At 42.3% G+C, this 144,179-nt stretch overlaps 1 protein-coding gene across 6 annotated transcripts; it reads left to right on the top strand.

Annotated features, from left to right (window-relative positions):
* Window positions 1–30,461: 30,461 nt before the first annotated feature.
* On the top strand, window positions 30,462–131,352 carry prdm1a (PR domain containing 1a, with ZNF domain). 6 transcript variants are annotated; one of them, XM_072552756.1, is made up of 11 exons: window positions 30,462–30,615; window positions 31,099–31,211; window positions 32,722–32,814; window positions 33,863–33,922; window positions 99,109–99,388; window positions 107,049–107,168; window positions 112,978–113,230; window positions 115,731–115,802; window positions 124,563–125,695; window positions 126,242–126,370; window positions 129,309–131,352. In XM_072552756.1, the coding sequence occupies exons 5-11, from the start codon at window positions 99,209–99,211 to the stop codon at window positions 129,888–129,890; spliced, it is 2,469 nt and encodes an 822-aa protein (XP_072408857.1). In that variant the 5' UTR covers window positions 30,462–30,615; window positions 31,099–31,211; window positions 32,722–32,814; window positions 33,863–33,922; window positions 99,109–99,208; the 3' UTR covers window positions 129,891–131,352. The 6 variants fall into 6 exon arrangements, with proteins under 6 accessions (XP_072408857.1, XP_072408876.1, XP_072408886.1 ...); XM_072552775.1 differs by lacking the exon at window positions 31,099–31,211; XM_072552785.1 differs by lacking the exon at window positions 33,863–33,922.
* Window positions 131,353–144,179: the final 12,827 nt, after the last annotated feature.

The following is a 144,179-nucleotide window of genomic DNA, read 5'->3' as shown; positions in this document are numbered from 1 at the left end:
GAATTGAGAATATCTATTCTTGAGCAGAATAAGTAATAAAATGTGAAACACATTGCTTTCAATTGCTATTTTCAGTTCAACTTCAAGTTCTAATTTCCCATCTTAATGACTTACACCAGCAAAATCACACATGCAGCTTCAGACGTGATTCCTGTTCCAGTGATGTTTAGTCATTCGCACCAGTCATGTGAGGATACAATTAAACTTTGTTTTCTTCTTGGGCACTTTTCACACGTCTATTCTTTTCCCAAGAACCAGCAACCTGTGGCTCTGCAACAGTATGTACCCTAATAGTGGGATGTGATTCCCAAATTTGATCAATCAGTCTCATTTTGGTAGTACCTAAATTTGGGCAGCATGATGGCACAGTGGTTAGCACTGCTGCCTCACAGACCCGGGTTCATTTCCTGCCTCAGGCGACTCTCTGTGTGGAGTTTGCACGTTCTCCCCGTGTCTGCGTGGGTTTCCTCCAGGTGCTCCGATTTCCTCCCACAATCGAAAAATGTGCAGGTTAGGTGAATTGGCCATGCTAAATGCCCGTAGTGTTAGGTGAAGGGGTAAATATAGGAGACTGGGTCTGGGTGGGTTGTGGGTCAGTGTGTACTTGTTGGGCCGAAGGGCCTGTTTCCACACTGTAAGTAATCTAATCTACTTGCTTTTTTTAAACTTTTTTCTAATATCATAATGGTTAGAAAGTACAATTCAATTCACAACTTTTTGCAACAACTTTTAAAACATTGCCAAAGCCTGTCTTTCTGTCCTGATTTTCAATATTATTGGCACTTCAATAGCAGCATTATAGTTCTGAAGATTTTTTTTTAAATCACCCTTCTTGTTATGAAAGTGGCTGACCATGTTGTAGATTCATATTGAGTTAGAGTTCAGCAAGAAACACCGTCGAGTACTTTGCCTAAATAGTCCAGATTATAAGGAAGGTACATTGGCAGATTATTCAGCTCAAATGGAAAAGGGGAGGCAATAGTGAGGGAGCAGTGGATTTGTTGGTGTTGGTGATGGTACCATAGTTGACCTGCATTCTATTCTAACCCAATATTAATACATGCACACTTTTCACCTACCACCATCTCATCTGAAATTAGTTTATTCAACACAAACAAAATGTTAACCCTTTTCACAGATTTGATCAACTTAGCATTCTTAAAGCACAAATATGTTTTTTCTTTAGTTAATCATAAATTGAAATGACCAATAACAACATCTATTTGGCTTTCCCCATAATTGCCTCTGTGTTGTTATTACCTAGTTTCTTCCCCCCCTGTCCTTGGCACTGATGGCATTAAGCTTATAGAGTTCCAAGTGTTTCTCTGGAAACACACCCAAGTGGCCATACTACACATTTATCTCTGGGCAATAATTATCAGTAGGTTGCTGAAGAAGAGCTGTGGAGTGGGAAAATTGTCACATTGAAGCTTGTCTTTAACCAGTCTTCAAAGCTGCTAACAAAGGGGGTCAATGGAGAACATCCAGGAACAGGATCTCTGATCCCCTTATAACTACTGCAGACAGCATGCTTACCCACCATGCTATCATAGAAGGTCCATTGTGTTGTACGTATTATATTTGTTGTGTCAAGCTCTGTATGTAGAATTCATTATTATCTCAACTGAATAATTAACAGGTCCACCAGAATGAATCAACTCTCTCCTCTGTAGGTGGAGGCAGCTTTCAAAGCTAATTTGAGATTATGAATTTCCTGTGGACAATTCTTTTTAAATAATCATCTTAAAGACAAAGTAACACATAAACTGTATAAACAGTTGAAATGAATCTGGCTAACTAATGCTATCTTGTACCACTTATAACTCTTTCACTAATTGACAAATAAACTTAGAATATTACCCAATTCTAGAGTTTCATGACCTCCAGCTGTTGGATTAAGAGTTTGTGCGAGACCCAAATCGACGTTTAACAATTATAATCCCTTAAGCAATAGATTACATTGCAGAATCATCACATATTGTCTCTCCCAAATGTAAACTCTTTACAGCATTATGCACTAGCTATACTACCATTTATCATTAACCTATGAAGATCCCACTGGAATAAGTACACCAAAAGAGAGTCATCCTTTTTCTGACCAGCGTTGTCCAGGAGCTCAGATGGAACAGCAAATGGTGTGAGGCAGGAGCATCTTTGTAAGAATCATGACAGCAAGAGATTTGCTGACATCATTAAGTTGACCAATGTAGAGAATTAACTGTTACATTTTTATCCATTTCAATATCAAGGATGCATAAGACAGGAGGAGATTAAACCTCACATGGTGCCCACTAGCAATGTCCTGGATATCATGAGTTATCACAGTAAAACTCTTGCCACTGGGCCTGACAACACTTATTCCTGATGAAGGGCTTTTGCCCGAAACGTCGATTTCGCTGCTTGTTGGATGCTGCCTGAACTGCTGTGCTCTTCAAGCACCACTAATCCAGTATTTGGTTTTCAGCATCTGCAGTCATTGTTTTTACCTTGTTGATTTTAACACTTAGGACTAACCTGTTTGATCTATACACATAAGATACTTGGCTGTTCCCGAAGACAAAAAGATAAATATCAGCAAATGTGACTGTAAATCTTAGAGGAAAAGATTAAGATTGTTTCTCTTTATATAACTGCAGATTTTGTAGAAATTCATCTCAAATTAGAACTTGCTGATTCAAATCATGGAGTTCTGTTCATGACAGCAGAAATAGGTTGCAGCTGTTCTGAAGAAACTCTCTGCCCTGGACCCCATACCCACCACTCTCTCCCCCACTTCACCCACCATCACCACACCATGCACAAACACCCAAGGAGACTTTTGCTATAAATGATCTCTGACAACCGTGAACTTGCTCTCAAATGTTTGGGTGTGTGAGAGGGTGTTACTGTATCATAGAAACCAATTGCCATTACAGTTAAAATTGGACTCAGTGCCTCTTACTGGAGTGGTGGGGGTGGGGGGGGGGTTAACGGGAATCAAACAGAATTCCTGCTCCTTATTGCTGTCCAGTGTTCCCTATTAGATGCTGCATATTTTTAGAGATTTGGTTTATCTGTGAAATCAGCATCTATTGGGACGAAGGGCTGGAAAAGCAGAGGGAATAAGAGCCAAGTTAAAGGCAATAATTGAAACCAAAGTCTTCAAATAATATTCTACCAACCAAACTTCACTCTTACAATTTGTCACAAACTCTTCAGAATATGACTAAACATTCTGATCTCAGTCCACAGACACATGTCATCTGAAGTCTCAATCTTAACAGTGCTCCTGGAGAAAATGCAATGTCAGAAATTCACCAACTGAATTCGAATAGTTAACAGGACAATGACATTGACTGTCATCAGTATTGCTTCCTTTGTTCATGACTCAGGATATTACTGGCTGAAAGAAAGGAAAGGGAGGGAGAGAAAGTTTTACTTTTCTACTTTGTGCCCTTTCTTCTGATGACTGCTGAAGTTATTGAGTCACGTTGGGTTGTCTTTTTGACTCAACAGCAAGCGCAGGATGTATTCAAAACCCATTAAGCACCTTAGCAGCGATAATAATTGTAATTAAAGTAGCTATGACCATTAAAACAATTGTGGAAGCGCCAAAGAAGATTTTGTTAGTTTCATGCACAAAGAAAGTGTATTTCGCAAACTGCACCAACACATCAGCTAATGAAGTGCTGGCTCATTCACACCAGACATGCACATTGTGGGTTTGCAACAGCTATGGCTTGCTTACTTTGCACAAGATGACACAACGGCTGGGATTTTCCACGTCTGCTCGCCCTCAGTCTGTGAAAGTCAGTGGTCACTGGTGAATTGCAGACAGTATTTTATTTTAGATTAGATTACTTACAGTGTGGAAACAGGCCCTTCGGCCCAACAAGTCCACACCGACCCGCTGAAGCGCAACCCACCCATTCCCCTACAATTACGATTATTATGTTAGAAACAAGAAGAGCATAGATGGTGCAGAAGAAGATTGCTGGTGTCAAGAAGGCCATCAAGGTAAATAATTCCAACACAAACTGAACTCTGTGCTGCCAGTTGCTGGAAGAATCCTATGGCCAAGGCTAACGTGGTAAGCCTCGAGATATTTTCTCCCCCCGTTATCCTGACAAGGTTATGGACATAGCTGCTGGCAAGAAGAGCAGTTGCTGCCTACCCATACCTGCCCATTTCAGAGGGCAGTCAAGAGTCAATCACATTGCTGTGTGTCTGGGGTCACGTCAGCCAGATCAGCTAAGGATGACAGATTTTGTTCCTTAAATGACATTTGGTTTTTGATAATAACAACAGTTGCATGGTTACCACTTATGTTAAATTTTACCAGCTGATGAGATGAAGTTTGAGCACTTGTCCCCAGAGCATTAAACTGAGACCTTGGATTATTAGTTAATTGGCATTACCACTATGTGACTTCCATCGCACAATCCCTAAATGAAGGAGGCTATCATTTTAAAAGTTCTGTTCATGAAGTCATTACTGAACATTTATGAATTAAAAAGCTAATAACTTAGAGAAACCCAAGAAATAAAATACCTGAAAGCTTTATCATGTGTGGGTAAACAATGTGACAAAACAAAAAGGTGATATTGGCTAACCTTTTCATTCCTGTGAGGTATCTGCACTATATATTTTCTAATTAACCTATTACAGAGATGTTATGATGGAGTAGATGGAATTTGAGCCCAGACCTCCTAACTCAGAAAATGATACACTACCCCGCACCACAAAAGCCCTGTTGAGGCACATGTACTATTGTAAGTGGCTAAAAGAGTCACATGAACAGTTGCACAATAGTTGGTGTTGAACAGCAGGCATGTTACACCAGATGGCCTCCTTCTTTAGAGACCGCAATTTCCCTTCCCACGTGGTTAAAGATGCCCTCCAATGCATCTCGTCCACATCCCGCACCTCTGCCCTCAGACCCCACCCCTCCAACCGTAACAAGGACAGAACGCCCCTGGTGCTCACCTTCCACCCTACAAACCTTCGCATCAACCAAATCATCCACCGACATTTCCACCACCTCCAAACAGACCCCACCACCAGGGATATATTTCCCTCCCCACCCCTTTCCGCCTTCCGCAAAGACCGTTCCCTCTGTGACTACCTGGTCAGGTCCACATCCCCCTACGACCCACCCTCCCATTCTGGCACTTTCCCCTGCCACCGCAGGAACTGTAAAACCTGTGCCCACACCTCCTCCCTCACCTCTATCCAAGGCCCTAAAGGAGCCTTCCACATCCATCAAAGTTTCACCTGCACATCCACCAATATCATTTATTGTATCCATTGCTCCCGATGCGGTCTCCTCTACATTGGGGAGACTGGGCGCCTCCTAGCAGAGCGCTTTAGGGAACATCTCCGGGACACCTGCACCAATCAACCACACCGCCCCGTGGCCCAACATTTCAACTCCCCCTCCCACTCTGCCGAGGACATGGAGGTCCTGGGCCTCCTTCACCGCTGCTCCCTCACCACCAGACGCCTGGAGGAAGAACGCCTCATCTTCCGCCTCGGAACACTTCAACCCCAGGGCATCAATGTGGACTTCAACAGTTTCCTCATTTCCCCTTCCCCCACCTCACCCTAGTTCTAAACTTCCAGCTCAGTAACTGTCCCCATGACTTGTCCGGACTTGTCCGACCTGCCTATCTTCTTTTCCACCTATCCACTCCACCCTCTCCTCCTTGACCTATCACCTTCATCTCCTCCCCCACTCACCCATTGTACTCTATGCTACTCTCTCCCCACCCCCACCCTCCTCTAGCTTATCTCTCCACGCTTCAGGCTCACTGCCTTTATTCCTGATGAAGGGCTTTTGCCCGAAACGTCGATTTCGCTGCTCGTTGGATGCTGCCTGAACTGCTGTGCTCTTCCAGCACCACTAATCCAGTATTTAGTTTTCTGCATCTGCAGTCATTGTTATTACCATGTTACTACATAATGTGTAGCCCATATGCCATAATGTGTATCACAGTGATCTTGACATCATACTACTTGGTGCAGTCCACATGTTTACAGAATATACCATCAGATGAGGAATTGATCCAAGAAAGCCTCATATACCCCCAGCAAGAGCTCACACATGACTTTACCCCGGATGCTGTCAAGCTTCTTGAATGTTATTGGAACTGCATTTGCCATGCATGTGGGGAGTATTCCACCACACACATTACATGGGCCTTGTAGATAGTGGGCAGGGTTTGGAGAGTCAGAGAGTGAGGTATTTGTTGCAGAATTTGCAGCAACTGACCTGTTATTGAAGCCGCAGCATTTATATGGCTGGTCTACTTGATTTTCATAAGTCACTCAAGAATGTTGATAGTGGAGTTTCAGTGACGGCAATATCTTTGAATGTCAAAGTGGGGTTAGGTTCTGAAACAAGAAACAGAAATTGCTGGTGAAATTCAGCAGGTCTGGCAACATCTGTGGAGAGAAAGCAGAGTTGACGTTTCAGAATGGTCATGGGACTCGAAATGTTCACTTGGCTTTCTTTCCACAGATGCTGCCAGACCCATTGGGTTTCTCCAGCGTTTTTGTTTCACATTTCCAGTGCCTGCAGTTCTTTGTTTTATTTTACAGGCCTGATTCTATCTTGTTGAAGATGGTCATTCCCTTGTACTTATGTAGTGAAAATGTTGCTAGATACCAGTCTACCGAAAATTGAATATCATCTAGGTTTTGCTGCATGTGAACCTGGTCTCATTCTGTACCTGAAGGGTTGTAAATGATAGTGAACACTGTGCAGTCATTAGAGACCACTCCCCATTTCTAATCTCACGTTAGAAGATGGCTCATTGATAAAGGAAACATCATTGATAAAGTACCTCAAGGTGGTTGGGCCTAGGAAACTCCCGTGAGGAACTCCTGCACAGGTGTCCTGGAGCTGAGATATCTGACCTCCAACAACCATGACCTCCAACATGATCTCCAACTATGACAAGTGTGCCTCCAACCAATGGAGTTTTCTTGATCCTAATTGCACTTAGACATTGTATTTGTTCATTTGCTCCATTGAATTGTATTGAGTTAAATATTTGAAAAGGCATTTCTTCTTAAAGTTATTATCTTATTAGTGAACAAATGAGTCAGAGCAACCAAGATATATTAGCACAATCAACTTGAGACATATAACAATGAACAGAAATTCATATTGTAATTTTTAAATATGACATTCTTGGCTCCAAGGTTCTCACCATGTGGTCCATGAAAGCAAACAACAATAGCTTGCACTGCATAGTGCTCTTAACCTTGTAACAATCCAGAATGGTGGGACTCTCCTGTTCTGAGGCTGCGTCCCCCAGTCACTATTGATGATGCAAAAAGAAAGTTAACTATTTTCTCTTACATATGCTGTACTACTTACTGCCCAAGCACAAATCCGATTTATCCCTTTATTTACGGGCAGTCTGTCTTGTTTCTGTAATTTTTTTTACACATCAGAGATGTAGGATAGCTGGAGCTGGTGAAACAATTATGCTGATATCCCTGACAGTGCAGTAGCATTTCCTCAGCTGTGTTCCCTTCCCTCACAAGTTGCTTCTGCACAAAAGTGCAGATAATTATAGCTTACAAACTGAGCCAGAACATCTGTTTAGTCAACATGCAAAACTTGTGAATCCAGTAACACATCCATTATTTGATGGTTGATAGAATGAAATTCATTTGGGTTCATTATATTTCTCTCAAGGGTCTGTTTAGACTTTGCCAGGCTGTGTGAGGGCTGTGTGTTAATCATGTAGCTTGACTTCCAATCCTCAGAAATGCTTTAATGTAACTTGAGCTAGTCTAGTTACATTGAGAGCTCCACAAGATAATATTTACTGTGCCCAGTGGAAATTTTCAAATGGTTTTATGTGCATCCCAGTTGCTAAAAACAAATTGGCTCCTAATTGAAAACCCTTGACCTAACTGCACTATCCCTTACCAATGTGTGGCCAATACCTAGGGGCCATCTGCAGGGAACTGCCTCCAGCTCTCAAGATAAGTTTGGCCTGTATTGCAATTTTATTGAAACTGACTGAAAGATGGCAGGCCCCAGTTAATACCTCTTGGTGGAGAAGGTCACTTGAGTGTGGCAAGCCAGGAGGAGCACTGATACAGCTTGCATTTGTTTCCCTTTCATACAGCAAAAAACAATTTTCATGCATTGTCATTGGCATTTTGAGTTACATAAGATACATATGACCATTCGTATGCATCACCAGTCCATTGTCCTCAGCAATTTCTGCAAATGATGGTCTTTAAATCGTGCTGGTTTCATAATGGTACACAAGCACATTGTTGCTAGCTTGCTTCTTTGTTGCTTCCAAGGGGAATGGCACTCCCCTGTCACATGCCATTTCACCTTGATTTTATCACCTGCCCCATGTTCCCTCGAAGCCATGTGGCCATGTCACCATGCAGCTGTCCAAAGTTCCAAACACGGCAACTAGCAACCAACACATTGACTTCTGGCTTCAAAAACCACTACCGCCCGTAGACCCCTGGAGATCCATACACCAGAAAAAAATAAGAGGGACTATAGCTCATGCTTATTACAATTTCAAGCTTCAGTTGTTTATTTGGTATTTGAAGAGTCTATTGTGACATGAGTTTTTGGGCTAAACACCTCTTCAAGCCTTCAGTAGGTGTGTTTCTCCACTTGAGGATTACCTTGCTCACATCTGCATGGGATTTACTTGATTTCTTTATGATTCTTCTGGTGACCTCTGACTTTATCATTTTCGTAAATGACGCGGGTGAGAATGTCGGGTGACACAAAGGTTGACCTGAGCGGCTGACAGTGAGGAGGAAGGTTACAGAAGGATATAACAGATTTGTCTGATGGACAGATCAGTAACTGGTGCAATTTAACACTGACAAGTGTGAGGTGATGGACTTTGGAAGAAGGAACAAGATAAGGAAATAATCAATGAATTGCAGGATACTTGGAAGCTCAGAGGAACAGAGGCATCTTGTGCTTGTCCGCAAATCCCTGAAGGGGCAGGACAGGCTAATAGGTTAGTTAAGAAGCTATCTGGAAAGCTGGCCTTTATCAGTTGTGGCATAGGTTGTAAGAGTGGGGACGTCATGCTGGAGCTGTGAAGGGCTTTGGTTTGGCCACTTCTGGAATACTGTATGCAGTCCCAATCACCCACTATTGGTAAGATGCGATTGTACTGGAGGGGGTGCAGAGGAAATTCATCAGGGTGTCTAGGATGGGGCATTTCAGCTACGAAGAGATGATGGATAAGCTCGGATTGTTTTCTTTGGAGCAGAGAAGGTTGAAGGGGATGATCTGATAGAAGCGTATGAGATTTTGATGAGCATGCATAGGGTGAATAGAAAGCAGCTGTGCCCCTAGTCAAATGATCAATAACAAGAGGTCATAATATTAAAGTGAAAAACAGGGGTTTTGGAGGGGATTTGAGGAAAATTAGAGGGTTGTGAGGGGTCTGGAATGCACTGCTTGGGAGGGTCATTGAGGTGAGAAACCTCACAAACTTGAAAAAATACTTGCATGAGCACATGAAGTATCATAACATTCAAGGCCTAGTGTAGGAAAGTTGGAACTAATGCAGGTAGCAGTGTATCTTTAGTGGGACAGATTCAATGGGCTGAAGGGCCTCTTCGTTACTGTATGATTCTATGATTCTACGACTTTCAATAGGACCTCAAACTTTCTATTTGACTATGGATAGTGTGCAGATAATGCATGGTGTTGAAAATTTCCCAATCATTTATAAAGTGACTGAATTTTTCACTTGTAACTCGCACTCATTACAATGTCATGAATGCATAACAGCTGAAATGTGCATTCAGGCATTCAACAATCTCAGCAGTAATTATGACATCAGCTCCAATTGTTGGAATGGTGGTCTATGGTGATGAGATCTTCACTTCCCCTGAGAGTGAAGAGATCGACGCCCAACTTCATCCATAGCTAACCTAGGGTGTCATATGGTATAAGCCACTGTCTAGTTTGCTAAACTTAGTATTCAATACAAACATTGTACTGACAGAGGTGGTTCCTGATTTTGATGCTCATATTTGGCCAGGAGAGTACATCTCTAACTTTCCACAGACTTGATTCTATTCCTTGGTGGCTTGCAGGGATTTGTCTGAGCATCTCTCCTTGCACTTCCTTATGGATATTCCCCCAGGCAGTGACTCATGGTAGCAGTCACTTATCCCAAACTAAAGAAGCATTGGTAGAGATTACGGTGGTCAGTTTAGCTCAGTTGGTTTGCAAAGCAGTGTGATGCCAGTAGGGTGGGTTCCACTCCCATCACTGCCTGAGATTACCATGAAGGGCTCTCCTTCACAATCTCTCCCCTCACCTGAGGAATAGTCAACCTTAGGTTAAATCGCCACTCTCTCCAATGAGAGAACAGCCCTAAGCTCTGGTAAGACTATGATAACTTGGCTGATATAGATTACATTCCTATTCCAAAGAAGTATTATATTCTCTGCTGATTTTAAGGGTCAATTGGATTTGAGCAGCTTCACATCTGCACCTTATGAACAATGGCCTAGAAGCATGGAATTACCAGATTTCTTCACAAATGGCTCTATAATAAGGATTGGTCACCCAGCAGTCATATTACTGAACTATTGATCCAAAGGCTCAGAGTCATAAGCCAGAAAATGTGAGTTTAAATCCCACTATAGTAGTTTGTGAGTTTAATTCACTTTAAAAAAAATCAGCAAGTAAAATGTGGATATTGGTAATAAGCGAATATAAAGCTACTGGATTTTTGCAAAAGCAAACTTTTCACCTTAAGGGAAGAAAACTTCTACCATATTTGAATACAGCCCCATATGGAAATGGTTGATTCTCAACTGTAATGTAAACTGATGATAGAAACCATTTAGTTATGTCATGCCAAATGTAATGGGCAATGCAATCTAATTTTGCCAATGATGCCCATAACCTGGAAATAAATGTCAAAAGAAATGTCATGGAATGCTTGATACTTGCAGTGAGTTCCCAAAATTAGAAAAGTGTTTCAATTCCAAAGCTGACATCTATGGTCTTACTTTGGCAAAAAGAAAACAGCAGTTTGAAATTTTGGCAATGATCTTTGCAAAGCTGTCGATCTAAAGATGCCTCAGGGAATTAAAACAAAGTGTGTTCATTAATCATCTATTCTTTATATCTTTAATTTCACATAATATTTGTACTCTGTATGAAATTAGGTTATTTGTTATTCATCTTTAGAAAGTTTATGCCTTCCATTGGGTTTATGTAACAAGATTTATCCCTTCTTGTAAAGGTTAGACAATTTACTTTGGTGTAGTTTCCATTGATGTGGGCCACCTTTCAAGAGTTAGGCTTGCAAGTACAGTCAGCAGGTTACCTGACAGTAAAGAGACATCAGTTCTTCCCCAACTTCTCAAAGACCCTCCTGAGAACCCCTACTCTATCAGGATATCTGGAAATAATCGTGGACCACCCCACTTTCAGATTTTCAGAAGACCAGTATGCTTTTCATATATATATAAAATAGGGTTAAAAATTACACAAAACCAGGTTATAGTCCAACAGGTTTATTTGGAAGCACTAGCTTTCGGAGCACCGCTCCTTCACCAGGTGGTTGTGTGGTTGTGAAGGAGCATCCAATACCAGCCAAGGAGTTCAAAATCATGCATTGAAGCATTACTGTGTTGCTGCTCATAGAACAGTCTTACTAAAAAATTTACCCAGGTAGTTTTTGTAAAATTCAGTCTAGGAGGTGCTAACCACTCAAATCTAGCTCTGCAGGACAGGTTATGGTATTCATATGCCTGTTACCAGACTCACAAAGACGCTACTCTGTTCAGAACTTAGTGACAGCAGCAGACAACAGAAATATTTTCGGTATGTCCTCAAAGAGTCCGCAAAGAGGTCAAACATGTCCATCGTTTCATGTGTAACCCTGGCACAGGGCTGACCAAAATAAGAACATTAAACTAGAAGGTACAAACATACAAGAAACTAGTAAGAATGTGCAGAGGCAAAGTCCAGGGTTCAGAAGGAACACACAAGCCGTATAATACTGAACCTACCCAAACCTTCAAGCACCACATGTGGCAGTCTACAAACCTTATGTTGGACTTATCAGCCATCGGGCTGGAGCAAGTCATAATTAATCTTGAGAGAACACACAAGCAAAAGATATGCAGTCTACTTGGGAAGTTAGAATAAAGAACATAGAACACTACAGAACAGTACAGGGCCTTCGGCCCTTGATGTTGCAACAGCCAATCTGAAGCCTATCTAATCTACATTACTCCATTCCCATCCATATGTTTATCCAATGACCATTTTTAATGTCCTTAAAGTTGGCAAGTCTAATACTGTTGCAGGTATGGCTTTCCATGCTCTTACTACTCTCTGAGTAAAGAATCTACCTCTGACGTCTGTCCTATATCTATCACCTATCAATGTAAAGCTATGTCCCCTCATGCTAGCCATCACCATCCGAGGAAAAAGCTCTCAGTGTCCACCCTATCTAATCCTCTGATCATCTTGTATGTCTCTAATAAGTCACCTCTTAATGTTCTCCTCTCTAACGAAAACAGCCTCAATCCCTCAGCATTTCCTCAGAAGACCAGGCAACATCCTGGGAAATCTCCTCTGCATCCTTTCCAATGTTTCCCCATCCTTCCTCTAATGCAGTGACCAGAACTGTACACAATACTGCAAGTGCAGTTGTGCCAGAGTTTTGTACAGTTACAACATGTCATCATGCTTCAAAACACAATCCCTCAATCAATAAATGCTAACACACTGTACACCTTCTTAACAACCCTATCAACCTGGCTGGCAACCTTCAGGGATCTATGCACATGGACACCAAGATCTCTCTGCTCATCCACACTATCAAAAATCTTACAATTAGCCCAGTACTCTATATTCCTGTTACTCCTTCCAAAGTGAATCACCTCACACATTTCTACAGTAAACTCCGTTTGCCACCTCTCAGCTCAGCTCTGCAGTTTGTCTATGTCCCTCTGTAACCTCTGCACTATCAATAACTCCAGCAACTTTAGTGTCATCCGCAAATTTACTAATCCATTCATCCTTATATGCCCTCATCCAGGCCATTTATAAAAGTGACAAACAGCAGTGGCCCAAAACAGATCCATGCAGTACCCCAATAATAACTGAGCTCCAGGATAAATGTTTCCCATCGACCACCTCTATCTTCTTACAGCTAGCCAATTTCTGATCCAAACCGCTAAATCACCCTCAATCCCATGCCTCTGTATTTTCTGCAATAGCCTATCTTGGGGAACCTTATCAAATGCTTTAGTGAAATCCTTATACACCACATCAACTGCTTTATCCTCACCCACCTATTTGGTCACCTTCTCAAAGAAATTAGTAAAGTTTGTGAGGCAAAACCTGCCCTTCACAAAACCGTGTTGACTATCTCTAATCAAATTATTCCTTTCTAGATGTTATAAATCTTATCTCTTATAATCCTTTCCAATGCTTTACCCACAATCGAAGTAAGGCTCACTGGTCTATAATTACCAAGATTGTTTCTACTCCCCTTCTTGAACAAGGGAACAACATTTGCTATCCTTCAGTCTTCTAGCACTATTCCTGTAGACAATGGTGACATAAAGATCAAAGTCAAAGACTCGGCAATCTCCTCCCTCCTTGGTTTCCCAGAGAATCCCAGGATAAATCCCATCCAGCCCAAGGTACCTATCTATTTTCACACTTCCCAGAATTGCTAACATGGTCCTCCTTATGACCTTCAATCCCATCTCGTTTAATAGCCTGTATCTCAGTATTCTTCTCGACAACATTGTCTTTTTCCTGTGTGATTACTGACAAAAAATATTCATTTAGCTCATCTCTTATCTCTTTGGACTCCACGCACAACTTCCCTTTACTGTCCTTGACTGGCCCTAATCTTACTCTAGTCATTCTTTTATTCCTGATATACCAATAGAAAACTTTAGGGTTTTTCTTGATCCTATCTGCCAAAGAATTCTCATATTCGCTCCTAGCTCTTCTTCGCTCTCTCTTTAAGTCCTTCCTGGCTAACTTGTATCTCTCAAGTACCCTAACTGAGCATTCACACCTCATCTTTACATAAGCCTCCTTCTTCCACTTGACAAGAGATTCTTCTTCTTTAGTAAACCACGGTTCCCTCACTCGACCACTTCCTCCCTGCCTGACAGGTACATACTTATCAAGGACACACAGTAGCTGTTCCTTGAATAAGGTCCACATTTCAGTTGTGCCCATCCCCTGCAGTTTCCTTCCCCATCCAATGCATTATAAATTTTGCCTAATTGCCTCATAATTGCCTTTCCCCCAGCTATAATGTTATAATGAAATAGATGGCCGTTTCCCCACAAATTCCCCATATCCATTGATGCTTTGAAAATCTATTGACCTTAACTTTGAACATACTCAACAATTGTCCTTCCAGAGTTCTCTAGAGCAGAGAATTCCAAAGTTCTGAAGGAAGAAATTTTTTCACATCTCAGGCCTAAATAGATTTCAAAGCAGATCATATCAGACTTGAATTGTTAACTGTGTATCTCGCTCTCTCTCTCTCTCTCCACGGATGCTGCCAGTTCTGCTGAGTTTCTCGAGCACTTAGTCTTAACTGGCCTACCTGTAATTCTGAGATTGTGACCCTTGGATCTGGGTGCCCTGCCTGCCCTGTTGATTCCTGTTGTATGGCTGAATGAAGTCACTTCTCATTCTTCTGAACTCAGGAGAATATAAGCATTATCATCTTTTATCATCTTTCTCATAGGACAAACCCTCATCCTAGAAATTAATCTGGTGAAGATTTCTTGAACTCCTTTGGAAAGTATAGCTTTCCCTTGGTAAGGAGATCAAAGCTGCACAATATTTCACCAAGGCTATCTTTAATTGCAGTAATTCTGGTCTCCCTTCTATCGGAAGGATGTTGTGAAACTTGAAAGGGTTCAGAAAAGATTTGCAAGGATGTTGCCAGGATTGGAGGATTTGAGCTATAGGGAGAGGTTGAAACGGCTAGGGCTGTTTTCCCAGGGGTGTCGGAGGCTGAGGGGTGACCTTATAGAGGTTTACAAAATCACGAGGGGCATGGATAGGATAAATAGACAAAGTCTTTTCCCTGGGGTGGGGGAGTCCAGAACTAGAGGACATAGGGTTAGGGTGAGAGGGGAAAGATATAAAAGAGACCTAAGGGGGAATTGTTTCATGCAGATGGTGGTATGTCTATGGAATGAGCTGCCAGAGGAAGTGCTGGGGGCTAGTAGAATTGCAACATTTAGAAGGAATTTGGATGGGTATATGATAGGAAGGGTTTGGATGGATATGGGCCAGGTGTGAGCAGGTGGGACTAGATTGGGTTGGGATATCTGGTCGGCAGGACGTGTTGGATCAAAGCATCTGTTTCCAAGCTGTACATCTCTATGACTCTAAGACATCTTTGCTCCAATACTCGAAGTCTCATTCAATAAACGTTAACATGCTAACACATGTATGATTTTGAATTTTGATGTGTGCAATTTACGTTTTTAATTGTTTGCTGTACCTGCATGTTGACCTTCAGTCACTCATGAATGAGGACACCCATTTTTCTTTGGAATTCTACACTTCCAAAGCTCTTGCTGTTTAAAAAAAACAACATTGTGTATTTCTGTACTCATATTTCTTCCCATTGTATTCTATCTGCCAAACATTTTTTCCCCACTCATACAGAGGAGGAAGTGCTGGATGTCTTGAAACACATAAAAATGGATAAATCCCAAGGATCTGATCCAGTGTATCCTGGAAATCTGTGGAAGCTAGGGAAGTGAGTGTTGGGCCTCTTACTGAGATATTTGTATCATCGATAGTCACAGGTGAGGTACCGGAAAGCTGGAGGTTGGCAAACGTGGTGCCACTGTTTAAGAAGGGTGGTAAGGGCAAGCCAGGGAACTATACAGCTGACATTGGTGGTGGGAATGTTGTTGGAGGAAATCCTGAGGGACAGGATGTACATGTATTTGGAAAGGCAAGGACTGATTAGGGATAGTCAACGTGGCTTTATGTGTGGGAAATCATGTCTCACAAACTTGAATGAATTTATTGAAAAAGTAACAAAGAGGATTGATGAGGTCAGAATGGTAGATGGGATCTATCTGGACTTCAGTAAGGTGTTTGACATGGTTCCCCATGGGAGACTGGTGAGCAAGGTTAGATCTCATGGAATAGAGGGAGAACTGGCCATTTGGATACAGAACTGGCTCAAAGGAAGAAGACCTTTGGTCAAAGGTGGTGGTGGAGGGTTGGTTTTCAAATTGGAGACCTGTGACCAGTGGAGTGTCACAAGGATCGGTGCTAGGTCCACTACTTTTCATCATTTATATAAATGATTTGGATGCAAGCATAATAGGTATAGTAAGTTTGCAGATGACACCAAATTGGCAGTGTAGTGGACAGCGAAGAAGGTTACCTCAGATTACAACAGGAACTTGATCAGATGGGCCAATGGGCTGAGAAGTGGCAGATGGAGTTTAATTTAGATAAATGTGAGGTGCTGCATTTTGGGAAAGCAAATCTTACCAGGACTTACACACTGAATGTTAAGGTCCTAGGGAGTGTTGCTGAACAAAGAGACTTTGAAGTGCAGTTTCTTAGCTCCTTGAAAGTGGAGTCGCAATCAGACATGATAGTGAAGAAGGCGTTTTGGTATGTTTTCCTTTACTGGTCAGAGTATTGAGTGCAGAAGTTGGGAGGTGATGTTGCGGCTGTACAGGACATTGGTTTGGCCACTGTTGGAATATTGCGTGCAATTCTGGTCTCCTTCCTATCGTAAAGATGTTGTGAAACCTGAAAGGGTTCAGAAAAGATGTACAAGGATGTTGCCAGGGTTGGAGGATTTGAGCTATAGGGAGAGGTTGAATCAGCTAGGGCTGTTTTCCCTGGAGTGTTGGAGGCTGAGGGGTGACCTTATAGATCATGAGGGGCATGGATAGGATAAATAGACAAAGTCTTTTCCCTGCGGTGAGGGAGTCCAGAACTAGAGGGCATGGGTTTAGGGTGAGAGGGGAAAGATATAAGAGAGATCTAAGGGGCAACTTTTTCATGCAGAGGGGGATACGTGTATGGAATGAGCTGCCAGAGGAAGTTGTGGAGGCTGGTACAATTGCAACATTTAAAAGGCATCTGGATAGGTATATAGATAGGAAGCATTTGGAGGGATATGGGCCAAGTATAGGCAGGTGGGACCAGATTGGGTTGGGATATCTGGTCGGCAGGGCGAGTTGGATCAAAGTGTCTGTTTCCATGCTGTACATCTCTATGACTCTACGACTCTAAGACATCTTTGCTCCAATACTTAAAGTTTCTTTCCATAAACATTTACATGCTAACACATGTATGATTTTGAATTTTGAAGTGTGCAATTTGCGTTTTTAATTGCTTGCTGTACCTGCATGTTGACCTTCAGTCACTCATGAACAAGGACACCCAATTCTCTTTGGAATTCTACACTTCCAAACTTCTTGCTGTTTAAAAAAACAACATTGTGTATTTCTGCATTCTTCCCAGCACAGTGGATTACCTCACATTTCTCCACATTATATCCTATCGGCCAAACTTTTCATTCCCACTCATTTAACCAAAACTCAGAAACTAATTCAAAATCATACATTAGCAGACCAGAAAATAATTTGGAAACCTTTACGCTATAAGCAACTTGATCTTTGTTTCCAATGACTGAAAGCAACAAAGTAAGTACTTAATGCGTAAGGGAGTACATTAATGAAACAAAGTCCCAATATAATGAGCCTATGATTGAGTTTAGCTGTGGAATATTAACAAATAATGAAGAACACAGAACGTGAGATCAGAGGTGTCATCACAGACACATCGATAGCTGCATTCATTTACAAAACAATCTGCATTCTCACGATAAGGTCATGCTGATAAAATGAACTAGGAAAATAGATTAGCAGCCCACTAGTGAGTTACAGAGCTACTAATTTAATCAAGTAACTTTGATAACATCATGAAATACAATGGCGAAAGTTCAGTGATCTGGTGACCTTCGTAAATTGATTAGGTTAAGTTAGTTTTGTAATGCACAAGCAATCACTTGTTAATAATAATGCACTGTAATATTGAATACTTTGCTTAAATGATATAACTTCACTTAGATGATATGCTAAGCTAAAGCCATGACTTCTACCACCTAGAAGGGCAGTAGATATATGGGAACACCACTACCTCTCCAAGTTTCACACCACTCTGACCTGAAACTACGTTGCTACTTTCACTGTCAATGGGTCAAAATCCTGGAACATTTTTGTTAAACAGTGCAGTAATGCACGTACAACACATAGATTGCAGCAGTTCAAGAAGGAGCTCACCACCACCTTCTCAAGGACAATTAAGGATAAGCAATAATTGCTGGCCTAGGCAGTGACACTCTTATCCCGTGCATTAATAATAAAAATAAAACTAAACACAGCAGAAGTGGTGTGAGGTCAGTGAAAGTGGTGGTTTCAGTATTGACGTTGTTTTCACTCAGATTATGGGAAATATCACCAGTTTCTCCTGGTTTTGCTCACAAATCTGCTGCTAGGTTAAATGTTTCAGCAGCATAAATGGCAGAAATCAGGTCACAAGGACTGGTTACTTGTAAACTGTAATCAAAACTGTGAAAACATAAAGCAACAAAGATAATCATGTTTTAGAACCTGAAAATTAGTCATTGTTTGATACAGATGTTACATATTGTGCTATGATTTTTCAGCAGTGGTTTAGAAATGAAACCATTAACTTGATGCAACTAAGGGTAAACTCATAGAGATTCACCATGCTAATAGATTTACACCTGGACATTCTTCTAGTTGTCCTCTGCAAAATCACCAGGACATTAGAGAAATAGCACTTGGACCTCTTGCTGCAGTTTCTGCCAATTGTTCCATCAAAGAAAAGCAGAAGTGGATCAGCAGGTAAAGTTGTAACTTCCTTCATTCAAGTAATCTTGCACAATCTCCACACTTTTCCAATTCCAGTCTCTCACATATTCCCAATTTTCATTGCCTCATCATTGTCAACTCTGCAATCCTTCTCCATATCCTGTCCCTCTGATCTCTCTTCGCCATGAAGTTTTTTTTTTAACCAATCTTTTTGAACAAGCTCATCTGCTTGAATGTCTCATGTTGTTTGGTGAATTTTGTTTGATAACTCTTTGTGCAAAGAGTTGGTATGATAAAGATGCTACATATGTGCAAGTTGTTATTTCTTGTATGGAGGAAATTGAAAACAAAAAAGACAATTTTGAAATGGCATACTGGATCATAGGAATAATTTAGATTTGTAATTACACTATCAAGGAAAACAGTAGCTTAGTTGAATACTTTGAGAGTTGAATACTGAGTAATTTAATATAACATTTAGTAACTTTGGCATTCTTCAAAGCAATAAATTAAATAGACACTAACAATGAGAAGTTCTTAGCTGCATCACAAGAAATTGGAAAATGTTAATAGTTACTGTACCAAGCCATTATAAATAAGGCAGTGAACTGTTTGAGCTACAAAGAATAAGGCATCTTGGTACATGTGACAACAATAAATCGATAAATCAAACTCAAACTATAAATGCTGGTCCTGCTAGCAATGTGCACATCACATGAATGAATTAAAAAATATAAAACTCAGCAACAGATCGGTCTGAGAAGTGGCAAAAACAATAAAAATATGCTAACAGGCTTGACAGTGAGGATAACCCACAAAATACTAAATACAGAGGAACCTTGCTTATCCAAAGGATGGGGGGGGGGGGGAATATTTCATTCGGTTAAACGAATGCTAGATAATCAAATGCTGGATAACATAATTTAGCCAAGTATCAGCACCTTGTGATCCTTGCCGGATAATCCGATATTTGGATAATCAAATGCCGGATAATTGAGATTTCTTTGTATTCCTGAGGTAATGTTTGGCAAACATTAAAAAGCAAACTATGAGTCAAGATTTAGAACAGAACAACCTCAGTTATCCAAATGTCAATTATCCAAATTTCGGATTATCCAAACAAGATCTCAACGTCCCTCTAAAAACGTTATCCACTATCCGAACAATCAGTTATCCGAACAAAATACTCCACGGCTGTCTCGCTCGGTTAGTTGAGGTTGTTCTGTATTTAGGACAAATTTCTATCTTGGGAATGGAGTTCAAACCGGCAATTGAAGCTGCCTGGAGAATCAATAAGGAGCTCTTTGCCATATAAATTCTCTGCTAGTGCTCATGAATACGACTGGTAAGGATAGAAAGCACTTGACCTAGCACCTCCTCCAACTGATTGAGAGTAAAGTTGTTGCAGGGATTTGGATCCCTACTTTACTTTCACTATCTACTTCACTGCTGTCAGAGACTCGATGAGGACTTTGGAAACACATCACAAGATGTTCCAAAACTTTTAATACTTCAGCAACATTCTATAAACATTTATTCTGGAACCTTTCTGAAGACTGCTTGAAAAGGTGAACTGATTTTTCTAGTTTTCTCTTGGTCTGGGGGAGTAAGTAAATATGAGACTAAGTAAACCAACACAAACTGCCATAGGAAAGTGAGATGGAATGGGAAGAAGGGTGAGGTGGATTACATCCCTCCTGCTGGAGTGGGTCATCCATCCTCTTCTGGATAGCCTCCGAGCTCCAGAGTTGAGATCCTGAGCATCCCCCACCAGAGCCATAAGACGTGCTGTCCAAGTCAGTACCCTGAATCTCTTCAGTGGAAGTGCATGAGTGCACTCTCTACAAACATCACATGTAACTGACACTTATGGGCTAGACCTGCAGTCACAGATCTCAGTGCCTACAGGCATGTTCGAAAATAATTATTAATTAGGCAAATGTTGTGTGCTAAATCCATGCTTTCAAACAGGCATTTCTCATCAGTACAGCAGAACTTGGGCAAAATAATTCTCTCTGTGGGACTATATGTTCGAAGTATTCACAAGGAAGGATTAGAACTATATGTTCCAACTGACATTGATGATTATTTTTAAATAAATTGTGTTATTTAATAGTGAGTTGGATGAAGGAATAGAGCGTTGCATCTCTTAAATTGAAGATGATACTAAACTGGGAAGAACTAAATTAGAAAGTCGTTCCAAATGTACAATAGACAAAACAATGGCAAATAGATCTGACTGAAGGCTTATGAGGGGACTTCCAGCACAAAAATTGAAAATTGGAATATTTTCTAAATGAAGCAAGATTCGCATTTGTACAGGATCAGAAAGATTTGGGGATTTCAAGTACAAAAATCATTAAAAGCCTGAGAAGATGTAAAAAAGCATTCACAAAGTCTTGGCAGGTCAGCAGTACAGATTCAGCAGAATACTAGTGAAGGTTGCAGGGTTACTTAGAGTCATAGAGATGTACAGCATGGAAACAGACCCTTCGGTCCAACCCGTCCATGCCGACCAGATATCCCAACCCAATCTAGTCCCACCTGCCAGCACCCGGCCCATATCCCTCCAAACCCTTCCTATTCATATACCCATCCAAATGCCTCTTAAATGTTGCAATTGTACCAGCCTCCACCACATCCTCTGGCAGCTCATTCCATACACGTACCACCCTCTGCATGAAAATGTTGCCCCTTAGGTCTCTTTTATATCTTTCCCCTCTCACCCTAAACCTATGCCCTCTAGTTCTGGACTCGCCCACCCCAGGGAAAAGACTTTGTCTATTTATCCTATCCATGCCCCTCATAATTTTGTAAACCTCGATAAGGTCACCCCTCATCCTCCGACGCTCCAGGCAAAACAGCCCCAGCCTGTTCAGCCTCTCCCAATAGCTCAAATCCTCCAACCCTGGCAACATAGTTGTAAATCTTTTCTGAATCCTTTCAAGTTTCACAACATCTTTCCGATAGGAAGGAGACCAAAATTGCAATATTCCAACAGTGGCCTAACCAATGTCCTGTACAGCCGCAACATGACCTCCCAACTCCTGTACTCAATACTGTGACCAATAAAGGAAAGCATACCAAATGCCTTCTTCACTATCCTATCTACCTGCAACTCCACTTTCAAGGAGCTATGAACCTGCACTCCAAGGTCTCTTTGTTCAGCAACACTTTCTAGTACCCTACCATTAAGTGTATAAGACCTGCTAAGATTTACTTTTCCAAAATGCAGCACCTCGCATTTATCTGAGTTAAACTCCATCTGCCACTTCTCAGCCCATTGGCCCATCTGGTCCAGATCCTGTTGTAATCTGAGGTAACCCTCTTCGCTGTCCACTACACCTCCAATTTTGGTGTCACCTGCAAACTTACTAACTGTACCTCTTATGCTCGCATCCAAATCATTTATGTAAATGACAAAAAGTTGAGGAACCAGCACCGATCTTTGTGGCTCTCCACTGGTCACAGGCCTCCAGTCTGAAAAACAACCCTCCACCACCACCCTCTATCTTCTACCTTTGAGCCAGTTCTGTATCCAAATGGCAAGTTCTCCCTGTATTCTATTGAGATCTAACCTTGCTAATCAGTCTCCCATGGGGAACCTTGTCGAACGCCTTACTGAAGACGATATAGATCACATCTACCGCTCTGCCCCATCAATTGTCTTTGTTACTTTTCAAAAAACTCAATCAAGTTTGTGAGACATGATTTCCCACGCACAAAGCCATGTTGATTATCCCTAATCAGTCATTGCCTTTCCAAGTACAAGTACATCCTGTCCCTCAGGATTCCCTCCAACAACTTGCCCACCACTGAGGTCAGGCTCACCGGTCTATAGTTCTCTGGCTTGTCTTTACCGCCCTTCTTCAACAGTGGCACCATGTTTGCCAACCTCCAGTCTTCTGGCACCTCACGTGTGACTATTGATGGTACAAATATCTCAGCAAGAGGCCCAGCAATCACTTCTCTAGCTTCCCACAGAGTTCTAGGGTACACCTGATCAGGTCCTGTAATGAAAACAAGATGTACAAACTTGGCTTCCCTTGAATGATGATCAGGTTGAGATATTTAAAATATTAAAAGAGATTTAGTTAGAGATATATAGAAATTGTTTCCTCCTCAGGCAAAATCAAGAATGAGAAGACATCAGCCTAAATTTAGAACCAGGCACTTCAAAATGAGGAAGCACTTTCTCGCAAAAGTGCAGTAGAAAGTGGAACCCTTCAACCAAACTGTTGTGGACAATAGGACAACTGAAGCTTTTAAACGGAGAGATTTTTATGATGTAAAGTTGTCAAGGGATCTAAAGCGCAAATGGGAAAATTAAGTTGACATGCAGGTCAGCTCTGATCTAATTGAACATGGTAGAGTAGATTCATAGAACCTCAGGGAGATAGTGGCTCTGTAGTAATGCCATATGACTGGCTATACAAATGCCTGGGATAATTCTGTGGTGACATAGCTACCCGCCATGAAGCTGGAGGAATTTAAATTCGATTAACAAAATCTGAAACTGAAAGCTAGTCTCAGTAACAATGACCATGAGAACTATCAGCAATTGTTGGTTAAAAAAAACCCGATCTGGTTCATTAATATTCTTTAGGGAAGGAACTCTGCTGCCTTCACTTGATCTTGACCTCATCTGACTCCAGACCCAGGGAAATGTGATTGATTTTTATAGTTAAGCAAGTCACACAGTTCACGATTCCATAGGGACGGGCAATAATTGCTGGCATTGCCAGTGATATCCGCATCCCACAGAAGAATCAAGAATAATAAAACTGAGCATGCCTGGTGAATATTCCTGTGTAATAAACATAAGTTAAATAGTGTAACTGTAAAGCTAAGAAATCCCTAATGATATTCTAAGGGAATTACTGCATGGTGAAAAGGCACAATATTTGTAACAGGCTAATGTGATCTCTATTATCAGAAGAAGATGGCACAACAGACAGAAGAAACTATGATCCTATTAATGTCACTTCCATTCCTTGAAAAATAATGAAATTGGTTATCAAGAAGTTAACATGAAACCCTTGTGTGTACAAGTAACCCAGCCAACAACAGTCAGCATGGATCCAAAAGGGGAAGATCTTGTCTAACCAATCTCTTTGATTCCTTTAAGGAAGTGACAACCCAAGTGAACTGTGGTAAGCCCCATGACAGGGTTTAGTTCAACTTCCAACAGCATTTTGGCAAAGCTCCACACGAAAGGCTCTTAGTTAAATCTATCATTGCATGGATTTGGGGCAAACCCTCAGAATAAAGAGGGAACTCACTGAAGTGTGAGAAAGAATTAATAAAGATTTTTTTTTTAAATGTGCCAGAATGGGGAAAGGAGCATCTTGAGCAGTGTCTCAGTGTTCATTTTGTGACTGTTTCTAATGCAAATAACCCAAATTCAGAAACTGCCAAATTGGAGATACTATCTTAATTATTAACTGCCCTCTTACATGGCCTACCAAATCATTCAGTTCAAGACCATAAGATGTAGGAGCAGTAGTAGGCCATTCAGCCCACTGAGTCTACACCACCACTCAATAAGATCTTGGCTGTACTGAAAATCCTCAGCTTATTGCCCTGACTTTTCTGCAAAGCCCTTCTTTCCCTTACTGATTTAAAAAAAGAATCATATTTGCCAAGGGTAATTAAAGATGGGGAACAAGTGCCAGTCTTGCAGGCAATGCTCAAATCCCATGAAAGAATAATGAAAAAAAAGTTCTACTCTGGATGCAAACAAGAAATTATGCTCAAAATATACTGATGAGTTTCCAGTTTCTATTTACATCCTTCAAAAGGCAAAATCTTCCCTGAACCAATACAATCCATCAATTTAATAGAACAGAATTGTTTTTCTTTTCTAGTTTATAAAGAGTATTCTTTGATGTGTTTAAGAATGGTACAGTTTTTTTTGCTAAAGCTGAAAATTGTTTATCACCAAAAGTAAACATTTTCCTTAAGTCTCCAGTTCTTCACCTTTGAGCGTCCTGATTTCGAATCACTGAAAATTATCTTTAAAATCTTATACAGACCACTGAATAGTTTCATTGGTGTGCATTAAAAAGTTGTAACTAGTAAGGAAAATTAGCACAAGTTGAAGAACTTTCCTAAAACAAAACAATGAATCTTGCAATGTTGAGTGGAGAGACTGTAGTCAGTTTGTGGATGGAGTCTTATCTGAGTGAATAAAATCTTAAACCAGGATAACAGAAAATAGAAAACACGAGTGTCAGTCACTTTAAGCAGAATTCACTTGCATTTAAAATTTCCTGTCCTTTTGCACTGGTTCAGACAATTCCATCAGATTGAAATAGTGCTGCTAGCACTACCCTAGTGCCTTCAGGAAAATAACGAGAGAAAAAAGGAAGAAAGCTGAGAAAAATACAACCCACACACCTGCAGAAATGTTATTCAGGCTTAGGGGAAATTACAATGGGGAATTTATAACCTCATGAACATGATACTTCTGATTTATATTGTTAATTCAAAAACCTTCAGATCACCACATTTATTAATGGGTTAAAATAATGCACATATTTTGTTGGTATGTGCAACTTTTTTGAGGAAAGTGGAGGTTATGGCAAATATATGCGTTATGCTGTCTGAATGTCTGTTGTGTAAGCAATGGAGACAAAGATTTTGTCATTGATTGAAATGAACATGTAATGAACATTCCTGATGAAGGGCTTTTGCCTGAAACATGATTCTCATCCTCGGATGCTGCTTGACCTGCTGTGCTTTTCCAGCACCACACTCTCAACTCTAATCTCCAGCATCTGCAGTCCTCACTTTCACCTATGTAATGAACATTTGTTCACTTTTAGTGAAGAAATCAGGTAACATAGACTGTTAAAGAAATTGATACAAATAAGAAAAAATGCAGAATGGCACATGGAGATCGAAGTAATTTGTTTTCGCCTGAATGCAAAATGAAAACAGCAAGTAATGTAAAACATCAGCCAGTCTGGCAGCATCTGCAGAGTGGAATATAACTGTCTTCAAGAAGAAATCAAATGGGACTCAACATGTTAAGTGTTTTTCTCTCTCCACAGATGCTGTAATCTGTTGGCTGTACTGGCATTGGAAGCAGTTCAGAGAAGGTTCACAAGGCTGATACTGGGTATGGATAGATTGTCTTATGAGGAAGAGATTGAGTGGATTATGCCTGTATTCATCGGAAGATCAAAAAATGAGAGGAAACCTGACTGAAAAATAAAAGATTCTTAGTAAGCTTGGCAATATGGATATGGAGAGGTTGTCTTCCCTTGTGGGAGTGTCTAAGACCAGAGGTCATGATCTCAGAGTGAGGGTTTGCAAATTTAAGACAGAGGTGAGGAGGAATTGCTTCCTTCAGACGCTAGCAAATCTGTGAAATTCTTTACCACAGACGGCTATTGAGTTTGCGTCTTCAAGTATATCCTAGATCGAGATATACAGATGTTTAATCTGAAAAGGAAGCAGTGGGATGGGGAAAAGGCCAGGAAACGAGAGTTGGGAATTTTCAGTGCAGCCAAAATCTATGAATGGTGGGATAGATTCAATAGGCTGAATGGCCTGTTTCTGCTCAGACCTTTAATGGTTTGATGATGCTGAGTTTGTCCAGCACTTTCTGTTTTAATTTCAGATTTCCAGCATCAACAACAGTTTGTTAATACTTTTGTGTCTAAGCCCTTTACTAAATATAACAGAGCCTGGTGTGTCGGGGATTATAATCACAAAAGCATACAACACAGGATGAAGCCATCGGCTCACCACATCTCTTTGAAAGTGCAAACTAATTGGTTCAATTTCTTTGCCCTCTCCCTATGGCCCTGCAATTTTTTTCCCACTGCAATGATTGATCCAATTCCCTTCTCAAAAGCTGCTATTGAATATATCGTAACCACCATTACAGGTAATGCCCTCCACATCATAAAAACCCACAGCTTTTAAAATATCCTTATGTTCCCTCTGGTTCTTTTTTCAATTGACTTAAATTTGCCTTTTGTTCATTAAGTGCCTCCCCCAACCAATGGAAATTTTCCACATATTTGCTGCATTGAAGGTTCTTGGAATAGATTTTGTTATTGCTGTGACAAATTGACCAATCTCAGTTAATAACGGCCAACGCAGCAAAAAGATTGGGTTGCTACCAGTTCCCTCAATTCCCCACCTCTTCAATCATGAATCATATTGAGTGATTGGCCATGGCCCATTAAAATCATAAGACCATAAGATATAGCAGCAGAATTAGGCCATTCGGCCCATCGAGTCTTCACCTTTGGATCATGGCTGCTAGTTTTCTCAAGGAGAAAGTGAGGACTGCAGATGCTGGAGATCAGAGCTGAAAATGTGTTGCTGGAAAAGCGCAGCAGGTCAGGCAGCATCCAAGGAGCAGGAGAAACGTCGATTCCCTGCTCCTTGGATGCTGCCTGACCTGCTGCGCCTTTCCAGCAACACATTTTCAGTGCTAGTTTTCTCAACCCCATTCTCCTGCCTTTTCCCCTTAACCCTTGATTCCCCACTCTAATAAGACCATAAGACATAGGAGTGGAAGTAAGGCCATTCGGCCCATCGAGTCCACTCCGCCATTCAATCATGGCTGATGCGCATTTCAGCTCCACTTGCCAGCGTTCTCCCCGTAGCCCTTAATTCCTCTAGACAACAAGAACCTATCAATCTCGGCCTTGAAGACATTTAGCGTCCCGGCTTCCACTGCACTCCGTGGCAATGAATTCCACAGGCCCACCACTCTCTGGCTGAAGAATGAAGAACCTGTCTCTGTCTTAAACACTCAATGACTTGGCCTCCACAGTCCTCTGCGGTAATGCGTTCCATTACTTTCAGAGATGTCACTATCTCAGCAAAACTTTGTTTTTTTTTCAAATCACGAGTTGGCAAATGTATCACTAACATTTCAAACGCCTAGCGTTTGTATTTTCAATGGTTTTAGATATTTGGACTTTGCATGCTGACATACAAAGGCTATTGAATGCATGAAGTGAACGATCGACACTGAAGCCGCTTATCAATTGTTGCAGAAACATCTCAAAAGACTCAACAACTCCGAAAATGTAAACAAACAAACCTCATTGCCTCGTGTGACTCTCTATCAGCGGGAGTGCTTTTGTTATAGGGCAAAATACTCTTGGTTTTTAATCTGTGGGATAGAAAGAGAGTGGGGAGTGTTTCTGCAATGCGATTGAACAGGTCCCTCCAACACAGACTCTAAATCTCATTGTTTAAAGCGTCTTTTCGCTTCACTCAAACATTTCTCACTTCCAAGCGATATATTTAACCTCATGGGAACTTGACAATTCGGGTCTTTGGAGCGCCGCTTTTGCAGTTATTGAGTTCGCTTTCTGTAACGGCCTGAGTCTTTACTGGCCCACACTTCAGCCAGAGTGAGAAACTGCGTGAAATATCGCCTGGTATAGCTCAAGACCGCATTCTGGCGTGGCAGCCTCTGCTGCATTTCACTGGGGAGGTGCACCATTGCCTGTGAGCTGCAGCACCAGTGTTGATAGATATAGTCCAGGGTGGCTGTCTTCCTGGGGCAGACGGCCAAACCAAACTTTTTATTTTACAGGCGTGATAGAATTCCAATCACTCAGCCGCAGGCAGGTTACATCACAGATGGAGGCCATTCAGCCTTCTCTCAAAGCGACTCAGGTTGTTCCAAATCCCTGACTTTTCCTGCATTCCCCCCACCCCCCATCCCACCCCCAAACTAATCATCCAGTTGCTCTTTGAAAGACATGATTGGATTTCCAGTGGACTCTCAGGCACTCCATTCCTGATGTGGAGATGTCGGATTAGACTGGGGTGTACAAGTTAAAAGATCACACAACACCAGGTAATAGATTCTGGATTAGTGGTGCTGGAAGAGCACAGCAGTTCAGGCAGCATCCAAGGAGCAGCGAAATTGACGTTTCGGGCGAAAGCCCCACACCAGGTAATAGTCCAACAGGTTTAATTGGAGGCACTAGCTTTCGGAGCGCCGCTCCTTCATCAGGTGGTTGTGGAGCAGCGCTCCGAAAGCTAGTGCTTCCAATGAAACCTGTTGGACTGTAACCCGGTGCTGTGTGATTTCTAACCCCATTCCTGGTAATACTTCTGCGTCACGTGGCTTTTGGTTTTTTCGTGTCTCCCCGCCTCCACTCTCTCCCCACTTTGACACTAAACCCAAACACTGCTGGAGAAATTCAACAGGTCTGGCAGCATCTGTGCAGAGAACGAACACCTCCAATGAATCTCCCCTCATTTTGTGCCTCCTCCCACACTTGGAGGTGGGGTGGGGACTGCAGAGAAAGTTCCAAGGATAAAGGGCTACCCGTGGCTAACTGAGTCAGAAGACACTTGGGGTGGGTGCAGTGTACAAAAAGCCTCCACCAGCAACCCCCACCCAAACCATAATCATTTAAGTCGTTTCTGATGCTGTGGGGATCAGGAAAGTGTGCACGGAGGCACTGTCTCCACGATAAACTTTCTTGTACTGAAACAGGTAATTGTGAGCTATCTGTTGAGAACAATTCATCAGCGCTGATAGACACTTTTCACTCGAGCTCAGAGATCAGATCCAATCTATACCACACCCAGGCTTTGTGTTCCCTCGCTACTATCAGCCCCCAATTCTGTTTTCTCTGCTTAATCAGATGAAAGGGGCCATGCAACACATTCTTGCATGAGAAAAGCTGGCCGATTGTGGCGTGTCATTCCAGAGGGCTGTTATTTCACAGCTACTTTCATTGTTATTCTTTCGATCAAGTGAAAATGGTTTCAATCGGGCTATTTGCACTGACGTTTAAAATACTAACAAGCTGTTAACAAAAAACTGACGGACAGGTTTACCTTGGTCCCACTGAGGGGAACCCATCTTATCTGTTTGGCAAAAGCGCCCTTGCAGCGACCTCACACCCCGAGAGTTACTCACGCACAGACACAGAAGGTGTGCTCATTTCAGAAACAGAAAGCAGGAACGAAATTTCACGTTCTCTTCATATTTCACCGGAGCGAGCCAATGTGAAAGTGTGTGTGTCACATGAGTCACTGGGATATGGGTAATGTGAAGTGAAAGCGGCCTGGGTGAGAAAGCAGATTTCGGGCTGGGTTTGGACAGGTATCTCTGATCATCGCCCCCACCGTGCCCATTAACTCTGAACTGCACCACACACAAAGGGAAAAAGGAAACAGCCGAGATCACTGCCTTATTTTGGGGCATATTGACAAGCAGTTATTGCAATGACTGGGTTTCTGCTGAGGAACATTGACAAATTGGAGTGAACACAAAGACTTCGTTCAGTACCTAAAGGTGGGCTTTTATTTTCCGTTTATGACGGATTTCTCTTTCCCTCCTATAAGTTGACTAACAGGTGCTGACCCCCCACCCCCACCCCTCCACATCCTCAGAAACAAACCCTCGTTTTCCTCTTAACACCTGATTCAAAGCTTCAGAGAGTGAAACCTAAGAGCAGCCAATCTCCCAACACTTGACCAATGTAGACATCAAGCCAGCCCATGAAATATTCACGACTCTCCCTCTCTCTCTCTCTCTCTCTCCCTCCCTCCCTCCTTCCCGAATGAAAAAGGTGCACTGATAGCCAGCAGCTCAAACAACCTGCAATTCACCCTGTCCTGGCACCGGCCCCTAGGCTGATCAATCACACATCTTTGAAAGAGAGAGAGAGAGAAAGCCCTTTGGCCCTGCTCACCTTCCAGCCTACAATCCTCTACACTCTCAAGGTGGGTCCACGGTTCTTTAATATCGTTTACACCTCTGTCCCCAAACTGCTCTGACTCAGCGAATCCAGATATCTCTGCAAAAGGAGGCGCATTTATTTGAGGTTTTATTTGATGAAAGAATTATACCGAAGGGGGGGGGGGGGGGGGTAAAACTGACCTTGCTTTGCTCGGTTTGCCGCTGGGAAACGTGCCAAGGCTAGGCTCGGTGACATTGGAAGCGGGTGAAATATTTGCGAGAGACTTTTTGTTTTTGAAAACAAAGTTTAAAAGTTTAAAATAATTCCCTGCTCATTGCTCAAGACGTAACAGGGCGCCGAGGTGTAGGAAATGATCTTGTACAAGATTAGTTTGGGGCGGGGAGCGAGCAAAATAGCCCGATGTCATCTTTCTAAGAACATTTCGAAAGGGAAATGCGCTCAGTGAGGTGACGAGCTGTCCGAGTATAACTAAAACGATCTAAAATGCAGACGTTTTCATTCACAGATGAATAGAGCTGCGGGAAGCCGGTGCTGTTATAAGATGTCAATGTCTGGGAAATGAGGGGTAACTGGTTTCCCTCCCCAGGCCCCCACAGCCCGCCCCATATGAGTGGAAAGGTACGGTAGATCGGTCTTCGAGCGCTCATTCTGTGAAAGGAGGGAGGATTGTTTCTTGTAACAAGGAGCACAAGCCTTTCCGGGAACTGGGATCGTTTTCCTGAGGTGGGGGGGGGGGGGGGGGCAAGAAAGCGTGGAGTCACTTCGCTGTTTTAAATCCCTCCCGTTGAGTTGCCGCTTCACCCCTGAACTGTAAGAGCAAGCTCCCACAGCACTGTCTAAATTATAGGCGGCTTTTCCTGGGCTCTGTTTCCGCCCCCCCCCCCATGGCCACCGCTTTTCCAATGTACTGTGGTAGGCTGTATTCAGGGATTCTGATCTGAATCGGGGATGTTCACCACTTGTTACATTTTGCAGTGTACCCTGTGTGTGTGTGTCAGAGAGAGGGAGAGAGAGAGGATGGTTCTCTCTGGGATCAGCAGTCTCGAATACCAGCCCATTGCCAGAAATTCAAAAATCTCCACCGGTCTTTTTTTTAAATTTGCAAACAGATCTCCATCTCAAAACGATTTTCTTTTAAAAACAAAAGATTTTTCAACAAAATCTTTGGGATGTTTCACAGAGATTCCCTGGACTTGTTATTTTGTCCCATACTGAACAGCATCGCCGACATTCTGAGTGACGCCTTGCTGTCGGTGGGGGGTGACTCTAACCTGTCGTATAAACCTCACGGGAGGGCAGCCTGGGGGTTGGGTGTGGGGAATGAGGTAGGGGATACCGAAGAGAGCTTCTCCCAAGGGAACGCATCATTCACAGAACGCACGATTTTCATAAAGGCTCTTCACCCCATCGAATGTGCACTGCCCCCTGTGTGATTCCCCCCCCCGCCCCCAAACTATCTGTCCCAGGGATATTTAAAATCTTGAATGCATTGCAAAACTTCGACACCCAATGTAGGGGGAGCATCCGGACTACATTGTTTTGGAAAGTGGTACAGGTGCCCCTTCTCACCCGGTGGGGACGTGTGGGGTGGGGGTGGGGGGGGGGTGGAGATGGAGGGAATCATCTTTTAAGTTAAACCAGATCCAGTCCGCTTCATTGCTGAGAGTCTGACTGCCACTGGTGCTGGGCAGATAGTATTGAAAGTTGAACCGTCCCCCTTTCATCTTGCAAAATATCTGGCCCCTTTTACGGGCTGTCCCGGAGATATTGGCGGCACTTGACTGAGGGCCACGTGTGGGGAGGTCGAAGCGTACGAATAGTTGCCCAGCCACTGGAGAAGAGGGACGGCAGCAAAATATAAACAATATGATGGCCGGAGAGGAAGGGGGTGAAGGGCAGGGGGTGACTTCACTGGAGGTGAGTATAGCATTAAAATCCGGAACAGGTAAACTCTCAAAACCCAGAGTATATTCCTGAATGCCCGAGCTCTCCATAGGGAATATTAAACCCAGCCTGAAATGTATGTAGGGTTTACCTGAGATAGAGAGAAAGATGAAAAGTAGAGGTTTCTTGTTTATTTCCCTAGATAATAGGATTCCTATTTCATGCAAATCATTGTACTTCACAGGTCTAAGTTATACGACCCGGAATCTCGGTGACAGAACTCTCTCTCGGCGGGGGGACTCCAGAACACGGCAGCTCCGAGCCCCTGGGATTCCAGGTAGGCAAACGGTAACCAGAAAAAAAACTCCACGAGGTAAAAAACAATGACTGCAGATGCTGGAAACCAGATTCTGGATTCATCAGATGAAGGGCTTTTGCCCGAAACGTCGATTTTCCCTGCTCCTTGGATGCTGCCTGAACTGCTGTGCTTTTCCAGCATCACTAATCCAGAAAAAACCCCAGCTTGCTCTTGCGCTGAGCCCTCGGCTCTCCCCCGGTGGGCGACGCTTTGGGTTTTAGGGAAGGTTAACCAGCCGGTGAGAGTGTACAACCGTGGGGGAGGTGCTGGGGGAGGATCGAATCCCACTCTCCTCACCTTACCCCCACAGCCCTACACTATTTACCCCTGCAATATCTACCCCCAGTAGCGCCAGCACCGGCAAAGACGGGCCGAATGGGCTGCAGCAGGAGACAGAGAGTGAGGGTTCGGCAGGAGCGTCTTGGCTGTGTGACCGAGTTGCGGACTCTAGCCGGGGATACAGCTACCGAGCTGGGGAACAGCCACCGTGTAGAGGCTGCTGCCTGTTTCCTGAACTCCCTCCGAGCCGAGTGGGGTCGGTCTCCCTCGCTTCAGAATTCCACAGCGGCGCCCATTCCCAGAAATTACCCCCGTGCTCGCTTTAAGGTGGGGGAAATGCTGAAAATTAGCGGAAATGTCAGGCTATTGTTTATTAATATCCCCCCCCCCCCCTCCCAGCGTATTCACTTTGTACTGGGGAAATTAAAGTGATCTGCGTTTTAGTTTCAAACGCTACGGTGGTGGGGGGTGTGAGTGTCTATGATTAGCGCAGGGGAATGGAAGGTTTTTTTTTACCGGAGCTTGGTGTTGAATTGGAGGTTGTTGGGGGGGGCGGGGGGGAGCGGAAGGAATGGATGTTTTTGGAGATCTGTTAATCTGCCCCACTGTAACCGGGAGAAGAGAGCTCCGGTGCCGTTCAAAGCAGCTCACTGGCTGGGATGGGTAGGTATGCGGCGAGGCTGGGAGTTCCGAGGCCAGGCGTCCTGAACGCGGGGATCCTGACTAGTTATTTATTTCACTGTTTCAGAGGCACACGTGAATCGTTTTTTTTTTGGCAACATCAAGGTGGGAGAGCAATACAGAACCCGTAAGTGTGTGTGTGTGTGTTGACTTGTTTTGTGTTTCTGAACTGCGTCCTGTCAAAGTTTTGCATCATTGGTTTAGACTTTTGGAATTGTAAGGAGCCATGAATCTGATTTGTTTCTATTAAATTAAAAATCGCACATCACCAGGTTATAGTCCAACAGATTTCCTTGGAAACACTAGCATTCGGAGCGCTGCTCCTTTGTCAGGTAGCTAGTGGGGCAATATATGCATCAGTTGTATGACATTATGATCTTTTGCTATAAATTCTGTGTCCTATGATCCAGTCCCTCTAGCTACCTGATGAAACTTAGTACTTCCAAATAAACCTGATGGACTATAACCTGGTGCTGTGCAATTTTAAACTTTGTCCACCCCAGTCCAACACCGGCATCTCCACATCGTTGTTTCTATTCATCAAAGGCCAACTCTCTTTGGTTCCTATTTCCCTTTCTTATCTGTACAGAATGCCCTGAACACCTACACACAGCTTCTTACCTGTGTGTGTGTATGTGTATGTGTTAGTACTGGTCAACTCCCACCTGTATGGATCCAGAGCTGTGATTCCCTCTACCCATGGGAGAGCCCTGCATTGCCACAGGCCCTCCAGTACCTGCCCCAAGGACCCATCACTGCCAATACCTCACCCAGAGCACCCCATTCCTCCCCCACTATAGGGGGAAGAAACTTGCCCCTCCAGCTCATGAGGCTAATTCTAAAAGCCCCAGACCCCACTGTGCACACCTCCAGATATAATGTTTGATATAATGTCGAAAAGTGTAGCACTGGAAAAGCACAGCAGGTCAGGCAGCATCCATGGAGCAGGAGAGTCGGCACTTCGGGCATAAGTCCTTGTTCAGGAATATCCTAATGAAGGGTTTATGCCCGAAACATCAACTCTCCTGCTCCTCAGATGTGGCCTGACCTGCTGTACTGTTCCAGTGCCACATTTTTCAATGCTGATCTCCAGTATCTGCAGTCCTCAATTTCTCCTTTGACATAATGTCACAATGAAGGACAGACTTCCAGCTCTTTTAAGCAGAATGGAAGCAGTGCCTCTGCTCTGCCACCTGGGGAATCCCAATGTTTCACCATTCCCCTATTCCCATCACAGACAACTATTTTGCATTTGATATAAATGTCTTTCTGAAGACAATGGAGCTGGATTCTGCGTGGCATTAAGAAAGTGTGGTTTGTTACTTACTGTTCTACAAGACTGTATCAGTAGTAAGACTACAGGGCTCATGTTTTCTTCATTTAGATAATAATTTACAGGCTATCAAGGGAAACATTTTATTTAACATTCATGATCTTTGCAGTCATAGTATTGACATACCATAGTATCACTTCAACCTTGCTATGCTAATGATCAGGAAACATTATGAGTATATATGCATGTGCTCACTGATGATTGTTTTTTGCAATGGATGGCCTGCTTTAGTTTCATTTTGAGTCGCATTTTGCTAGTTTGTACATTACTAAGGATTAAGAACTGTTCTGGTCTGTGCTAAACTATAACATGAGGCTTACATGACAAAATATTGTATGACATGTATAGGTGAAGAAGCCTTTTCTAGAAAAGCAAAACTACAGACTCCCCGTGACTGCATCTTCCATTTTCCTGATTAAGTGCAGGGCCCTGGCTTTACCCATTCTCCCTGGCAACCCAACTAAGTTGACGGTCACTCTTGAAGCAAAGCAGTACTTTCTTATATTCCTTAAAATGTTTCCTCCATCACCCTGTGCCTCTGCTGCATTGTCCCACCATCTTGCTGTATCTGAAAGCATCTGTTCAGGTTTATTATGTCTGCCCAACCAAATATCACAAAGCTTATCCCTTCAATGTTCAGAAGTTTGCTTTCAGAATATTCACCTTGGTTGGTTTTCAGAAATTGAAACCCCCCACCTTTCTCAACATTCGAAAAAAACGAGAAGAATGTTTACATTCTAGAGTAGATTTCTCACCAACACCTAATGAAAAAATCAAATGTTGTAGGGTTGAATGTGGCTCGAAATTGCATGCATGATCTTCCTGCAGAAAAACCTGAAATCACTAAAGGTAATTATTCCTAGAGCATCATTGATCAACCCCAAATTCGCTAATTGTGACTGTTTCCCATTGGCATGAGGAGATTCTTTCCTGCATTCATGTGTGCCAATACATGCTCTTCCAGCAGATTCACTGACCTACCACCAGGAATGGTGACCTTGGCTGACTTTCTCTGCCATCTCACAACTACTATTCCACACAAGCTGCCACCCCCACCACCTGGCACCTCACACTATCTGGCACCCACACTATCAGCCATAATAACCAAAAGCTCCTTGACTTATGTCAAAGTGGCCCTACTGCACTTGTTAAGTCACTAGCATGTTCCTGGCCACACAACTGCAACATTTCCAATTCATGTTTGTGACCTTTTGGAATGAGAGTGATTAAGTGAGCAGCAGCAAGTTACAAATTCTGAGCATTTCCGTCCTTGGAGCTTGGGATAAGGCTGAATATGATCCTTGTCACCTGAGAATCAACGTTTCGGGCCTGAGCCCTTCTTCAGGCTCATACCCGAAACGTCGATTCTCCTGCTCCTTGGATGCTGCCCTGCTGCGCTTTTCCAGCAACACATTTTCAGCTCTGATCTCAGCATCTGCAGTCCTCACTTTCTCCTTGTCACCTGAGAGTCAAGCCTTCTCCTCTCATGGAGATAAAACATTAATCCAGATGTAAATGGATTTCAGCCCAGGTCTCACAGGAAAAGAGTCAAGTGCCATCACATACAAAGCAACTCCTATTACTCAACAGGCACATCAAGTTTGGCAGCTTCATTCTAATTTCTTTGAAACAGGTAAATTATTGGCAAATTTACACGATTATTTGAATTGTCACAATGATCATTTACACTTAAACAACCTGAAATGATCAGTGGTCATAAAAACATTTTCCTATAATTTCAGTTGCATTAAAAATGGTTGCTTAGTTTCTTCAAGTTGGAGGCCTGGACTATCTAATTTATTAAATTGATAGAATGCAGAACAGCTGTCTTGCTTAAACTTGCATTCCATCCATTCGCTAATGCTTCAGAGAAGAAACAGTAAAATTCTGGCTCTTTTACATTGTTGAAACAGCCGGGTAGATTCTCATTGCAGGCACAACATTGTAATTGCTGCGAGGTTGTATTGAGCAGTGCGGTTTTTCATTGTGCTACAAAACTTGTTACTGGCATCAGTCCATCCTTATCACATTCCAATTGTACGCAATAAATTAATTAGGATGCCGCTCATTGCGCTAATTGCTTCTGGCTAATGAAGTCAAAATCCTACTGGGCTTTGTTGGGAGCTGTGTGCAATGTGTTTTGACAGGGCCTTGACAACTGTTGGCTTTTCTTTCCCCTCTCAGTGGAAGATACTGCTTTTAATTCATTGGTTGTGCTGTGGCTTTCTCCTTTTTGATGGCAGAAGGTGGGCTTAGGGGGGTTTGTGTGAATTATATAGATCATTTTATTTTCAGCCCTCCAGGCTTGCCAAGTCAAACACAATGTTAAATATTTACGACCTTCTGTGTTACTGATACCTTCACCCATTGTAAAGAAACAGATACTGTTGCTGGCAACTGTTCCTGAACTGGCATGTTTGCTTCGCGCTCTCCCTGTCTCTCTCTCTTTCTCTCTCGCCTGCTGCCCTTTCTGCAATGTTAAGTTAGATAAACATTTGCTTCTCAGTAATTATGACTGAGGCAACTCCGCCTTGCCATGCACTGTGCGGCCGTCCGCGGATTACCACACATGCTGTGCCTGCCTATTTGACACATGCACTGTGGGGCAAGTCTGCAGCTTCTCTGCTGACCAAAGGGCAAGGGAACTGCTCACGCTGCGACAGGCAGGGTCACCCAGGCTTATTTTGGGTGATTCCTTTTACATGTCTGTATAAGGTGAAGAGTAAAAAAAAACTTCTCTCGTGATCCAGATGGTTATAAGGGGTTCGGAGAGACTTAAAACTTTTTTACAGACCCACTCTGACAGTGGTTCAAATATGCAAGGAATTTTAGTGGAGGTGATTTGTGGAATACTCTGACCTGTTGGTTGTGGATACTTCTCTGGAGTTTCTTCTCATTGTTTCAGTGGCTTATTTACTCTTGTGTTGTAATCTTGAGTGAATGTAATATTTCATAAGGCTGGGAATTTTTCTTTCTAGTTGTTCTTAAGTTAAATATCATTGGCATTGTTTTTCAATATAAGCTGCTCTGTGCACTTATCACAGCTTTCAGAATGCTCCCAAAGTGTTTTACTTCTAATAAATTACTTTTAGGCTTGGATGGTTAAATGCGAGTGAATTAATTACATGGTGTTTTATGAGTGACAGAAGAGGCCAATGTCAGTGTCTGGTAATAAGACTTCTTCCTTTTTATTTAAACTAGAATCTAAGTTAAGAATTCTCCTTTGTCAACTTCTTCAATAATCTGGGCATTACTGAACAGAAACAGAAGGTTTGGCTTCCTGTCTGCATTGACTAATCTGGTCTCAGCCTTGGAAAAAATTAATGTGTTACAATCTTATATGGATAAGCGAGGGGATAAAACAACTAGAGTGCCCACTTCTAACTATCCAGGAAGCCCATGTTAGAAGGGACATGCGTGAGGAGAGGATTGGACTCAGCTAGGAATGCCTCCAATATTTATCCGTACCCTGAGGGTACCATGGTGGCTCAGTGACTAGCTCTGCTGCTTCACCCAGGGACCTGGGTTTGATTCCATCCTTGAGTGACTGTCTGCATGGAGTTACACACCTCTCTGTGTCTGTGTGGGCTTCCTCCAGATACTGTGGTTCCCCCCACCCCAGTCCAAAGATGTATTAGTTGGGTGGATTGGCCAATTGAAAAATTTGGGGTGACGGGGTGAGAGTCTGGGTTGGATGCTGTTTGGAGAGTTGGTTGGTGCAGACTTAATGGCCTCTTTATGCACTGAAGGAGTTCTATGGTCAGAGGTTACATCTACAGAGTGGTAATTTACTTTAAGTACTGAAATGGAGTATTGTAACCCCAAATGAGTCTGCATCTTCAGGAGGGGTAGTTGGTGATCCAGGAGGGGAGTTTTGGGATAAAAAAGTTGCTGATGACCTTCGGTTTAAGTACTCATGGAAATCAATTGTTAATGCCTCCCCTAAAGTCATTAGCTGGGTGATTAGGTTCTTTGCAGAATCTTAGGTGTGTTGTTATGTAATGTCAGGCTGTGAGATTATAGGTTCTCACACAATGTATAAACATAGGATTTTGGTGTTAAATTAGACCAAGGTTCAGCTCATTCACCTTCTACCCACAGAGATTGAATTTTTAGGACTAATCATAGCAAGTAATTTCTATCAACTGGTTCACCACAGGGGCTCAGGCAAGACCCAAATAGTGCAAAACTTAGAGGGCAGCAGTTCCATATCATCTGTTTATCCAATCAAGCTGCACTGACCATGTGCCATGTCTCAATTACTCATTTGTTGGATCTCGAAAGAATATTTCCTCAAATAAGTCCCTAATAACATTCGAGATAGACAATGGTACAGTGGTAATACGTGGATCGCTAATTTCAAGGTGCGGAATAATGCTCTGAAAATACAGGTTCAAATCCCACGATGGTAGCTAATGGAATTTAATTTCAACAAATATAACTGGAATATAATAAGTGAAATTTGTTGCTGCTACCATGAAACAAATGCAGAGAAAACTGAAGAAACAAAGCAAGATTGGTAGCATCTATGGAAGGAGATACAGAGTCAATGTTTTGAGTCCAGGATAACTCTTATCCAGAATTGGGTTCTTTCTGTTTGTATTTGGAATATAAAAGTAATCCCAGTAATAGTGATTAAGAAACTAGCACCAATTCTTAGAAAAATTAATCTGATGCATTAATGTCCTTTCAAGGAAGGAAATCTGTTTCCATGACCCACAGCAACATGCCCGATTCTAAACTACTCCTTGAAATGGGAAGGTCAAGAGCAATTAGGCATGGACAAGTGAGACTCATATCCCATGAAAGAAAAAATTAATTGTGTGTATTACCCGAGACATTTATTTCTCTCTGCATTTATTTAATATTTTTATCATTATAAAGTAACTCAATGTAGAGGATGTGATGACTGGTCGTCATGAAGTTTTGCAAATAAATAAGGGATACTGGTAGATGAGGCGCGTTTGCCGGAAGAGTGTTTAGAACAGATGGCTGTTCAGGTGGCTCTCTAATGGCAAGAAGACAGATGGATGCAGACTTAGAAAGAGGACGGTGGTGGTGGAATAATTTGCAGAGTCAGAATGTGTCAAATGGTCTCCTTCTGTGCAACACAATTCTTTTCGGGTGATCACAAATATTTTGCTTCATCCTGAAAGGTTTCCATTCTTACTACCAATTACAGCATTAGTCAACAATCAATGAGTGGGAGAAGCTCCAGAAGACAAGAATAGTAGGAGCTGCATTTAATTTTTTTAAAGTGTTTGGCAACACAGTCTGCCGTCTTACTTTTCAAATGTACTTAACGAAACATGAGTTGGACTCCAGCGTCAGTTGAAATGAACTGTTAATGTTTTGGTTTGTTTAAGGATCATTGCAGACTATATGCAGCTGGAGGCTGCCCAAACATTAAAGTGTTTACATCCAGAATAATATCCCTCAATGAGGTAGGAAAGAGTGAGCTACTTGATGGCCAGTCAATTGCCTTTATCTTGTATAATTACCACCAAACATGATATTATCACTGCTTTGCCAGAGAAGTGCTTCATATTCCTTTGTTAGGCAGGGATGGCAAGGTGAAAAATATCTTCAGATTCGGGTCATTACAAATGACATACAAAGCAAAGCATTCCAGTCAATGTCCTCCCTGAGTGAATAGACAACACGTTGACTGGAATCGCCAGTGTTTTGTGGATAAGTGTGTTATTTTTTACTAATCTAATAAAAGTGGTTGCTACGTAGCAAGTTCAGTTTTACAGGAACTGTTGTAATCATTGACATATGAAAACATTCCAAGTTGTTGCTCCAGATTTGTTTACAAGAAATTCATTAACTTGTTCAGTTGTGGGAAATGATCCTAAATTTAGTTAGAGTCATGCAGCACAGAAGAGGCCCTTTGGTCCATTGAGTCTGCACCGATCTAAAAAAACTATCACCTATCTACACTTTCCAGCACTTGGCCCACAGCCTTGTAACATTTTAAATGCTCACTGTTCTACTTCTTAGAAGTTGTGAGGTTTCCCACCTCTATCACCTCCCAGATAGTACCTTCCACATTCCTGCCAACCTCAACTACTTTTCATTTTAAAATTGTAGAATCTTTAGAATTTAGAATTTTTAAAAAATCAGGCATGTTATCTCCTTAAGTGGATTGTGCAAAATTTTGTTTCAGGATTGTCCTGTAAAGTGCCTTGAAATGTTTCAGTTACATTTAAAGGTGTTATATGAACACAGTTTGTTGGTATAGGCTGCTGTTAGTTGCCTCAGCTGCTCAGTGATTCCCTGAAGGAACCAATAAATCTTCAGTGATGAAAAATGCCAGTTCACTCATTTAGCAAGGGAGGCAGAACTCGAGATGTGTTCATTTATGTTTAAAAGCCATTATCCTGTGTTGGCATCTTGAACATTTCATTTATAACACCAAATTGAGTTCAGATATTAGAAATGAACAAAGGTCAGTTCTTCTCACTGCATAAACCAACTCCAAAAGAACAAAAGTGCAGATGAAATGTACCTCAGGACCACTCCTCTACTGTTTTATGATGCAGTCATTATTGAGTAGCCCCTAACATAGACAGAAATCATTATTAGGTTCAAGTTTAAATTCTCCTGCTGCAAAAGCACAGCGTTCCTGATGGCTCCATGAACTTATGAAGTGAATAGATGTCATTAATGAAGAAGAGAAGTTCCTTTACTATGGTGCAGGATCTCTTCCAGGGTGGCAGGAGGAGTATTGCATTTAGTTCTGTCCCTGGCTCAAATCCCATTGTCAGGACAGTGCCAGCAGAGGTTGGAAGTATTTTGTCATTTCTTCACTGCCTTTGGATCAAAATCCTGGAATTTCTTTGCTAATGGCATTGTGGATCAACCTACAGCACACAGAAAGCAGCAGTTCCAAAAAGGCAGCTCACCATTTTGAAGGGCAACTAGGAACAGACAATAAATGTTGGCCGTTCAATGATATTCACACCCCAGAAATGATTTTTAAAAAGATATTAGTCAGAGTCACCAGTCAATTATGTTAACAGAATGAAAGAAAGTAAGGTGCAATGTGGCTCATATGGACCACTAAACTAATATGGGCCAGTCTGGTGGAATGGATTGTTTCTATGCTGTGAAATTCTATGTTCTCGTTACTCTTGTTCGAGGTGTTTTAATTTGAATACTGTATTGCATGAAGGCACTGAGCTTTGGTGCAGTTGCTCATTTAGTTTGCTGTCTCTCACTGGCTGGTCTTAAAACATTAAAAGCCACTTTCCAAGGTGCCTGGTGCTCATTGCTCCAGTAAGCAGCAAATGAGTTAAGGAGTTAGGCCAGTCAATAATTTTAGGTGGTTTCACTTTGCTTAGAAAATTACTCACAAACTGCTGCAAATAGCATTTAAATTCAGAATGTCCTGAGGTGAATGCAGGTAGCATCCTTTCTTATTCAAAGCAAATGGAACAATAGATGCTGTTTGGTTTGTGTGACTAACCTTCTAACCTTTTGCTGATTCCAACATGCCTCCAGGTCAGTAAATGTTAAAAATGGCATTTTGTGTCTTGGGAGAGCAATGGAGCAATGGGATAAGACAACACGAGGGAGTTGGAAGGGGCCTGTGCATCGGGATAACACACGTCACAAGGGGAGTGGGAAATAGCCTGCTCACTGAGATAACACTCATCAAAATCCCTCTCTTTCATCAGCGATCCTCGCTTCACTAGAACTTTTTTGTTGTAAGAGGCTGAAATCTTGTTTGTTGGTCAACTGTCTTCTTCCATATATTATTTTCTCATGATTTTGTGCTAATATATTGAAACAGTCTCTGCAGAGGCAGTTGAAAGTAAAAAACAAACAAAATTTTTAAGATTAGGTCTGTGAACAAATATTTTAAATGACCTATTTTGCCAAACTACAATTGCATTTATTAATATTCCTGAAACTTTTTAAATAAGATGGTTTATTTTTATCTATCAACAATAATGCCTATCCTGCACATCTCTGTTAAGATAGTTGGGTTATTACAATTTTATAAAAGAGTTATCAAATTTTTGTTTGGAAATAAATGCTCATGAACTTTCAACAATGTAAATCTACAGGAGTCTGTTTGTAATAATGGATAACTTTATAGCTGCCCTCATCTTGTTTCAACAATCTCACAGTGCCAGGGTCCTGCGTTCGATTCTACCCTTGGGCGACTGTCTGTGTGGAGTTTGCACATTCTCCCTGTGTCTGCGTGGGCTTCCTCCGGGTGCTCTGGTTTCCTTCCACAGTCCAAAGATGTGCAGGTTGGGTGGATTGGCCACGCTAAATTGCTCATAGTGTCCATGGATGTGTAGGTTAGGAGAATTGGTGATAGAGAATGCAGGGTTATAGGGATAGGCTAAAGGGTGGGTGGGATGCTCTTCAGAGGGTCAGTATGGAATCGATGGACCAAATGGCCTGCTTCCACGCTGTAGGGATTCTATGGTTCTATGATTCTAATCTCAAACCCCTGTGCTGTACTTAGAGACAGGAAATTAATTTCTGTAGGTGTAAAAGCCTGTTTAGCACAGAAATCCATATAGGTTCGACACTGTGGGCTGGCTTACCATCTTTCCATTGCTGACACTTACTGCCTTTTCCTTACAGAATCTTAGAGCCATGATTGCAAGTGCTTTCAATGCTAACATAAATCTTCAGAGCTTAGGCTTGTGTACATTGTAGAATACAGGTCACCCATGTAGTGAGATATATTTCTAGAGTATCAATTTTGAAGGGGCCTTTCTCCCCTGTTGGGCAGCAAGAAAGCATTAGCAATTAACTCGTACTTCATCATATCACCAGAATGTACCCAAGGTTGTTTCACACTCGAGACACTAACCTTTGAAATGTGGTCATACTCAAGTCAATTTGCGCACACAAAAATCCCATAAATGGCAATTAGAAACTTCATTTGCAGATCACCTTTTACAAGAACACCTGCAAACTAGTAATAAAAAGGTAAAAGATAAAGTTGGCATCATCTTAAAGGACTGCTTTCTCATCAGAGAGACGATGGGTAGTGGTTTAACCTGGGGGTCACCATACCTCAGGCGATGGGAGGAGGTTGATGAGGAGAATCCTTTATGGTATCCTCAGCTGGTGTTTATGGTCCAATGTATTCAACAAAGAAGAGAGTCCTGAGTTTTATCAGGAGCATTATGAAAGTTAACAAAAGACTTGCACTGTATATGGTTCTGAAAAGGCTTTAAAGATGTGCAGAAAGTGAAGGAAGGTGGGAATTACAGAGGAACAGTATATTTGAGAGGAAATAAATGAGAAATGTGTTTGATTCTTAACTGCTGTTTGACAAAATCCTAGCTGGTCACTCATTTTGTATTCAAGTATGGTATGTTCTCAAGAGCCATGAGCAATGGGCAATAAATGTTGAAATCCTACCAGAAATAATCACATGCTGTAAAAGAATAAGAAAAATCCTTTTTCACAAGTTTAAGTTGAGAGAGGAATGTTGGCCAGGATCCTGGATTTTTACGTTGCGTCTGTGTCTCTTTTACGTCCATCTGAAAAAGTGGACATGCTTCTGTTCCTATTCTATTGATGTAGCTCTCTTTTATCATCATTGGCAAGATTAGTTTTTGTTGCCTATGACTGAATGCCCTTGAACTGAATGCTTGCTGGGCCATTTCAGACAGCAGTTCAGAGAAGAGTCAACTGCATTATTGTAGGTTTGGTGTCACATGTAGGTCAGACATCCCTGACAACATTACTAAATCAGGTGGGGTTTTACCCCAATCAGTAATAATTGAATGGTCAGTGTTAATGAGACCTCTTTATACTCCACCTACAATGGTAAAAATTTAACTCATGTCCTCAGTGTTTTAGCATGGGCCTCTATCTAGTTCAGTGGCATACCACTGCCAGTGTAGATTACATATACATGTCCTGAGACCAAAAGCTGTCACGTGCAGTGTTTTCTTAGCTGAAACACAATTACGCTCCTAGTTCAACGGCTTCCTTTTGTAGAAAAACCTAGACTCAGAATAGCATCTGGTCCTTGGTATCAGGTAGAGATTGGAAATTGGACGTGGTTAAGGGCCATAGATATAACTCCAGGTTCTACTATTCTAGAACTACATGGACTTTAATAGTCACTGCTCCCTTTCTTGCTCTTAAAAATATTGAAAGTTTCACTACTTTATGCCTTCGCCTGAATTTCACATCAAAAGTTTTCTGGGTGTTTCTAAAGTAAATTGCCAAGCAATGAGAAAGGGAAAGGGGCCAGAGAAGTTTACCCCTACTGACCTTTCCACTCATTTAATGTCAGCAGGTTTTCACTTGAAACCCAGTCCCAATAGTTCACTGTGGATGAACAGTCCCAAGGTACTGCTTAAATCTGCAGAAGGCATATGTGCACGTGTTCAGAAAGCGTTCGTTCTATGTACTGGTAGATTAACTCTAAACAAGGAACAAACACAAAAACTGGTAAATATTGATGCTTGCTGCTAATCTTTCATTATGCCAGCTCTGATTTATTGTTTAGGGCTGACAGTCCCATTGTTGGAAGTTAACATTTGTTTCCGGAAGAGTGGAGCTGTTAAAAGATGAGGTTGACCAATGCAGAGGTGACCCATAGGACCTGTAAGCAGAATATCCTCCCTTTCAAGGTTGGCACACATTTACTTGAGTTTTGTGCTTTTTTAGGAGGTGGTGGTAGATGCAGTGTACAAGTTAATTGCTTTTGAACAGCTTGTGTGAAAATGAAATGGTATCAATTTCTTTTTGAGTGTATACAAAAGTGAGAAAGACAGGTCAAAGTTGGATATGTTACTTCGTTAATCACACATTGTCTTCTTTACCATAAACAGCTTTGTTTAGTGAGAGTGGAGGGACCAGGTGTAGAGAGAAGGCGACATGAACGTTAACTTAAGCGGTAAACTCATGTCCTCTCCCTCGTTTCTTTTTGATGCTTTCTGTGGCACAGTTAATATCATTTCCACACGTGATTCAGTACATAGGATTTTCCCCCTTTTTACCCTCTCCATAATCCCCCTGTTCCCCATGCCAGAAATAGTTGGAGGCAGGACCTGAAGTATTTGACATTGTTGTAGCTACCTATTCAATAACTCAATGTTCTGATAGATGTAAAATTACCTTCACGATCCTGTGTTCACTGATTTGTCAATATCATGACTTCTTTGTTTTTGTCTGGATTTATCTCAGCATGTGATTATTCAGGCAGGAGATGCCCTCCACCCATCCAGGGAGCATTGCACTATGTTTGTGACCTTAAACCACAAAGGGACAATACAACTGATCCCAGTCATACCCCTTGAATTTTTTCACAACTGTGTGAACTTTAACATGTTTCCCTGTTCTATCGTCAGAGCTATCCCCTCGTGAAAACATTCATCAGCATCAAACAAGGTGGCAGACCTCATGCATAAAGGAAAGAGGAGAATGACACATTTAAATCTGATTGTTATTACTTTCACAGAATCAGGACAGTCCCAAACTGCAGCGTTAAAGTGCCTTAAGACCAACAGCTGGTCGTGGTCCTGTTCGGGTCCACTCAGAGGTCAGGACAGCATCCTGGACAGATGAGGGTGGGATTTCTGAAACAGTAACACTCTCTTCATTCCAAAGTTAAAAATCACGCAACATCGGGTTATAGTCCAACAGGTTTATTTGGAAGCACCATCTTTCAGAGCGCTGCACCTCATCAGATAGTTACGGAGATACTCCGAAAGATGGTGCTTCCAAATAAACCTGTTGGACTGTTACCTGGTGTTGTGTGATTTTTAACTTTGTCTACCCAGGTCCAACACCCACATCATTCATTCCAAATGTGTGGAGTAATGACAGTCATCTGCTGCAACAGCTTTCTCTTGAGGCTAAGGTAGAGACGATGCTCAATTATTCTGTTTTCAAGTGTTAATGAATTTGAATTTAGGTGTTTTTTTCTTTTCACTCTTGATAGCTGTTTGATTATGCAGTGACTTTTTGTGCCTAGTCTGTCCCCGCATGGATCTGTCTACACTCAGGTGGTGGTCTGAATGGTAGTAGTGGTTAATCCGTCTCAGCCAGCAGGCTTCCGTCTTCAGCCCAGCAGGATCACCTCTGTCCTGTAATTAACAGAACTATCAAACCTGCTGCTTAGTGCAAACTGAAGCTCTGGCATCCTCTTTCTCTTCCAGAGGTGGTTGGTGTCCATCATTACCTCGTTACCTCACTGATGATGCCAAGCCTATGTCGACTTTATATAAAATCCACTGCTGACCGCCTTTTTGCAACACTGAATATTTCATGAACTTGTGACTAACCTGGATCAAACTCAAGGCAACTTGGCCAGGTTGCATTTCTGAAAAGGAAACAGGTTCTAGCCCCTCTCCTGAATCCTGCTCATCACTGTCCTTCTCTTTCTTACACAATCACTTTGGAATGTGGATGACTTTCTCCCACCCCATTGCTGAAGCAGTTCACAAAAGAGTCACAGAGATGTACAGCACGGTCCGACTTGTCCATGCCGACCAGATATCCGATATGAATTTAGTCCGATTTGCCAACATTTAGCCCATATCCCTCTAAGGAGAAAGTGAGGACTGCAGTTGCTGGAGGTGATAGTGGAGAATGTGGTGCTGGAAAAGCACAGCAGGTCAAGCAGCATCAGAGGAGCAGGAGAATTGATGTTTCAGGCATAAGCCCTTTATCAGAAGGGTATAAGCCCGTAACATTAATTCTCCTGTTTCTTGGATGCTGCCTGACTTGCTGTGCTTTTCTAGCACCACACTCTCAACCCATATCCCTCTAAACCCTTCTCAATCATAAGCAGATGCCTTTTAAATGTTGTAATTATACCAGCCTCCACCACTTCCTCTGGCAGCTCATTCCATACATGCACCACCCTCTGCGTGAAAAAGCTGCCCCTTAGGCCCCTTTTAAATCTTTCCCTTCTCACCTTAAACCTATGCCATCTAGTTTTGGACTCTCCCATCCTGGTGAAAATACCTTGCCTATTTAGCCTATTCATGTTCCTCATGATTTTATAAACCTCTATAAGGTCACCCCTCAGCCTCCAATACTCCAGGGAAAAATGCCCTAGCCTATTCAACCTCTCCCTATAGTTCAAACCCTCCAAACCTGGCAACATCCTTGTAACCCTTTTCTGAACCCTTTCAAGTTTCACAATATCCATCCTACAGCAGGGATGGTGTGGAGGTGCTGGTGTCAGACTGGGGTGGACAAAGTTAAAAATCACACAACACCAGGTTATAATCCAACAGGTTTATTTGGAAGTACTGCTCCAAAAGCAGTAACTTAGCACAAATCCTTGTGGCATACCACTGGTCACAGGCCTCCAGTCTGAAAAGCAACCCTCCACCACCACCCTCTGTCTTCTACCTCCAAGCTAGTTCTGTATCCAAATGGCTAGTTCTCCCTGTGATGTAACCTTACTAACCAGTCTACCATGAGGAACCCTGTCAAATATCTTACAGAAGTCCATATGGATCATGTCCACTGCTCTGCCCTCATCAATCCTCTTGATTACTTTTAGAGAGATATGATTTCCTACACACAAAGCCATGTTGACTTTCCCTAATCAGTCCTTGCCTTTCCAAATCCTATCCCTCAGGATTCCCTTCAACAACTTGCCCACCACCAATGTCAGACTGACTGGTCTATAGTTCCCTGGCATTTCCTTACTATTTTTCTTAAATAGTGGCACCTCGTTAACCAACCTCCAGTGTTCTGACACCTCACCTGTGACTATCGATGATCCAAATATCCCAGCAAGTGGCCCAGCAATCACTTCCTGAGCTTCCCACAGAATTCTAGGGTACACCTGATTAGGTCCTGGGGACTTATCCACTTTTATCCATTTTAAGCCACCCAGCACCTCCTCCTCTATAATATTAATATTTTTCAAGATGTCGTTATTTATTTCCCCACTTTTTATATCTTCCATATTCTTCTCCAAAGTAAACACTGATACAAAGTACAAGTTGTATCTTCTCCATCTCCTGTGCTCCACACATAAGCTGCCTTGCTGATCTTTGGTAGTTTGGATCAGAAATTGACTAGCTGAAAGAATACAGAGGGTGATGGTTGATGAGAAATATTCATCCTGGAGTTGAGTTACTCGTGGTGTACTACAAGGATCTGTTTTGGGGCCACTGCTGTTTGTCATTTCTTAAATGACCTAGGGCGTAGAAGAATGGGTTAGTAAATTTGCCGATAACACTAAGGTCATTGGTGTTGTGGACAGTGCCGAAGGATGTTGCAGGTAACAGGGACATAAATAAGCTGCAGAGCTGGGCTGAGAGTTGGCAAATGGATTTTACTGCAGAAAAGTGTGAGGTGATTCACTTTGGAATGAGTAACAGGAATACAGAGTACTGGGTTAATGATAAGATTCATGGTAGTGTAGATGAGCAGAGAGATCTTGGTCTCCAGATGCATAAATCCCTGAAAGTTGCCACCCAGGTTGAGAGGGTTGTTAAGAAGAGGGATTGAATTTCGGAGCCATGAGGTCATGTTGCAGCTGTACAAAACTCTGGTGCGGCTGCACTTGGAGTATTGCATACAGTTCAGGTCACCGGACTATAGGAAGGATGTGGAAACTTTGGAAAGGGTGCAGAGGAGATTTACTAGGATGTTGCCTGGTATTGAGGGAAGGTCTTATGAGGAAAGGTTGAAGGACCAATGACCTTAGTGTTGAGGCTGTTTTTGTTAGGGAGAAGAAGGTTGAGAGGTGACTTAGTTGAGACATATAAGATAATCAAAGGGTTAAATAGGTCGGACAGTGAGAGCCATTTTCCTCAGATGTTGATGGCTAGCACAAGGGAACATAGCTTCAAACTGAGGATTGATAGATATAGGACAGATGTCAGAGGTAGTTTCTTTACTCAGAGAAGTAGGGGCGTGGAACGCCCTGCCTGCAACAATAGTAGACTCGCCAACTTTAAGGGCATTTAAATGGTAATTGATAAACATATGGATGAAAATGGAATAGTGTAGGATAGATGGGCTTCAGATTCATTTCACAGTTCAGTGCAACATCGAAGGCTGAAGGGCCTGTACTGCACTGTAATGTTCTATGTTATATATTTAAGAGGTCCTATTCTCTCCATAGTTACTCTTTTGTCCTTAAAATCCCTTTGGATTCCCCTTAACCCTTTGACAAAGTTATCTCATGTTCCCTTTTTGCCCTCCTGATTTCCTTCTTAAGTATATTGCTACTGCCTATATACTCTTTTAGAATTCATTCAATCTCTCTTGTCTATACCTGACATATCCTTTTTTTCTTGACCAAAACCTCAATTTCTCTCGTCATCCAGCATTCCCTACAAATACCTTTCACCCTGACAGGAACATACTGCCTCTGGACTCTCATTACCTCATTTTTGAAGGCTTCCCATTTTACAGCCGTCACTTTACCTGCAAACATCGCCCCCAGTCAAGTACTGAAATCCCAAACCCTGGCACAGGATGTGGGCTCTGATGAAGAGTTATTTAGACTTGAAATGTTAGCTCACTCTCTCTCCATGGATGCTGCCTGATCTGTTATAATCTCCAGCATTTTTTGTTTTCAGTACAGATTACAGCATCTGGAGTCATTTACTCCTGCAGTGAATGGGTAGGATTCTTGGGTTTTGCAGACTCCCACTTCTGTTTGTAGTTGATCTGCATCTGGATCTGTTGGGAGACACTTTGCAGATGCTTCTTCTCCAGTTTGGGATGAGCTAGGGATTCCCACAAGTCACTCGAGATATTGCATATTTCACCCTCTTAGTGAGTGCTTGTCATGTGTATATTGGCCTGAGAGAAGAAACTGACAGTGAAGTGCTTATCCTGCTAGTGGATTGGCAAGGTTTTGCAGAGGCATCGCTGGTAATAGTTCCCAAGATGTTTGAGCTGTCTGCTGTACAATGTCCATGTCTCCTAGCATACAGAGATGAGAGTCGAGAGTGTGTTGCTGGAAAAGCGTAGCAGGTTAGGCAGCATTTGAGGAGCAGGACAATCAACATTTCGGCATAAGCCCTTTATAAGGAGTGAGGCTTGTCTGCCGGGGCGGGGGGTGTGTGCTGTTGAGAATGCAGTAGGTAGATGGTGGTGGGGGAGAAGGTGATAGGTCAGAGAGGAGGGTGGAGCGAATATATGAGAAAGACGATGGACAGGTCAAGGCTTTGGATTGGGATAAGGTGGGGGGAGGGGAAATGAGGAAACTGGTAAAATCCACATTTACCCTGTGTGGTTGCAGGGTGGAAGTTGAGGCGTTCCTCCAGGCATCAGGTGGCTAGAGTTTGATGATGGAGGAGGCCCAGGACCTGCATGGTGGAGTGGGAAGGGGAGTTGAAGTGAGCAACCATGGGATTGGTTGGTGTGGATGTCCCAGAGATGAACATTTCCCCTTCCCCCACCATATCCCAGTCCCAAGCCTCCAACTCGGCATCGCTCTCTTGACTTGTCCATCATCTTTCCCAACTATCCGCTCCACCCTCCTCTCCAACTTATCACCTTCTCCCCACCTTCATCTACCTATTACATTTTCAGCTAACCCCCCATTTCCCGCCCCCCCCACCCCATCCCATTTATCTCTCAGCAGCCCCCCCCCCCCCAGCCCATTGGTGCTCCTTTGGAGCTTTCTGTCAGTGAGGATAAGCCATCAATAATAACAATAAGCAACCATGTATCAGTGCTGATGGCTGTTTCCTCTAAAGTACGAACGTGTTTAGGAGAATTGTTTAATGGATGTAGTTTGCTCGCTGATCTGGAAGGTTTGTTTTCAGACATTTCATCACCATACCAGGTAACATCATCAGTGACCCTCCGGATGAAGCACCCGTGGCACGGCCCACTTTCTATTTATGTGTTTAGGTTTCTTTGGGTTGGTGATGTCATTTCCTGTGGCGATGTCATTTCCCGTGGTGGTGTAATTTCTTGTTCTTTTTCTCACTGGATGGTAAATGGTATCCAGGTCAATGTGTTTGTTGATAGAGATCTGGTTGGAATGCCATGCTTCTAGGAATTCTCCTGCATTCTCTGTCTGGCTTGTGTTCGAATGGATGTGTTGTCCCAGTCGAAGTGGTGTCCTTCCTCATCCATATGTATGGGTACTAGTGAGAGTGGGTTGTGTCTTTTTTTTGCGGCTAGTTGATGTTCATGTCTCCTGGTGGCTAGTTTTCTGGCTGCCTTCTAGCTCAGTGAGCAAACCTACATCCAGAACCTGAGCTACAAATCTTCTCAAAACTTGCTAGAATTGTTTAATTTTGAATGTTATTTGGACAAGGGTTACTTTGGCACAATGGATGCATTTTTCAAAGAATATTTTGACTGCTTATTTTAAGCAAATGAAGATAGAAGGCTTTAATGGGCTAGTGATCCAATTTCCAGCTTACTGCTCGAGGGACAGCTGATGGAATGCAAAATCATAGAATCCAGAATCCCTGCAGTGTGGAAACAGACCATTTGGCCCATTGAATCTATACTGACCCCCGTGAAGAACATCCCATCCAGACTCACCATCCCTACCTTATCCCTGTAATGCTGCATTTTCCATGGCTAATCCACCTAGCCTGGACATCTCTGGACACTGAGCAATTTAGCAGGTGGGAGGAAACTGGTGCATCCGGAGGAAACCTACGCAGACATGGGGAGAATGTACAAACTCCCCAAAGACAGCTGTCCAAGGCTGGAATTGAATCAGGGTTTTTGATGCTGTCAGGCAGCGGTGCTAACCTATCATGTTGCCCCAAAGTCCATTAATGAAATCTGGAATTGAAAGGTAGCCTATCGAACATTATAAAATCTCATTACAGTCTTTCACAGAAGGAAATCTGCAGTCCTTGTATGGTGTGACCTACAGATGCACAGCAATGTGGCTGGCTCTAAGATAAGTCCAAAGATGTGCAGGTCAGGTGAATTGGCCACGCTAAATTGCCCATAGTGTTAGGTAAGGGGTAGATGTAGGGGTATGGGTGGGTTACGCTTCGGCGGGGCGGTGTGGACTTGTTGGGCCTGTTTCCACACTGTAAGTTATCTAATCTAATCAAAAAAAATAACCACGAAAGCCATTGGTTAAAGAATAGTTAAAGATGGGCAACAAATGCTGGTCTTTCCTGATGCTCACATCCCATGAAACAAAGTGCAGCAAGTGGCTTTTAATCCTGGAGTAAAGACCCAGCACACTCAGCATGAGTTAAATGGCTTCCCCTTGTATCATGATTGTCTATGTAAATGCAGCATGATGAGCGTTAATATTAATATCAGTCCTTAAAGCAATACAATAATCGATCCACTCGTGATGTATCACAGTGAAATTCAAGTGGATACCCTGGAATTATCATGTTTGATCAGTGAATAAAAAAGGACATATAAAAATGAATAAAAGGAGTGATTTCCAAAAAAAAAGTGACATTTGCAATTCTACTTAAATCAAAATGATTGAGCCTCACTCCAAATGAGCTGTATATCTGAACTTAATTGCACATTATCTTTCTATAGGTTCTCTTGTTGCTATGATTACCCTATGACAGTATGCATGCTGTGATGGTTATTTTGTGTATCAAGCCATCTATATATTCTCACTACAAATTACCCCTTTGCACTAAAACCCTGACACTGTAGTCCATACACAGATCTATTTACATCCAAATCCTCAGCAAAACATGTGGTTGGACTTCAAATTGAATTCTGGTTTGTCCATTTATGTACAGATCAAACTGCATTTGCAGCTTTTTAAAATTAAGTTCAGCTTGCTGTTGGGTGTAGGAACTAGTTAACAACTCACTTTTGTTATACCAGCATACAAAAAATGTGGTCCTGGCCAAAATGTAGCTCTCTCAGGTTACCTGCTTTCAAAGTTTGGAAGCCTGAGTTTCCCCAGTGTTTCTTTTCGATCTCTCTAGCATCTTCTCTGCATCACCTACGTTGAATAGCAAGAATGCAGCAACCTCAATAGTGATTGACGAAGGAACTATTTTAGGCTATAATATTACTTACACTGGTCAAGGTGCATACAGCACATTCGTTTCTTACCAGTGGTATCCCCTCCAGCCCCAGACATTTCTCAGAGGGAACACAATCAATGTAGACATGCCAAAACTAAAGTTAAGATGAATGGCTAAACTACCAGCCTGTATTAAGCTGAAGTAGAGTGAGTAATTGATCAATTGTCTTATCGCTGTTTGTAGGTCTTTGCTGTGTTCATATTTGCTGCCACATTTGTTAACATTACAACAGCAGCTTCTATTCAAAAGTACTTCATTGGCTGGAAAGTACTTTGGACTACCCAGAGGATGTCACAGGTGCTATACAATGACAAGTTTCCCTTTTTGTTTAATTTCAAAACTGTTTAGCCTTTTGCTGACAACTGTAAAAGAAATTGTAGGAAAATAGCAACAGGAGCAGGATATTCAACCCTTTGAGCTGGGTCACCATTGAATTAGATTATGATTGATCTGTACTGTGACTCCATGTTGCCTTTGTGAGTCTTGTTAAGAGGCTTTTAAAGATGTTTACAATGCTCTATAAAAGAGTGAGAGATGGACAGGGCATTGAGGAGCATCTATACTTTAATCAGATTTGTTTAAGTGTGTGGACCACAGGAGCTTTGTGTCCTTGCTGAGGTCCCTCTCGGACTCTTGCATTACAAGTGTCCTTTTAGTGGCAGGCTGGAATTCTGTACCTTTGAAAACTCACTTGTGGTATAAAAATGGGGGGAAGTTCAGGTTGAATCATTCAGATTAATGTTAGTTTCAGCAGGACTGCACTCCGTGAAAATACCTTTTCTTGTGAGTGCTGGGTTAGAAAGTGTTGCCAGGAAGTGAATATAGTTGATGCAGTTTAACTAGAAAGGGCTTATGCCCGAAACGTCGATTCTCCTGTTCCTTGGATGCTGCCTGACCTGCTGCGCTTTTCCAGCAACACATTTTCAGCACAGCTTGGAACCCATGCAGCCAATAAAGTGATTCTTGAGCAAACTGCTACTGAGGTTGGTGCATTCTTGTCATGGCTAATCACTAGCATCCATCCAGAAGAATTGGTGGAGAAACATGGGTTTCCAAAAATTGAGAGGAGATTAACTTGAGATGTGACTATAACTGACATAAGTTACGTCCGTTTTACAGAGTGAGGGAGGATTCAAATTTAAGCAAAAGGAAAACAAATTTAGAAATTTAGGTAAGAATATATTTTTGGCTGGAGTAATATGGGTCACAAACCCTGAAACTGTCAAATGGTACGATGGGGATAACCTGGGGATACACTAAGATATGCTTTCTTCCTCTCTCACTGTTTTGTGAACTTATTTTGGGTTTTGATGACTATAGCAATTAATTGAATGCAAGTGAGCCTACCACTGTCTAAGGCATGTTCCAATTTAATGGAAATAACATTCCTTGTGCACAAGTGGTGTATTTAAAGCTGTATGCCTCTTTGACCTGCTGGCATCCCAGTTGAACCCAGCATTATGCACTCATGTGGCCCTTTTCATTTGGGAACTGTTTGTAGTGAGCTTTTATTTTTAGCATTGCTGCAGGAACCTGTGGCTGTCATGTTACCATGACCCATACAACTGTCCCTTCGTGGCCATGTGATGGATTATGAGTGCTGTCCCTTTCGGAAGACTGAAGGTCAGCTGCGGAAGCTTTTCTTTTCTTTTTTTGGGAAAGCCTTCAGGGTAGTTGGTTTCCAGGTCAACTGCAAAGGACTGACCACTGAAATCCTCTTAAAGCAGGCTGGGGTCTGGGGCCTAGACTGCCTGATACGTTCAGGATTTCCAATAGAAACCTTTAATGATTCAATAAGAAGACAGAAGATATAGAAGCCCCTTAGATTATGGCATTAAGGGAATATCAGATCATGCCAAATACTCTCAGTTGTTTGTTCCCATTAAGAATGCATACTAAACATAGGACTTCGTAGGAAATTTCTTTTGAAAACATTTTATAAACAAGCAAATAGTCAAGCATGTTTCTTGCCAAGGCAACATCTTTTCTTAGCAATACACTTTTGCCATTACTCTCCCTTCCCAACAATCCACCCACCCCAAGTACTTTGTCTTCTTGCCTAGTGTGACTGTATCATTCCAGATGGTCTAGTTCAAGACATTGGAACGTAGGAAGTATTAGCGCTGAACCCAATCCTGATAGCCACAGAGGTGACATTTCCAGGAACAATTGTTGGACAGGGATGGGAATTAGCAGAATAGCCTATTGTCTTACCTTGTTAAGGAGCGCCCGAGCCAGTTGTATTGGCTTTACTGCTGCTTCAGTTAATTGTGCATAAAGCAGGATTGAACCTTAGTTCCGCTATGCCGATTTAGCTATGTTCAGGCAAAAGTTCAGAGATATTTTGCAGATATTGTGTGATTCCATTTTTTGCATTCCAAAGAGTCACATCAAATTGCCCCAGTTTTGCTCTGGTCTGAACATAATAATTTCTTTATGTTAAAGCACAGGAAGAAGTAGGTAAAAATGAAGAGATCTGATCATTTTAAAGGTTCTATTTTTGTCATTCCAGTGGTTTGTGAACATCATATCATTTTGAGGGGAAGCTGAGTTGTAGTGTAAAGTTAGCTACCTGTATAACCTTTGAACTCTTTCCAATATCGTAACTCTACTTCAAAATGTAAACTTTGAATCCTGAATAGCCAAACAATGAAACAAAAATTGCACAGACACAGTGGTACAAAGTTCAATTTGATAAGTTGGCTAGTAGATTGAAACTTGCCAATGTAACAAGAAGTTTTTAATGCAACAGTCTGTGTTGATCTTTAAGAGCTGTGTACAATTTATTTATTAAATAATAATGCTGCTCAGCTCTCTGAAACACTCAGGAGTGGCCCGTGCACTGCTTTCATTTATCAATGGTAAATGTATTGGAGGATTATTCATGGTACAAACAAGTCAGGCAGTGGGGGGTCAGGTCAGCTGTAGTGGGAGGAGTCTCTTTGAATCAATTAATCACACTGTGATCTTGAGAAGTTCCGTGTGTTTTGAACTCTTGCTTTTTCTTAGTGACTGGTCAGCTATTCAGGAATCCAACCATGAAGTGTTCCTGTATGGATGTCAGATTTGCCTGTGATACTCTACCCATTCCCACTAGCTTCAATCCTGAAAGCTTTTCCACCACCTGCCAGGCACAAGTCAGAATGAAATGAAACACTTTCCATTTCATCTTTGAAAAGCAGGCCAGGGAACTGTTCAATATCTCATCCAAAGCAAACATCCCTGACACTGCTGCACTTGACAGGACCAGTCTAGATATTTGTGCTCAGATCTCTAGAGTGGGTCTTGGACCCACAATCCTCTGACTCAGGCAAGAGGGCAATTAACTGAGACATGTTTGACAATGATGCAAGTAGCAAACATGGAAATTACCTCCAAAAGTTCAGTTTAAATCCTAGCAATGGATTTAAACTATCTGCACAACTTGGCAAGTTACTGTGGTGCTTTCTACGCATTGGTGGGTTAGACTGGAGCCATCCTGTAAGTGGAGAGATTAGGAAATGAGTGGTGTTAGAGAGTGGGAACACTAAACCTGCAGGGAATAGGGAATAATAGCCAACTTCTGCTGAACTCGTCCAAGTGGGTTTCAAAGAGGGTCTTGAAGATGGAGAGACAGATAAAGAGGTTTGTGGAAGGTCTTCCATGGGTGAACAACAGCCTCCAATGGTGGGGATTGGAGATTGTATCCTATTTTAATGTTCATTGTAGAACTTGCTTAATTTACATGCCAATGAATCAGATGAAAACAGTTGTGTAATCAGCTGAAGTTTAGCAGGTCACACTCTCATCTATGAATCACAAGGTTCTGGGTCCAAATTGCACTCTTGTGAATGAACACTGAAATCAATACTGACACTTCACTGCAGTACTGAAGGAGTGCTGTGTTAGTGGACATGTAAGACATTAGACTGAGGCCTGTTTATGTGGACATTGGGCCCAATCAACATCACAAAACCAAAGTATCTAATCATTATCACATTTTTGGTTTTGAGTTTTCTGCTCGCAGATTAGCTATCATATTTCCTATGTTACAACAATGACTACACTTTATTGGCTGTATAGCACCTTGAAATGTCCAGTGCTGTGCAGATCACTATATAGATGTAGGTTTTTCAGTGGCAGTGATCTGTCATAGGCAATTTCTATTCCCTTTTCAGCACCCAAGTAGTAGAGATAAAATCATCTCCTAAATATTGTAAATAATGCTTTTATGAAAATTGATGCCAGATTGCATATGAGGAAGGTTAATGCAAATTTTCTTTCTGCCTCTCCAGGTACTGCAAGCAAAATTGGGCAGGGGTGGTGATTAATTATTTCAATCCTGTGCCTTCTCCTTACTGCTTGCTCTCACTGACTTATCATTTGCTCACATTTTTATTCCGGGGAGAGCTCACAGAGAAATCTTTCACTCTCCTATGCTCCTAAAGGTGGAGCCATCTTGAAGGAAGCACAGATGAGGGGCAGGGCTCACCAGTGCCCGTGATCTCCCTCATCATGGTATCAACACCCCCAGTATTATACATCTTTAATGTAAAAATGTCTTCTCCAAGCAGCTAGTCACAGATACTATGTTGTATTTCCTTGTTGACAGCAATGTAGTTTCCTCTTTATCTAGCTTGTTTAGTTTGGCTCGCTGCCCTTAGTCCTGCTTTTAGCTCAAAGTTTGCAGTTTTGTCTAAAATTGGATCTTATCCCTAAAACAATAGTGAGAGTTGTTTTCTCTTCTCACATTTTTTTCATCTCACAGCTTTCGTGTTTTGCAGCATGGAGTGATCACCTTGCATGTTTTATTTTGTTATTGACGTGTCTGTGTTCAGTCAAGTGAAGGTTTTAATTACTCAGGAGAAACAGGCTTCTGAGGTCTACACTTTGACACTCATTTGTGGGGTTTGGACTTCACTAATTTTCAGACATTCTAGTGTTGCAGGAATGCATTTTACTGCAAAGAAAGGGTGCACACACAGCTGACAGCATCTTTAATGCAGAACCATAGAGAACTGACATATCAGATGGTGCTTTGAGATTGTATTAAGTGCAGCGCTAGTGCCGACAGCCCCCAACACGGGTCTCCCACACCTCCAAAGTAAATATACTGCACTTGTTAAAGCTGATAGCTATGAAGGATGTTCTGTTCAAAATCAGGGTCTTACAAGCGACAATACTGACAAGTTTCCTTTGGGTTGACATTGGTTGGATGAGACACATGTGTATCTTGTACACAATAAAGGTTACTGCCCAGATTTAGCTTGTAAGTATAGTGAGAGGGATAGTTTCCCTATTTCTTAGTAATGGAAGTCAGGGACATCTGGCTTCCATGTGGAATGAGCAACAAGATAAATTGGCACATCAGAAGAACAGGGTCTATGTTCAAGTACCAGTCTATGTTGAGGTTGGGTGTCCACCTGGGCTACATAAAAACTTATTTCAGTTGGTTCTCCTCAGTGATGGCTATTGTTGCTTCCTTTGGAACCACCAAAGATCTATAAACATATCTATGTAACTATTCAGAAATAGAGGTCAATTAGATTAGATTACTTACAGTGTGGAAACAGGCCCTTCGGCCCAACAAGTCCACACCGCCCGCCGAAGCGCAACCCACCCATACCCCTACATTTACCCCTTACCTAACACTACGGGCAATTTAGCATAGCCAATTCACCTGACCTGCACATCTTTGGAATGTGGGAGGAAACCCATGCAGGCACGGGGAGAATGTGCAAACTCCACACAGAGAGTCGCCTGAAGCAGGAATTGAACCCGGATCTCTGGCGCTGTGAGGCAGCAGTGCTAACCACTGTGCCACCCGTGGCACATATGAAAACAAAATACTGTGAGCACTACTGTGAGATAAAAATACAAAATACAAAATACTGGAAATGTTCAGCAGGTCTGGCAGCATCTGTGGAGACAGCAACAGAGTTAGTATTTCTGGTCAGTAACCTTTCATCAGAATCAATTAATAATGTGTTCAGCAGGGGTTTACTACAATCCAAATGTAGGATCACTCTTTGCCTTTTCTTGTGCTTGTGTTGGGAAATCCAAAAAGGGTTGGGGGGAAGGGGAGGCATCAAGACTCAAAGAAACAAAAGGAAGCCAGTGAAGAGATGAGCTGATAAACATAGTCAACAGAAAAACTGTACAGGAGTGTGGGAAAACATTCAGAAGAACTACTAACAGGAAATGCATTGCCCAGCCTAAACAAGTAGTCAACGCAATGACTGACCTGCCGTGAATGTGAAGTCTATCAATGTGCCATCAACATTACCAAACATGCGTCAGACTTAACATCAGCAAAATTCCTTCCTGTTTCTGCATTCTGTGGCTCTTTATAGGAACCAAGCCCACATTAGAATGATTGCTTTTTTTTCAATGAATAGCTACGGCTGCCGTACAACACAGCTCAAGCAGTTCCCTGACACACACCAAGATCTTATTCAGTCTTTGTCTAGAAAGGAAAAATAACAGAACAAATAGGTTTATGCAAAAAGATGGGACATTTGTGAAAGGATATGGAAAATTGATTCATTTATGTGCCAGTTTCAACTGGTTTACTTCAGGTGGTTCTTGGTCTCTTTCAATCCAATTACATGTCAGAAGAAATTCATGGGAAGCTTTGATAAATACAAACACAACTTTAATGCTGTGTTCTCAGGATTAAGAATTTGGTTGTTCTGGGAGAGAACCATTAGCAAGTTATAAAGCGTGGATTAGCACTTCCCAAACTACTTTCAAATACAGTATGACCCCATTTTCACACTTGAGATTAATACAACCCCAGCAACCAACAAAAAGTAAACTAAAAATAAAGTAGAATAACAATATATTTCTTTGTACCGGGAATGGCAACATTGTACATTTTTCACTATACTCCTGTATCCCTGTACTTGAGTATATTTAACAATAAAACCTAAATCTAAACAAAAATCTAATTATCAAAGTTGGCACATTATACATAGATCAGCATATATTCCTCCTTGCAAACGTCCCAGTCAGTCTGCATATTCGATAAGCTCAGTGTAAATGTTTACTTCACTATAATTTTATATTTCTCCTGTTTCCAAATGGTGTCAAAAATCAGGCAGTATAGGTTTAATTCTAGACAGACTAATTTTCTCATAAATACAGATTAATTGATACTCCTATTAAAATTCCGTATATGTTTTCATCTGTTTACTTTGAGTTTTATGAGCTTATTTTATCCACCTATTATGATATAAGTTGCTCGATAAAACTTGCACTTTTTTCTCTTTCAGTAAACAACCAGAGCAGATAGGCTCATTTAAAAGAATGCTATTGAGCCCAGTGTCCTCTGCTCAGTTTAAGCATTAGATCAGTTTACATAATAGACCTCTCTCAGGCAGAGGTCATTATGTCAATTTTGTCATCTATAATGACTTATGAAAAAGAGATTAGTGTCAAAATGAAGTGTTAAGAGACAAATGTTTTGAATGAAAATTATTGAAAATGATTGAAAATGCAAACAAAAGAACCAAGGCAAAGCTTGAGTATGTTGGCCTTTATTGCGAAATTATTTAAGTACAGGACTAGTGAAGGCTTGCTTCAATTGTATGGGTCCTTGGTTCGACCACACTTGAAGTACTGTGTGATGGAGAGATTGCAAGGAGAGGGTTTTTTGGTTTCCTCATCTCAGAAAAGATATTATGGCCAGAGAGGGATTGCAACAAAAGCTCATCAGACTTGTTGGCAAGATGGCAGGACTATCCTAGGAAGAGAAATTGGATAGACTGGCCTGTATTGGAAGAATGAAAGGTAGTCTCATTGAAACTTACAAAAGACCTAAATGGATCGTTACAGGTAGGGTGTTTCCCCTGATTGAGAAGTCTACACCCCACTCTGAAAATAAGGGTGTTGCCAGTTAAGTCAGGGATGACAAATGTTTAACTCAGAGTGTTAAGAATTTGGAATACTGTACTAGAAAATTATGTGGAAGCTCAGTCTTTGAGCATGTTTAAGGCAGAGATTAATAGATGTCAATCAAGTACAAGGTTATGAGGTTAGTGTGGGTAAAGGTTTTGAAGTGTTCACGCAACCAGGATTGCATCAAATGGCAGGACAGGTTTGATAGGTTGAATGACCTACTCCAGTTCCTATGTTACTATCCCTTCAAACATTAAGTACTGAGATATTGGGGATAATATAAAAAATTGTCAGATTCTAGATTGGAAATAATTAAAACGGATTCAAACTCCACCAAAAACATTTGACTTTCACAAAAATCCATTGAAGTTGCAAAGTGTTCAAAGGTGCCTCACAGAGTTGTAATCAGATGGAAGTGGAGACTAAGTCTGAAAGGAGTTAGTTAGAGTAATATTGCTAAAGACTTGATTCATTAAGATGGTGGTATACAAAGATGGTATTAAAGGAGAAAGAGGTAGCGGGAATTCTACAAGGTAATTACGAGGCTGAAGGCTGTGCTGTTAATGGTGGGCCAATGGTTGTCAAAGTTGGAGAAATGAAGAATTATAAGGGAGTTGTTAGTCTGAAGGAACTTACAGAGAAAGACAATTATAGGCAATTATAGAGAAAAGGATTGTAATTTTAAAATGGAAGTCTTATGACACCAATGCACTCTGGTACCCAGCTCCTACCTCTTTATCCCAGCTTACAGGGCCCTCCAAGCCTGGGTCTGCCAAAATACCCTCTCCTCACAATGACTCCATTCAATTCCAGTGACAATCTTCTGCTGGAACTTCCTGCATACCCAGCAGTGGCCATAGCATTCTAGAATCCCTACAGAATGGAAACAGGCCATCTGGCCCATTGGAGTCCACATTGACCCTCCAAAGCGCTTCTTGCCAATCCTGTAACCTTACATTTCACATGGCTAATCCACCTGCACGCCCCTGGATACTATGGGCAATTTATCGTGGCCAATCCATCTAGTCTGCACATCCTTGGACTGTGGGAGGAAACCCACACAGGCACACGGAGAATGTGCAAACTCCACACAGACAATCACCGAAAGGTGGAATTGAAGTCAATTGGTGCTGTGAGGCAGCAGTGTCAACCAGTGAGCCATTGTGCCACCTGATTTAGTATTGCCAGATATTTGACTGGCCAGCAGTTGTTGAAACCTGAGATTCCTCCCAGACATGTGTGAAAGTCTTGCCCTGAGCCAATGCATCGATGCCTGACTATTAAATGGCCATAGGGCAGCCCAGCTGGAATGCAGGATGCTGCACTGCTGGGTATTCTGGCAGAGGTGTTGGGAATGGGAATCCTACCAAGAAGTAAAATCCTGCCTTTTGTGTTTTAAGGATTGAGGGAAACCCACTGATATTACACAGGCAAACATTGACTTCGAATGTATTATTTTAACCTTGTAATTAATTACAACATTAAATTACACCCATAGAACTTCCTAAAAGGTAAAACCATTTTATTTTATGTACCAGGCTGTGGGTGGCACGGTGACTCAGTGGTTAGTACTACTGCCTCCCAGCACCAGGGACCCGGGTTTGATTCCTTCCTTAGATGACTGACTGTGTTGCGCTTGCACATTCTCCTTGTGTCTGTGAGGGTTTCCTCACAATCTAAAGATGTGCAGGTTAGGTGGGTTAACCTTGGGAACTGTGGGGTTATGGGAATAGGGTGGGGATTGGCTGGGTGAGATACTCTTTGGAGGGTTGATGCAGTCTAGATGGGTTGAATGGCTACTTTCTGCTCTGTAGGCATTCTTTGCTAAAAAAGCAAAAAATTAACCATGCTGATGCTTTTTGAAGCTCCACTTGTCCCAGAGCCACTGGAGGTGTGATTTCATGGGAACTGACAGCACTCTACAGTCATAATAAAATATGGTATCCTTCATAGTTGAGGAGAGAGTGTCTAGTTACAGTATTCAATCACGGGAGCATCACAATTGGGCATGCATTAACTCACCATGGAGATGACATACACCTTCCAGCAGTCCTTCATTAGTAGAGATGCTGGTTCATTTCCTTCTCCTCTTCGACCTGTCCCAACAAAAAAAAGGAAGTGGGGGGGGGGTGGGGGAGGCGGCGATGAAAGGTTTGTAAATACCTACAGAGCCCAACCCCTCCCCACCCACCCTGCCCCAGCCAGCTAATAGAGTTAGGTGGAGCACAGTGGGTGGAACCTTATGTATAGTATGGACCAGTTGGGCTGAATGGATTGTGAATTGTTTGTCATTCTACATAGAAGTGATTGAAATGGATGTATATGCCCTCTTCAGTTTAATCCTGCCATTACAGGGTATTGGAAGGGGCACCTTAAGCTTTGTTCTGCTATTTACTGATAGAACCTTGCCTACAATGCTATAGCTTGAAATGTAATGGCAAATGATTGTGTTTGATTCATCTGTACCTGGACTGCAAATAGAATACTTCCACGCTGTAGCAGTGACTTGCGACTTAATCCCACTGTTTCTGTTTAGCTACTTAACTGTGTCTGTGTTTAACCTATTTTTCTCTAATGGTCATTAGCAAACATTTTCAATTCCAAAGAGAGGATTGGTGATAAAATCCTTCTCCCTGAATGGTCTGTGTGCCAAAGGCATTACCCGAGTCTTTCAGAGATGAATAATTGATTGGGTCAAGAGTGGTATGGAAGAAACGAATAAGAAGCTAGATGTTTAAAATCCACCTAAATACGCAGATTATTATCTTGCAAAGCTTCCTTATCTCTTACCGTTAAGCTTAAAGGCAACCCATTGTCTTCAGCTCTGAGGTATTAATTTGAAGTGAATCAGGCTATTGGGTTTGATGGGCAGAAAGTGACCCCACACTATTCCTACCCCATCTCGACTCTTCAGAAGCCATTCATAAAGTAAGTATTCTTTTTAACTCAAAATTGGAAAGTGGCCAAGTGAGGCTTCCCTTTAACTATCTAATGAAAAGCATTGTAGAGGTTTGAAAGTATCCTTCTTTAAGATGGCTGGGTAGATTGTGCTCTAATTTTGCTTGAGAAAGGGAACAGAAGGTGCTGACAGTTCAGTCAAAGCAGGATTGCTCAATGTCTGTTAGCGCCTTAATTAGCAATTATTCAAATAACAAAGTGTGCTTTTTCTGGGGGGCAACTATAAAAGTTGCATGTGTACTGAAACCAAGGGCAGTTTTCAAAACGTTTTCTGCTCTGCATTGATGTTCCTTATCTTTCAACCAGTAATAAAGAAATAAATGATCTTCTTAGTACTTTAATTGTTTGTCTCTAGGTATCCTTAAAACCAAATTCCTCCAAAACTTTTAACAACACCAACAACAGAAGAAGGGGAGAAAGGAACAAATTTTGTCCATTTGCTTTCCCTGTCTTTTACAAAGAGGCCACTGCACATTTAAAATGCCAAGTCAAATCTACACTTGTTCAGTTCATATTTAAAAATCACACAACACCAGGTTATATAGTCCAACAGGTTTAATTGGAAGCACTAGCTTTCGGAGCGCTGCTCCTTCATCAGATGGTTGTGTGATTTTTAACTTTGTACACCCCAGTCCAACACCGGCATCTCCAAATCATCAGTTCATATTGTTAAGACCTACAAATGAAGAGGAATTGACTGAGAAGTCTACTTCACCAAATAAGAGTATATCAGGCAAAACTCTGTTGGGAGTGTTAGTTGTCAGAGGACAGAGATTTGAGGTAATTGGCAAAGGAAACAGAGGGGTGTCACTGACAGTGAGTTTTATTTAATCTGGATAGCAGTGCCTGAAAGATTGCTGGAAGTAGATACACTGGTAACTTGTAAAAGGATACAGATATTGAAAATAAACAAAAAAGTGAAAAGATTTTGGGAAAGGACAGCAGAGCAAAACTAATTACACTGCTCTCCAAATGTGATAACATAGGTATGATGAGCCAAATGGCCTCCTCACATGTTATATAATTCAATGAGAAGGTTGTGAGGGCAGGAGTAGAAATAGTGGGGTGCCAATTGACTTTTCATTGAGCACATAATGTTAACTCTTGGTTAATTCTGGCTTATTAATTAACTTAATTAGCTTTGTCCTGGTTTTAGGAGTAGAAATGGCAGTAAAGATTAATGTTATTTTCTACATGGCTTAAAAACTCAAGAATCTGGTTGGCAGATGTGGCTCACTTCTGCACTTAAAGTGTAAAAGATGGTGAACAAAAGATAGTGATCTTAAGACCTCCAAAGTCCAAATGGCTGCTGACACAAACGCTGCCTTTTTTTCATTCAGTCATGGGAATCGCTGGCTGGGCCAGCATTTACCTACCATCCTTAGTTGCCCTTATAACAATGGCTTGCTCAACTATTTCAGAGGGCAGTTAACCACACTGCTGTGGATCTGAAGCAGGCCAGACCAGGTAACGACAACAGTTTCCTTCCCTAAGGGACATTAGTGAACCAGGTGGATTTTTATGATAGTGGATTTTATGGTTATTGTTAGACTTTAATTTGGAAATTTAAGAAAGAACAAATGCCATCATTGGATTTGAACCTAGGACCCAAGAGTAATATTATCAGGTGACAAAACTCCCATAAAACAGTTTAAACTCACTTTCAGGAAAGTTGGGGAAATTATTTTAGTTTTAACCTTTTTTCCCCTCTAACAGAAAAAGAACCTTGAGCAGTAAATGAGTCCTTTAGGGCATGAACTCTCAATACTCTGGATTAGTGGTGCTGCAAGAGCACAGCAGTTCAGGCAGCATCCGAGGAGCAGTAAAATCGATGTTTCGGGCAAAAGCCCTTGACGTTTTGAAACATCGATTTTACTGCTCTTCGGATGCTGCCTGAACTGCTCTGCTCTTCCAGCACCACTAATCCAGAATCTGGTTTCCAGCATCTGCAGTCATTGTTTTTACCTCTCAAACATACTCTCCAGCCATTCAGAAGCTATTTTTATACAATTGTTTACTAAGGTGGAAAATTGTGAAACTTGTATCTATGGGCCTAATTCCCATGTTTATTGAAATGTAATCTCTTTTTATGTAAATTTTATCCTGACAAAACTGAAATCTGAATCCTAGCTCGCACTCAGTCCCCAGTCTTCCATTACCTGGATAATTGTGGATCCACATTGACACCCAATTCAGCAATTTAAAAATTCACACCCTTTCTCCAAGCCCTTCTGACTCTTCCCTATCTCTGGAACTTTCTCAAGCTCTACAACAGCCTGCGATATCTACCGTCCTCTAATTCTAGCCTCTTGCACATCCCTGATTTTCATGCCTTCAGTGATATGGGATGTAAGCTGTGGACTTTCGTCTCTCAACGTCTCTGCTTCTCGAATTCTCTTCCTTTAAGATGTTGCTTAAGCCTAATCCTTGTGTCAAGCCTGTGGTCACCTGCCCGATTATATCTTCTTTCATGGCTTGGGATCGAATCAAATTTGGTTTCACTTCTTGTGAAACATCTTAGGATGTTTTACTCTGTGAAATTTGCTTTATGAATGCAAACTGTTGTTGTTAAAACAGAATCTGTGATTCTACCATGATAACTGATTTTGTTGTGTAAACAAGGAAAACCAAATCCAGGACGGAAGTTGCCAAATATCCAGTGCAGTGCCTGATTCTTCTAATTAAAATTATAGTATCTAGGATTGAATAAGTATGCATTCAGATGTGTTTGTCTTTGCATTAGCGTTAACCAGCATTTGTTGGAGTGATTGCATAATTTAAATACTCAGTGGATGCTGATCTAAAAATGCCTACATGTTGAAGAAAAAGATGTACTCACCAATTCCACTTCTTTCCCCTCACCCACCCCAGCTAATCTGAAACCTCAAAATTGCTGTCAAAGTGACTTCCACGTTCAGAGAATTTAATCAAGGGAGTCCTTGTACAGAACACGACTGTGGCAGCTCTGTGTAATTCGTCTTGTAATTCTATGACAGAGCTTGTACTGCCCGCTTGTGCACTAGGGACTCCTCAGTGGGTGGATAATGAAGGGTCTAGCCTGAGAGTGAAGGTCAGCTGCTATCAAACCTTCAGTGTGTCGCACTTCTCCTCCGTGGTCAGTTTTGTTTATCAGCTAGACCTCTCGGCTGCTAATCAAGCCCATTCAGAGACAGGCTTATTAAATTCATTAGAATCTGCCAGATCAAACGGATTAGCTTTGACATGCAGGCCTGGGACTGAGAGCTACTGAGAACGATACATTCGCTTTCAGCTGCAAGTAGGATGGTCACCAAGGTGATCAAAGGATTTTCTTATCTGTCTTTCATTACTGATGGGATGCAGTTTTTCTTTGGTTTTGAGAAAATGGGGATCTATTTACTGTTACAGTATTGTTTCTGTTTCTGTCTCTGCGCTGTGTACCCTGGTCCCATCCACCTCGTAATTCAAGAGCCAGTGGTGAAGTGTGATTAGTAAAGGAGGAGGGAGTCGACTGACCCTGTGGCCTTTTGACAGGTTTGATGGGTGGGATACAGATTAAATATTTCTCATCTCTATAATGAGCCTTAGTCCCCTCAGCAATGACCACAAACAGAATGTTTTTTTTCCCTGTTTGGGTCAGAGGGGTGTGGCAGAGAGTGAGACAAAGGCAGTAGCCATGTGACCTACCAGAGGATGTTGACTGCAAACATCTCAGTTGGGCAAGTGACTACTGTGCCTGTTTGAGGGGAGACAAAGACGTCGAGTGGTACAGCAGCAGACTAACTTGGTCTGGCAAGATTGGAGGCTGAAGGTCAGTAGAAGTGCAAGGGCTATTGCGGTCTTTTAGGGCAATTTAGACTTGAAAGCCATCAGATTCTCTGTATTGAAATAAATGAGGCTGAATTAACTATTGAATGGCTAACAGGAGGCTTTTGAAAACAGCAGATGCCAGTGTGATGTGCATGCTGAAGTGAATGGGACAAATATGTGAGGGGGAAGCGGCTAGAATTGAACCCACAGAAATGGAGGGAACTCGGTCCAATACACGGCATCAATCTCTATTGCTCACTCGAGAGTAACAATGGGTGGAGTTCCAAAACAGAGCTGCACACAACCTCATCAGTTTTGCAAAGGACGGAGTTAGATCAAAATTCTAAACCCACCCCCAATCACACCCCTTCCCAAACCATCCAAAGTTTTCCTGATGACAGGCAGCAGCTAACTGCAACTGTTTGGGATTCAAAACTGCAAATTCTGTTAATCCGTAAATTGGCAAGTTAAATCAAGTAGCTCTGGTACAATGCTGAATTTTCTCCTCTCCACCCTCTGCCAAAGCATTGTGTTGAAACGTTGAGTTCTCTTTTGTGGAATTAATATTTTTCTTTAGAAACATCGGCAATTTTAAAACTGAGATAATTCCTTTCCAAAAACAAATGCCACCATAACCGTTGTCTGTTATGGGACTGACCCATATTTTATAAAGCTGCAAACGTTGCTCACAATTTTAAAGCATTGCAAAGCAGCGAAATAAATACTGATATTTTCTGAAGTTGGCTTGTCTTTGGCTTTCATAACGCTTGTCAATTTGTAAATCATTTAAAAAAACAATATTAGTCTGACTGATAACAGCAGCAATAAAACAGGTATTATTGCAACTCACTGTCCTCCTTAGTAAGATCTTCAAAGCCTCACCTTTGGCAAACAGCTTGTGAAAAATCAGAGCTGCTCGTTGGACTTGTGATAGTTCGGAGCAGAGACCAATGTAAGCCGATCTACTTGGTGATAGATTGTAGGGGCTTTGCCTGACTTAAGGCTGCTGATGCAGGCGATGCTGGAATTCACTTATCCTGGGGAAATCTGATTTCACTTCAGAGAGTTTCAGTATTGTGAAAATGAGCTCGTGTACCTGACACGGTTCAGCCTCTTGCTCCCTCCATCCGACCCTGACCCATTCGCTTGTTTAAAAAAAAAGGTGTAAGATAAATCTACAAAAAAGTTAGGAATGCATCAGATGTCTGCAAGATAAGTGTAATCTGATCACCATGGTGTCCGTTAATGGTTAACATCATTTAAGACGTACCTGTGCCCCCAACACACTTGTTATTGACACAGAATGAGCCCCGGCCACCACTTGAACCAGGCTGTGAAGTCACAACCACAAATAACCAGAGAATGGAAACAAACAGTGCAGATGCAAACTGAGAAAAAGGCTTTCTCTGGCTGCTGGGGCAAGAAAGTAAGGACTTGTGTTACCTAAATACTGGTAGGTGGTGGCTCCTTGGCTTTCAGGGAGGTGACCTGACCCAGTCAGCTGTTGTTTCTTTTATTTTCCTGTCCGTTGTCCTAACAGGTGCTTGAAATACCAGGAACCGCTTAAATACTTAGCATAACGTTCCTTCCTTGCCTTTGGAAAAAATAAAGCAAAAATAGATTCTGCGGCTGGGGGATTGAGCGGGGGGTGCGGCGAGGAGATTGCAAGATGTCATTGTTTCTGAAAATGGATAATCACATTTGTGAAGATATGAACAGAAGATTACAGTGTTCCACTCACACTAAGGAATGTTCATCTTGTACTATTTTCTCTCTTGCAAGGTAAGAAATATGTGTTTCAAGCCTCCCAGTGTGATGATGCCTTTATCACCCACCTTTGCCCGCTTACCTGAGCATTTCTGAATCCTATCTTGCCTCAGGGCTGGCCTTTCCGATTGCCCACAATGCAGATGGTATCACAAGGAGGGGTGTCATTACAGAAATGGTGTAAGTGGCTCCGCCTGGGTTTGCTCGATCTGTTGTCAGAGGAGGGCACAGACTTTCTCTGCCCATTGACTGCTGCTGTTTGTAGCTAAATAGTAAAGAAAGGACAGTATCAGAAGACAGGATGAAGCATGCAAACGTTGGCGAATCAGCAGTGAGAGTCTAGCAGAATCCTTCAGTGCATTGCTACATCACGAGAAAGGTTGTATCCAAGCCAACAGATAAAAGGTCCAGCATTGATTTAACACTGCCTGGCAGAGGCCATTTTATGACACTTTTATCATTGGCTAATAGACTTGGCGGTTATGCTGCTATTTAAAGCAAATCAGTCTGGGTCCCTTTCTGCTGGAGAGCAGTAAAATAAAGCCACAGTTCAAAGGTCATTCAACAAGCAATCCTGGCCGTTAAAGCTGAGATACTTCACGTTGCCAAATATTCCTCATATCTGTAAAAGTAAATGTTCACATGAAGAGAACCTTCTGACATGTCCTGAGTTTTTAAAAAAAATGGAAAGGCAGTGTTTCATGGGCAGGATTGGCTGAAGATTTTTTTTAAAATGCATTTAATCTTGGTTTAGTTTTCAGTATAAGTAGTTACAAAGTTCAAGTGAGCAAAGAGAATTAGTGTGTGAAATTTGAAGCCTATAGTTTGTGGGCATAAACATGTAAATAAAGTCTCTTTAATACATTGGATATAAGAGTGCGCAGTCCACTGATGGGCTCAAAATTCCTGTTCCTGGCTCTCTGACTTATTTGTCCATCAGATTGTTTAGGTGAATTTCAATTAAGACCCTTGGACAGAGGACAAGTTAAAATATTTATCACTTTCAGTTTTGGTAAAGAATACTAGCTGTCTGAAAGTGACGGAATCACCCTGCATTCCTCCAAATGATGACAACAACCTTGGGCCTTTGAAATTGTTGGCTTGCATTGCTCAATAAGAGAGCTTGTGAAATTCAAATTGCACAAGACCTCAACTGATGAGGTGTAAGGCAGGATAGTTCTATGTTTCCTGTTCTATTTCTTTTTGCTTCCAAAATCATTACTAAATGACTTTGAAATACTTGAATAAAATTAAAATGCTGCAACTGGAAATCTGAAACACACACAGCATTCTCCAGCACTCTGACTTTTAAACATATGGGTTAGCAGCAGGAGAAGACCATTCGGCCCCAAACTAATCCTCCATGTGGATAACTGCCTTTCATATTTCTGGCTGTGCAAACAGCCAGCAACTGGAGCAGAGAATCTGGACACACTTTTGGGAAGTCATGTGTGCTGTTTCAGGCCCAGATAACAAGAAGGACCCCAGAGCCCAGTATCAGGACAACCTCGGGCCTCCATTGTTAATGCCGCACTCTTCTCTACGTCAACAGGGCAAACCTCCAGCACTGGTTCCACTGGCATCAGCAGCCTTCGGGTACCTGCTGGGAGAGGGGTGGAGTTAGCCCAGTGTTGGTGGTGGCCGGGTGCTTTGATCACCATGTTGATGGAGCTGCCGTGAATTGGTTGAGGCAGGAGAGCAAAGGAAGGCCTGCCCCCCTCCCCAACCTTGTGGCTTTTCAGAATAGGCTTCTCAAAAGACATGTCTTTAAAAGATGGCTGCCATTGGCAATGTCAGCAAAACTGCTAAAGAATCCTGAGGTTGTTGGGGGGTTGGAGCTGCTTGCAGGAAGACCCCATGTCTGATCCACTCACTTTAAAGACATTAGCCTCTGTCTAGCAAGTAAATGGACCTTTGGCCTGTTTCAGCAGGTTCATGCAGGTTAACACTGGCTGATGTAGCACTAAGATCTAAAGGTGGCAGATTCCATTCGTGCCAGGATCAGATTTTGAGGGAGGGTGGCCCAGGTTAAGATAAGGAAATGAAAAGGTTGGAAGTATTTCATTTCCCGAATACTATTCCATGGCATTGGAAGCATAAACCCAACAAGTCAAACTTAACAGTGATGTGTCATCCCCAGGACCACAGGTAGGGAAATACCACTTCACACACCTAGCTCCCACCTATCCAGGCTCCCACAGATATGGCAGTATCATGGAGCAGTGCATCAGAGAGATCTCAAAATAAAACTTAAAAATAAACAGAGGATGGGACTAGGGGTGTGGGCAGCAAGAAGCTGTAAAGAAAATCCAAACCTAAAGGAATTAGAATTGAATTAGTTTTATTGTCACGTGAGTACAGTGAAAAGCTTACAAGAAGCCACCTTCTCCACTGCCGTCTTGGAGTTGAATTTTCATTGCAGGATCACGAGTCATGGAAAGTTCTTCATAAGCAATAGTTTTCATTTTGGGAAGAAATTGAATAAACATTGGACAGTCTATTTGGGCTGAAGAGGAAAGGGAGGAGGACAGCAAACCAGGAGTGGCTTGTCGACAGTGAGCTGGCAGGGAAGATTGATTGGTGTACCCTGGGCAGTAGGAACTGTGCCATTGAAAGGGCAATGGAAAAAGTGGAGCTCACTTTCTGTGTCAGGTCAGTCAAATGGCAGGGAAGGAAGTAGCAGCTGCTGCAAGCAAATGAAGATTGATGGTCCCCCGAAGGAAGGAGGGATGCAGGAAGGAGCTGTGGGGATGGGATGGGCAGACTCCTGGTAACCCTCAGCTGTCGCTTTCTTAAAGGACTGCAATGTTTCAAAAGGTCGGTTACACGAGAGGACTTCCTGACTACAGCTGTGGTACATCTTCGGGTCAGTGTGAGGCCATTGGAGCTAAGTCAACACTTAATTCAAAGCAACCTGAAAAGAAAAATCACATAGGGGACAAGAAAGCTGGATTAAATGGAAGGCCTTGCACAAGCTCTTCCGATAGGCAGAGAGAGTTGCCTTATGTGGCTCGATATCAAGTATTGTTTCCTGATATTCCTGTAAAATGCCTTGAGACTAAATCACAGAATGGTTACAGTGCAGAAGCAGATCATTCAGCCTATCCTGTCTGCACTAGCTCTCCAAAATAAGCAGCTCACTTACTACCATTCTCTCTATATTATCACGTTAAAGGTGTTATATAAATGTAAGGTTTTTTTTTGAAGAAATGTTGTGAGTTCTACAGATTGGAAAAAAATCCCTACCCTGTACTGTATCAGAGGGCTAGGTTTGCATTTGGGTAGACCTTGACTTTGTGTTCCAGGATTATACAGATGATAGCGAGTTAGCCATTGGTTTTACATCTCTCCCTGGAATTTTCTTCCTGTCAGTGCATTATAAATGTTAATCGAGGGAGGTGCAAAGTGGTCTATCATCCATTTTACCCTGTCACATAAAGTCAAGATCTACCATACTGAGTCTCTTCACCGCTCACTGTAATCCCTGCTGTTGGCTGCTGGCAGGAATAGTTATTGGTGCCTGCACGTACATTGCTGAAGAACCTGGTCACACTCTTTCATCGAGACTGACATATCAGCATTGGGAAGAGGTGCATCCATATGCCAGGGAGGAGTCATCAGATTCAGTATTGAAAGTTGGTGAGATGAAGGAAAAGGAATCTGGAGTCCTTCCTTTGAATCTAATGTTTTCTTTCTGGTTCGGGGCCCATAAATATCTCAGAAGACTCTGCAGCGGTAATTTAGAAGACTTTTCTTTTTCAATGATGCAATGACAGTTGTACCCTAGATGGTCATAAATCATCTTATCTGGCATATTGGTAGCTTCCCTACCACTGGTGCAGAAACTGTGTTCAAGTCCCCATCAGGACTTGTTGGCTATGGAAGAAGTGTTCATGATGTGGATCAATAGCCTGCAAATCTTTCCCTGGAGGGAAACAAAGGTACACAAAGATACCTGAACAGCAAGGAGTCAAGAGCATGGCCACTACTGGGGGAAGTGGGACAACACACAACAGGTTAATAACATCAGAAAGTGCTGGAGATACTCAACAGATCTGGGAGCATCTGTAAGAGAGAAATAGAGTGAATATTTTAGGTGCAATATGTTTCTTCCTCAGAACTTTAACTTTCTTTTAACTTATGGTGATTCACATAGTTGCAGAGTATATTCCTGAAAATCTTTGTATTGGGTCGTTCTGGAAAGGGATGATGATCTCAGTAGCTAGGTGTCATAGTGAACCCACTGGGTGGCAGGGGTTGGTCATAGCCTGCAAAACAGAGTGACTGCACCAGAAACAATTGGGAGATGGGAAAACAGAGGAGAAAATCAGCCGTTGCCCCTCCTTAGCAAGATGAATGAGTTTGAAGCTGGTTTGCCTTTTTTTTTGTCAATGTGCCTTACCAAAAATAAGAGATCTTCCTGAACTATTTCAAAAATAGAGCTTTGTACGTACATGGAAGCAGAGAGAGAAAAAAATATGCAGGACCTTTGAGTAACAATGGCTCTAATTAGATGGTTTCCATCCAGCAGAGGTGTGATGGACTAAATGGCTACTTTCTGTGTTATAGGTTTCTCTGATTCCCCATGTATCACCTGTATCAGGTTTCTTTTGTTTTTGTAAAATATTTATCAAGATTGCCCACTTTGTAATAGCTGTGCTCGCAAGCTAGGTGAATTTCTATGAACTGAAGTTCTGATGAACTAGCAATGGCCGTTGTAATGGGAACATTGTAATTAAATAATGCTGCTTCTCCTCAAATGCCAGGCCCAGGTGGTGAAAGTTAAGTGTTGTGTCATTCAGATAACGTCCTGTAAATAATTTTGCTGAGACTTCCATCCTGTCTTTCCACACTCGTCTCTCTGTTACAAAGCTGCGGAGAGACACTGTCCAGACTTCTCACTATACAACACTATACATGCAAAATAGCAGCTCGGCCCATGCACTGTCTCTTGTTACTCAAAGTAAACTTGCTGCTGGATCCTTCGGCTGAACCTTTCAGCACAATGCAGTGTTGATTGGAAATGTGGCAGAGAACTGGAAAGTGCTTTGGTTTGGAAATCAGTAAAAGGACAAGCTATGCAGTCTGGCAAAACCCTGTTTTGTGATCCAGCCATGGAAGACAGTAGGTTTCTAAAGTAGGGCTGAACAAGTAGGGCTGGCCTGGAGCCAGACTATTCTCAATGAAGCAGTCTTGAACAAGAAAATACATCATATAATTCACCCTGTGCCAATTAATGGATGAGGGAAGAACAGGGCTGAAATTGGCAGCATCCCCTCTCTCCAGTAAAGAAAACTTAATTTCCCTCTCATGAAAAAGAGACTAATGTACAGTCATGTGATTTTGGAACATAAACAGACCATTCAGCCTCTCGAGGCTGCTCTCTGATTCATTAAGACCATGGTTGAATTGACTGTGGCCTTAATTTCACTTTCTTGCCTACTCCCTTTATCCATTGTAGCCCTGTTAGCCAAGAATGCATGCACTTCCACCTTAAAATTATCCAATGACTTCCAAGGACTAATTCATCCTCATTTTCCTTCTAACATACCCCCTCATCCCACCAATCAGTGAGGAATTCCTCTTTATCTGTTTCTAACATCCTTTTTGAAATAAGGGGATCAAAACTCTGCACAGTATTCTGATGTGGTCTCATCAATAACTTATGCAGCAAAACACCCCTACTCTTATATTCAATTTCCCTTGCAATAAGCAGGAACATTCATTTGCCTTTCTAAATCACTTGCTATACCTATACCCCCTAACCTTTTATGATTCATACACCAGGATACCCAGTTCTCTCTGTACCTCTGTATTGAAGAACAATAACATGTTACTTTTTTTTATTCTTCCATACAAAGTGGCATCCACAGATTCCATATTACTCTATCTACCATATTTTTGTCCAATCACTAAACATAGCTGTATTCATTTACAGTCTCCTTATGCTTTCTTTACAACTTCCTTTCCTACTTATGTTTGTGTCATCGAAGTCATTATTATAGATTATAAATAATTTGGGCATCAGCATTGATCACTGTGGCACATCACTTGTTACATCTTGCCAATGAAATAAAACCCATTTATGTTTATCTTCTGTTTACTATTCAACAATGAACCATTCTATCCATCTCAATATGAACCATTCTATCCATCTCAATATGAACCATTCTATCCATCTCAATATGAACCATTCTATCCATCTCAATATGAACCATTCTATCCATCTCAATATGAACCATTCTATCCATCTCAATATGAACCATTCTATCCATCTCAATATGAACCATTCTATCCATCTCAATATGAACCATTCTATCCATCTCAATATGAACCATTCTATCCATCTCAATATGAACCATTCTATCCATCTCAATATGAACCATTCTATCCATCTCAATATGAACCATTCTATCCATCTCAATATGAACCATTCTATCCATCTCAATATGAACCATTCTATCCATCTCAATATGAACCATTCTATCCATCTCAATATGAACCATTCTATCCATCTCAATATGAACCATTCTATCCATCTCAATATGAACCATTCTATCCATCTCAATATGAACCATTCTATCCATCTCAATATGAACCATTCTATCCATCTCAATATGAACCATTCTATCCATCTCAATATGAACCATTCTATCCATCTCAATATGAACCATTCTATCCATCTCAATATGAACCATTCTATCCATCTCAATATGAACCATTCTATCCATCTCAATATGAACCATTCTATCCATCTCAATATGAACCATTCTATCCATCTCAATATGAACCATTCTATCCATCTCAATATGAACCATTCTATCCATCTCAATATGAACCATTCTATCCATCTCAATATGAACCATTCTATCCATCTCAATATGAACCATTCTATCCATCTCAATATGAACCATTCTATCCATCTCAATATGAACCATTCTATCCATCTCAATATGAACCATTCTATCCATCTCAATATGAACCATTCTATCCATCTCAATATGAACCATTCTATCCATCTCAATATGAACCATTCTATCCATCTCAATATGAACCATTCTATCCATCTCAATATGAACCATTCTATCCATCTCAATATGAACCATTCTATCCATCTCAATATGAACCATTCTATCCATCTCAATATGAACCATTCTATCCATCTCAATATGAACCATTCTATCCATCTCAATATGAACCATTCTATCCATCTCAATCTGAACCATTCTATCCATCTCAATCTGAACCATTCTATCCATCTCAATCTGAACCATTCTATCCATCTCAATCTGAACCATTCTATCCATCTCAATCTGAACCATTCTATCCATCTCAATCTGAACCATTCTATCCATCTCAATCTGAACCATTCTATCCATCTCAATCTGAACCATTCTATCCATCTCAATCTGAACCATTCTATCCATCTCAATATGAACCATTCTATCCATCTCAATATGAACCATTCTATCCATCTCAATATGAACCATTCTATCCATCTCAATATGAACCATTCTATCCATCTCAATATGAACCATTCTATCCATCTCAATATGAACCATTCTATCCATCTCAATATGAACCATTCTATCCATCTCAATATGAACCATTCTATCCATCTCAATATGAACCATTCTATCCATCTCAATATGAACCATTCTATCCATCTCAATATGAACCATTCTATCCATCTCAATATGAACCATTCTATCCATCTCAATATGAACCATTCTATCCATCTCAATATGAACCATTCTATCCATCTCAATATGAACCATTCTATCCATCTCAATATGAACCATTCTATCCATCTCAATATGAACCATTCTATCCATCTCAATATGAACCATTCTATCCATCTCAATATGAACCATTCTATCCATCTCAATATGAACCATTCTATCCATCTCAATATGAACCATTCTATCCATCTCAATATGAACCATTCTATCCATCTCAATATGAACCATTCTATCCATCTCAATATGAACCATTCTATCCATCTCAATATGAACCATTCTATCCATCTCAATATGAACCATTCTATCCATCTCAATATGAATCATTCTATCCATCTCAATATGAACCATTCTATCCATCTCAATATGAACCATTCTATCCATCTCAATATGAACCATTCTATCCATCTCAATATGAACCATTCTATCCATCTCAATATGAACCATTCTATCCATCTCAATATGAACCATTCTATCCATCTCAATATGAACCATTCTATCCATCTCAATATGAACCATTCTATCCATCTCAATCTGAACCATTCTATCCATCTCAATCTGAACCATTCTATCCATCTCAATCTGAACCATTCTATCCATCTCAATCTGAACCATTCTATCCATCTCAATCTGAACCATTCTATCCATCTCAATCTGAACCATTCTATCCATCTCAATCTGAACCATTCTATCCATCTCAATCTGAACCATTCTATCCATCTCAATATGAACCATTCTATCCATCTCAATATGAACCATTCTATCCATCTCAATATGAACCATTCTATCCATCTCAATATGAACCATTCTATCCATCTCAATATGAACCATTCTATCCATCTCAATATGAACCATTCTATCCATCTCAATATGAACCATTCTATCCATCTCAATATGAACCATTCTATCCATCTCAATATGAACCATTCTATCCATCTCAATATGAACCATTCTATCCATCTCAATATGAACCATTCTATCCATCTCAATATGAACCATTCTATCCATCTCAATATGAACCATTCTATCCATCTCAATATGAACCATTCTATCCATCTCAATATGAACCATTCTATCCATCTCAATATGAACCATTCTATCCATCTCAATATGAACCATTCTATCCATCTCAATATGAACCATTCTATCCATCTCAATATGAACCATTCTATCCATCTCAATATGAACCATTCTATCCATCTCAATATGAACCATTCTATCCATCTCAATATGAACCATTCTATCCATCTCAATATGAACCATTCTATCCATCTCAATATGAACCATTCTATCCATCTCAATATGAACCATTCTATCCATCTCAATATGAACCATTCTATCCATCTCAATATGAACCATTCTATCCATCTCAATATGAACCATTCTATCCATCTCAATATGAACCATTCTATCCATCTCAATATGAACCATTCTATCCATCTCAATATGAACCATTCTATCCATCTCAATATGAACCATTCTATCCATCTCAATATGAACCATTCTATCCATCTCAATATGAACCATTCTATCCATCTCAATATGAACCATTCTATCCATCTCAATATGAACCATTCTATCCATCTCAATATGAACCATTCTATCCATCTCAATATGAACCATTCTATCCATCTCAATATGAATCATTCTATCCATCTCAATATGAACCATTCTATCCATCTCAATATGAACCATTCTATCCATCTCAATATGAACCATTCTATCCATCTCAATATGAACCATTCTATCCATCTCAATATGAACCATTCTATCCATCTCAATATGAACCATTCTATCCATCTCAATATGAACCATTCTATCCATCTCAATATGAACCATTCTATCCATCTCAATATGAACCATTCTATCCATCTCAATATGTTACTCCCACACAGGTGTATCCCAACATTTCAAGCGCACAATAACTTTCTGAACTTAAATGTAACTGAGGATTTGCCCTGGAGAATGACAGAGTATTGAGCTTATTTTCAGTGCAATCTCAAACTAAAACAAGTATATAAAATTATTTATTTTTGTCCTCTACTCACCAAATTTCAGTGTGAGATCTCTTACCTGCCAGTGCCATGAAGTCTGGGTTGTAGTTTGAGTCTGCTGGTTGTATACAGTGCCATCAAAAGGCTATCTGTGAGCCGGGTAGGTGTGATACTTGAATTCGATTCTCTTCATTTTGCTGTCTCACAGGGAATGTGGATTCAATATAAGCTTCCATTTTAAAAACACAGGATGGTAGGAGTGGGCATATCTACTCTTTTTGCAAGTCCTCAATAATTACTGTCCCTCCATCAGACTTTCCGTTTAATATCATTTTGCATAGTAACCAATACCACTTCTATAAATCAAACATCTGATGGAATTTGGTAGCCAACCCACCAGGGTCTACTTGAGGAATGAATTTGAGACAAACTTGACAATTTGTTCCATCACATCGAATTCCTGAAACCACCTGTTGGCATCCTCAGCTAACTTCCTCAGGTGTGCATACACGATTTTGGGGTGGAGCCATTTTTGTTTGCCTTTGATTTCTCTCAGTACATTCTCCAGATTCAGGAAGTGTTGCAGTGTTTTGTTTTTAATTGGGAGATCCACAAATCTAGTTTCAATTTAAATACACGGGCTAAGACTCTATCCTTTCCCTGCAGTTCACTGTTCAGCTCGTTCAATTCTGACCTAAGCTGAGAGACCACGCTTTGTGTGTCAGCTCACTGCACACTTCATTCTTTGATTTAAGAAAAGTGATGATTCCAAGTATTAGATCTGAAAGAATTTGCAAGACCTTCTCTAGACGGAAACACGTCACATCAGCATGGAGGATTAGTTTACCATAGGTAGCACTGCATCTGCCAAGGAAGGATCTAAACAAGCAGGGCTGAAGTCCCCTTGCTCAAATTGAGTTTACAATCTTGACAACAATTTTCATACATGAGAAAAGTCCATAATTTTACTTGCAAATGCTTGCTAGTGGATTATACAGTGGTAATTGACAAAAGAGGGGAAATCAGGATTATTTCTGCAAAATGCAATGAAAGGCACATTTGCACCAAGCACCATCACTTGTAATGAAAACCAGTTTCTTGACTGGAATGTTTTTGTCAAGTACGCAACTTCTGAGTTTGTTGTAGATACCCTCACCCCTTTGTTCTCTCTTTAAGGAGCAAAAGGGTGAGAAGATCCTCTTTAGTTAGGATGCCCCTTAAAACTATGCACACAAAAACAATCAGCTGGGCTGTGTAAGTCATGTTGATGGATTCATCAATCTACAGGGAGAACCATTCAAAGTCCTTAGTCCTACTCTAGTTGCTGAAAGACATCTTCAAAGATTCCACATCTTGTTACTTTGAAAGCATCAGCAGACATGCTCTGGATTGCTGTTATTACTCTTTGTTCTTAAAGTATTGAATAAAGAGTCAGTCATTGTTTCTTTAATCACTTTACCTTCTGTCTCATGCTTGCCAGAAGGTAGCAAGGTGAAATGATGCATCAGCACAAGTTTTACGTTTTGCTGCTGATTCAGAAAAACACGACAATTGAGCTTTCAAAATAGCCTTCAGCAAGTTCACTTTCTTTACCCGAAACATATATTCAAGAGAAAACTATCCTCAAATTTACTGTTATATGCATTGTTATGTGTATTGTTTATGCAACCTCTGGTTGGCTTTTGTTGTTCGGATATTGGATGTGGGTGTGGCAGCATTCCCTATAATTTTTCTTCATCCTGCATCGATCTATTCGATAAACAGATGAACAAAAAGAAATGCAGCTCTACTGAGACTAGGCAAAAGAGCAGGACCAGCTGAGCTGCTCTTGCAGAGAGTCTGCATGGACATGACCTGCTGAATCACCTTCTATGTTTCTAATACTGGAACATACTGGCTTCACACAGCAATTCCTAGCATATTTCTTATTCATTTGTTTCCATTGCCCCTACAAAACATACTTTGCTCTGCAATGATAGTGCATCTGGACCAAACTGAAACTCACAGCAACAAGCTGGCACAGTCTATTAACAGTAGCACCTGATTGACATATGGCCCGGGAATCTGGATGGGCAGTGAAACCGACCATCAGAGACTCTGCAATCAACCCATCAATGACAATGTACATGTAGGAGACTACTCTTTCATGTGGTACCTTGTTAAATGCCTTCTCAAAATCTAAGTACACCATGCTCACAGGTTGCCCTTCAACCCCATACACTGTTTTCTGAGCAAAGACTTCATATCAAGATGATTGTGATACCACATTTTCAAAGATACATCATTTTCACCCAAAACCAATTTTTTTACACTTTGAAAGTGTTGTAAGGGAGTATATGTTGGCTGAGTATTTGACAGATAATGGAAACTTAGCAACCCTGGGCATCCTATGCTGATGCCAGTTATAATGTTTGCTTCAGGCCAGCTAAGTCAACAGTGGGAAGCTTCCAAATTGGGACCTTCGATGTGTTTTGTGATTGACCTAGCCGGGCAACAGGAAGCTTTTGGGATCATTATTGCCATCTTTTAGAAGTTAAAGTAGCTGCTGTATTGGTGCAGTTCTTTATTGAAAATAACAGAGCCCTGTTTACAGTCCACCATGCCTGGAGATGAGATGGTATAATCTTCCATTAAAGGTAGAGCTCTAGCCACCTGGAACCTTCTGATGACAGCTTTTGCAATTCTGAACTTGCTGAAAGACGTATAGTCCTAGTTGTAGTTTGTACATCAAAGCTTAGTTAGTGCTGCAGAGGGACTGAAGTTGAATGTTATACAGATTGTACCTGTTGAGTCTAAGCTAAAATTGGTGTTTGGAATAGGGTTCACATGTGTGTTAGATCTGAAGATGGGGAGGGGGAAGAGAATGAGGAGATAAATGTATACAATGAGACGGATGAGTATATAGTAAGTAGAATATATCTGCAGTGGTCTAATAGAGATCATACTTTTCAGGATAATGGTGGTCACAAATTGAAGCAAAATTGTGAACTGTATTATGAAGCAAGCCTCAGTATGAAATCATGAACACAGTCCAAACAGCAAAGGCACTGGCCAATTTGTTGCTGTTACACACCGATAACCACATAAGAAATCATGGCCTAACAAAGCAGGGTCTGAGGTATCATCTTACATTTCCTAGGGCAGCCTGAATGAAGCTCAGTTTTGTAACGAGTGTTTCAGGAGCCCATGCATTCTCTGATCTTCAATAGAAGCTTTGTTTTAGCCAAGCAATACTCACCTGTCATATCTGTCACAGGTTTAATTCATCACGGCTGCTGCTCAAAAGCTACGTTGATGGTATTGGGGAATCCCTCTTATAAGATTAATGATCAAAAGAGCTTGCAGGTTAAATTAAATAAAGAAAGCAAGGAAGTGAGCAACAGCCTTACTCTGAATCACTAACTGGTTGTACACAGGTTTAATCTTGGAAGACAGTCCTTTTTTGGGGACTTTGGTGTTTCCATCCTGTTCATGCTGGGAGGTTTACCAAGTGGACTTATTTTTAAATGTAGATACTGAAGGTGCTATATAAACACAACTTATTGTTGTGATTGCTGATTGCATTGGACACAATAGCGATATACCAGAGGCCCAGTTGCATTGTCCATGGAAATGCAGAGGACCTAGTCTCCTTGAGTTTCTTTTTTTGAAACACTTATATAGTACTATATTTATGAGCCCGTATCTTTGTAATTTTGCAGAACATTTGGTCTCCTAGGGTTCAGGGTGTTTATGACAAATGAGTACACCTCATGGAGGAAGACCTATTGCTATCTTACAGCACAGTAAATGGCTATTCAGTCAGCCCTGCCTCCCTTTGAAAGAGCTATCCAATTCAGAACTGAGCCACCGCTTATTTTCTCATATCCTCCTAAATTAGCCCACTACAATCGTAGAGTCATACAGCTGTATAGTTTGGAATCAGACGCTTTGGTCAACCTCATCCATGCCAACCAAATGTCCTAAATGAATCTAGTCCCATTTGCCAGCACTTGGCCCATATCCTTCTAACCCTTCCTATTCATATACCCATCCAGATGCTTTTTAAATATTGTAATTGTACTAGCCTCCACCACTTCCTCTGGTAGTTCATTGCATACATGCACCATCCTCTGTGTGAAAACATTGCCCCACAGATCCCTTTTCAATCTTTCCTCTCTCACCATAAACCTACACCCTCTAGTTTGGAATCATATACCCTGTGGAAAAAACCTTGGCTGTTCACCCTATCCATTCTCCGGATGATTTTATAAACTTCTATAAGGTTACCCCTCAGACTGGACAAGACCCTGCATGATTTTGGTGCCTCCCATGAACTAATACGCTTACCCTGTAGATTTCACATGAAAAGTAACCAATTGGGAAAGCTTCCATAATCATCACCAGTTATTAAATTGCTGGCTTTTGGTGGTTACAATTTGGGAGCCCTGTATGGACATTTGCTTTGAGACCCCTACATTTTACTCAGCACTTACACCACATAATAACCCCCTTAATCTGTTGTTACATCCGTATAGGTACAGTGGTTAAAAATATGCTTGCTGCAGGTAATTAAAAATAGCTGACTCAATGCTGAGGAATTGTTTGTTGACCCTTTTCTGAGTTAACTCCGTCCCCTGATTAGCTTTAGTCGAGCTCTTAATTCCGGAGTAGAAGAAGAAAGTGGAGCGTTGAATTCCTCACGCCCACAGAGGAAGCAGTAGAGCCCCTCCCTTTCCCCTTTTTCACTGCAGCAAGAACGTCCCATGGTCACCACAGTCTACAGAGCAACATAGCAAACTGCGATTGTCATGGTTTCCATTTTATCAGAAAGAAAAAAAAAATGTCCTTTCTCATTGTGGTTGACCAACTCAGAACAGTCAAGAAGAAAAAACAATCGTCACCAGTGCAGGTCAAAGTTCCCTGCACAGAGAGATGATGGAGGAGTACACAAACACCTTAGCTACATCAGTGGCAAGCTGCTCATATCCAAACCATTGCCACCAGAACTGGGAGCAGTGGATTTAAACATATTTATAATATTTCAGTGTGTGTTGCATTTTCACATGCGCTCGATACCATATTTGCACAAAAGGAAGCAGGAGTAGGCTATTCAGCCCGTCAAGCCTCCTGCTGTTTGATAAGATTGTGGCTGACCTGGCTGTGATCTCAGCTTTGTGTTCTTGTCTGATGCCCAGAACGCTCTTGTCTGTCAAAAGACATTTGTTTATCATGAGATTTATCACGTTTCATTGATTCAGGCCTTAAAATTGAATCAGAACAAGAAATTATTTTTATCGTGGACAGGATTTGGGTGTGGGTGTGGTGGGGATATAGGTGGTCACAGAGCTATGGTAGTCTAATCGTACATCCTAGCTGCCTTGTGCTTGTTCCGATTGCGCTCAGCGCTCCTCAGAGCTGGCAGTGAAGCATGCCAAGCATGTGTCAGGTAAATCCCCTAATACAATCTATTCTTCAAGTATTCCTTGGCTGGTAGCCAAGCTAAATACTTCTACAAGCGCTTCACTTCACTCCACCTGTCGGCCATTCAGAGGTCTCTCTCTCTCTCTCTCTCTCTCTCTGCCCACAAGCTCTCTCTCTCAGCAATGAGGTGAAACTGTCACCAGTGTCCTGCCAGCAGCACTCTCTCCCAAGTTAGACTTTGCCATAATTAAAATGGTTCAGAGAACCTCAGAGGAAAGAAAGCCAGTCGTGTGGCTGTTGGAAATCCTTTTCTTGGAATTTTTGGCTGCTCGCCAGGCTGTCCGCTGGCTGTTCTCAGATAAACCAGCTCGAATGGTTTTCATATCCGGATAATGGAAGCACAGACTCAGTTGGATCTTGTCAGAACAGTGCCATGTCCCCTCCAATCTCTTATCTTTAAAGCTGTTAACATCGAGAAGCTCCAAGAATGTTTATCTTCACATTGACGTGTGTGAATGGGATTTCCACAACAGAAGTTGATGTACTTGTGCTGACTTTATTTGTGGGTTGAAATAATATGGGTAAAAAGACTGAAAGCTGTTTTGTTTCCATTTGTGTAAATAGCTCATATTTATCAATCTACCACCATTTGACCATTTGTCTTTCCTGTACTCTGTCTTTCTCACTGATTGTTCATTTCTTTATTAAATAACACACTTATCTGCCCTTTCTCCCTTTTACTGCTTCTGCTATGCGTCCTCACTTCTTTTTCCTCCATTACCTTTGTCCTCCCCCTCTCCATTGTGTCACTACCAGACAACTGAACTAAGGACGATTAAAGAGATAATTTAAAAATATAACAAATTGTTGGTTACTCATATGACAAGGCTACTTCACTCCTTATTTTAATGCTTTATTATGTAAAGTTCAAAGTGCCTTCTTTCCAAAATACAACCATTGCAAGGTGAGCAAGGGAAGCCAGCAATGGGTGTACCCTGGCTCCTAACAATCAATTAGGAGAAAGTGAGGACTGCAGATGCTGGAGTTCAGAGCTGAAAATGTGTTGCTGGAAAAGCGCAGCAGGTCAGGCAGCATTCAAGGAGCAGGAGAATCGAAGTTTCGGGCATCAGTCGTTCTTCAGGAAAGGGGAGGGTGTGCCAAGCAGGCTAAGATAAAAGGTAGGGAGGAGGGACTTGGGGGGTGGGCATTGGGAATGCGATAGGTGGAAGGAGGTTAAGGTGAGGGTGTTAGGCCGGAGAGGGGGTGGGGGCGGAGAGGTCGGGAAGAAGATTGCAGGTTAGGAAGGTGGTGCTGAGTCCAAGGGTTGGGACTAAGATAAGGTGGAGGGAGGGGAAATGAGGAAGCTGGAGAAATCTGCATTCATCCCTTGTGGTTGGAGGGTTCCTAGGCAGAAGATGAGGTGCTCTTCCTCCAGGCGTCGTGTTGTCATGGTCTGGCGATGGAAGAGGCCAAGGACCTGCATGCCCTTGGTGGAGTGGGAGGGGGAGTTAAAGTGTTCAGCCACAGGGTGGTTGGGTTGGTTGGTGCGGGTGTCCCAGAGGTGTTGTTTGAAACGTTCCGCAAGTAGACTGCCTGTCTCCCCAATGTAGAGGAGGCCACATCGGGTGCAGCAGATGCAGTAAATGATGTGTGTGGAGGTACAGGTGAATTTGTGGTGGATATGGAAGGATCCCTTGGGGCCTTGGAGGGAATTGAGGAGGGAGGTGTGGGCGCAAGTTTTGCATTTCTTGTGGTTGCAGGAGAAGGTGCCGGGAGTGGAGGTTGGGTTGGTGGGGGGTATGGACCTGACGAGGGAATCGCGGTGGGAGTGGTCTTTCAGGAACGCTGATGGGGAGGGGAGGGAAATATATCTTTGGTGGTGGGGTCTGTTTGGAGGTGGCGGAAATGAAGAAGGATGATACGATATATGTGGAGGTTGGTAGGGTGGTAGGTGAGGACCAGTGGGGATCTGTCCTGGTGGCGATTGGAGGGGCAGGGTTCAAAGGCGGAGGAGCGGGAAGTGGAGGAGATGCTGTGGGGAGCATCATCAACCACGTCTGAGGGGAAATTGCGGTCTTTGAAGAAGGAGGCCATCTGGGTTGTTCGGTAGTGGAATTGGTCCTCCTGGGAGCAGATGCGGCAGAGGCAAAGGGATTGGGAATATGGGATGGCATTTTTACAGGGGGCAGGGTGGGAGGAGGTGTAATCTAGGTAGCTGTGGGAGTCGGTCGGTTTATAGTAAATGTCCGTGTTGAGTCGGTCACCTGGGATAGAAATGGAGAGGTCTAGGAAGGGGAGGGAGGAGTCTGAGATGGTCCAGGTAAATTTGAGGTCGGGGTGGAAGGTGTTAGTAAAGTGGATGAACTGTTCAACCTCCTCGTGGGAGCACGAGGCAGCGCCGATACAGTCATCGATGTAGCGGAGGAAAAGGTGGGGGGTGGTGCCAGTGTAGCTGCGGAAGATGGACTGTTCCACATATCCAATGAAGAGGCAGGCATAGCTGGAGCCCATGTGGGTGCCCATGGCTACTCCTTTGGTTTGGAGGAAGTGGGAGGATTGGAAAGAGAAGTTGTTCAGAGTGAGGACCAGTTCAGTCGGTCGAAGGAGGGTGTCAGTGGAAGGGTACTGGTTGGCTCGGCGGGAAAGGAAGAAGCGGAGGGCTTTGAGGCCTTCGTGATGGGGGATGGAGGTGTACAGGGACTGGATGTCCATGGTGAAGAGAAGGTGTTGGGGACCGGGGAAGCGAAAATCATGGAGGAGGTGGAGGGCGTGGGTGGTGTCCCAAACGTAGGTGGGGAGTTCTTGGACTAAGGGGGACAGGACCGTGCCGATCCAGTATCTTCCATCGGCCTCTGGAACCGCTCAGGCGCCATTACCCATGTGGCCGCTGCAGCAACCGCCGCCGCAAACCATGACGTCACTTCCGCTCCCACCGACCATGCAGCCTCCGCAATTGCCGCCCAGACAACCGCCCCCACGATCGCCAGGAAGACCATCACCGACAGATTCGCAGCCTCCGCGGGGTCCACAACCACCGGGAACAACACCGTTTCTGCTGTCGCCGCAGCCACTTCCACCCCCAGTGACGTCACTCACCTGCACAACGACCATGCCGCATGCATCTCCGCCCCCGCGCTGATCTCCACCCCCACGCCCAACTCCGCCCCCAAGCCCACCTCCGCCCCCACGCCTAACTCCACCCCCACGCCTAACTCCACCCCCACACCGATCTCCACCCCACTCAACTCCACCCCATACCTAACTCCACCCCCACGCTGTTCTCCACCCCCACGCCGATCTCCATCCCCCCACCCAACTCCGCCCCCATGCCTAACTCCACCCATATGCCTCCAGACCTCCCCCTCTCTGAGGATGAAAGATCAGTCCTCAGCAGAGGCCTCACCTTCATCCCCCTACGCTCCCGGATTAACGAGTTCAACACGCGGCCAGACATTGAACAATTTTTCCGCTGCCTTCGCCTCCGCATCTACTTCTTCAACCAGGACTCCCGCCCACCCTCTGACGACCCCATCGCCCGCCTCCAACACACCCCATCCACCTGGACACCCCGTGCTGGCCTCTTACCCGCCTTCGATGTCTTCATAGACAACTGCCGCCGCAACATTAATCGCCTCAACCTGTCCACCCCTCTCACCCACTCCAACCTCTCACCCTCACAACTCGTAGCCCTCCACTCCCTCCGCTCCAACTCCAACCTCACTATCAAACCGGCAGACAAGGGAGGAGTGGTGGTAGTTTGGCGCACTGAGGCTAAACCTCCTCCTACTGCCCCTTGACCATGACCCCTCCTCCCACCACCAAAAACCATCATCTCCCATAACCTCATCACCTCAGGAGATCTCCCATCCACTGCCTCCAACCTCATAGTCCCACAACCCCACACCGCCCGTTTCTACCTCCTGCCCAAAATCCACAAACCTGACTGCCCCAGCCGACCCATTGTCTCAGCCTGCTCCTGCCCCACCGAACCCATCTCTGCAAACCTCGACACGGTCCTGTCCCCCTTAGTCCAAGAACTCCCCACCTACGTTCAGAACACCACCCACGCCCTCCACCTCCTCCATGATTTTCGCTTCCCCGGTCCCCAACGCTTTATCTTCACCATGGACATCCAGTTCCTATACACCTCCATCCCCCATCACAAAGGTCTCAAAGCCCTCCGCTTCTTCCTTTCCCGCCGTACCAACCAGTACCCTTCCACTGACACCCTCCTTTGACTGACTGAACTGGTCCTCACTCTGAACAACTTCTCTTTCCAATCCTCCCACTTCCTCCAAACCAAAGGAGTAGCCATGGGCACCTGCATGGGCCCCAGCTATGCCTGCTTCTTCATAGGATACGTGGAACAGTCCATCTTCCGCAGCTACACTGGCACCACCCCCCACCTTTTCCTCCACTACATCGATGACTGTATCGGCGCTGCCTCGTGCTCTCACGAGGAGGTTGAACAGTTCATCCACTTTACCAACACCTTCGACCCCGACCTCAAATTTACCTGGACCGTCTCAGACTCCTCCCTCCCCTTCCTAGACCTCCCCATTTCTATCTCAGGAGACCGACTCAACACGGACATTTACTATAAACCGACCGACTCCCATAGCTACCTAGATTACACCTCCTCCCACCCTGCCCCCTGTAAAAACACCATCCCATATTCCCAATTCCTTCGCCTGCGCCGCATCTGCTCCCAGGAGGACCAGTTCCAATACCGAACAACCCAGATGGCCTCCTTCTTCAAAGACCGCAATTTCCCCTCAGACGTGGTTGACGATGTTCTCCACTGCATCTCCTCCACTTCCCGCTCCTCCGCCCTTGAACCCCGCCCCTCCAATCGCCACCAGGACAGAACCCCAGTGGTCCTCACCTACCACCCCACCAACCTCCAGATACATTGTATCATCCTTCGTCATTTCCGCCACCTCCAAACAGACCCCACCACCAAGGATTTATTTCCCTCCCTTCCCCTATCAGTGTTCCAGAAAGACCACTCCCTCCGCGATTCACTTGCCAGGTCCACAGCCCCCACCAACATAACCTCCACTCCCGGCACATTCGCCTGCAACCGCAAGAAATGCAAAACTTGCGCCCACATCTCACCCCTCACTTCCCTCCAAGGCCCCAAGGGATCCTTCCATATCCGCCACAAATTCACCTGCACCTCCACACACATCATTTACTGTATCTGCTGCACCCGATGTGGCCTCCTCTACATTGGGGAGACAGGCTGCCTATTTGCGGAACGTTTCAGAGAACACCTCTGGGACACCCGGACCAACCAACCCAACTGCCGTGTGGCTGAACACTTTAACTCCCCCTCCCACTCCTCCAAGGGCATGCAGGTCCTTGGCCTCCTCCATCGCCAGACCATGGCAACACGATGCCTGGAGGAAGAGTGCCTTATCTTCTGTCTAGGAACCCTCCAACCACAAGGGATGAACTCAGATTTCTCCAGCTTCCTCATTTCCCCTCCCCCCACCTTATCTCAGTCCCAACCCTCAGATTCAGCACCGCCTTCTTGACCTGCAATCTTCCTCCCGAACTCTCTGCCCCCACCCCCTCTCCAGCCTATCACCCTCACCTTAACCTCCTTCCACCTATCGCATTCCCAGCACCCCTCCCCCAAGTCCCTCCTCCCTACCTTTTATCTTAGCCTGCTTGGCACACCCTCCTCATTCCTGAAGAAGGGCTTATGCCCGAAACATCGATTCTCCTGCTCCTTGGATGCTGCCTGACCTGTTGTGCTTTTCCAGCAACACATTTTTCAGCTCCTAACAATCAATGTCAAAAAGGCACCAGGAGAAATATAACAAAGATTCTAATCAGTTTCACTGAGTTAGTTGACATGTATGGCATAAAGTGGTTTAATAATAAAAGAGAAAGAATATAATATTCATACTGATCCTTTCACAAATTGCATATTTCCCAAATCTCTTTAAACATTATTAAAACTATTTTGCATTTTTGAAATGTAGTTACTGATATAATGTAGAAAAAGCAGCAATTATGTAGCACACAGTGAGTACCCACTGCCAGCAATTTGGTAATCATCAAGTCATTTTTTTTCTTATTCTGTTGGTTTTTAGGTAACTGTTGGTCACGACACAGGGGAGAACTTGTCTGTTTGCCGTTATGGTATCTTTGTTGTTATTCTGAGCCAGCAGACCTGTGCACAGCTTAGTTCTTCATCTGGAAAATGGCACTGCTGATAGTGGAACACTCCCCTGGTGGTGTACATAAGTGTTAACTTAGGTCTTGTGCTGAACTCCCTGGAGTGCAACTTGAACCCACAACTTTCTGACTTTGAGGTGTGCTCTTGTGGAGTCCTGGTTGACATGTTCATAGTAGCTAAATCTGTGCATTTAATGACCAGACCCCTGGTTCAGTTGGCAATTTGCTGACTAAAAATGATTGATAAGAAGTCTTTGTCCCAATTACTATCCAGTCACCCATGTGAAACTTGTGTGTGTGGATGGCAAGTATGTACAGGATTGGGATTCAGGGCTATTAGAAAGGCACAAGGGAACACTGGATGAAAACACAAATGTGCTGGAGCAGGTCAGGCAGCATCTGTGTAGAGAGTAAAGTAGGGATCATGTCATAGGTCACTGAACTGCAATAAAATAATTTCATGTTTACTATCCATTGCAATTAATCATAAAGCAGAAAGGAGAGTGTCACGTGTCTAAAGTAGAAATTAAACAGGCAAAGAGACTATCACTTATTTGTGGAAATGCAAAATACAAAATAATAGTGGTCAACTGTATAGTTGACTACAATGAGAGAAAGAGCTGGATACTCGACACCATAATCTCGCCATTATTTATAGATGCTCATGAAAATACACAATGAGGCTTCAAGCCATGCTTGTACTGTGTAGCCTGCAAGTTACCTTTACAATACTGCTGCCTTTTGATGGCCACATAATGTGTGCAGCTCCTCCTGCTGCCTTGTCTAAGCACCTGTACCACCAGAGCTGATCTTAACCTCAAGCAGGTGAGGATCTGGCTGAGAATATGTTACACTCTTGTTCTCCTAAATCTCAGGCCCAGCCCAACCCACACTGGTCAGACGTGGTACAAAATGAAGACTCCCCAGCACTGAATTAAATTGACAGAACTTTGGATATGTCTCTCCAGAGGGGTTGGGGACAGGCATGTCTGGAAATATGTGAAGTTTTACCCTTGACCTGCTCTCCTGTTCCCCATGAACCAGAAGGAAAGGCTTTGCCCTGTCCCTTTTATTTGAGGACCTATAGACAACAGGGGTTCTATCCACTCTGTGGATTGAAGGGGCTTTTAGAAACCCTACAATATTGATGTGGAATTCCCATTGCTAATCCACCTAGCCTGAAAATCCCTAGACACTATAGCATGGACAGTCTTCCTAACCTGCACATATTCGGACTGTTGGAGGAAACCCGCATCGACAAGGGCAAATGTGTAAACTCCACAGTCAGCTAAGTGGAATTGAATCTGCGTCTCCAGCATTGTGAAGTAGCGGTGCTGATCACTGAACCATTCTCTCCACTCTATCGACTGAAGGAGTTTGAAAGACAGTTTCAAAAAGTTCTTCTATAGTATGAATGCCAATTTACAACAAATTGACACACTTTCCTCAAACAGTGTCAGGAATGACGACTTAGTGTGAGAAGTGAAACATTCCCACTGGGTGGAGGGAACCTGTACTGTACTGATTTGTTTGGGGGGGGGGGGGGGTTAAGATACATTGGTGGGTGAGCAGAGAGAGATCTCCTCTGTGTCTGGCCTGTACATACCCATTCCAGGTGTACCCAACATTGTCAGTAGGTCCAAATAAAAAAAATCATCTTTTGCTTTGTAAAAATGGCTGCCTTTCCCATTTGTTCTCGATATCACGGAGAGTTTCCTGTGGGTCCTGCCCAAAGTAACCATTTTTCATAGATAAGTCCAGGTGGGAAGAGCTGCTAAGACGTAGAGGCATCTCATGTGTACTTGGGTTTTCAGGAGAACAGTCGGGAACAAATGTTCCAGTTCTGAAGAAGGGGCACTAGAGCCGAAACGGTAACTCTGCCTTCTCTCCATAGATGCTGCCAGACCTGCTGAGCCTTTCCAGTAATTTCTGTTTTTGATTTTCAGCATCTGCAGTTCTTTGGGGATTTTGTTTTTTATTTGCGAGCTGCATTATGAAATATTGCTGAGCCCATGGAGTATGGGGCTGCAGCGAGGCAGGTCCCAGTGTTTGGGAGCCGCTCGCCCACACCATCTACAGGGCGGACACTGTACTGCAACACTGCACGCAGCAGTGCAGATCTGGGACATTGCTGTCAAACGGGCTCTCATCACTCCTGCAGCCCGCTCAAATCCCCTCAAACTCACTGCCGGCACAATATCAGCTGTTTCCGTGGAAGAAGGCAGAATTGTTAAGGTCAGGCCGTTCAGTCCCGCATTCCGGCTAGACCATCCAAACTACGCAAGTTGCCTCCCTCTAATCACACAACTCCCAGTCCCCAGAACTTGTCCTTCCCCACCGAACTTGCTATGTATAGGCGATCATTTCATGGCCTAGTCCTTGCTCCTTCAGTGATTAAAGAAATGTTAACACCAATCTGCTAAAGTAGGCAACGTCAGCCCTCCCTGTCTGAGCCCTGTACTGATTCCCTGTCTCTCTTGTCATACAGATGGCAACAGAACATAGAGATTTAATAGGAAGGAGGTTACAAAAAAAACTGGGAGATTTAGCTTCAAACCTCATTTGATGCAGGACAGGAGATGATGCTTTCCAAGGAGAGTGGATGTGTGCAGTCACTCAGGAACCAGACAGCCCTGTTCAGATTGGGTCTGCTGGAATGCTGTTGCCGAGGTGGGCAATGTTTTGCTTCACACCTTCACAAAAGATGCTAACTGGGACCAAAAGACAGTCACTGGGGTGCTGCAATGCTCACCTTGCCCGCTAACATCTCTCCCTCTGTGCTGGGGCTGGTGGACGGAGAAGAAGCTAAGTTACTATCCTGACATGGCCAACATGGCTTTGCATGTGGTACAGTGGTACTGTTCCCTACCAGGGGACCCGCTTTCAGGTCCAACCTGCTCAAGACGTATGTCATAATATCGCTGATTAAAAATATGCATGGCTTTGCTGTTCAAGCCCCAAGCAAGTCATTCAGGCCAATTACGTTCAACACAGTAGGTCAACTGGTTGACACAGAGCTGTCACTCCAGCCTAGGTAACTTTCATAGACTCTGCTTTTACGGAGGATCTTATTCACCTATACTATAAGAACGATCACACTTCCAAAGGATTCTATTGACTGGGCGGCACTTTGAAACAAACTGGAGCAGCAAAAGGTGCAATAGAACTGCACACACACATGCTCATAGGACCCAAGATGTCTCACAGAATTGTCAACAATGAAAATGTCCTTAATTTGTTGGCAGTAACCAAGCATTAAAGTCTTTAAGCTCCAGTTATGCCTTTTGACGCTTTTTATTTATCTTTCCCATCCACCTCAGTATGCGCCCCACTCACCCAAAAGCATGACTTTGTGTTTCAAAATCATTTTTAGTAAAGTGACTCTCTAGCTCCTCCAGCGGTTCGGGGAATAACACTCTCATCTGGTCAAGATGCTCCTCAAATTTGATCCTCAGTATTTGCTAAGTTTTCTGACATAGGTCAAAAGATCAGATTAAAGTCACCTTGGGTTTTGCGGCTAATGTTATGAACTCCGCTTTAAAATGTGCGAGTGCTCCCATGGCGGACAGTTTTATGCCAGGCTGCCATTTTCTACCCGTTCCGGCCGCTTCCTGCTGGTCAAACACATTGTCTGTTCTCACCTTTTGATCTCCCAAGTAAAGAACGGCCACCCGAATGCGAATCTGAACCGTAATCTGAGGAGGCAATTTTCAGTCGTTGTGGCCTGTAATAAGGATGAACCTGTCGGAAATTCCCTAGGTGTTAAAGGAACATATTGAACACTTCAATTTTAAGAAGAGTGGAACTGTTCTACTTCTTGTTTCTTAAAAAAAACCTGAAACTCAAACTCTTTGACATATATGAAAGATTTCTAGTGAAATTTCATCATGAGTGTTAACCTCTCAAAGTGAAGGAGGTGACTTTTTCAGAATTCAGGCTCAGGAAGCTTTACCGTTCTCTTTCTTTTATATTTCTATAAAAATACCCAAACCTATTGTGGTCACAATTTGTGCATCTCTGTGCTTTCTTTAAAAAGAAATTTCCCTTTCAAACTAGATTCCACGCAACTGCTTTTGAGAGAGAACTTCTTTTAGTGTTTGATGGATTGAACAAAAAAAACACATCAGAGCAGTGTTGAAACCGTTGTGTGGTTTTTAAGTAGAATCCTGCTTTATCACAACCAGGCTGCCTATCAACAACAAAACGAACATACCAGCAAATGTTGGCAATGTTAAGTCATCATTTACTGTAGAGACTGCCTGATTTCCAGGAAGTGACTTGCAGAGAGATGTTGTGAATGATGTCGCAGGGCTCCGTGTGTGTATAGATGTGTGAGAAATGCAAGTAGGGAGAGGGAGTCCCTGGTGTCCTGTCATCAACACCCCCCCCCAACTCTGTCTCCACAGCCACCTCCTTCCACCACCACCCCCCCCCCCCCCCAACCTTTTTTTTAAATATTCTTTCCTGCACCCAGATGATTTCTTTTCGAGATAGCTGATAGCTCGTGTGCACTTCGGAGGCTGAAGTCTGTGTGACATCTGTCAGTTGGTGAACGACACTGATAGCCATCAAAGGACCTACTGGGGGATCTCTTCAGCTTACTGTGATCATGCAGCGATTCATAAAGTACTGCAGACTTGGTATAAATCAGCAAAAGTAATAATGCCATGTGAACTGCGAATTGATGAAGATAATTTGAAATTTTCTTTCGAGATGTGAGGGAGCTGGGGAGAGAGAGAGAGAGAGAGAAAGTCTGTTTCAACACTGGCTGACAAACTACATCTTTATTGCCACATATGGAAGTGCGTTATCAGTGTTGCTGTTGGGAGGACAGGGATGGTGAAGGAAGTGAAGTGTCTGGTTTGTTTTGTAAGGAGAAGCTGGAATGCAGGTTCCACATTCCCAATAGTAAACAAATGGGGCATTGTGTCCCTTCATCACAGGACGTCCTTCCTACAGCCCAGTAATTGAGGCAGACAGGAGGAAGAGACTGATATGGGGTTTAAAGACAGTGAGTAAAATCACTTCAACCTCTCACGTCCCACAGGAGCATCTCTGCTGCACTCAACTGTTTATCTGATGAGGTTAGCAATCTTACCATATCTTTCCCTCTTCCCACCCCCTCCACCTTCAGCCCACCCCCAGTTCTCTCCAGCGCTATCCTTTCTAGTCTTGCCTTCCTGCGATTAAGTACTTTATATGTCTTTTAATCGTGTGCATTCGCTTTCCCTTGTATTATAACAGCTTCTTGTAGTTCTAGTTAACCCCTCTCAGTCAAGAGACCAGCTTAAGCCAGGGCTATGTGTACGTGTTTAATGTTTGGATGACTCAGGACTATTTACAAAGCTAATTTGTATGTGGACCGATTGCAAAACCTCAGAGGCGTCTTCCTATTTCCAAGTCATTTCTGGTAATTCTTACGAGACAAATGTGTTCAGTATGTGCTGGTACTGACAGAGTTAAGACCAGGAAATGGATTAGTAGGAAAAGGAGTTGCGGGAGTTACTTTGGTTCTTTTGTGTGCCTCTCAGTCAGGAACAAAAAAGCGCAATTGAAAGGACGTATCACGTACCTGGTTGGCACACCGACTTATTTACGTGAAAAGAGCATTACATCTGGAAAAGCTGCCTGCTCAGTTTGACTTGCCTTTCCAAACACACCTCAAGAATCGCATTTTACGTTAATTTGCTATTGGCTGCTGTGCTGTTGATGTGTGTTCAGGTACAGATCCCGCCCCACAACCAGCAGGTCTCGACAGCAAGCTCTTGGCAAGTGAATCATCAGATTAAGTTATTAATAGGAAACTTGAAAGAGGGAGGAGAAAGGAAGAGTCACTTTGGTTTGTACTGACTGAAAGTTTCACTGCAACAATCAAGTATTCGCAAGAGGCATGAGCCCGGCACCTGTCAGAGGAGCAGTGCAGTCTGATCTCTGCAAGTGTGTTTATCCTCCAGTACAAAGCTGACAGTGCCAGTGAGTACGAATGGTAAACAATTGATAATAACATTGGCTGGACTCTTAATTCCAGTGTTGTTCTTTCTGTTCTCTTTTTAAAATACTTTCTTTGTGTTTTGTATCTTTCTCCCTCTCACTTCATGCATTCTGCCTCTCTATATTTGTATCTCTTTCTGTCTTTATTTCCATCTCTTTCTCTTCCTTATTTATTTGAAACAGCTATGTTGCTGCTTTCCTCCAAAAGCCAATTACTTGATTTCTGATCGTTGGCACGTCTGTAGCATTGTGGAATTTTACCCCCAAGACATTTTAGTAAATGCTTCCTAGGATATTTAAAATTTATCTTAGGAAATGGAATAGCTATTTAAATCTAATCATTCGAGTGCATCATTTACTGCTTGGCGTTTTGAAGCCATAGCCTCAGGCCCGTTTTCTATGAATCACAGGTTGTTGCTTTTGTTAAAAAACTTTTAAAAACTTAAGTCGAAAGTTTGAGATGGCAGTGATATTTGGTTGTTGATGGTGACTGAGACAGGTTTAGTTGCTGTGCTGATGCTGCCAGGACACAGAGCATCTGCCTACCCAGAGGATGAGGAGACGTCACGGCTGGTTGTTTTTTGGGATGTTGTTTGCTCCTCTGGATTGCGCTGGGAAAGTTCGAGCTTCCCCATTTGGAACGAGTAGCAGGTTCCGCTGCTGTCGCACACTGTTCCATATTTAACTCTCCGATGTAGACAGCAGCTCCTTCCTTTTCCTCTGCTTGTTTGTGACACTTTTTCTGAAGAGCTTTTCCAGCGCTCCCACCCCCCCCACCCCCCCAATGCTCCTCTCCACCACCCCTCCCGGCACTCGGCCATGACCTACGGTCCACTTGGAATCACAGCAAAATACTTCCTGTGATACAGGCTGTGAATTTGTTTTCCAAAGTGTGGGTGGAAGGGGAATGTAGAGGTAGAGAGGGAGAGAAAGAGAGAGAGAGATACAGAGACAGACAGAGACAGACAGAGACAGAGGATGAGGTGCTCAAGCCAGGGAGATACACATACACTTATTTCACATTTAAAGTTTACCCACCCTCTCAGCTTTGCCATCAATATTCCGCTAGTGGCTTTGTTCCAGACTAGATTACAGCATGTGAGACGACCAAACATTTTAGTTACAGACTGCTTTGATGATTACTCAAGTACTTTCAACAGCTAAAGCTATGGCAAAAGTGCCCCAGTCTGCTCTATTAGTCACACACACTGTCTCAGAGGAAACCACAGAATGCGGACAATCGAAATTAAAAAAAAATATTTTTTTTTCTCTTCTCCACCTCCCCCCCCACCCCCTTCCACACATAGGCTTCCCCACAAGGTAGTTTGGATTGTTGCCTCTGAAGCCTGAAGCAAGAAGAGAGTGAGAGAGCGCCTGCAAACGTGCAGGAGGAGTGGGGGGGGGGAAATGAAAATGGATGTGGAAGATGTGGACATGACCCAGTGGACAGAGGCTGAATTTGAAGAGAACTGTACCTACATTGTAAACGACCAGTCCTGGGAGCCCATGGCAAACAGTGATCTAACACATGCTCAAGCATCCCTTCCCCGAAACCTAAAGTTCAAGTATGCATCTCACTCAAATGAGGTAAGACTGACAGTTTTCTTCAAATGTTTTGCATTTTCCTGTAATAATGGTACTCAGTAAATGCTTCCGAGTGTCTGATCCGAAGTGCTTGTTGATTTCATGTTCAACTGCTCCTGAACCGTTCAACTCTAAATTTGAAATCAAACAAGGAGAAAATAGTCATTAAGTATTCCAGTGGACAGTGTTGTCAGAAATTGCAGGGAAGTCACATACATTCATGAGCATATCCAGCAATATGGCAATGTGTTTAAATGCCACTGTAAACTGAGGAAACCAAAGTGCCCTTGAGACATTTCCAAATTGTTTTGAAAAGGTACCAGCTCCATTCTGCTAGAATATCTCATTAATTTAACGTGTCATTGTGTTAATTCATTGATATGTTAACACAATGCATTTTTTAAACAGTGCACTCCAGTAGTTTCTGGGTGGTCAGTAAGTGCTTTGTCTCATTAATCTATGACAGGCAGCTAATGTGTTTTTCATATATATGTGTATATAAAAAACATGTATACTTGTATATTAGGGATTATATATAATTAATTGAGCAAGATTAGAAACATCAGGATATTCCATTGCATACAATAAAAAACTGTCGAGTAGCAGTGTCAAATGTATGTGTCCGTGTGGATACACATATTTTTGAAAGTAGATCTTATGGTTTTCGGTAAATTAAGTTCTAAGCCTGTTCAGAATGTAACAGTCTGCTGCCAGTAAACTCCTGTGCATATAACTCTATCTATTGTCAGGAGTTGTGTGCATGTTCCTCTGCATGTAATAGTAGATATCAGCAGTTGTACTATGGGATAATGTTATGCATACATTGTTTGCAGTTAAGATGAAAAATAAAGCTGTGTGTATATTCATATCTAGAACAGTACAAATGTGTGAAATCATGGATAATGCTGTGTGTGTTTAACAGTAAGCAAAATATGAGTAACAAATATCTGTTGCTGTTCATAACAGAATATAAAAGTCTTGATAAAAGCAGGGATGAGATACTCTAGCTTTGAGGATAAATTGGAGATGGTGGTCAATATCTACAGGAACAGTGAAAGGCTGAGGAGATTTAATCAAGTTTTTTTTATTACAAAGGACTTTGGTGATTTGGAGAAATTATTTCCCCTGGTAGGAAATAAGAACGTCAAGGGATCATTAGTTTAAAATAGTCATAAAGAGCGATGGGTGGGAAGTAGTTAAGGAGAATGGAATGCCCTGCCTTAGTTGACACAATAGCATTGCACATTTTAAAGAAAAAAAGTAGATAAAGGTGGAAGTGGAGAAAAGTGCATGGCTATGGGCAGACAGCAGGGCAGGGAGATCAATTAAAGATTGATACAGCAAAGAGCTGGTTACGGCAGAATGGGTTGGATGACCAGCTTTTGTTCTGATGGGTACCTATGGTTTAGGCAGTGAGTGACGTATGTATGTAACGTTGTATGTGTACTGGAGCACAGGGAGAAATTATCACTGTATTAATGGCACATTTCCCAGTTGGTAATAGCAGGCTGAACAACATCCTTGATTCCCACAGTTTACTTGAAGTGCTCCTCAGTTCTTTCAGCACTTGCAGGAAGCGTAAAGACAGCCGAGACATTTAACTGTAGTGATTTATCGGAGCAAGCGATGGGTCAGAGCTGCAGCGTGGTGTGCTCTCTGGCCAGCTTTTTTTAAATCAGGTTCATAAGTTTACACTCAAAACAGGTCATTGCTGAAGTGGGTGTGTGCATGTTGTGGGTACAAGTCAAACTCATTTGACTACTTTTGACACTTTTTTTTGATGTTACATGCAAAGTGTTTCATTTGAAACAGGATTTAGCTGATTTAGCTTATCCTCAGATATTTTATATTTGGCTGTTGTGTACAGTCATAGAGTTACCTTCAGACATAGAATTGTTTCTCAGCAGAACAACTTAGAGCAGTTCCTGGGCTGTGAAGGATGTTTTAACAGGACTGACTGACCTATAAATGCATTTCCATATGTTTGAGAAACAGTAAAAAATGAGATCGATGCATGTGCCCTCTGCCAATATCACATAGACATTGTGAACCGAGCACAGGATTTATATTTATGCTGGTCCGAAGTTTATTAGTGGACAATGTTTTGGTAGCTCACCCATGTGCATTTAGAGAGGTGAATCCATCCTTTCAATGTGAGAGTTTTACACCCCACACTGTGATCCTGAGAGAAAGAGAAAGGGATGAAAATTTGAAGTGAATGGAGCAGCTATTGTAAACTCTCTTTGGAGAGCAGTTATGTAAAGGGAATATCTTATCTTCTCAATGACCCTCTGCCTGTGGGCAGGCTAAGGGTGACCTAGAGTACCCACTGCCTCTTCCCAGTGCACCTGAAGTAATGCGAGTGAGGCAAACCCGAGGCTGCAAGGCTTTCTCTCTCTCTCTCTCCCTTACACACAATTTATTTGCTATTCAGTGAAGTACATTTTATCCTTTTAACTCTGACAGTCTGGCCTTCTTCTTAGAGATGTGAGCTGTGGAGTTATCAGGGATGGGAGAAATGGAGATGGAGAGAAGAGGCAGTTTCAGAGAGCTAGGGGAGGGCTGGATGAGGGTCAAGGTGAATCCCCTGTAAATTTAAAGGGGAAGGGAAACCAGTAGAGAGTTGTTTATCCCAGGCCTGTGCCTTCACTCAATGTTACAGCAACAAAAAATGGGCATTATAACTGACATTTTCTACCAAGTCATAGGGAGAATTTCTATTCCTTCCCTTCTCTTTCCTCCCACCCCTCTCAAATGCGTGGGCGAGGTTGCTCTTTATAAAAAAAAGAATAAAAAAGCATTGAAACTTCTGATCTCTGAATAACACCAGTGTAATTTGAAAGAGCCCTTTTGAACAGCCTGCAATTTTTAAGAAAATGTACCTACATATCACTAACTTGTACACTGTAATCACCATTTACTTTGCAGACATTTAATTAATAACTTGGAAGTTGTTCCCTATGTAAATAATTAAAGTAAATTGAGTTAATGAAGACTTGGCTGGGCTGTTTTTTGTCTGCGAGACAGACATAGGCAGGATGTCTTCACTGACCTACCCCTCTGACATAGATAGATACTCCACACAGGGAGAAGGGTCAGGGTTACCATAAACCACCAAGAGGAATGGCTTCTGCAGGAGGAGATATGAAGCATGAAAGTGTCAACGCTTTCTACCTGTTATCCACGGTGTGTTTATACTTGACAGACACCACCATGCCCTGCCATGATTCATTGGGACTGTGGTCTGCGGGATTGGATTTTTCAGGGACAGCTGTCAAGACTGGCCTAATGTAGAGTTGAAAGCTGGTTCAGTTGATTTTAAACAGCCACCATCTAGTGTTGCCTGTCAAGCTGTGCACTGATGTTCAAAAAAGGAAGGGGGCAGGGTAACATGTTCTAGGCTCAAAGGGTATATCAACTGAGAAAGCAGCTTCAGTGGTGATTGTGCAGGAACATCCGAATGAGGAGCAGAAGAAGGCCACTCAGCCCCTTGGTCCCACTTCACCATTTGATTAAAGTCAGGCTGATCCAGTAACTCTGCACTCCTGCTTATACCTCATAGCCCCTCACCTCCTTTCTTACCTAGAATCCTCTGTCTTAAAAATATTCAATGACAGCTTCCACCAGCTTTTGAGGAAGAAAGCTCCAAAGATTCTCAATCCTCTTTGGGAAAACAAATCCTAAACTCTGCCCTAAATGGAAGACTCTGTACTTTTAAACACTGACCATTCCCGCCCCCCCCGCCCCCGATTCTAGATTCTCCATAAAGAGGAAACATCCTCTCCATGTGCACGTAGTCAAGAGCCCTCAGAATCTTTTATGCTTCAATCAGGTTGTCTCTCATTCTCTAAATTCTGGTGGATACAGTCTAACCTTCCCTCAATAAGATATAGCCCTCATTCGAGGTATTAGTCTAGTCAGCATTCTATGAACAGTTTCCCATGCATTTACATCCTTCCTTAAATAAGATGATCAATACTGTACACTGTACGCCCATTGTGGTGTGTATAACTGAAGTATAACTTCCTTACTTTTGTACTCAATTCCTCTCACAATAAATGCAAACATTCAATTAGCTTTTCCAGTTCCTTGCATGTGAGATACCCAAATCCCTTTACACCCCAGGGTTCTGCAAGCTCTGACAATTTAAGTATTGTGCTTGTTTTTATGTTTTCCTGCCAAAATGGACACTTTCTCAATTTCACAATCCCTTGACCTATCTATATCCCGTTCCAGCTTCCTTTTGTTCTCTTCGAAACTTCTTTCCCTGCTGCTTTCATATCATCAGCAAATTTAGCAACCATACCTTTGGTCTTGACATCAAAGACATTTATAGAATTTGAACTGGAGATGAGTTTGGAGAAGTTCTGTTTTATCAGCAAGGGAAATTGAAACTATTCTGCTCACTCACTGTGTATTTGGTCAGCCTGATATATAATCGCTTCATTAGAGTCGGGGAGATCCCTGGTGCAATGCTGGTTAATGGTAAACTATTTGATATCAACCAGGGAATAGTGAGTTATTGCAATTCACTTTGGTGCTCCTTATCCCTACGCCCTTCCCCCGATCGAGCAGGTGAGAATTAAATCAGATCGCCCACCTCAGATGATTGCTGGTCAGTGGTCCCTGTCAGAAAGGAGGTGATCACATTCAGCAGCCTGTGAACACCGTCATTTCTCAAAACAAAAACCTGGCTGACACGAACTAGTTAGATTCATTCATGGAAACCTACCGTCTGGGTGTTGTGCCAGAAGGCTGCTGGGGGCACTGGAGCGACAAAAATTCACAGAAACACATTCCTCCCCAGGAAGGCACATGCTAGAGAATGAGCAAAAACAGAAGCATTCCAAATTCTTTTTGCAGCAAGTCAGAACTGCAGTCAGAGGGGTGGAGAGAGAGAGAGAGAGACTGTGAAACGAGTTACCGGTCCGACAGAATCAGACAGTATTTGGCATTGGTGTGAGAAGAATGCTGCTTTGTCATTTCTTCAAGAAGCAAGATTACATAAGTGTGCTGCACAGAAAATGACTGCAGGTTATCTCAACAAGACTCGCTCCCAGCAGTTGGTTTCAGGCTCTGTTTCTGAAGTGATTTTTAGATTCTGTCTTTCTCACAACTATCTCTTGGTTATACAGGTGTCACCTACCAAAAAAAAACACAAGTACTGTGGCAAGTAGCAAAACAAGATCATTCCTACCATTGCATTTTAAAACAAGTCACTGTGGTTCATGACATTACTTTCCAAAAAGGAAAGTATAAACATTTTTGTCCTATTGACATTGTCAACACAAGGAAGGTTGACTAAGCTTTTTGGACTGAATTTAAGTATGATCTTGGGTCAGGATGTGTAATGATGGTGACAGTGATGATGGTGATGCACAGATGTAGAGGCGAAAACCCACAATGTGGAAGTAAAACTTCAGCTGGCTGGCTAATTTCAGTAAGAAATGCTTAACACAAAGAAATAGCTGGGATGTGTCACAAGTTTGAAATGAAAGTGCGCAACAATAATGTAAAATGCTGTTGAGGTGAGTAAAGGGAAGAAGTGATATTCCAGGTGCCTGTGTGGCTTGAACATGCAGACGTACTGTTCGGGCTGTTGGCATGGGCCACCGTTCACACTGGCAATTTGGGATCAGAGTGGACCCACCGTCTGCTTAAGTCTAATCAGCAACTACAAACACAGTGGAATCTGTGTGGAATTTCATCTCCTCTCATCCAACTCTTCCAGTAAGTGTCACAGTTTTTGCAGGTCGCGTAACTTTGTGTTTTTGACTATGCGGCCTTCAGAAGAGGTAAACGATCAGGACCAGTTGCTTGTCATAACAGATGGCTAACCTGAAAACAAGTGGGAATGGATTGACTGTAAGAGTTGCATTTTCCATTCTGACCTCTCCTGAGCGGCCTACCACATGCCAGATTACAGACCAGCGCTGCTCACACACTTGCGACAGTGAGCACCAGGAGATGGTTTGGATCTTTTGAGAATGGGGACACTCTCATCTCCACAGAGCCACATATGTCAGTTTGCTTCTCTGACAGTGGGACCTTTTACACTGGTCCAGAAGTTCTGCAACAGACTGTAACTTCCTTGGCAGCAGCTCGTGCATTTATTGTGCTGCTTTGATCAAGTCAAGTCACCATAGTCTTACCAGACCATTAGGGTTGCTCTCTCAATGCAGAGAGAGGACAGGTGGTGACTTCACCATGTCTCAGGCAAGGGGAGAGGTTGAGAAGGAGATTCCTTCATGGTAACCTCAGCCAGTGATGGGAATTGAACCCATGCTGTTGGCATCAAACTGCTTCACAAACCAACTGTCCAGCCAAATGAGATATTGGTCCATGCAGTGCAAGTCAATCAGTCCCATACATTGGGTGTGCACTGGAAAGGTATTGTTGAGTCACCGCTCCAGAGTCAATGGATACTTCATGCCTAATAAAAAACCCAGGATTGGGCTGTCTCCAGACTGTCCATTTAGCAACTTCTGGTCTGCAGTTTCTAATAACTAGAATGAGCTTGTAAGAAACAAGAATAAACACCAAGGCAGACTAGAGCAGAGCATGCTGATTTGTCGAGGAAAACGGTGAATGTTTGTTCATGGGATATAGGTGCCTCTGGCTGAGTCATTGGTATTGAGTTGCCTTCTCCAAGTTCTGCATTTCATGCAGTGTAGGCACAGTGGTGTGAAGGAGGGGGTTCCAGGATTTTCACCTAGTGACTGAATTTTTTTTATTCATTAATGGGATGAGGGCATTGACAGTGAGGCCAGCATTTATTGCCCAGAGAGCTGTTTACAAGTCAATCACATTGCTGTAAGTCTAGAGTCATATGTCAGCTAGATCAGTTTCCTTCCCTAAAGGGCATTAATGAACCAGCAGGGTTTTTGCAATAATCAATTCACGTTTATCATTAGACTCTTAATTCTAGACTTTTATTGAATTCAAATTCTACCAAATGCCATGGCAGGATTCATACCTTGGTCCCAGAACATTATCTGGGTCTCTGGATTAATAGCCCAGCAATAATACCACTAGGCCATCATGTCTCCTTAATGGTGTTTTATTTCCAAGTCACGGTGGTGAGAGGCTTGGAGGGCTAGCTGCAGGCGGTGGTGTCCTCATGTATTTGTTGCCCATATGCTACTGGGTGGTGGGGTTCATGGATTTTGAAGGTTGAACTGTGGTCAAGTCTCATTTTTGTTGGATTGTTCCATTCAGAAACTGCAACATATTTGAATGTCAGAACTTGAGTGGCCCACAGATTTCGATGCAGTCATCCCACTGCACCACATGTGTAGCCGCATGTCTACACCATCCCACCCCCAACACCATCCACCACTCCCCCGACTTCTTCTAAAAATTAATTATTATTGAGGAGAACTTCACACGCAAGGAAGATATTATAGAATGGTACAATTTAAGGAATGCATTTTAAAATGAAAATGTATATTGCTATGATATGTTATGAAATTTACATAGGGATAATTTGTGAAGGGGATACTGAATGCTGAGTTGTTAAAAATGTGTCATTGTTGGGGTGTGGTATTTAAGAAACAAAACATCAGCGACAAATACACTAAAACTTTTGTTTATGTTAATCAGACAGTGAAATGTTTGATCCAGTGTTTTCTCACTCATTGATTAATGACATGGTGTCCCCTAGGTGCTGGGAGTAATGAGCGCAGAGTACATTCCCAAAGGGACACGCTTTGGACCACTGGTGGGTGAGATCTACACCAATGAGACCGTCCCCAAAAATGCAAACCGAAAATACTTTTGGAGGGTAAGTCGGAAAAAAAAAATCTGCTGATGCAATTCTAAGTTCGCTAAATGAATACTGCTGAAAAAGTTTGTCACTTCCTGTTTAACATTATTAGCTGTATGTGTATGAGGGCAGCAATGAAGTTCCTGTGAAATACCATATATGTACTCAGTGGGAGTACACGCAGTAAATGAGCTGAGTAAGTGTCTGTCTCTCAGAGTTTAGGAATGCTGAGGGTGAAATCTTTTTAGTGATGAACCGATTTCAGCTATTCTTGGCCCCAGTGTTGGAACACGGAATTTCTTACAGAAAAGGAAGCGATTTAGCTTTTGCTTGGAGGCAAATCAAGATCGCATTTTGACTGAGAACTAATTAGAACCAGTTGATGTAAAATCCTGTTTTTGTCTTCTATTTACTCTTCACTCACTCTTGATTATCAGTAAGGGCAGGGTGATTTAAAAAGGTCAACGTGGATGTGTTGAGCTCCTCCTCAGTTGTTTGGTGTGTGTGATTCTTTGTACGTTGGAGCACCTACTTCATTGTCAGACTGGAGCATTAGTACTTACTCATTTTCCTAGCCTGTAAGCAGCTTCTTTGGGTCAAGATGTAGTGGCACCTCTTGAGGCAGCTGCATTGGCCTCAGCTGCACCTGAATAGGCCTCTGACATTCTCCCTGAAATGTCAGGGAAAGCATGACAGCCAATTAGACATCAAGGGTCATAGATCCATATCGTACAGATGAGGCCCTTCAGCCCATGAGTCTGTGCCTAAGCGAATATTACTCTAAATCTATACTGGTCCCACCTTCCAGCCCATAACCTTGAATATTACGATGGTTCAAGTGCTCATCCAAGTACTTTTTTTAAAGATTATGACATTTCCTGCCTCAATTACCCACTGCAGGCAGTGTATTCTGAATTTCCACCACCTTCTGGGTGAAAATATATTTTATCAAATCCCTTGTGAACTTCCTGCCCTTTACCTTAAAATTATGGCCCTTTATTATTGTCCCTTCACCTAGCAAGGGTTAGCTCTTGCTTTCTATCTACCCTGCCCATTCTTTTTGTAATCTTATACACCTCAATCAGGTCCTCCTTTCAGCCTTCTCTGCTCTAAAGAAAACAAACTGAACTTATCCAGCCTCTCCCATAGCTAAACTGCTCCATCCCAGACAACATTCTGGCAAATCTCCTCTGCCTGCAGTGTGACTGTGTTTCCAGTGCAATCGCATCCTATAGTGCAATGACCAGAATTGCACACAGTACTCCAGCTGTGGCCTAACCAAAATCCTGTAGAGCCCCAACAATACCTCCTTACACTTATAAGCTATGCCAAAACTGATATAGGCAAATGCCCCGAAATGCCTTATTAACCATTGTACTAACCTATGCTGCTGCCTTCAGGGATCTTTGGTCAAGCAACCCAAGATCCCTCTGTTCCTCTGAACTTTCTCATATTCTGCCATTCATTGAGTACTTCATCTTGTTACTTCTGCCAAAGTGCACCTCATATTTATCAGGATTAAATTCTACCTGCCACTGATCTATCCATCTGACCAATCCATTTACATCATTCTGTAACCTAAGGCCTCCTGCTTCACTATTAACCATCCAGTCAATCTTTGTGTCATTTACAAAGGAGTCTAGGGACAATAAAAGAAAGATTGTGATGCTGCTGTTCTGCTATGGAAACCAATGCATATTATGTTCAAGATAATCGCCACAGTGCCTTCGTCTTGTCAAAACTGCATTTCATAATTATTTGTTTTCATCCTTCTGTAACCTTTAAGATTCATCAGAAAGATAGAGGATTTTAGCTACTGGCCTCTTTCACTTACCTTTAGAGATCCTGTTATTTCTTGAGTGATGGCATTTCCTAATATCCTTTTCCTATTTTTTGATGCTGAGAAATTAAACCCAGCCACAATTTTATTACAGATTAAAATCATGCTGCAGAAATCACAACAAAATCACTATAAATCTATATTCTCTGTTACAATCCAAAGCCTGTCATTTATCCTCCAATCAGCAACACACATTCACGCATATACGCATATCCACATGCATATGCGCATACACAGACATGTGCAGATGGGTGTCATCACTGCACATCCCCACGTCTGAACCAATGATGGAGGAAAGGTTATTGATGAAGCAGTCGAAGGTGGTTAGGCTGCATGCACTATCTCAAAGAGTTACAGCAGTTGTGCCCTTGAGCTGAAATGATTTTGCTCTAAAATCCATAACCATCTTCCTTTGGACTACATAATCAATCAATGACCATCACAGATTACAATTCCCCCCAATTTATTAATGTCCTGGGGATTGCCACTGACCAGAAATCACTAGACCAGCCATCTTCTTCTTCTTCTTAGACTGTCCCTCAGGGTCAAACTTGACTTTCTTCTGATCCAGCATTGTGGGGTCCTGAGGCAATGAGACATTCCAATACTGGCTGCACACTCCCTGTCACAGGTGGTATTTGAAGATGGTGTGAAGTGAGGGGTAGAATTTGTGGAAGTGAGACTTTTGGGTTTTTAGGGCTTGTTTTCCAACTGGATTGGCCTTGAGGAACTCTGGGTCTGAGATGGTTGGCCTCCTTCTGAAGATGGGTGTCATCACTGCACATCCCCACTTCTGAACCAATGATGGCAGGAAGGTTATTGATGAAGCAGTCAAAGATGGTTAGACTGCACGCACTATCTCCAAGAACCATCACTGTGTTCCTTTATGCTGGCTATGAATTCACCGCCTACAGTTTTTAAAGGGCTCTTTGATAGTACAATGTGTCAATTACTGCCTTAATGTTTAGGGCAGTCAGTCTCACCTCACCTTTTGAGATCAAGCTCTTCTGTCCTTGTTCAGACTAAGGCTATAATATTCCTGATGAGGGGCTTTTGCTGCTTTTCCTGCTCCTCAGATGTTGCCTGACCTGATGTGCTTTTCCAGCATTACTCTAATCTAGACTCTAATTTCCGGCATCTGCAGTCCTCACTTTTGCGTAAGGCTGTAATAAGGTCAGGAGATGTGTGGCTTTGTTCAAACCCCAAATTGAGCATCAGTGAGCAGTTTATTACTGTATAACTATCACTTGATGGCATTGTCAGTGACTCCTTCCATCACTTGGCTGATAGTTGGAAGTAGACTGGTATTGACTGAGTTGAATTTGTCCTGTTTCTTTATGGACAAGTCATTCCTGGCAATTTTCCACAATGCTGGGAAGATGACAGAGTTGTAGCTGTACTGGAACAGCACAGACAGGGGAGTGTCAAATTCTGGGACACAGGTCTTCTGTACTATTGCTGGAATGTTGTTCGAACCCACAGCCATTGTAATATCCAGTCATTAAGCCACTTCTTGATGCACGGAGTGAATCAAATTGGCAAAAGACTGGAATCTGTGTTGTTGGGACTATCGGAGGAGACTGAGATGAATCATCAATTGGCACTTCTGGCTGAATATGGTTGAAAGTGTTTCAGCCTTTGCACTAATGTCAGTCATTGAGGATGAGGATGCTTGCTGAACTTCTACCTCCTCCTGTTCGTTGTCTAGTTGACAGTCACCATAACTGACTGGATGTGACAGGACTGCTGAGCTTAGCTCTGATCTCATTGGTTGTAGGATCACACAGATCTGTCTTTCACATGCTCATGCACTCCTCTAGATTCTTGCTCGCTGTGTTAACTAAAGGATGTGGGAGTAATCCAGGAGAATGGAGTTGAGGTAGCAGATTAGTCACAACCATATTGAATGACATACTTCTGCTTCCATATTTATGCTTTTGATGATTTATAAACTTAACCTGACTACAAAGAGAATTCTTTCTCCATCCTATTCCACATCCATGAGCAGCTGGGAGTGACTGCAGTTGAGGGCAGCTTATGCATCTTTTTCTTGATCGCAATCCAGTGCCACCTTTATTATTATTGGCCTATTGTTATTGGTATATCGGAGATGATGGGCCAATTTGACACTGTTTGAAATGATAAATTATGAAGAGGTGCAACAGGATAGATAGAAATAATTTTGAATGCTTGAATGGTATAGAATAAAGAGACATGGATATAGCATTAAATATAGACTATTTAGATCAAAGACACAGAAGTTGCGTTTTTGCAAGATTCACTTCGAGATTGTGGAAAACATTGCCACAGTTAGTAATTCAGCCTCTTTTCCCTGTTGTAATTTCTTCTTAATTCCAGAGAAAGTTGGGGGTAAAGTATAAGGTTGGTATTTGGGAGTTTTCTTTTAGCGCGCAATTTGGCAGAGTTTACTCATAAACTTTCATATGTAAAACAGTACTGCATTGCACTACCAAAGACAGTTTGAGTGCAGGGCAGAAAGCTTCAGCTTAATGCCAGTTTCTGTAATCTTACCTTGTACACTGGTAAATGATTGTTTCAGAGCTTAGGTGTTATTCTATTCAAACTAGCAAGAGATAGTTATTTATGAATTTTTATAACACTCTCTAAACTAAACCTATTACATAATCAATCTTCATTCAAACCATTTCTAGACCTGCATGAGCTTGTTTTGAATCTTTAGTCATTTGGGTCTTGGGGTTTGGCCTTAATTCTAAATTTGTGATAAGTGTAACTGCAGTTGCCAAGATTGCAAAATATATTACTAATTACCAGGAATTGGTTTAGCCATAAGATGTAAATGTAACTCTTTTTTGCCTCTCTTTCCTGTGTCATCACACTATGGAAATAAGATTTGAAGCAGGGCTGCACTGATGACATCGGAGCCTATGTCTCAGTTACATTTTTGAAAACTGTACAGTAAATGATACGATGGAAACTCAATCGGAAGTTAATTTCAAACAAACACACACACAAAGTGCCTCGTAATGGAAGCAGCAGAGTCATTCATTCCTGGAAGTTTGAGAAAGCTCTTCAGACCAAACAAAAACCTGAAAACATGCTTGTTCACACATCTCTCTGCACTCTTTCTGCTGCTCCAGTTTCTCATAACAAACACACCGCAAGATGTAAAGTGGGTTCATATAAAAAAAACCCCACATGTGGTTCTACAGACCACCCCCACCACCATTCCCTTCTCACCCACACTCATCCAGCCTCATTGATTTTGTAGGATATGTTTATATATAAGCAAGATAAATAGGAAAGTAATGAGTGTTTCAAAAGATGGCAAGCAGGCTCTGCAGGAGTGAAGTGCAGAGTAATTGCAACGGGAAGGAGCATTCTGTGAAGGTCAATACTTTGATTTGCTTCCAAACAACTGCTAGTCCTGCTGTGGCAGGTGATCGCCTTGCGAGTTCCCTCCCCAGATCATCTGTTGGAGCTGAGCACCACAAGCAAGCATCTCTCAACGAAACTGAAAGAGATTTGCATAGCCGTAGCAGTCAGAGAGGGGGCGGCAGGAAAATGGAGGCCACAGAATCAATTTGAGTACCCTTTGACGTCAGGACTACAGGTGACTCAACATAGTGTGTACATAAAAGCACAGTCAAAACAGGAGCTGTAATGTTAGCATCTACCTGCCCTTACAAGCTGGTCACACATGAGAGTCTACCTCGCAGCAGCACAGGGCTTGTTCCCATGTTGAAATCAGAATACACCATCAAACGTGTATTCTAAAAATATATAAAAGTAGTGTAAAAAAATGGAGAAGGTAATACTCGAGGTATTCTTGATTATTCTGATGGCCAGATTGAAATTAATTTGTAATTATTTATTAGTTAGCACCAAAGACTATTGCTCCACCTATCTGTCTAAATGAGTTCATATTTTGAAAAAGGGATGGGCTGGAAGAATTCTGCATTTGTACATTTAATTCTAAATTTCTGCCTTTCTCCAAATGCATTCCAGGTGTACTCCAATGGTGATTTACATCACTTTGTCGATGGGTTTGATGAGAGCAAAAGTAACTGGATGCGATACGTGAATCCAGCCCATTCAAAGCAGGAGCAGTGCCTGGCAGCTTGTCAAAATGGGATGGACATCTACTTTTACACAGTGAAGCCCATCCCAGCCAACGAAGAGTTACTGGTCTGGTACAGCAGTGAGTTTGCAGAACGCCTCCACTACCCAGCCTCTGGGGATCTTCAGATGACTAAGCTAAGTAAGTGCATCATTCTGAATGCTTCATGGACTATCATTTCAGGCCTAGCAGACCCACTTAACAAGACATTCCTGGATAGATCTACATGTCACACTTGCAGGGTGAATTTGAAGGGAATTGCCTTTTTCCCACCATGAGGCAGATTCCGAATTGTATCATTATATCAGCAGCATTTACCAAGGGTTACAGCTGAGTCAGGTGAGAGATGGCTAGTTTGGGTTTGAATAGCACACGGGTCAATTTATTGTGGAAATGGTTGGATGAAGCCACACAACAGGCAAAGATGAGGAAGCATCAAGAGGACGTTTACAGGGTGCGGGATTAAGGTCCTGGAGAGGTTGAAACATGATGAGGATTATAGAATTGATAGACAGGGAGCTGACGTGAATGGTGATGGGTGAAAGAATTTGATACAAGTTAGGACATGTTAGGCAGTGAACCATCAGGAAGCATTGGAATAATCACATTGAGGTGAGATTGATATAGGTGATACGGTTGAATGATCTAGTGGCTTTATTTTCATATAAGGAAGGTGGTTTTATTGATGTTGTAGTTGTAACTTGGCAGCAACAACAGCCCAGAATAATAACTCATCAGGACTAGCTGTGAAAATATTCTTTTAAAAAAAGAATCTGGTAATTTGCAGACAAGCACCAGGGGAAATAAAGATAATTTAAACAATTCTATGCCTCCTCTTGTTGCTTCCAGAATGACCTTTAAAGTCTTCAGGGCAACCAGAGAGGGTAAGAGTTGCTGCCTTCATGATATCAGCCAAACTCCACAGAATAACACTCAGTTGAGTGACCAGCACATACTTGGAAACATAGAATTGGGTTTTGGTGTAAAGTGTTAACAGCTATGTGTGCATATGTACTAGACAGAGAGAGAGAGAGAGAGAGACAGACAGACAGACAGACACAGAGAAAGAGAGCTTTAAAAGTACCAAACAACTTGTGGCTGTTGCAGTTGGATTTTTTTTTGTGTTCTTAAACAATGCCAGGTTTCTCATCTCCCTTTTAAAGAAGTGGTGTCTATTGCCAAGTGTGAAGGCCCCACAAATTCTCACAACCTTCCGACCTCTGCTCCTGGTCACCATTCAGCATGCTGTTGGTCTGGCAGTAGTTGTCCTTACCGTGGATTACTGTTTCCAGTTGGTCAATAATGGTCAGTAATCCTCTAAACATGCCCTGCCAGCTCCCTCACTGAGTTTTGTCAGACTCTGCTTGTGATTGGATTCAACTTGAGCAGGTCATTGCTGCAGAGAAATCAATGCCAATTGACACTGAATCAACAGGGAAAACATTGCAAATGTTGAACCTCTAACAGTATCCTGAGAGTAAAACATGCAGTGGGACCAAAGAACCTTCATAAGGATAGTTAAACAGTCGTGTGTTTGTTTCAGATGTCATAGGCGCATACACACCGTGTACAAAGGGAACTTTTCATCCATTCAAATAAATTTTATATCCCTTATGTTTTGGCTTAAGAAATAATTAGTCAAAGTGTAAAAGTGACATGATTAAGAAGTGGAAGGGTTTAATCGTAGCTCTCTGTATGAACTTAGCTTATCTTACTAACATGCTCCATCCAGGTGAAGCAAGTTATAGAGTGAATGTAATTCCAAGGAAAAATAAATAAAATACTTAGTTTAAAAAAAAAATTTGAAATGACATTCTTCAAATGCACAATTTTGAAAACCCACAACACCTTTCAGTTTTTATTTTATTTTGATTTTTGCTTTGAAAGTTTTTGTTGGTGACGTGCTGAGGTGGGTGTTCTGTGGGTCTTTCTGTTCCTAGTCTATGACAAACTCATAGAAGAGCTTCATGGGGAAGCTGCTGCATATGCTTCCTACTTCACTCCACCAATCAGTCCCATTCTCTGACACTGATGTGAGGCATTAATTGTTGCTAATCTCTTTGGGGGTTTCAACAAGGTTTGTTTTAGGGGCCTGGTAGTGGTTTGTCTGGTGCTCTGCAAACTTCCTTCAACAGCAACATCTCAACCAGGGACAAACCACATTAGATACAGAAGAAATCAGCCCCAAACTATTCATTACCAATGTACAGAGGGAAACTTGGCTTTAATTTTTGTAGGGATTGAATGAAACATGTTGCTGCAAATGAGCTATTTCCCCTCCTGCGAGAGTCTAAGACCAGAGGGCATCATCTCAGAATAAAAGGGCACCAATTTAAAACTGAGATGAGGAGAAATTTCTTCTCTCAGGGTGGTGGGACTTTGGAATCCTTGCCACAGAGACCTGTGGGGGCAGAGAACTTGTGTATATTTAAAGCAGAGAACTCAATCAGTAGGGAATCAAGGATTATGGGAAAATCCAGGAAAGTGGTCATGAGAAATGTCAGATCAGCCATGACCTTATTGAATGGCGGAGCATGCTCGAGGGGCCAAATGGCCGATTCCCGTTTCTATTTCTTATGGTCTTAAATATTTATTTCTGTTAAGGTGGACCTCAATTTTCTTTTTAATTCCACATTTCCAGAGTTCATTGACCTGCCTCGAAGGGAGGAACTTCAGGGAAAATGGCAGCACAGATCAGGAGACCAGCCTGATGGTGAGGACAAGTTATAATTGTTTAGAGGAAGATAAAACTATGAAAATTGGCTTTGGTGACCTTTTATTGCAGAACAGCCCCTTACAATATTCCATAAATGGGAATGTTTTTTGACATTCTATCCTTCAAAGCCTAAGTATATAAGCTCAAACAGGGAATGAGTATAGAACATCATAAGTAGCAATTCATGAGTTGCTAATTTTCATGAAGGTTTGTTCTATTCAATATTTAATCACTTTTAGCTGTTCAATGCATCATTTCCTACTATTATAATATGTACCAGCAAGTTCAGTTCCTCCTTAATTGGCATATGTCTCATTGCAACATTCTTTGAGGAGGTGCAAGTATTCTTATGATTGCTAATTTTTGAATTGGGATTAATTATAGCTTTTCCAATCCAGCAGCACATTGCTTATATTGTAGATCACTAAATATGGGGAGTTGATGGCCTAGTGGCATTATTGCTGGAATGTTAATTCAGAGACCAAGGTAACGTTCTAGAGACCTGGGCTCAAATGCTGCCACAGCAGATGGTGGAATTTGAGTTCAATAAATCTCTGGAATTAAGAATCTAATGACGCCTATCAATCCATTGCTAATTGTCAGGAAAATCCCCTCTGGTTCACTAAGGTCCTTTAGGGAATGAAATCTGCCATTCTTACCTGGTCTGGCCTACATGTGATTCCAGACCTACAGCAATGTAGTTGACTCTTAACTGCCCTCTGAACAATTAGGGATGGGCAATAAATGTTGCCTAGACAGCGATGCCCTCGTCCCATTAATGATTTTTTAAAAAAATTATAGTTTGTGTCTGATCTGATACAGCACCTAACAGGAATGTGACATTTGTATTTTTAGAACATTTTAGAGTTAATTCCTTTGGTTTTCATGCCCATTTTGGTTGATGTTGGCAATGGTGTCAAATTGAACAGTTGTAAATCAATCATTAAAGCAAAAACAAACCATGATCTTTTTGAATAAACTGAGTTAGGATGGCTGTTTTAAATACTATCATTATCACAAAAGTATAGGTTTCACAATAATTTGTTGATCGCTGATAAACACATGCAAATCAATTGAAAACCCATTTGTCTGCACAGAATTTATTCTGCAGACTAATCTCGCTAAGAGACTTTGTTTTTGCATTATCCTAAAGAGTTGACGCAGACCTGATGGGCCAAATGGCCTCCTTCGATGATGCAATGATTCTGTGATTTTGCTTTTGCTAACCAATGTAGTGCACTGACAGTGTACAACTGAATTACCATTCTCTCCATCAGGGACTCATCAAGAAAGTTCTTAAGAAAAGAATCATTTGGAGATTTTTCAAACAAATGCTTGTTGGTGCCCTGTTTGAGGTTGGGTTTTCATGACTAGTTTCTGATTGTGGAAGTGATATCTGAGAGATGTTAATAAATTTTTGATTTCCACTCTGTACAATGTTTCTACACCCCTACTTCACCCCCTTCATTGGTCTCCATGTCCAGCATTCTATCTATATTACTAGACAACATAAGGAATATTCAGGATGTGGTTGACTGAAACCAGATAGCAGGGTGATACATCTTTGTTTTCTGTTAATGAAACATTGGAAACTTTTTACTTACTGCTTCTTTCCAGGATAGAAGTGCCAAATGTATGTTAATCACATCTTGCAACCTTAGGAGTAGATGCATGAAGGCATTCTTTAACTGCAGATAAGAGGATTGCAGCAGTCCCTATTTACAAGTTACTTGTACTTTTATTACTGTTCCATTCAGTTCTTGTTTGTCAAACAAGCCAGGAGTAAGTAATCTCCCGGCATCTAATCTCCTGTGGGCTGCTCTACTTTTGAATATGTGCCTTTTTATTTTGTTCTTCAGAACTGAGTGTGTGGCCCACCCAGTTGTTCCTTAATTTAGTATCAAAAGTGATTCAGCAGAATTAAGATGTACAGTGTGATGTGTGCACAATCATACTTTCGTGTCAGAGGCATTCCCCGCCCACAAGCGTGTGCCTTTGAGACCAACTGATCCTTTCTACAATTGCAACTTTAACTGTTTGCGTTACTGCAATCCTCTTGCCCTGCAGCTATTTCCTGTAAAGGAGAGTTACCTGATATTCAGGAAAGTGGATTAGAGTGGCAAGGAGAGGGACATGAACCAATCTTGATGTCAAAGTACAGCAAAGATTTTGAACACATGCTGCGTTTGAGATAAAGAATTCTGCAAAATGTTTACATTGACCAGTTAGAAATGTCTGTTCCACAGACTAATGTGAAGGAGGAATTTGCTAGGAATATTCCTGCCCTTTGATCCATCACTTTGTTATTTACACCCCTGGGCAGCTGACGGCCTATTGCTATTATCACTAGTCCTTTAATCCAGAGACTCAGGTAATGTTCTGGGGACCTGTGTTTGAATCTTGCCACGGCACATGGAGAAAATTGAATTTGATATAAGTTAAGAGTCTAATGGTGAGATGGCAGTCGATTGTCAGAGAAACTCAACTGGTTCACTAATGTCCTGTAGGGAAAGAAACTGCCATCCTTAGCTGGTCTGGTCTGGTCTGAATGTGGCTCGAGATCCACAGCAATTTGATTACCCCTTAACTCCTCCACTGCCTCACCCCCCCCCCCCCCCCCCGGGCAATAATATCCTGTCCTGGCCAGTGAAGCGCACATTCTGTGAGTGACTGAGTAAAAAAACGAAGTAGGGTGGTTTGAAAACTGATGGGCCCATGAACTCCAGGGGTCGGTCTATATTCTCCAAATTTGTTGTAGGTTTCTTCTTTTTTTTTCAAAGAATGACAAGTGCACGTATTTGAAGAGGAAATGGCTGGACAGATTAACTCTGCACATCAGTTGTCATGGTAACGCTATACTTTGTGCCTGAATTCTCACAAAAAAACTGTGCCTTTAAGGACAGTTGCAGGAAGACTGCACCATATTGACACAAAGTTCCAGTGAAATGAAACATGCCGTGATCCTCTTGCTCTGTTAGTCTATCTCGCCAAAGAGATCCCGTACTTTAATGAGTTGTTTTCCCCCTACTCCACATCTTCCCCCCCCCACCCCTGCCATTTGGCTCGCTCTGGGGTTCACTGACAGTTTACTTTCCGGTGCAGTGACTGAGAAAAGTTCAATGACTACTTGAACTTCCTGCCTGCCAAGCCCTATTTGAGAGATAGGTATCTCCTCGATAACCTTCTATTTATTTTTGTCTAGTGGCCCAAGGAAGCCAGATCGTGCTATCAGTGGTTACTATCAGCACCTTGCCTATATTGTCCACTCACTGCTGTTTGTTTAGGGTTGGCAGTGTGGAGAGGCATTGAGTGCTATAATACAGCGGTCGTCCATCATTATGCCTGAAATTTAAGCACACTTATCCTGGCTTCCAAAAGCACTTTGTCTGACAGCTTAGGGATGTCAAGTTAAATGGCAGCTGGGACGTGTGTCCTCACTTAAACAGGTGACTGTGACAGGTTAGGTATTGATGGAAATGGACTGCCAGGACTGTAAACATCACATGGAAAGAAAACACCTAGGGAATGAGCTGCTTGTTTTCCTACCTCCCGGTGCAGGAATTTATCCAGCAAAAAGAAAAACTGAATGTGTGAAGCTCATCTGGTCAAACTTGGTTCAGTGCAGGCACATTAACTATAGAGTCCTGAGGCCTGGACAGCAGTTTTTCAGCAATAATGGAGTTCACATTATAGCTTAGAGTTGACCACATCTGTACATGAAGCACAGAATTCTATTATGGTCACAGTATAGAAGGAAGCCATTCATCCCTCCGTGGTCCATGCTGGCTCTTCGCAAAAGCAAATCAGCTTGACCTTAAGTCCCCTATTCTTTCCCCATATCCATTGATTGTGGAGTACAGTACATTGTATTTAAAGTGTAGGGAGCCAGCAAAGAAACCGTACAGTGTGAAAGCAGGCCCTTTGGCCCAACAAGTCCACACTGACCCTCCAAAGAGTATCCCACCCGACCCTTTCCCTACCTATTATCCTATATTTACCTCCGACTAATGCACCTAACCTACATATCCCTGAACGCTATGGGCAATTTAGCACGGCCAATTCATCTAACCTGCACATCTTTGGATTGTGGGAGGAAACCAGAGCAACCCAGACGAAACCCTAGCAGACACGGAGAGAATGTGCAAACTCCGCACAGAGAGTTGCCTGAGGCTGCAATTGAACCCAGGTCCCTGGCGCTGTGAGGCAGCAGTGCTAACCATATACCAGTGCTACCCCATACCATTCATCCAATCCTTCCTTTTTACTGATGGTTGAGTTGTTTATTGCAGTGACATACAGACTTGACTAGAGAGACTTTCCTTGCCCATGACCCCAAGAATATTCATTTTATCAAGACAATAATATTTGCTTTATCAAACACTGGAACAGCTCTGATATATATAAAAGAGACAGACTTGTTGGCCATAATGATCTGCTCCTGTCGGCTTGGTCCAGTGTAGGAACTCCCCTCTCCAAAGGAAATGGTATTAGTAACAACAGAACTCCAGACCCAAATATATCTAGGCTAATCTCTTCACTTCTGAGAGGTTCTGGGGAGTGCTACATAAGTGCTTTTTTTGGATGAGGCCATATCTATCTCTCTTTAGGTGGGTCATCTAGACATTAGACATGCTCTAAAGGAATCTAAGGAACGTTCTCCCAACCAACAAAATCGGATTAAGGTAATGTTGTATGGGTGCTCCATAGCACTACTCACCAGGTTTACTGCACTGATAACAAATATGTGCAGATTGTACTGGTGTGATGCACATTGTTACAGGAACAATGAAGAGACCCAGGGAGTGGGTCTTACTCCTTCAAAATCCTAAATTGTTCTCCAAGCCAAGTCCATATAACAACATTATATTGGGCAAGGCTTAAGGCACTCCACAGCATTAACCTTTTCAGATTCGTACACTCTTGTCCAATAGGAACCTTCACGCTAATGCTGGTCTGTTGTGTAAAATGCCTGCTGCTTTTGTCTAGATTAGTGAGTGCACTTTAGAAAACCTCATTGCGTAGAGTCAGAGAAACAACCAGTACAGAAGATGGAAATCTTGCTTCATCCAACAAAACTCTACCAAGCCCATCCCCACTTCTGATTTACTCCAATGCTATTTCTTCATTTTATTTTATGTTCATCCCTGTTCATATACTTAGTGTGGTTGTTTTAAAAATATCCTAAAGTCCACCTTGGTTTGCTAAAAACATTCTTCCATTTCAAACAAAAATCTGTTAATTCATCCTTAGGGTGATAGTCATCAATTAATATCTTGATAGAAGCTAAAATGGAAATGATTCTTCTCTATTGATCCTGTTAAAATCTCTCATAATGTTCAAAGTTTCTGTTAGGTCTCTGTTAGCTTTCACTGTTCCAATGTTTACAACCTTTCATAATACTGGCACTAATAATCTGCTCTTTGCGGTATTGTATTAGTGATTCTTTGCTACGCTTTTACAGTTTGGTCTTATCTACATTGAGGAGACCAGATGGAGTTTGGGTAATTGTCTTGGTCAGCCCACAAGAGAGTTTCTGATCTTGTGGTCATCTGTCATTTTAATCCTCTGCCAAAGTTGCACACTGTCTCTCCGTTCATGATATCTTACACTGTTACAAGAATGCCAAATGGTGTTCATTTTAATTGGGCACTTTGTTTCTTCTGGATCCACCATCAGGTTGAACAATTCCACATAGTAATCATTGCATCAGTATTTGAACAGCAGCTGTTGGTAGTTATTTTGCTGTTGCCTCCTTTCAACACATGTTCGGTCTCTTTTGTTCTCCCATTACCTTCTTCCTTTTCCCTGCACTATTATCACTTTATCATTCCTGCCTTCAAATTTTCCCTTTTTGCTCTTTTCCCCCAGTCCCCGCTTCCCTGGCTCTGTGTTTGCATGAAATATGCTGCATCTTTTAACCTTTCACAGCTCTGATGGATTGTCACTAATCTGAAATGGCTTCCCCCTCCACACGCACTGCTGTGTATTTCCCGCATTTCTGCATCTTTATTTCACTACTCCTTCCTGTTTTTAAATTCAATGCCATTTTGCATCAAGCAAAGATTTTGACAGATTTCTCTACTCTTCTATATAGAAAAATCTTCATATCTGCATCCCTGGACATCTTTGTTCCTCCACTTTGTTACTGAGCTCACTTTTTAGAGTATTAGAAATGCTCTGAGCCACTTTTAAAATGTGATATCAATGCGGGTTTTTCTTTTTCTTGTGTAATCATCAGAGTAAAGGATCTTTTAAAAACAATGTTTCATATTCATAAGTCATAGAGTCCTACAGTATGAAAACAGGCCCTTCAGCCCAAACTGATTCATGTCGACAAAAATATCCATTCATGCTATCCCATTTCCCTACACTTGGCCCATATCCCTCTAAACCTTTCCTATCCATGTACCTGACCAAATGCCTTTTAAAAGTTGTACCTGCTTCAACCACCTCCGATGGCAGCTCATTCCTTATGTGTACCACTCTCTGGATAAAAAAAAGTTGCCCCTCAGGTTCCCTTTTATTCATTCCCCTCTACTTTAAACCGATGCCCTCTAGTCCTCGATTCCCCAACCCTGGGAAAGTGACTGAGTGCCTTCACCCTATTTATGCCTCTCGTGATCTTATACACTTCTATAAGGTCCTCCCTCAGTCTCCTACACTTGAAAGAAAAACGTTCTAGCTTGACCAACCTCTCCCTATAACTCAGTCCCTTGAGTTTTGGCTACAGTCTTGAAAATTTCTTCTGCAGTCTTTCTAGTTTAATAACATCCTTCCGATAGCAAGGTGACCAAAACTGACCGCAATACTCCAAGTACAGCCTCACCAATGTCCTGTACAACTGCAACGTAATTTCCCAACTTCTGTACTCCGTGTTGACTGATGAAGGCCAGTGTACCAAAAGCCTTCTTCACTGCCACATTCATACTTATGTGCAGTCTGGCTAACTATTCAAGTTTTTGTCACTAATGATGTCACAGAGGATGTTTAACCATAATCTTGATGCCAGTACCTTTTGATAGGTAAGCTTCATAGATCTTACCATGCTCCAACATTACTCTCCATGCTCCAATATGATTCCCATTATCATTATGATTCTTCCCTGTCCCCTGCATCCTCCATTCTCTAGCTCACCCAATACAGATGATGGTATCATTGATTCAACTAGCCACTTCATTGCATCAACAGAAAAAAAATGGCAAAACATCTGTTGCTAAAGATCACTTCAGTAATCTGCTTGGCTGAACTCCAAGAGGGACAAAGTTAAAAATTACACAACACCAGGTTATAGTCCAACAGGTTTATTTGGAAGCACTAGCTTTCAGAGTGCTGCTCCTTCATCAGGTGGTTGTGGAGCAGGACCATAGGACACAGAATTTATAGCAAAAGATTACAGTGTCATGCAACTGAAATGATATGTTGAACAAACCTAGATTGCTGTTAAGACTTGCACCTTTTAGAATGGGTTGCAGGTTTTAGTTAATGAACCGAAACCTGCGACCCATTCGAAAGAGGAAAGACTTAACAGCAATCTAGATTTGCTCAATATAGAGGAACCTCGGTTATCTGATAATCAATTATCCAATTATCGGATTATCCGGCAAGATCGTAAGGTCCCAATGCCAGTACCTTTGAAAGGTAAGCTTCATAGATCTTTCCATGCTCCCACCTTACTCTCCATGCTCCCATATGATTCCCTATGTTATTCGGCATTCGATTATCCGGAATTTGATTAACCAAGCAAAATATTCCCCGCCCATGTTCTTTGGGTAATCGAGGTTCTTCTGTATATCATTTCAGTTGCATGACACTGTAATCTTTTGTTATAAATTCTGTGTCTTATGATCCTGCTTCACAACCACCGGATGAAGGAGCAGCGCTCTGAAAGCTAGTGCTTCCAAATAACCTGCTGGACTAAAACCTGGCATTGTGTGATTTTTAACTTTGTCCACCCCCAGTCCAACACCGGCTCCTCCACATCCAAGTGGGACAAGAAATTCACATGGAGAAATGGAGGGAACTGGGGAATGGCTGGGGGTGATCAGTGATGTGATGGCGAAGGCTAGAGGGCCTTTAATACAACTGAAACAGCATCCCAGAGGACCAAGATGGGCCTTCAATCAACATAGGTCAGCTCTACCCAACTCAATGGCCACATTCAACATGCTTAGCGCCAGTGGGCCACCTCACCCAGAACAGAAGTAGCACATGCAAAGGTCATTTATGAGGAGACAGGGCTGAGGTTCCCTCCACATTACCAGGAATCTGGCTCATTATCTCAGGGATAAATGGATGCTTTACAAACCAGTCTCTTGTATGTTGTGCTCTTGTATGTTGGTATCATCTGAACTCATTGATTCAGATTGCTCCTGGCAGTAAGGAAGATTGCACCAATTGTTTCTAGTGTTTGTTAAGTAGTCCCCTTAAAAAAACACAGTAAGCATTTGGCTTGGCACAGGTAGGACCATTGTGTGGCAACCTTTAACATGCAGACATGATAAGGGCAGGACTTTTATATTTAGCTCAGACATCGAGGATAGTGAAAGTGTACTGGTGATCATATTGTACAACATCAGTTAAAAAGAATCACCACTTCCTGTTAACAAGTTTGTTAAATCAATGAGCTGCTCAGTGTCCAATTCCGCTGATAGTCTACTCTCTTCCCTTTTATTTAAACACATATGCGAAATGCTGAGAAATGTTCTTTTTTAAATGATTCATTTCCTGATTTTTTTTTTCTTTTTCTCCCTTGCCCAGCTTCTGCTACAGAACAAAGACCAAAGGAAAAAAGGTATGCAAGTGACCTGGCCGACAGAGTGAAGAGTGACAATGTGATGCACAAAAGTCAAAGTGGTGAGGGACACACGATGAAGGAAAAGAACCAAGTCCAAGCAATCCAACCGCTGGCGGCTCCGGGAAAAGAAATGCAGGACATCAACAAAAAGCACAGCCCAGAACGTACCTTCTTCCCTCGTGTTGTGTACCCAGTCAGACCTCACATTGCAGATGACTACTTGAAACCTAGTCCTGTCTTTGGGATCGAGAGGCATGGTTATGTCAAACACTCTCCGATCCAGCCTTCACTTACCTCCAGTCCATCGTCTAGAAGCAGCCCAGACCAAAGTTTGAAAAGCTCAACGCCCCACAGCAGTCCGGACTCCCATATTTCCTCTCTGACACCTTCGACTCAGGAACACAAACAGGCCTTTCCTTACTTGAGTGGACCTTACAACCGAGAAGGATTGAGCTCCTTTACAGCCTACCCTCCTCCTGGCCATCTGCCTCCAGCCTTCTTGCATTCCTATAATCCAGTAAACACTCAGTATTCCAGGTTCTTGTTACCTCATTACCCAGTTGGTTGCAATGGTTTGAACAGCTTCCCGGGCCTCAGTGGCATCAATGGTGTGAACAGCTTCAGCCTTCTTCCCAAAATGTACCCCTTGTACAGCAGCCTTTTAGGAAATGGGGGCCTGCCCCAGCACCTATTCAACCAGACGGTCCTTCCCAGTGCGTTACATCCCGAAGGAGCCCGAAGACTTCTGCTTCCTGAGCAGCAGAAAGACTTTCTCATACCAGCGAGGAATAGTGCCTTTTCAATCGCTGGCTCTGCTGCCAGTTTGAAAGACAGGCCTACAAGCCCCTGCAACGGTTCTCCGACAGCTGGCACGGCTGCCTCCTATTCTGAACATTTAATGCAACCCAAACCTACCTCAGCTGGCCTGGTCAGCAGCACCAGCAGCAGCAGTGAAGAAGCCATGAATCTCATCAAACCAAAACGAAGTCTTACTGGTTACAAAACACTCCCATATCCTCTAAAGAAGCAAAATGGGAAGATCAAGTATGAGTGCAATGTCTGCTATAAGACCTTTGGACAGCTATCAAATCTCAAGGTATTTATTTCCTAAAAGATTATTCTGCTGAGAAAACCTACCTGAGAGGTAAAATGGCATGCTGCAGTGTCTTGGACAATTTATCCCTTGACCAACAATGCTTGACAAAAGAAATTATTTCACTGCCATTTGTGTGAGCTTGCTGTGCATAAATTGGTTGCTCCATCTCCTACATTGAAACAGGAGTGACAAAAGTAATTATTTATAGTTATACTGTCCTGTGCCTTTAAATAGTTACCATTTTAAATAAAATTTTAACGGTGAAATTACATCTGTTCATAAAGGAAGCACTTAGAAAATCAGCATCCAATTTTTCATAGCATCAGCTTTTTTATTTTCCAATGTTTTGGAAACGACGTTACGTGCAGTGAAAATTCAACTTCTGGTTTGCTTCCAGTGTGGACCAATTTCTCCCTCAATGATTTCCTTAATAGATTTTACATTCTTGCAAAATATGTCTTTTCTTAAATCTGAAATGTTCACTGTGCTATATGATATCAAATGGTGAGAGGGGTTGTTAGTAGAGAATTTATTATTTCTTTCCAGGTCCACTTGAGAGTACATAGTGGGGAAAGACCATTTAAGTGTCAGACCTGCAGTAAAGGCTTCACACAGCTAGCACACCTACAGAAGCACTATTTAGTTCATACTGGAGAAAAGCCACATGAATGTCAGGTAAGAAGAGGGTTCTATTAATGTCATTAAAAATACTTCTAAAATCTAAAATATTCTGCTGAAATCTTCAGAATTATTGTGCAGTAAATCAACGCTAATCTTTCTATACTTCTGCTAATTTAATGCAGTGTGTTTAGTGCAAAAATTTCAATATTAGGAAATTGCTGAAGTTTAGTTTTAGTTCACATTGCTGATAGATCATTGAGGTGCCAGATATGATGGTGTCTTTGTTGTATTTCACACATTTTCAAAGTCCAAAATGGTTAATCTGTTGCTTTGCATTGACAGTCACTTTCATAATGCACTGAGATTATTGCTATTTGTGCTGTTCCTGACAATAAGGGCGGTGACGTTTTAAGGGCATATAAGGGTCATCCCACTCTCTGCCAATTGTGTTTCTGTTCTTAGTGATAATTAGTGTGTAAGTCACCCACAGAAGGTCATCATTTCATGAAGATAGGTCGAAGCATCAGCAGTTAACAGGGAAACAGCGAACAAAACTGAAGGCCCTTACTGTGCAGGATTGAATCATTGGCCTCGGTGGTTTTTTGTCTCTGATCCAGTCTGTCTCCTGTCCCCGATGAAGATGTGAATAGGGAATTAGTGACATATAGTAAGTAGCAGTGGGTTGGGTCTATGAGGAAGCAGCAAGATTAATTAGTATTAGTTTTTCAATGAAGCCAAAAATCTGAAGTTTAATGGAACCACTGATCTCTCATAATTCATCAACCTTGGGGAAAAGGTGGCTTTGTTGTGTATTAAAAGTTCTTTTGTTTTGGGGGTTGTGCTTCATAGGAGTGAACAGTCCTTTCCTATCTGACTCCAAGACCAATTTGTGAGGAATTTGGGCAACGTAATAAGAATCAGCAGACTGTGTGATAATGGAAGATGACCCCCACATTTCAGAAAGGGTGGGAATCTGGGGAGTAGGACATTCGCTCTTTGCTCACCTGGACCCTTTAGACCAATTGCTGCTCATCAACTGATCCTTCTCACACTACTCAGTGACTTCACCTCAGTCCCAGTACATCTCTGCAACACCATAGAACATAGAACATAGAACATAGAACATAGAACAATACAGCACAGAACAGGCCCTTCGGCCCACGATGTTGTGCCGGACTTCTATCCTAGATTAAGCACCTATCCATGTACCTATCCAAATGCCGCTTAAAGGTCGCCAATGATTCTGACTCTACCACTCCCACGAGCAGCGCATTCCATGCCCCCACCACTCTCTGGGTAAAGAACCCACCCCTGACATCTCCCCTATACCTTCCACCCTTCACCTTAAATTTATGTCCCCTTGTAACACTCTGTTGTACCCGGGGAAAAAGTTTCTGACTGTCTACTCTATCTATTCCCCTGATCATCTTATAAACCTCTATCAAGTCACCCCTCATCCTTCGCCGTTCCAACGAGAAAAGGCCGAGAACTCTCAACCTATCCTTGTACGACCTATTCTCCATTCCAGGCAATATCCTGGTAAATCTCCTCTGCACCCTCTCCAAAGCTTCCACATCTTTCCTAAAGTGAGGCAACCAGAACTGCACACAGTACTCCAAATGTGGCCTAACCAATGTCCTGTATAGCTGCAACATCACCTCACGACTCTTGAATTCAATCCCTCTGCTAATGAACGATAATACACCATAGGCCTTCTTACAAACTCTATCCACCTGAGTGGCAACTTTCAAAGATCTATGTACATAGACCCCAAGATCCCTCTGTTCCTCCACCTGACTAAGAACCCTACCATTAACCCTGTATTCCGCATTCTTATTTGTTCTTCCAAAATGGACAACCTCACACTTGTCCAGGGTAATGTTCTAGGACCAAACCACTTGAACTGCTTCATCAATGACCTTCCCTTTATCATAAGGTCACATATGGGGATGTTCACTAATAATTGTACAATCTTCAGTGCCATCCGCAGCTCCTCAAAAGCTGAAGCATGTTCTGTCCAGAATAACATCTAGGCTTGTTCTGATAGTGGCAAGTGGCAGGCCTGCAACACAAGTGCCAGGCAGCACCCATCTCCGACCCACTAGAATTTAACCATTTCCCTTTGACATTCAATTGTTGTACCATCACTGAATCCCCCACTACCGACAACATCTTTGGGACCAGCCAAACAAATATTGTGGTCACAAGGCAGACAGAGGCTGTGTTTTCTGCAGTGGGTAACTCACCTGTTAACTCCCCAAAGCCTGTCCACCATCTACAAGGTACCAGTCAAAAATATGATGGAATCCCACTTGCCCAGATCATGCAGTTTCAAGAAGCTTGATCCCATTAAGAGCTTGATTCACACCCCATCCCCTAAACCTCATCATTTATTCTCTCCACCATAGATACTCACTGTGTATCTTACACAATATATACTCCAGCAACTCAGGGCTCATTTAAAAAAGTGTTTCAAACCTCTGACCTCTACCACCTGGAAGGACAAAGGGAGCAGATGTATAGGAACCACCATCAAGTTTCCCTTCTAGGGACATGGCATCCTAAAGTGCAATATCACTGACACTGGGTCAAAATCCTGGAACTCTGTCCCTAACAATATTGTTGTTGCTGTTGCAATATTTACAGTACAGTGATTCAAGAAGACAGCTCAATTGCAATTCAGGATGGGCAATAAATGCTGGCCATGTGTATAGTCCCCATATCCCTTGAATGAATGCCTAGGTCATGAACCTCGGTCATACCTGTTCAGGGTATCTCTGGTACTCACTGAATAAAGCTTCTGACCCAATTACAACATAATTATTTATGGTTGTGTACAATACAACAGTCATCCTTGTGCAGCAAGTTTATAAGGTTACCATCCAGAAACTGAATGCAGTCAGGTTTAATCATAAATACTGAGTTTGGTTTATTTGCAGGAAGTTAGTTTGAGAATGAGTCTGCTGAGAATTCTCCTTGTCTCACTATGCAGGTTTGCCATAAACGTTTCAGTAGCACCAGCAACCTGAAGACCCATCTACGGTTACACTCGGGTGAGAAACCTTACCAGTGCAAGCTGTGCCCGGCAAAATTCACACAGTTTGTTCATCTCAAACTGCACAAACGCCTGCACACAAGGGAGCGTCCTCACAAATGTCTGCAGTGCCACAAGACCTATATTCACCACTGCAGTCTGAAGGCGCACCTCAAAGGAAACTGCCCTATTGCCCCGGGTGCTGGGCGATCCCTGGAGGACCTGAACCGCCTAAACGAGGAGATCAACAAGTTTGACATCAGTGACAATGCGGACAAGCTCGATGACTTGGGGCACAGCGATGACATGGAATCAGCGATCGAGAAGCAGATCTTCAGCATGCTCAGGAGAGAGATGGAAGAAGCCAGTCTAAAGAACCCTTTTCAGAGGAACCTGGGCAACAACCTCCTCTCCTCTGGCTGCAACCTGTACGAGAACTTGGAGACTCCAGTCCTGAAAATGTCTCGTGGTAGCCCTCTACCTCTCGTGCCTGTAAAAGTCAAGCAAGAAACAGTTGAACACATCGATCCATGTAACTAGAGAGATGCAAGTTTCTCTGACCTAACGAGATGAGGTGCCTGCAGCATTTGAATGTACATAGATATATCTGCAGGTGCTGCAGGATAGACTTGACTGATTTAACATCAGAGCTGACCCCAAACCCAATTCTCATCCCGACCAACACCTCAAGACAGGGCATCTCTCGATTCAACTCAGGGCATCTTAAAGAAAGTATTTGGCAGAACTATGACATGCTTATTAAAGGAAAAACCTTAAAGACAATCATTTTAAGGAGAATTATTTTTTCAGGAATAGTCAAATAATTTATTACACAATTTACTTTGTTAAACAATACCTAAAAATGATGTTTACAATGACCAAGTTAATCATTGTAATTCAATAATGAAATGTTTTATTTTTATCTTATCTGTTGCCATTCTTTGTAGATACTTTAAACTGCATTTTTATTCTTAAAACTTTAACAAGATCATAATGGGGAAAGAGAAAGGCCCGTCACTTATATTGGAGCATTCTGAAATGGTTTTGCAAAATACTGTTGCAATATGGTGTATTGCCAAAGCAGGAAGTTTTATAGATTTTTAACTCTTGTATCCTGTTGTAAACTTTTATCTCACTTGCTCTCGTATTTTCTCTTTCCTTCCACCTCTCTTTCTGTTTCCTCCTCCTCCTTCCCATCTTTTTCCCTACCTCTCCATCTCTGTCTATCATTATCCCCAAATCTTGTTCCTCAGTTATCTCTGTTTTCACTGAATTGTGAATGAGATTGTAAAGCTGAACAACAGCTACCTCATTGTGTGTCCAGTGCTGCAGGGATCAAACAGAACGTAAACTGGATAGATTTGTTATTTCTTGCTTACTGGTAATGTAGCAGCAATAATTGTGTTTTTTTTAAACCCCCCCCCCCCAACCAAAAGAAAACTCTAAATCAGAGACTATAAATTAAAATCAAAGACGGACTTGTCTTTTTTCCATACAAGAAGTTTCTGGCCAGAGTCCTCGCAGCAGTAAACCAGCGAGTTTGGGCGAGATGTGAGGAACTGAACTGACCTAATTTGTTTTTGTGTTGACTGGTTTAATGCAAACCAAAGCATCACTACTCTTATCACTGGATACACTTTATTCCTTTTTAACTGTAATGCTTCTGTGTTGTGTTTGGTTTTGATTTTTAACCGAGAACTCTGTGCTTTGGTTGCACGGTACCTCGTGTTGTCTGGACTCTGCTGTGGACTCAGTTCCAGTGAATGTAGCAGAAACCTGTCTGGAAAGTTTGCTGACAGTGGGGTTAATTTTTTTAAAAATTTGTTTGCATTTTATATTAATTTAAATTTCTTCTTTGACCAAAGCGACAAGGTGTTTTGGAGCCTTTTGAGCTTTTGCTTATTTCTGTTAGAAAACTTCATTCTGTGTTTACATTCTGATTTACAATGTTATTTATGTGCAACATGTCAAAGTGTAAATTAAAATATAAATGCTCACTTAACTCAAGTGATGATTCTAACTGACTCTTAAGAAAACATTTTTAAGAAATTCACTGCTCCAGCTTGTCATCGATGTTCCTTTGGGATTCAGATCTCCCACTCTCCAGATCATTAATTTTGTGGTTGTCCCTGCAGATGAGGCACATTTCAAATACATGGTTCTATAACTCTACTGTGATTGGGAGAGGTGATTCTGAGGTAATTTTATATTCTGGGCTTTTGGTTGACTCTTCAAATTTATGATGACTCTTGTACCTCTTAATATTCTGCCCTTTGTCAACAATTGACCTGCAATGTAAATTGCCAGCACTGCAGGACTCTGTGAGGCATATCAGTTACAATATCAACTCAGGTCTCTTTTCTTGAAGATGCTGGATTTGTGCATGCCTTTGGTCCTGCACTGTGGTGCCACAATAAATTCCTCTATTCAGTCTCACATCAGACCTGCCATGCATATTGACTATCCTTTACTGTTTACATGTTCTCAAAGACTTTAACTGGTCCCTTACCGGTTACTCACTAATAGGATAGTCAGCATTGATTAGATTAGATTACTTACAGTGTGGAAACAGGCCCTTCGGCCCAACAAGTCCACAATGCCCCGCCTAAGCGCAACCCACCCATACCCCTACATCTACCCCTTACCTAACGCTACGGGCAATTTAGCATGGCCAATTCACCTGACCTGCACATCTTTGGAGACCACCAAACCCGGACACCCATGTGTTGTGTGTTGGGAGATGTCAAAGAAGAGTTGGTGGGGGGTGAGATAGGAAGTGAGTTTTAAAAGAGGCCAGATGAGGTGTCTCTGCTGAGGCAAGGCTTCTGCAAATAGGGAAAGGACAAAGCACAGGATCCTGCTATTGCCAGACTGAGGTAAGTGGACAAAGAGTCAAATATTGGATGTAAAACCAGCTGGTAAACTACAGGTTTACAGTATCCTGAGCAGCTAAAGTCCCAGAGGATGAAATATAAAGCTAATGTCTGGCCACCCTACTTATTACAAACTTTTTTTTGCACACTCTCTTCGCCTCTCTCATTTCCATTCTCAGTCTAGCCACGTTCTGCTTGGTTCTCCACCAGATTTTCAACCTGATCTTTATCATACTCTCCTTCCCACAATAGCCAAGTTCTATATTATGATTCACCAGCTCCTTCTGAATGTTTAGCTCTTGGGTGGCATTTCCTGAGGTATTCTTCATGTCCTGGATGGTGCTCATAAACATAACGAAACATAGAAAATAGAAGCAACAGTGGGCCATTCAGCCCTTCAAGCATGCTCCACCATTAAATATGATCATGGCTGATCATTCAACTCAGTTCCCTATTTCTACTTTTCCCCTTTATACTTTGATACATTTAGCCCTAAGAACAATAACTAACTCCTTCTTGAAAACATTAAACCGTTTGGCCGTAGCCTTTTTCTATAGAGAATTCCACTCTCAGGGTGAAGAAATCTTTCCTTATCTCAGTCCCACGCCCTTATATTGTGACCCCTGGTTTTAGACTCCACAATGATCAGGACATCCATACTACATTTTTGTAAGATCCCTCCTCATTGTTCTAAACTGCAGTGAGGACAGTCCTAATCAATCCATTCTCTCTTCAGACTGATCTACCACAGGGATAGAGGTGGTGGCAGGTGCACATGGGAATTTTCCTGGCTGAGATCAGTGAACTTAGCCAAGTATGTGATAGCAAGTCCATTTTGCTTTTAAATCTCTGATCACAGAACTTTGAAAAGTTCCTTATATAAATGAGCAAGTTACTGTGCAATAAGCTGGGTACCTGCTTGAACCTCTTCCCCCATACAGGACAACGGACCATTTTCTCTCTGGTGTGAATTTGCTTGTGATCACGTGACCCCTGAACACAGTCCTGCATGGAGAGCACCTGAATGGTCCCTTGTCAGTGTGATCACACATTATGTTGACGGCACGTTAACTTCGTAGAACTTGCAGACTACATCCTCCAGTCAAACATTTATAGCTCTTTTGTCAAACAGAACATTGTGGTGGTTCCACAGATTTTCAATCAATAAGGAAATCAGGGGTTATGGGGTTAAGGTGGGAGAGCTGAGTTGAAGATGATCAGGTCAACCATGATCTCTTTTAAGGGTGGAGCAGGGTCAATGGGCTGAATAGCCTACTTCTGATCCTTTGTCCTATGGTCATAAGAATCAATCACAGCATTGAACAGCACAAAAGGAGACCATTAAGCCCATCACAGTTGTGGCTCTCAGTCTCTGAAAAAGCCATCCAATTAAACCTGGAATCTCTTGGTCTTCATACCTCCGTGACACACAAGGCATTGCCTTTGCCCACTAAGCCTTTGGGGGAAGTTTATATCCTCTTTATTTCAGAATAATGTGTCCATTAAACCATAATGAGTGGGTGGAAAGTGGATCTGTGGATGATTGCTCACAGCTATTGATTGCACAAGTCAAATTCCAGCCAGGTCTGGAGTTCCGTTTCTACCTTTACTCCTGAGCTGTATAGATATCCACTCTTTCTATTCTAATTCACTGCTCCAGGCTGTCATGGATGTTCCTTTGGGATCTCCCACTCTCAAGATCATTAATTTTGTGGTTGCCCCTGTAGATGAGGCACATTTCAAACACATGGTTCTGCTGCCAACCTCTCCGAGCTCTGTCTGTCATGAGGGATGGGCGTAAAAGAGCTCATGGAATGATTTCCAGAAGAGTAAAGGAATTCTGCCTGGTGCCCTGGCCACTGTTTATCCCTCAGCCAAAATCATTACAAAAATATTATCGGATCATGAATAGCAACTCACATAGTATTGAGATCTGTTGGTGATATGAAAATTGGGACCGAGGAAGATAGTGATAGACTTCAAGGGGATACAGTCAGATTAATGGAGTAGATGGAAACAGGGGAGGTAAAATGTTATGCCTAAAAAGTGTGAAGTGGTAGATTTTGGAAGAAGAATCATGTGTTTGGTACACATTGAAAGGATGCAAAAAGAGACCTGGGGTGTTCATGCGCAAAGCTCTGAAGTGAAGATTTTTTAATAAAGGTAGCTACTAAAGCAAATGCACTCCTGTGTTGTATAAACTGAAGCATAAAGTACAAACCTAGGAGGTTGATAAAAACAATAGTGTGGCCTTCAGCTGAGAGGTGTCCAGTTCTGAACACTACACTCTGTAAAAGATATGAAGGAGATGGGGAAGATACAGAAAAGAAAGATATAATAAAGAAACACTGCATTCAATTCTGGTTTCCCTGATATAAGAAAGATGTTGTTAAAATTAAAAGGGTTCAGAAAAGACTTACAAGGAAGTTGCCAGGATTGGAGTGTTTGAGGTAGAGGGAGAGGCTGAACAGGCTGGGGCTGTTTTCTCTCGAGTGTCGGAGGCTGAGGGGTGACCTTATAGAGATTTATTAAATCATGAGGGACATGGATAGGATAAATAGCCAAGGTTTTTTTTCCCAGGGTAGGGGAGTCCAGAACGATGAGTATAGGTTTAAGTGAGGAGGGACAGATTTAAAAGGGACCTAAGGGGCAATGTTTTAATGCAGAGTGCACATGGAATGAGCTGCCAGATGAAGTGGTGGAGGCTGGTACATTTAAAAGGCATTGGAATGGGTACATGAATAGATTTAGAGGGATATGGGTCAAATGCTGGCAAACGGAACTAGATTAGTTGAAAATACCTGGTCGGCTTACACAAGTTGAAGACTGAAGGTCTATTTCTATGCTGTTCGACTCTAAGAGAAATTTTGTCCAGTGGCTGAAGGGCTGATCACAGATGAGGACACTAAGAAAAGAATGAGGCAAAATGAGAAAAAAATGCTTTACACAGCATTTGGTTAGGATTTGGAAGGCTGCCTGATAGGAAACAGAATCAATAGCAGTTTTCAATACTAAATTGTAAAAACACTTGGAAAAATAATTGCCAGGATGCAGGGATAAAGCAGGGGAGGGAATGAACCCAGATTGCTTTTAAAAACAGCCAGCATGGATTCAATGAGCCAAATAGTATTCAACATTATATTATTCAATGGTTCAAAGGGTATATCCTTGCTGCTCGATAGAGCTTGTCCTCTAAATTGCTTTATGATAACCTGATGTTATAAAATGTTCTGATGTTATAAACTGAGTTATAGAAATGCAAGTCTTCCTTAATACCCTTCAATCAACTTTTCTAGTGCTGGCTGAATGACTGGACTAGCAGGTATAACATCTAAAATCTGTAATGTCGCTGAAATATGTGTAAGTCAGTAGGTGTGTAAATATGTGTTAAAATAATCCACTAGTGAGAAATATGGGATGACGTTTTCCAGTAGCTGCTTTATTATTTAGACTTTTGAATACTATTATTATTTGTAATTTCTGAGCTCAGTCATGTGGTAACTTTCTCGTAGTGCACCTGTAACTCTCCACATGCTCCCCCCATCCCCCAACCCTGATACTGAATCTCCATTGCACCCTGAAAGTTTTCCAACTGTTGCACATTTGCTTAAAACAGCTTAGGGAGCAAACTGTGACAAACGCATCATGGTTTTAAAGGAAGAGTCTCTAAGCTGAAAGGAAAATTGAAAGAGCATCTGTGCTGCATTTTTCTGATGCCAGCTGGTTACACATTCTGTGCTTGGCAGCCCTTTGTAAGCAACAGACACCAGTGCATTTTGCTTCATGTAATGGGTTCTAATGAGCATGGCTACATTGTGTAAAGGAGCAAAGCTCTCGTTCCCCCTTCCAGGCAAAGCCACTGCAATAAATATCTGTTGCTCCTAGTCTTGATGGTCAGCCTCTCCTGACAGTGGGGATATGGATCCACTGGTCTCCACAGCTTCCTTGCTATCCAGAACTAGTTCAGGCAGCTGGACTTGAGTTGATGACCACACACAGTCAGAGAATCTCAGCCTTGTGTGCTGGGTGATAGCAAATCGATGGCCTGTTTCACACTGACCCTGCCCAAACATATTGCTCTGTAGAGGTTACAATGCTCAAAAAGGGTGTTCTCCTCATGGCAACATAATACAACAAAGGAGTTCCGTCATGCTCACGTGGGTGAAAGCAAGAGATGGTGTAAAGGTGGGAGAGGATGTAAGGTACATCAAGCAAATCATGGGCTGAACGTACAGCCACCCCCCCAACACCCCCACCCCTCCCCGCCTGGTTTGTGAAGTTGGTGATGCAATAAAATGGGTGGCTGACCCACTGCCTTCCTCCTCACACCTCACCTACTCAGCCCTATAATATGGCAGTGATTGGTACGTGATTGGGCAGGTTGCCCACTCATGGACTTATTGAGACGCTTAAATAACCTCTTTATGTTCACTAACGAGTTTCATTTCATTATGTTACATGTGAAGGTGGGTAACCCAGCAGCTTACTTTGCATAGGATGCTACCAGGCAAGATTTTTGTCTATTCGTTTCTGGGATGTGCCCATCCCTCCTTGCCCAGGAGAAGGTGGTGCCAGCTGCCTTCTTGAACTTCTGCAGTGCTGGCAGGATGAGGAACATCCACAATGTGGTTTGGAAGGTTGTTGCAGGATTTTAACCCAGTGACAGTAAAGGAATAGTGATATCATTCCAAGTCTTTGCCTCTTTAGGTGCTCTCAATACACATCAGAAGCACCCTACCTCAAGGTTAGGTTTCCCCTTGATGCCTCCCATCCTCCCACCCTATCAAATCAGAGCCCATCCCTCTCCACCACCCCTGGCTGGACCCATCCAAAATATTATACTTGCCTCAATGTGGGTCCCATCGCACTACCTCTCTGGGACTCCCTGTAGTTCCAGCAGTAGCCAGTATTTACTGGATAACCCTAGCCCTAACTTATTCCTGCTCCAAATCACTCCTTTCCAATTAAGGCTGCTCCCAGCATTTACCGTTGTGGAGCAGCCAACTTCTGAGTTTATGGGCTCAGCACCTATATCTCTATTTGGAGGGCGAAGGGAGCTGGGAGTAAGAGTCCACATTAATCCAGCTCAATAACCTCTCTGCAGAATTGCAGCCAGTATTGGGACTTTCAAAACAATTCTAGGAAAAACCTCACTGCTGGCAGCATGACCATTGATGTCAATAATTTGCCTCAATGAGTTCTTGCCTTCTCAGAGTGGTTGGTGTTTTTGTTTCCCAGACACAATGGGAGTCCACTAACAGAGTTCCTCCCGTAACTTCATGAAGTCTTACTGATCATGAGATCAGTGCACATGAATCTCTCAGACACTGACTAATAGCCACCAGCAAAGCAGGGCCCAAAGCGGGAAGCTTCTCACTGTACGTGACTCAGATACACACTCTGAGCAGCATTTCTGTGACGCTGTAACTTACAGCTGGTCCATGCAGCTCAGGGTGACTCGCCTCCTGTTTACTTTTCCTGTCCCGGAAACACCTGCCTGTCACACAGTGACAATCACGATCAGGAAATAGCAAACGCAAGTTAATATCCTCCCATTCCTTGGTGTTTCAAACTGGAATTCCACTGCACTGACATGCTCACATTGGCTAACCATAAGACCATATGGTATAGGAGCAGAATTAAACCATTCAGCCCATCTGCTGCACCATTCAATCATGGCTCATATGTTTCTCAACCCCATTCTCCTGTGTTCTCCTTGATAATCTTACCAATCAAAAACCTATCCCTATCTTACGTACATTCAATGACTTTTGGTCTCCAAGGCCTTCTATGGCAATGGGTTCCACAGATTAACCACCCTCTGGCAGCAGGAATTCCTCCGTTCTAAAGGGCCTTCCCTTCACTCTGAGGCTGTGCCCTCGGGTGCTAGTCTCTTCTATTGGTGGAGATATCATCTCCACTCCCACTCTATCCAGTACTTTCAGTCAGGTCTATCCCTCATCTTTCTAAACTCTATTGATTAAAGACCGCAGAGTCCTCAACCTCTCTGCATATTACAAGCCCTTCATCTTTGGGATCATTCTTGTAAACGTCCTCTGAACGCCCTCCAAAATTGACATGTTCTTCCTTAGATATAGGGTCCAAAACTGCTTGCAGTATTCCAAATATGGTATGACCACAGATTTATACAGCTTGAGCAATATATTTCTGCTCTTGTATAATAGCCATCTTGAAGTGAATGCCAATATTGTATTTGCCTTCCTAACTGCTAACTACATGCTAATCTTTAGAGAATCCTGAAGTAGGACTCCCAAGGCCCTTTCTGCTTCAGATTTACATAGGGATATAGAATTAGAAGCAGGAGTAAGAAATTCAGCCCTTGGAGCCTGCTCTGCCATTTAGCATGATCATGGCTGATCTTATCTTGGTCTCACCCCCACTTTCCTGCCTACTCCCCAAAGCCCTTTATCCTGCTTTTCATCAGAAACACATTTATTTCTTTCTTCAATCTATTGATTCTGCCTCTGCTGCACTCTGGGGCAGGGAGTTCAGGATTCACAACCCTCTGAGAGAAATACTTTCTCCTCATCTCCGTTTTGAACTTACCCCCTCTCACCCTATACCTACGACCTCTCACTTGAGACTGTACTACAAAGGGGAACATCTGTTCAACATCTGCCGTATCAATCCCCTTCAGCATTTAATATACCTCAATCAGAACACTCATCATTCTGCTGAACTCCAACTATTCAACCCAAGCTATTCAACCGCTCTTTGTACGACATCCCTTTAATTACTGAAGCTTCTTCCATTTAGAAACTAGTCCATGCTTACAGGATGGCACGGTGGCTCAGTGGTTAGCTCTGCAGCCTCACAGCACCAGGGATCTGGGATCAATTATACCCTTGGGTGTCTGTGTGGAGTTTGCACATTCTTCCTATGCCTTCTTCATTTCCGTTGGGTGCTCTGGTTTCTTCCCACAGTCCTAAGATGTACAGGTTAGGTGGATTGGCCAAGGCCTGTAGTGTCCAGTAATGTGTAGGTTATGTGGATTAGCCACGGTAAATTCAGGGTTATGGGCTTGGATGGGATGCAGTTTGGAGGCCCAGTGCATACTCTGTGGGCTAAATGGCTCTTATCTTCATTGTAGGGATTCTATGATTCTCTATTTTTCTTACCAAAGTGCATAACCTCATATTTTCCCACATTGAATTCCATCTGTCACTTCTTTGCCCACTCTCCTAGCCTTTCCAAGTCCTTATGCAGTCTCCCCCCTTCCTCAACACAAACTGCCCCTTCACCTATCTTGGTGTCATCTGCAAACTTAACAAACATGCCCTCTGTTCCTTCATCCAGATCATTAATATGTAACGTGAATCGTTATGGTCCCAACATTGACACTTGCAGAACTCCACCAGTCATCCTGAAAAAGATCACTTTATTCCTACTCTCTGCTTTCTGCCAGTCAACCAATCCTCAATCCATGCCAGTACCTTGGCACTTACATTATTTGGCAGCACCTTGTCAAGAGCCTTCTGGAAATCCAACTAGATCACGTCCACTGGCTCTCCCTTGTCTAACTTGCTTGTTAACTCATCAAAAGATTCTAACAGGTTTGTCAGAATTCTGGGCACCTCCATAGGCCAACCAATAATAAGATTCATGAGCAGCAAAGTAGTCTTAATGCTTCAGGGGAATTGATAGTTCAGCTGTAGTTACAATACACTGCAAACATGAAAGTATGGGCACACTTCCCTTCCACCACTTTCTAGTTGTAATAAAGCAGCCACTGCAGATATAGGTTGCTCATTCACAAACTATCCCATGGCTATCAACTGCTCCCTGCCTTTCCAGACCCTCTGACATGTTGCATTCGACCCCCATAACCAAGGCTGCCTCTACTCTAATAAGCCAAGTACTTTGGAGAGGAAAGGAAGGATGGAGATGAGACAGTAGCGTGCCAGGACAGTGAGGTCAAGGGTAATTTTTTTCAGGACAGGGTGAGGGAGGCAGCTTTAAAAGAGAGACAGGCCACACCTGAAAATACATTGTCATTAAAAATGTCCATTTACATGAAGATCAGGAGGGAAAGCTGGAATAGGCTTCATGAACAAGGTGGACTCAGAGACAGTGTGAGGGGAGATATGAGAAAAGACCAATTTCAGTGCTAGAGTAGGGGTGGATCCTTCAGGGAATGTATAGTCTAGTGGGCCAGTGGAAGGGAGGAATATAACAGGCAGCGGACAGAATGGTCTTGGTCTTTAGTGACAAATGGGTCCATGAGTTGTTCTTGTTGTTGGAGCTGAAATAGTGGGGAAGGGGGTTTAGGAAGAGTGTGAATATTGGGTGATTCTTACATGGAAGAGGCAATCCTGGATTACCTTGCCACACAGCTGCATCCCCTGACCTTAATGTGATGTGGCTGGTCTGGTTGAACATCTTCCTGCTCCTCTGAATGCCCAACCCCAGCACATGGCTCCAGTTGCTCTCCATTCTGGACCATCCCCACAAATGTGTGAAACTCTTATAATGTTGGATGGCACACACTCAACCCCTAATCAAGATGGTGGACATGTATCTTCAGGCAGCCCAATACCTGCTCACTGGTGGAGACATGGCAGTAATTGTAATGTTCCTGTGCCTCTCGATGGTGGTGTGTGAGCCATGTCTTCCCTGTCACCAAGAGCTAGCCACCCATACAGAGTGAAACTGACACCAGATGTACAAATGGCAGCCAGGAAACTTTACAAAACTTGATTTAATCTATCACAATAGTCACAAACAAGTTGACGAAGTGGAAGCCCTCCCTGGTCATAAATGAGCCCAAAATACTGATGGTATCTTAATGGCCACATAGGTATAGTGTACCACACTCTGTCTCTGAGGGAATTGTGATATTGAGGTGAACTTCACAGCCCTCTGGGACCCTCTTTCCCATCCATGAAAAGCCCACCATACCACGATGTGCTCACAACACAGAATACCTGTCCCCCGCATTATGTGGTCATGTTTCTCCAATGGGGAAATTTAACCCATGTTGAGTGTCAAGACTGGAAAGAGCCATAAGTATATTCAGGACGTCAGTCACCAAACACAAACACATGATATCCGCCTGTTCCTTTAGCCAAAGGTCCTCATCCAAAGGGGCACACATTCTGTGGCACTGCTGATCTGAGTGAAAGTCCACTCTTACTGATAAACCCTCAGTGAGAACGGTGCCTTCCTTTGCTTCCGGTCCTTTAACCAATTGCTGTGCATTGGTGCACAATCTCAGGATAAGTGACCAACATTTAAGACCATGAAGAGGGAGAAATACTGATTGCCTCTTGTTTACCTGTTTCTTCTGACCACTGATTCCTCCATGATGCTTTGTAACATTGGGTTCAATGAACTCTCCCCACTCGGGTTTTTCACATCCCTACCGATATTCTGTGGGCATCATTCCTCCTCTGCATTGATTTGTGGATTTACAATCTTTGTCCATTAGATTGTGAGCTTCACTACATCCATTCCTGGGCTATCAGTTCCATTACCCCTCATAGTGGCAGTGTGCAGGCTGTCATTTCCTGATATCACCCTTCTATTAATTTATCATTGATTGTTCACTGCTTATGTTTTAATTGAGTGCCATGGAGCATTTTTGTCTGTTAAAGGTGCCTTGGAAAGGTGAATTGTTGACTTCTCTGGAGGTCTTTATGCTAACTTGCCCCCTTCAGAGTCTTGAAGAGTAAATACATGCCAATTTCTAGTTTATTTTCCCAAAGTATATGACTTTCTTGACAATGAAACAAAAGCATCAAGGAGATTACAGAGAGAAGGAGAAATAGAGAAAGATTAGAGCAGTGGATTTAACATATTGGCTAAAGTAGAGTGAAACATTAGGGCTATGATTAAGAAATAGAGGTGAACTGCTGTTGGAAAAGTTCATGACATTAGCTCCATAAGGATGTTGATAAAAGTCATGTTGATTATTGATGTTAGTGAGAGGATACACAGGAGTGAAGCAATAACACTGCCTCCTGCCAGATCACAGGAGCTGCCAGAACTCTCCTGCAAAGATAAATCTTGTGTTGTAATTATCTCAGCTTGAGTATAAGCATTTGCCCTCACTGTTCAAAGTCTTGTGTCAAAAACTGTGCTAGCAATTATTGATATCCATTCTTTCTGGCAGTTCAAAATGACAAATTGAAAGAGTTTAGATTCCAATTTTGCATATAATTAATGTAGTGTGAAGACTTTTGACATGAATCATTCCTAAATTCAAATAGAGTCATTGAGATATACGGCATGGAAACAGGCCCTTTGGTCCAACTCGTCTATGCCGACCAGATATCCGAAATTAATCTAGTCCCATTTGCCAGCTTTTGCTTCAATCTTTTCCATTTATCAACATTCAGTTGGAACATAAGGGCTACACTGCAGTCAAAAAATGTTTGGGTACCATTTACAAATGAGGGAAATAGTAAAATCATGGTAATATCTATAGATAAATCACCCAGAGGCCTAGACTGATACTCTACGGTTATGGGTTCAATTTATGAATGGCCTAGTCCTTTTCCTATGTTCCTATGATCTGGCCTACATGTGACTCCAGACAGGAAACATTGTGTTTGATTCACAACTGTCCTTTGAATTTACCTAGCAAACCACTCAGGGGTGATCAGGGATTATCAACAAATGCCAGCTTTGCCACTGACTACAAGACATAATAGAATTTAACAAAAGAAATTAGAAATAATAGAAATGTAGAAATATGTTTGTTACTACAGAACAAGCATGTTGCCAGGGTTGGAGGATTTGAGCTACAGGGAGAGGCTGAACAGGCTGGGGCTGTTTTCCCTGAACCATCAGAGGTTGATGGGTGACCTCATAGAGATTTACAAAATCATGAGGGGCATGGATAGCATAAATAGACAAAGTCTTTTCCCTGAGGTGGGGGAGTCCATAACTAGAGGGCATAGGTTTAGGGTGAGAGGGGAAAGATATAAAAGAGACCTAAGGGGCAACTTTTTTCACGCATAGGGTAGTACGTGTATGGAATGAGCTGCCAGAGGAAGTGGTGGAGGCTGGTACAATTGCAACACTTAAAAGGCATTTGGATGGGTATTTGAATAGGAAGGGTTTGGAGGGATATGGTCTGGGTGCTGGCAGGTGGGAGTAGATTGGGTTGGGATATCTGGTCAAAATGGATGGGTTGGACCGAAGGGTCTGATTCCATGCTGTATATCTCTATGACTCTATGATTCTATACTGAACACAATCCACCCTAATATTGATTCTATCACACTATTTTAAAAATGGACATGGGAGTGAGTTACCCCTATCGTGTTAACCAATATTTAGCCCTTAATCAATTTTGCAAAAAAAAAACTATCTGGACATGAACAGCTTGCTGCTGGTGGGTGATTGGGGCCCGTATTCGATGCTGTGTTTCCTACATCACAGCAGCGACTACAATTCAAAAGACACTTCATTAACTGTAAAGTCCTTTGAGCTATCCAGTGGTTGTGAAGACCAAAAATCTGGAATTTTCCATATTTTTTATGTAAAAGTCGACGCTACTTCTTCACAGATAACAGATCAACATTTATGAATCAGTCTGCCAGTTGTTCTGCTCTGCTCCAGACTTTCAGAATTCCTGTAATTCATTGTGCCTTTTATCTTTCTTCATTTAGAGAACAGTTGGGCTTCTGCTGATGACACAGTATGAATTTTGACAGACCTGAATTTTAGCCACTCAGAAGTAGTACCCATGTAATAGTCAACTCCACAAGTTTAACCTTAAAATGTAGTCAGAAAAATTTGACTATTACTTGAGTACATATGGTAAAAACCAATGATCGTGGACCTTTGTGATTGAAGTATACTCAATATGATAAGACAAGCAAGTGTTTATCTTGGAAGGGAGAGTGATTATCAATAACTTCCAAAAGAGCTTTTATTATTAGTGCTGAGTACTGATCCAACTCCCAGCCTAATTGAGTGAACTGATCTC

The sequence above is a fragment of the Chiloscyllium punctatum genome, chromosome 3 (assembly GCF_047496795.1).
Source record: "Chiloscyllium punctatum isolate Juve2018m chromosome 3, sChiPun1.3, whole genome shotgun sequence".
In the NCBI taxonomy this organism is placed as follows: domain Eukaryota; kingdom Metazoa; phylum Chordata; class Chondrichthyes; order Orectolobiformes; family Hemiscylliidae; genus Chiloscyllium; species Chiloscyllium punctatum.
The sequence above is the reverse complement of the archived record's forward strand: the minus strand, read 5'-3'. Positions and strand labels throughout refer to the sequence as shown.

What these genes read in the sequence shown, in the direction of transcription:
- prdm1a (XM_072552775.1), top strand. Translation starts at nt 99,209, where the DNA reads ATGAAAATGGATGTGGAAGATGTGGACATGACCCAGTGGACAGAGGCT. An exon ending in ATGCATCTCACTCAAATGAG is followed by an intron (nt 99,389 to 107,048) that starts GTAAGACTGACA and finishes GGTGTCCCCTAG; the next exon opens with GTGCTGGGAGTAATGAGCGC. An exon ending in ACCGAAAATACTTTTGGAGG is followed by an intron (nt 107,169 to 112,977) that starts GTAAGTCGGAAA and finishes AATGCATTCCAG; the next exon opens with GTGTACTCCAATGGTGATTT.